The 125,642-nt window shown below is 34.5% G+C and overlaps 1 protein-coding gene across 1 annotated transcript; it reads right to left on the minus strand.

Annotated features, from left to right (window-relative positions):
* Window positions 1-12,803: 12,803 nt before the first annotated feature.
* Window positions 12,804-118,905, minus strand: LOC113082673 (mannosyl-oligosaccharide 1,2-alpha-mannosidase IC-like). The gene is made up of 11 exons (XM_026254213.1): window positions 118,786-118,905; window positions 93,401-93,516; window positions 68,249-68,329; window positions 30,347-30,441; window positions 27,370-27,493; window positions 27,188-27,281; window positions 25,776-25,891; window positions 21,997-22,216; window positions 18,689-18,861; window positions 16,022-16,137; window positions 12,804-14,604 (listed from the first exon to the last, which is right to left on the minus strand). The coding sequence occupies exons 1-11, from the start codon at window positions 118,880-118,882 to the stop codon at window positions 14,454-14,456; spliced, it is 1,383 nt and encodes a 460-aa protein (XP_026109998.1). The 5' UTR covers window positions 118,883-118,905; the 3' UTR covers window positions 12,804-14,453.
* Window positions 118,906-125,642: the final 6,737 nt, after the last annotated feature.

Genomic DNA, 125,642 nt, shown 5'->3' on the forward strand with positions numbered 1-125,642 from the left:
ATCTGGAGAAGACGAAAGCTGCATGTTTTTTAGGAAATAAAATCCATTAAGACATTTCTAACTTCAAAAAATTGCTTCCAGCTAAAATATGAGTCCATAATCCATAATAACACTTCCTCCAGTGAAAAGGTGCATCTGTTGTTGTTTCTCATATCAAAATCCACCCACATATCTGTTTAGAGCTGTTTTGGCTTTTCTGTGCAGATTTCTCTCCTGATTCAGACCAGAACACTTTTTCACCGGAGGAAGCGTTATTATGGATTAAGGACGAAAAGCAACAATTTGAAGTTAAGTGTCTTTTTGTTTCTTGATGTTAACTGATGGACTGGAGTGGTGTGGATTATTGTGATGTTTTTATCAGCTGTTTGGACTCTCTTTCTGACGGCACCCATTCACTGAAGAGCATCTGTTGGTTAGCAAGTGACGCTATGCAACATTTCTCCAAATCTGATGAAGAAACAAACTCATCTATATCCCAGATGTCCTAAAGGTGAGCATATTTTCAGCAAATGTTCATTTTTGGGTGAACTATTCCTTTAAAGCTGCAGTAGGTAACTTTTGTAAAAATATATTTTTTTACATATTTGTTAAACCTGTCATTATGTCCTGACAGTAGAATATGAGACAGATAATCTGTGTAAAAATCAAGCTCCTCTGGCTCCTCCCAGTGTCCTATTGCCATTTGCAGAAACTCCATCGCTCCCGTTAAGAAACAACCAATCAGAGCTGCGGTCCGTAACTTAGTTTGTGTTCAAAATGTAGAAAAATGTATAAAATAAGCGAGTACACCATGAATCCATTTTCCAAACCGTGTTTTTAGCTTGTCCTGAATCACTAGGGTGCACCTATAATAAGTGTTTATATTCGGACTATTTTAGATTGCTTCGGGGGTACCGCGGCGGAGTAACCCAGTACCTTTGTGATTCTTCATAGACATAAACAGAGAGAAGTAGTTCCGGCTACGATGTTCTTCCGCAAGACGCAAGCAGTTCTGTTTATTAACCGCTAGAGCGTCAAAAGTTACCGACTGCAGCTTTAATTCATTTAATTTACATATTGTAAAGCGTGGCATTATGGTGAACTGATTGTCTCCTCGTACCTTTCTAAAGGTGAGATCTCATCATCTGTTTCATTATTACTGACACTCATTAGCGTTGCATTTATGAAAAAAAAAACGTCTCATTATGTCTAATTTGATCGTGCATCACTTATTTCAGTGCGAGTAACGCTCAGCTAAAGATCATTGTTCCTCCACCTTCAGGCGTCCTGTAATTCGGTTTCTGGATTAGAACAGCCGTACTGGAAAACAAAACAAAACAAATATTAAGCAACAAGCAATCAGGCAGATTTAATCATGTTCTGCAGCAGATGTTAGCAATGCATCTGTCGTGACAAGATGAAGCACTAATTAAAGAGCTGTAACAGAGATTTCTGAATACCTGAATAAAGTGTTCAACAGAGACATTTCTCAGAAAGTTCTGGAAAGATTCTCTCAAAGTTGTTAGCGAAACATCTTCCAGTGAAGTTAATATCCGGTCTTAAGTACAAAAACATTATTTATATATCATTGATTGGGATGTTTTTCAAATGTTACTACAGTACTTCTTTCTAAATGTTTGAGAGTAAATGTCATATTATGTTTGCAAAAATAAAAAATGAAATGTTTGCATAACCAATTTTTTTAAATGTACTATTATTTTTTAATATTTAAAAATGTTAAAAGTAAAAAAGCTGGATATTACGAATGTTCAGAGAAGTAACATTTTAACTTAATTGGAACACACACACACACACACACACACACACACAGAAGTTACTCTTTTGCTCCTCAAGGCTGTATTTATTTGATTAAAAATACAAAAAAAAAAATGTAAAATTGTGAAATATTATTACAGTTTTAAATATCTGTTTCTATGTGAATATCTGTTCAAATGTAATTTATTCCTTGATGTAAATCTGTATTTTCAGCATCATTCCTCCTGTCACATGAAATCATGAAAATATACTAATTTGCTGCTCAAGAAACGTTTCTGATTATTATAAATGTTGAAAACAATCGTGCTCCTGAACATATTAGTGACACATTTCATTTTTCGGGATTCTTTGATAATTAGAAAAGTAAAAAAAAAAACAGCATTTATTTGAAATAGAAATCTTTTGTAACATTAAAGATGTCTTTACTGTCACTTCTGATCAATTCAAAGTTTTAAAACGTATTATACTTGTCTTTTTTTGTCTGATAATTTCTCATTTCATGTTATATTTTCAACAGAACAGCAATAAATACTGATTACAGCTGCATAAGAGCAACATCTGTTCGGTCAAAGCTGTAATAGCATTCGAGTAACTAAGTTATATGGATGCTTTTGACTTTAAATTTCTATTTGAATGAGATGCATATTGGGTTGTTGTGAATTGCAGATAAATTGCATTCATTATTAATGTGTCAGGTTGCTACACTGCATATAAATCACCTTTAAAACCGCTTGAAGTTGCATTGTTTCATTCATCTATTAATATCAATATACCGTGCATAATAAAGGATTCAGTAAATGTGCATATTGTAGTAAAATCAGTGCTGAATATAACAACCAAAATAATTATGAAAATAAAGGTAACGGGTTGTACAATGCACAATGTTTCATCTAATAGCATTAGACAAAATGTCACTTACGCTGACTAAAATTATATGCAATTTCAGTGGTATGCAATTAAAGAATATACTATATATAAAAGGCTAAGGGTTTAGATTAAAAAAGAAAAAAAGGAAGATGATATTTTTACTCAAGGTTGCATTCAATTGATCAAAAGTGACGGAAATAGTTTGTAACATTATAAATGCATTTACTACTTAAAATAAACGCAGTTCTTTTAAACTTTCAATTCATAATTAATAATCAGAAATGATTCTTGAGCATCAAATCAGCATATTTTCATGATTTCTGAAGATCATGTGACACTGAAGACTAGAGGAATGATGCTGAAAATACAGCGGAGCATCACAGAAATAAATTACATTTTAACATACATAACAAAAACTGCAGAATAATTGCAGAATAAGAGTCCAAACAGATCAATGATAAAAAAACTTTTTTTTCTTATGAACACGGAGTTTTTTTCTTCTCCAGATGTTCACTGGAGTGCTGTGATGTCTTTATCAGACTCTCATTCTGACGGCACCCATTCACTTCAGAGCAAGCAATGCAATGCTACATTTCTCCAAATCTGACGAAGACACAAACTCATCTTCCTTTATTTAAAGTAAAGCAGCAGCACACACACAAAGTGACTGCAAATCGTAGAAGAAAGCACTGAAATCATCTTATTCCCTGAATTTCACGGGACTGTGAGCGCCGAGTCCCGAGCTGAGCTTAAAATGGTTTAATTGAGTCTTCATAATGCTTCCTAATTGCAGCACATCCAGCAGACAAACGAGCATTGGTCCAGCACAATACACATTATTGCTCGTAGTGTTTCTCTTGTGGCTTGTGTTTTTCTGAGAGGTTAGAGCTGCTGATTATACGGCTCTGTATATCGCTCAAATTAAACTCAACAAAGGCCGGTGTTGTGCACCTGTTGGCTGCGGTTAGTGTGATATCAACACTGAAACACACGCGCATCATTAGTGACAGAATGAATTGTGTTTCATTAGACCATAATCAAAGACAAAGAGCATGTTTGTATAAAAGCTTTCTTCAGGTTCCTGTGTTGTGCTGTTTAATTCACTCTTTGTGTGGATTAAAACAAAAAGCTAATAATGAAGTCAAAGCATTATAAAGTGCAATTAAACAAGCTTTTATGAATGAATAACAATCAGTGGTGGCTGAAAATGACTTTATATTTACTAAATAGTTATGTAGTTGTATGTGCATGTTTTCCAGGCTTTAAAAGGGAGAACATTGCATGGAAAGTTTATAATTAATCATTTTATTTTACTTTTATTCTACCATAAACATTAAAACAATTGGCTAAAAATTGCATGGCGTAGAATAAAATTTGCATGCAAGTTTTTTATTTTTATTTTCTCATTAATACTTTTATTCTGCATTTCATATTTAATTAAAAAAAAATTATTCATATTTTATTCATAAAATATTAAAAATTTAAATATGTATAATGTTAAAAAAAGAGTTCTATTTCAAATAAATGCTGTAAAAGTTACTTTGTTTTGTAAATGCTTTTGAACTTTCATAAAATAATTCTGGAAAAATATTCAAAGCAAACAGTTTCTTTCTTTCTTTTATAAAAGTTTTTTTTTCTGTTTTTATTTCTATTTCTAGACTAAAAGTCATGTTGGAGGATGATTTATTGCTGCATAATTAATCAGCATTTTTTTTTTCAGATGTCATGGGATTTTTATCTAATGGCACTTACTCTTATTAGAAAAGCAGTGAAACTGCACAGTTCCAGCACACACTGGTCGTAATGGGATGTGATGTCAAGTAGGTAGCAGTAGTTTGCATGTAAATAGCAGTCTTTATGATGCAGACTGTAACAATGTGATCACATCTCGCTGCTCTTTCTAATCCAGTCGATAGTATGCTGTGGACGTATGGGGCACGATTACAGGTCTGAACAGACAGAGAAATGAGTGTCTGTGTTGTAGAGCTCTTTATGCCTGGCTGCAGTCTGATCTGGACGACGTCTCTTGTGTAATTTGAGAAAAGATTATTTGAGGTTAGAAAAGTCAGCTCATGAAGCTTCAGTATATTAAACTATGTTATTCTAAAAACCAAGGCCTTTTTTTTTGGTTTCAGGTTTATAATTATTTATTCTGAATCTGATTTAAAACATGCTGATCATCATCGTGTTGCTCAATGACATTAAGTAATTAACTATGAATGATGCATGACATTTCAGAATTTTTATTTCAGAAAACAGGGCAGAAAAAAGGGCAATATTTATCAAATAAAATAAATGTTATACCTTATATGTTACTTCAACTTTAGGCAAGGCAAGTTTATTTAAAATAAAGTGCAATCAGTTTGGACATCGCTTAGTCCTCATTAAATTTTACTTAATGTTATATATATATATATAAATACACACAGTACAGACCAAAAGTTTGGAAACATTACTATTTTTAATGTTTTTGACAGAAGTTTCTTCTGCTCATCAAGCCTGCATTTATTTGATCAAAAATACAGAAAAAACAGTAATATTGTGAAATATTATTACAACTTAAAATAATTGTTTTTAAATGTATTATACTTTAAATGATCATTTATTTCTGTGATGCAAAGCTGAATTTTTAGGATCATTATCACATGATCCTTTAGAAATCATTCTAATATGATGATTCATTATCAAAGTTGGAAACAGTTCTGCTGCTTAATATTTCTTCAGAACATGTGATACTTTTTTAGGATACTTTGATGAATAAAAAGTAAAAAAAAATTTTTATGTTTTTAAAATATAAATATTTTGTAATAACAATATACACTACTGGCCAGTAATTTTTCTTTCTTTTTTTTTTTAAATAAAACCAATACTTTTATTCAGCAAGGATGTGTTAAATTGATAAAAGGTGATAGTAAAGAAAATATATTATTAGATTTTTTTTTGTTGAATAAATGCAGTTCTTTTGAACCTTTTATTCATCAAATATATCAGACAGCAGAACTGTTTCCAACACTCATAATAAATCAGAATATTAGAATGATTTCTAAATGATCATGTGATAGATAAAGTATATTCAAATAGAAAACTATTATTTTTAGTTGTAATAATATATCACAATATTACAGTTTTTTCTGTATTTTTGATCAAATAAATGCAGGCTTGATGAGCAGAAGAAACTTCTTTCAAAAACATTAAAAATAGTAATGTTTCCAAACTTTTGGTCTGTACTGTATAAATATATAGATTTATTTCCCCCTTTATTAAGTAATTGTTTTATAATTGTACATGCTATGCAATATTTATCAACGGTTAGTTTTTACACCTTAAATGTATATGAATAAATGAAATAATTAAAGTGCTCAGCTGTTGGGATGTTGTGTGAATGTGGTGAAGTGACAGGGATTTATGTGTGACCTTTGACCTTATATCAAAGGTCACACACATTGGATTCCGAGGTCAACATTTCATCCGTTCATGCTTTCCCTGGGAATCGAAAACATGATCCTGATGTTGCAAGTGGCATGATACTGTTTTATTACAGATGAAAAAGTACAATCATTTTTTTCTACTTTAGTTTTCCCATTTGATTAATAATTCAGCTACAAATGAAGACTGTGTCAAGATGCAAAATAATCATAATCTGAAACTAAAACGATTTAAATATTTCAGGAAAAATTTTAATTATTAAAAGAACACAAGGAATAATATTTCATCATTTTTATTTATTTGACCGTATGGCTACATAATCATGAGTGTCATACTGCTTTTATATAAAAGCACATTTTCCCTTTTTTTCTTAGAATTATTATATCACAATCAAATTAAAGCAGTTTAAGGACAAAAAACCCCACAATAAAAGCACATAAAAGTAGTTTATGATATAGTTTGACTCACTATATTTCAAATCTTAAATAATTTGATGCTTTGTGAGAAAAACAGACCCAAAGTAAGTTATTCACTGAAAATCCTCCAGTCTAATTAATCAAATTGGTTTCATTTGTATTCATATATATATAATTTAAATTCAAATGTTATTTACATAATTAAAAATAAAATGTTTCATTTTTTATAAAATAAAATATACAAAATATTATATTTAATATTGGATTGGATTAATATTTATAATTTATTTAAAAATAAATTTATTTATTTTAATATAATATAATAATAAAATGTAATATAACACTTTATATAGTTTAAGTTTATTTTATTTAAGCTCAGTCTCAAGGTAACGTTTCTCATTTGTGTTAAAGTATTAGTAGTTTTTGACTTTTTAAATTCATTTTTTTTTATGTGTATAGTTTTATTTTAGTTTTAAATAATTGTTTATTTAGTAAAAAGGTAACATTTCGCATTTTTATTAGTTACATTTTTATTAATTTTGTTTTTGTACTTTTGTGCTTTCTTGTATTTATTTAAGTTGTATTATTTAGTTATTTTGTGTGCATTATGTATGTTTATGTATTTTATTTTACTACTTCAACTAAACCTTTTTTATTATTATTTCAGTAAGGCCCTAATGATTTTTTTTTGTAACCATTCACATTTTTTTCTAAATTGCCTTTTTATGCATGCTCTAGAAACTTCATTGTCATAATTCCATTCAGTGGCACAGCAAGGACACATTTGGGCCTCAGTGAACCACGGCAGAATAAATGCTTTAAATTGCCTGTAAAGCCATTCTTACATGAACGCTTCCCGTCTAACCCTGACATCTGTTTCTGATGCTGTTCTCTTGTCCTGAGCAGACAGAAAGCTCTGGTGACCCTGCAGTCAGACGCAGTGAAACTAAAGAGCATCAGTGCTGTGTTTCTTTATTTGCATCTGAGCTTTCGGTCGATATTCGTGATGCTCGGCGCCGGAGCAGATTCCTCAGTGCTGTGTGACACCGGGACGTCAGCTTGCATCAGTTACAAACAAGTGATGAAATAAAAAGAAATGGTTTGGTATTCAAAGCATCAGCATGCTGTAAGGGTCAATGTTCCTCTTAGCTATTGCAGATAGCCAACAAATCCACACACAACATGAAGTTCAGATACATGTGTGCAAAGTGTGCAATGCTTGCGTCTAACTTCAGCCGATAGTAGTTTTAACATCAAGAAACAATGCAAAACATGCATCTTGATATGAACGATTTATCATATCGCTCCTATAACGCAAAATATTACTAATAATGATTCTTAAGCACTAAAACAAAGCAGTGATATATCCTATAAAAACAAAGAGTTTACCTCTCGCTTCTTCCATTTGTCAAAAGCTAAATCTCATAGGAAATGCATGAAAGCATGTTTCTGCCAAACGGAAATAAAAACATCCAAATAAAAAAACTGATAAAATAAATTCATTAAATTAAAAATAAAAACAAAATAAATAATGTGATGCTGAAGAAACTGTTACTTTAAATTGTAATATTTCACAATATTAATGTTTATTTATTTTTTTTACAGTATTTTTGATCAAATGAATGTAAAAAAAAAAAAAACCTTATTGAACCCTTGCTCAAATTTTGATATTGAAAAATGTGTGCCAGTTTGTATCCGTCTTGATAACTGATGAAAACTCAAACATGATTTTATTTAGAAAAATGCTTGAACAAAGAGAATTTCTAAAATGCTTCATGATAAAAAAATATATCACAGAGAATAATCAAAAAGAGGAAAGATCTCTGGAGCACAAATAAACACAATCATGCTTAAAACATGTTTCCCAACACTACATTTCTTCTTCAAACAGAGTTCATACTAACCATGACGGTCTACCGCCTCCAAATATAAAGAAATCTATATGTTCCTGAACATAAAAGCAACATAACCATATTTCTTATGATTTGTGCGATGCATGAGGTTGAGAACACATTAGCATATTTTTTATTTCAGGTGAATTTATTCCCGTCTAAAAATGAGAAAAACTCTTTTTCGTGACCCATTTTTTTCCGACGAGTTGCCCTGAGAGAAAAATTGAGAGGCGATGCTCAACAATCCGTGAAACCGAACAGACACAATGTGAGAAGAAAGAGTGGAATAAAAAGCCACGGAGCATGACGGCTCGGGGACAAACGCAGGGAGAGACGGGAACGGTCCTGCATTATTCAACCCGTACGACGCCTTTCCTGGTCATTGCCACTGACAACAGGAACTGAAGGAGGTGTGTGTGTGTGTGTGTGTGTGTGTAACCGCACACCAGCTTCACTCCAAGCATTTTATCATGCATTGCATAATGCAATTCAAAATTATATTATATAATGCATTTCAAAGATATTTCTACTCAAATCTGTTGAACATTACACATTGCAATTCTTCCCTAATGATAGGAATAGTTCACCCAAAATGAAAATTAACTGCAGATTTTCTCACTCTCAGGACATCCAAGATTAGGAGGAGTTTGTTTCTTCATCAGATTTGGAGAAATGTAGCATTGCATCACTCTGCGGTGAATGGGTGCCGTCAGAATGAGAGTCTGATAAAAACATCACAATAATCCACAGCACTCCAGTCCATTTGTTTCACATTTGTTTCATCTTTTGTCTTCTCCAGATGTTAACTGATGGACCGTGAATTATTGTGATGTTTTTATCAGACTCTCATTCTGACGGCACCCATTCACCGCAGAGCAAGCGATGCAACGCTACATTTCTCCAAATCTGACGAAGAAACAAACTCCTCCTAATCTCTGAAAACCTGAGGGTGTGTAATACATTTTTGGCTGTACTATTCCTTTAAAAAAACAGGTCCTAAAGAATGAAAACTGTCTAATAATCATCCCAAAAAACAGCAGTTAAACAGTATTTTTGTTTCTAATATTTTCCCTTATGCTTCCCATGTTGTTATCATTACCGCGAGGGATTTTCACAACTTCAAAGTCAGAGAATGTAACATTTGTGTCTCAGACTGATTTGCAGAGAGGAGCCAAAGGAAACACTTTGAACATGCAGCACAACAAATTAAAGGATTTCTCTCTCTTTCTGCAGATAAAAAAACGTGTAAACTTCATGCATCGTGCACCGATTGCTCATGTCTTTGACCCAATGCATTATTCCTAAATGATGAAACTTTATGAATCATGTTCACATAATCTACACTGTCAGTCTCAGGGGCTTCTGGGTAAAAACACAGACGTCTAAGTCTCAAATGTTCAGATTGAGTCCATAAATGGCATTTTTAGAGCAAGGAAGAAATAAATATAATCGATCCAGACTCTTTTCTATAATTGTGATGAACAAACGATGGAAACATTGATCAACCCTGAGTGGAAATCAGAATTAAGTGTCATTAACATAACTAATATCAGCCCAGAGCTGAAGTTAATCACTTACAGAACTTTATGAAAGCTAGCATAACGAAACTAGCCATTCATTTAGCAGGGCTTATTACTGGAAATGTGCTTATCCTGCTGACGGACATCATCAGTTACAGTATAATCATCCTCCTGTGAGCAGATATCAGGGTTTTACACACTCACACACCTCTGATCTCACACAGCGTTCATTAACTAAACCTGTGTGACTCCACGAGCTGATAACACTGACGTTTATTACTGCAGCTTTCTGAAAAACTTCATTTAAAACCGCTTACGTCTTTAAAGTTCAAAATCATCCTTTTTTAAATTCAAGTCTCTCATCTTACTGTGAACGATTCATCAGTGCACACTATTCAGAGCAATAACAGCTCAAAGTGTAATACAAATAATAAGAATTGTATAACGATAATAAATCTGAATAAGATATAATAAAATCTATATGAATCTGACGTGCAGATGTAGATCCAGAGGGTCTCATAAAAACTCATTCTTAGAGCTGAAGTGTGCAACTTTCTGGATGTTAAAATATGCCCAGATTAATATGAAGACACTGTGCAACACCGTGACACTTTCAAAACATTGATCGGTTGGATTGAGAATCAAACGGATTCAACCAATGATGAGAGTTCGGGGGCGGGACTATCTGAATGTCCGACCAATTACAGGATGTTTAGGGAAACCTGTTTGAAAATAGTCAGTGTGCTGCCACAGAAAATAAGGAGCGATTTGTGGAAGCATATTAATTTTCGTTTAGAGCCGTGCAATGAGTCACAGTGACCATTGGTAATGTGATTTGGGCATGTTTAGGATCTAATTAAGCTGAAAAAATAAATAAAAGTGAACCAGTGAACCAGGGTTATTACAGTTAACTAATACTAAAACCATAAAAAAACTATAGTAATCAATTTAGTTTGACATGATGTAATAAACAACTAAAACTTAAATAAAAACTGATCAAACTATAGATATAATAATAATAAAACTAATAAAAATGGTTAAGAATGACAAGCACAGGCCAAAACAACAACAAAAACTATATATATATATATACATTTCTTAATTTAGTTTAATTTAGTTACTAAGATAATAAAACAAAAATAAAAATTTACAAAACTATATATTGATATAATTATCTTTTAAAAGTATAATAAAACTATATAATAAAAAAATATACAAAAATAATAATAATAAAAATAATAATACACATAATAAAATGGCAAATAAATATACATATATATATATATATATATATACATATATACACACACACATATTATATATATATATATATATATATATATATATATATATATATATATAAAATTAAACTTACTTTTTTCCCCCAGCAAGGTTCCAACACAACATTTAATTTAACAAAATTATATACTGAAATATCCATAAAACTTTATAAAACTATTCATATATATATATTCCCCATCTAGTTGCCATGTCAACATTTCTAATTTATTTATTATTATTTAAACTTTATGTACTAAAATAGCTAAAACCTAATTAAAAAATATTTAAAATTATGTATATATAAATAATTTATATAGATATATAAAATAATAAAAATAGCTAATAAAAAATATGGCAAAACCAGGTAAATTACAATTTTTTTTAAATAAAAACAAATTTCAAAATATGAATTAAAATCTATAATAGTATCTCAGTTGTACTAAAATAACTCTGCTAACTAATAGATATGATCGTTTATCTGCTTTATACAATCTTATGGGTCACCAAAGTCTATTCATAGCAAATCCTCTGAATGATGTGCAATATTTGAGGATGTAAGTGGCATTCAATGCAGGTTGAAAATTAATGACATGTTTGACGTGAAGTAATGTTAAGAGCAGAGCACAAAAGAAAGACACAGAGCATTTGTGCACTCATTTTAAATGTATAAATCGCACAGATCTTTTACCAGTATTTGAAAATATTCAACAATGAGAGACAGAAGATGTTCAAATTAACAATGATCAGCACTACCGCAATGAACAGTGCAAATAACTGTAATTAAAACTTGTACAGAAACACCTGAGAAAAACGAAAAGAACAATTCTTTCATGAACGTCCATAAAAATCAGAAAAGAGTTAATTAATGACATGAATCACTCACATTCATCCTGTAGATTCATTTCACCATTACTGTTTGACGGCGTTGCTTCAGGAACAAAAACCAAGGGAAAAAAACATTCACATTCACCATCGATTCTTTGAGACGACTTTGGCCGACAGGGCTGGACGATTTCACTGATTTTGGGTGAGAATATGCACAACTGATTTAATCAATGTGTTATGATTCTTTTGAACTTTTACGCAGCAGTATAACTGTACCGTATTTTCCGGACTATAAGTCGCTCTTTTTTTCATAGTTTGGCTGGTCCTGCGATTTATAGTCAGGTGCGACTTATTTATCAAAATTAATTTGACATGAACCAAGTGAAAACATTACCGTCTCCAGCCGCCAGAGGGCGCTCTATGCTGCTCAGTGCTCCTGTAGTCTACACTGAAGACATAGAGCGCCCTCTCGTGGCTGGAGACGGTAATGTTTTCTCTCTCGGACTTATAGTCCGAAAAATACGGTACATGGTCAAAATATTCACCTACAGATTCTTCTACTAAAACAACATAAAAAAGCACCAAATGGAGACTTTGAGAATTTTTTTTTTTGTTTGAGTTAAGATGCAAATACATCTTTGTTGTGAATTGATTCATTTGAACTGATTCACAAAAATGATTCAAACTTGAATGCTGCTTGTGATACCGAAGAAGAATCATGTAAATAGTCTGATGATGCAATTTCTTTAGGAAACGTAAAGAACAAATTAAAATAGCTGTGTGATTCTCCAGCATTTGTTTTGGCGCTCTGAAGTGAATCTGAACTGATTCACGGAAGCGACTTAAACTTAAATGCTGTAAAAGAAGTCTTTTGGAAGCATAATGCAATGTAATTGTAAAAAAGCGCAATACAATATATATGTGATTCACAATATCCTGCATTTTTTTGAGTGATTATGCAAATCTTTGCTTTAGAGTTTGAAGTGATTCATGGAAAGGAATCAAACTTGCATGTTGTTTTTGATACTGAAGAAGAATCATGATAGAAATCTTAATGGACAAATTAATAGAATTGTGGGGTTCACAATCTCAAGCATTTTTGAGTAATAATGCAAATGCATCTTTGTTTTAGAAATTGATTCATTGATGTGGACAGTCAGAAATGAATCAAACTGAAATGCAAACTTAAATGCTGTTTCATCATGAAACTACTCTGATGATGCAATCATTATGAAACTTAATGAACAAATTACAAAAAGCACTGATTCACAATCACTGGCATTTTCGATTAATAATGCAAATGCATCTTTGTTTTAGGACATTTGAATCTTTTTGAATTGATCCATGGTATTGAATCAGTTTTTGATACTAAAGAAAAATCATGAAACTACTCTGGTGATGCAATCTTTTCTGGTTTGACTTAAATAAAAGTGCATTCAAATAATTACAAGGTTCAGTTTTTAAATGATGAAAAAATGCTTTTTTGTTTCATGGTTTTGAATCGATTCATTAAAGCGCACAGTTTGAAGTGAGTTATGAAAATGAATCAAACTTAAACGCTGTTTTTGATATTGAATAATCATTATCAAAGTATTCTGACAAAAAAAAAATGCATTTATATAATTTTGTGATTCACAATCTCCAACGAAATCAATGCAAAAATCGAACAAATGTTTAATATGTAATCGCCCAGCCCTAGTGGCCATCCAGTGCCAGTGCAAGTGTGTGTTTTTCCACTCTCGTGATACTGGTCTTTATAACATGGCATATCGTGCACAACACAATGCAGTTGAAGCATAAAAAATAATACACGACTTTAAGTTTAAAATCACGTAAAACAATCCTGGCCTGCCGATGACATCATTCCACTTCCTGTTCAAACGAGAGGATTCTGTACAACACATTTCACGACGGATCCTTCGGTCAGGTTTGTAAAAACCTCAGTCCTCGCTCTGCTTTGAAATAATAAAGAAAAAATCATAGCACAAAATTGGACTCGAAAGGAGATGGAACAAAATATCACGGGCGGGGAGAGAAAACGAAATGAAGACCGCAAACGCTTTGGCAGAGGAGAAGGGGAAAGGTATACACACTGAAAGGATGAAAGAAAAGATAAATTACAGGTGAGACGTGAAGAAAAGTGGTTTTCTCTTTCGCTCGGCACGGCCCGCCATCCTACGACACTCCTCCCACAGATTCAGGGCTGCAAGTTATTCGGGTTTTCCTCACAGAGGAAAGAAGCAAAGAAAAAAGGTGCTCTTCTCATGAAAGTCACGTTTCACTGATTGTCCACGGAAAATTGTGCCTGCTTCCACCCGTCGAGGAGAGCGGGAAGTCTCGGCTCAGAGATATACAATCACAGCATATATATATATATATGAAGACATCCTTTACAGGAAAGGAGCTGAGAATCCATGTCAGGACCCGTGAGGTTGAATCCGTGTGTGTGTGTGTGTGTGTGATGGTAAATACTACTCCAGGTTGGTCTGTTCATCATCTTGTGTGTTGCTGTGCTCCTGAAGGCATCTCTTGCGTATGACGGGCAGCGGATGAGCCTCTGTGTTAAACACCCAGTCGTCCAGCGGCAGGAGATCATCGTCCGAGAACAGCAGGTACAGGTATCTGTGATCGCATACAGACGGGGTTAACAAAACTCACGACAGTGGCAAGATATCAGCATTTCAATGCCAGTCTGCTTTGACCATGCATACTGAATTGAATGTGAATGGATGCTGTCAAACTCCAAAATATATGAAAAAGCACCATAAAAGCACCATTTCATCAATAAACTGGACCAAAAAAAAAAAAAAAAAAAAAAAGTATTTGTAAGTGACTTATTTAGTCATTATACTTTGACATGAAATAACAGTAATAGTCAGAAAAACATATATTTGTGTGTTTTATTTAAATATAGATACTATTCATATGTGTGTAAGAGAATATGGAGGATAAAACTTGTATCGTAACTAAAAAAAAAAAAAAAAAAATAATAATAATAATAAAAAAAAAAAAATATATATATATATATATATATATATATATATATATATATATATATATATATATATATATATATATATATATATATATATATATATCTCAGGGCTATTATAAGTAACTAAAACTGGATAAATACAAAATTGTCATTACTTAAAATAAAACATTTACTAAAATAAAATAGAAAAAAAAACAGCTAGTTGCAAAGGCGATATTTGTAATTTTTATTTAAAAACTTGATGTTCTTAAATAACTAAAAATTTAATAAAAATTAATTAAAAAAATATATAGCGAAAAAGAAACCAATCACTACTTAAAATGGGGACCCCCCCCCCCAAATTATATATATATATATATATATATATATATATATATATAAATGAAAACTTTTATTAATATAATATTCAAATACAAATTATATATTATAATATTATAAGTTTAATAAAAATAAAGTTAATAAAAGTAAAAAGAAATTCTGATGCTTGTGGTGTAAATCAATGAGATGTTTATAACAGTACAGCAGATACTTACATAAAATGATATAATTATCAGTCATCTCTCTGTATCTCCAATAATATGATGAGATTTAAATGATCCAATCATATAATGCAATGAAACACAATGATGATTGAGAGATGCATGAATAAACGTTCATCAAAAGCCTGAGACTCACTGATTTTTCTAATAAGTGTTCTTTTTTTTAATATTAATAACAATATCAAAGCTTTTCTTACATTGAATTAATAAAAAAACAGCAGAAAGACACTGATGAAGGTGGACTTGAGTTTAGATAAAGTCTAAACTATCAATCAGACGACACAAGGCATGGAGCTTAATCTGAATTGAAATCTGAGCAAAGGAAGTTAAAGGAAGTCAATGTGCAAAAGTCATATATTGTGAGGTTTTTGTGTCTTTTACAGTAGATCTAGTAAGGAAGAAAGGCCAAAATGATCTTGCTTTGATCATCCTGATTGATGTTCTGCATTAAAACTATTAAACCTACAGATGCCAGATTCAGTTAATTCATTGATAATGAACTTACTTGAGAGTCTCGGACAGGAAGAAGCTCTGCTGCATGTTGTCGTGACTGACTGTGGAGGCGTATACGTCTCTGATTCCTGAGAAACCTGCGTCCACACGACAGTGCTTCTCTAACGCCTGTGAAAACATTTCATCAGAATGTTTATATTTCTAATGTGACAAGAAACAATATAGGTCATGTGACACTTTATACAGCTTCAGTAATCTTACATAAGTAGATATTAACAGCAGATGTTACAAATAAATATAAAGCAACTAAATATAAAACAACATAACAATTTTCTATACTTTTCAAATATTTATTGCATTTTATGCATTTGGCAGATTATCCGAAGTAACATTGCATTCATGCATTTATTCATTGAGGATGCATTAAATTGATCAAAAATTAAAGATATTTCTAATATTACAAATGCTTTTCAATTTCTAATAAATGCTGTTGTTTTGAACTTTCTAATCATCTGTGAATCCTGAAAAAATAAAATGCATCACAGTTTCCATAAACATATTATGCAGCACAACTGTTTTCAACATTGATAATAATCTGAAACGTTTCTTGAGCAGTAAAACATCATATTAGAGTGATTTATTTGACACTGAAGACTGGAGTAATGATGCTTAAAATTCAGCTTTGATCGCAAGAATATATTACATTTAAACAGATATTCACACAGTAAACGGATATTTCTTTTTTCTGTATTTTTAATCAAATAAATGCAGACTTGATAAGCAGAATATACTTTTTTGGTACAGTTTCTTGCAGGTAGAAGATACAAGTGATTTATGAGAGATCTTTTAAAACAGGAAAGCTGCTATTTCCGCCATTTAAACGTTGGCTAGAATATTTCCCGCTAAATTTGAGCGCTGAATAACATAAGAGCTGACACTGCAAATTAATGATGTATTAACCTCAAACAAAGGTAGACACCTAAACTATAATTAGGACTGTCTGGAGAGTTTGGTTTGGAGATGTATTTGACAAATCCATTTGCGTTCTCCTCCACCTCCTGCAGCCAGTAATTAACACGTCAGTCTGCTGGAGGAGCGCAGCACTTTAACATCGGCTGCATTAATGGAAGAGCCACAGCTGAGAATAACACCACACTGCAGACATCCAGATCTATATATCTATCCTTCATCCATTTATCCATCTATCCATCCATCCATTCACAAATCCATGTAATTTTCAGTCCATCCGTGCATCAACCATTCGTCCATCCATCCATCCATGCATCCATCCATTCATCCATTCATCCATCTGTCTATCTGTTTATCCATCCATTTATCCATCCCACCATTCTTCCATCTATGTATTTGTCCATCCGTCCATCTATCCGTGTTTATCCATCCATCCTTCCATCTGTCCATTCATCCATTCATCCATCTATCCAAGTATTTGTCCATCTGTTCATCTACTCGTGTTTATTCATCCATCCTTCCCTCCATCCATTCATCCGTCCATCCATTCGTACATCCATCCGTCTGTTTATGCATGCATCCATCCACCATCCATCTTTGTATTTGTCCATCTGCCTTTCTATCCATGTTTATCCATCCATCCATCTACAGTATGTATTTGTCCGTCTGTCTGTGCATCATCCATCCATCCATCCATCCATCTATGTATCTGTCCATCCATCCATCCATCTATGTATCTGTCTGTCCATCTATCCATGCTTATCCATCCATCCATCCATCCATCCATCCATCCATGTTTTCGTCCATCCATCAATCCGTGTTTATCTGTCCATTTATCCATCCATCCATCTGTTTATTCATCCATCCATAATCCATCTATGTATTTGTCCATCCATCCATCCATGTTTTTGTCCGTCCATCTATCCGTGTTTATCTGTCCATTTATCCATCCATCCATCTGTTTATCCATCCATTTATCCATCCCACCATCCATCCATCTATATATTTGTCCATTCATCCATCTATCCGTGTTTATCCATCCATCCATCTGTCCGTCAGTCAGTCCATCCATCCATCCATCCGTTTATTCGTCTGTTTATTCATCCATGCATAATCCACCTATGTATTTGTCCATCCATCCATCCATCTGAACAATTATAAACCTGTGTTTATGCATCCATCCATCTATGTATTTGTCCATCTGTCTATCTACTCGTGTTTATCCATCCATCCATCCATACATCCATCTGTCCGTTCATCCATCCATCCGTCTGTGTTTATGCATGCATCCACCCATCCATCTATGTATCTGTCTGTCCATCTGTCTATCCATGTTTATCCATCCATCCATGTTTTCGTCCGTCCATCTATCGGTGTTTATCGGTCCATCCATCCATCCATCTATCCATCCATCCATCCATCTATTCGTCTGTTTATTCATCCATGCATAATCCACCTATGTATTTGTCCATCCATCCATCCATCTGAACAATTTTAAACCACCAAGCATGGCCTAAAAATACACATTTATTTGTGTATCTCTATCTATTTCATTTGTGAATAAATGAATCTGACAGAGTAGAAAAAATACAGCGATTACTCATGATTACTAAACTAAAGACACTTTGTATTCACACTTTTAGGATCGTGGGTAACACTTTCAGCCTTCGAAAAACCCACATTTGTTGACCAATCATCTAAATACAGAGCTGCTGAAACATTGAGTACATGTGGAGTAAGTCTGACGCACCTCCACGGCCTCCCAGCCCCACTCTCTGTACTTGGGGTCATGGGTCAAACGCCACATGTACATGTAGCTCTCGATGACCTCTGGCCTGAGGATGTAGTAGCGGTCACTCAGTCGGGTGGCTGTGGCTTCGGCTCCTGCATCAAAGCGGAACGCCTCTGGACCAAGTTTGGTGGCTGTTGACAAAAAAACATCAATGTTTATATAAAAGCTGACTGTTACTGGTCGTATCGTGAAAGATTCATCACTGTACATATGTTACAGTTCATATTTCTATAGATAGGATGATAATTTCTAATCATATCAGCCCGAGTTATCTGAATTAAATTACTTTGCTAGCATACTAATGCAATTCATGTTTGCATCACAGCTTTCTAATTAAGTTGTAGAGCTTCATGATAATTGTTAAATGACTAATAAAGATTATTTCGCTCAAAAAATAGAATCACAATTATTAATTTCTCATTTTTATAATTTTTTTTTTTTACATTTCATCAGAATTATTGCACTTTTGCATAAGCACAAATCAGCAGAACGTAAACTTGCATGGTTTGCTCAAAGATTTAGTTGCGGCAAATAGCAGAAATCTTAATACAGTTTATTACGTTTATTTTTAGCAGAAAATACATTCATGGAAGCTAATTTCCACAAAGTCAGAAAAAAAAATCATGCTTTATTTAGTCATAATGACAAATTAATAATAATAATAATTATGAGATGAAATGTTGAAATTATGAAATACTAAGTTGAAATTATATGATAAAAAGGCAAAAACTACTATTTATATAATATTTGTTAATATTTTTAAATCTCAATTTATTTGTGTATCTTCAGCTTCCAAAAAAAAAAAAAAAAAAATCACAACTTTTTCCATCTCATAATAATGACTTTTATAGTCTTTTTTTATTGATGTTTGTTCTTATATGGTGAAAATCCAATGTTACAGAATCGTCAAATTTTAGATGAATAAATCAAAATTAGGTCAGTACTTTAAACACACACACACACACACACACACACACACACAGAGAGAGAGAGAGAGAGAGAAACGTAAAGGTCCTTGTGGAAACCCGTCAAAATAAAAGTTGGGTTTAACTTGAAGAAACTGTGAAAGAAATACATTACTATTGCTACATTTCTATTTCAAATTTTCATTTAACTTATGTTTTTTCCATTTAGTGTATATATATATATATATATATATATATATATATATATATATATTTATTTATTTATTTATATATTTTACTTTATTGTTAGTATTATAATTGTTTTACTTTATTATTTCACTTTTTTAGTATGTCAAGATAAACTAAATTATATTTAGAATATTTAACTTGAGTCAACAATTATTTTATTTCAAGTATTGATTTTATAAGGGCTCTAATCAATGGACTATCCTTGTATATTTTCAACAATACAGGCCATATTTTTTTTTTTTTTTTTTTTTACCCCTTTCTCGTTCCTCAAGCTCTCAAGTTGATGAAAGATTTTGTAGGCAGTGCATGTACATATCCCCCCCCCCCCACTTTCACACAAGTCCCAATTTAACCTCTGGTTCTATTGAGTGAAAAGGCACTAGTTAGTCTTTACATTTACATTTATCCAAAGCGACTAACAGTGCATTCAGGCTATACATATATTTTCTTTTACCAGTATGTCTCTAATCTCCCTCATGATGATTGCACAGCTGGTGTAAATACTAGCACATAAAACAAATCCGCTGCTGAACAGATGCTTTGAGCTTTGTGTTTTTAAAGCGTGGAGAAACCTGAGGTCGTAAACTCACAGTGTGTGTTTAGTTTGTGCGCACAACGCAAACTTAATGAAAACACAAAGCTTTCAAAACAGAACATAACACAACAAACCCAAATGTATCCCATTATGCCCCTAAAATCTAAAATTACAAGCAGCCCCAGTCCGGAAGAAACACTCATTTGAATTTGCATACTGATTTTGGTTTGTGTGTTCAAGTGTAGTATGGTGGTTTTTTGGTCATTATTGGTCTGTTACAGTGAGAGAAACTCTCCCATGGGGAAGCGTTTATTGTCAACATTAATATGACACTTCTCGATTAATAACATGATGTTTCTCCTAATGCTTCATGACACAGTGGGGCTTATTATAATGAAAAGAATATGCTAATAAAATAAAAACATAAGACAGTTTTGAGATACCGTAGAATTGAAGTGCAACGCCTCATAAACAGATGCATAAAAAGAAAAAAAACAAGATATTTATAAATCTCATGAAATCATGTCCAGATCATATTTCACTACAAAATCAAAAGGAATAAATTAAGAAATTATATTTTGCAAAAGAAAAAAAAAATTATCCTGTTTTTAGGACCATTATAGGACCATTTTTTTCTACTTCAGTAGATAATGTCATCCATACATAATAAAATGAGATTTTTGGAATATCATTATGATTTTTATTTTAGATTTTTGGAAATTTTGTTGAGTTAGCCTAGTTAAAATATTGTGTTATATATATATATATATATAACTGTTTTTTTATTTCTCTTAGCTTCAAAGCAAATGTTTCTAATTTTTATTTAGTTTAAATATTTTAATTATTACAACAGAAATAAAAAGTAAATAGAAATTCAAATTAAATACAAAAATTAGCTTAAATTAAATGAATCAAGAATCTTATTTCAGTTAGCAGCAAATACTTTTTTTTTTCCGTTAAGCTGAAGGACTAAAAAAATGTAAACTAAAACGGAAATACAAACTACATAGAAAAAACAACAACAATAAAAACAGAAGATATAAAAACTAAATTCAAATTATTCCAATTAATTAATTAGAATGTTAATTAATTTAAGAACTAAAATTAGTAAAATTTTGTGGAAAAATTTACAATTTTTTTTAAAATAAAACAAACACAACAAAATTACTAAAACCTAAACTAAAATGAAAATAGAAAATCTAAAAATAAAAAACTAATTCAAAATGATTAATAAATACTGAAATGGTAATAACCCTTTGGAGTCGATTTACACGTATAAGCGTTATGAGTCATTTTCTCCTGATGACCCCACAAATAAATTTAATTACTCTTTCAGTTTTGATAGTACAGAAAAGAGCAATACATCAATCGAATCTACTTTTTTTTGTATACAGACATAATAAAACAAATCTTTGTGCTTTTATAAAATACTGATAAGATGATCTTATTTTAGCATGCAGTTGAATGCATTTTCAGCGTTTTAAAGCGTCGATTCAGATGCGATGGACTGCTGCTGTGTGGTTTCTACTAGTTTAAATGATAACTAATGCTGTGTATCTGTGTGATGTGTTTCTGACCTGAGCGGCTGTAGGACTCGTGACAGGTGTGAGTGATTTCAGCCGCCAGATCCAGGTAGTGTTGCTTCTGTCCCGCCGGACCGTCGTCTGCTCCGATGCCAATCATCCCACCGGAGAAACAGGCCAGATGTCCCATCTTATGATCCAGGATGCCCCCCCGCCACTCGGCTACATACGTCAATCCGGCCGGAGACTTCTGCACCAGGTTCGTCTCAATGGCCTGCGAAAAAAATCCCTCTGATCAATGCAATGTAAGATTTAATTTAAAACAATTCTGACTTTGAAATGGAAACAAAGAAATAATTACTTAGAAACAGCAAGTAACACACTGAATTAAATTTGAATTTGTGAAGGAGAAAGACTGACAGTATTTTCTTGTAAAACATACTTTGTTTTATTTTTAACTTCAAAAATAAATAAATAAATAAAATATTTTTTTCTGGAGTCGACTCACTAACTAAACAGCAACACCCTCAATTTAACATTTATATGCTGTAATATAGTATACTGTGTATTATATAATTATATTATATACTGTAAACATTTATATACTGTAATATTTATTAATATATTAAATTAGATTGTCAGTTTAGTACTTTATCAAAAAAATAAGTTAATAATTTTATTAGTTATTGATATTTCGATACAGCTTTGATTTGTTTTTATTACTAATTTATTTCAAATTTGTATTTGTTTATTTTTGTATCTTAAGTTTTTCCATTAAATATATTCTATTTTATTCTAGCTTGATTTGAATGAATTTTTTAAGTATTAATTAAATTGTATTTTTAGAAAAACAAATTGTATTTTCTTGTAAATCATACTTTTTGATGTGTTTACAACTTTAATAATAATATATATTTTTTCACTTACTAACTAAACTGCAACACCATGCATTTCACATTATTTATATACTGTTATAGTATTATTAATATTTTAAATCAATTTTTATTATTAGATTCAGTTTTAATAAATCTTTCTGTATTTATCATAACTTTTATCTAATATATTTTATTAGCTTCAATTAATTTCGTTTTAAAGATTTCCTAAAATAGAAATTCTCAAGTAGAAACACTGAAAAGTATTTTGTTGTAAAACATACTTCTTGTTTTACTTACAACTTCAAAAAAATAATAATTTAAAATAATAGAAATTATACAAAAATATTTTTTTTAAGTCAAATCATTTTCAAAACTGTAACTCTGTTTAACATTATTTATATACATTTACACTTTTACAGTATTAAATAATATTTTAAATTAGATTTATTATTATATTTTCAATATAGTTTTTTGTTTTTAAGGTTTTGCCATTTTATTATTATTTATTTTCTTCAGATTTCTATAAAGCTCTAGGTTTTTTCATCCAAAACTTTTTTCATTTTATTGCTGATTTACAAAATTATTTTTATAAAATAGTTTTAATGAAATATAAATTTGAAGTAGAAAGAAACAAAAGTTTTTTCTTTTAAATCATATATTTATTTATTTACAACGTCAAAAAAATATTCTTGTAAGAGTCAAATCATTTAAAAACTAAACTGCATCACCCTCCATTTAACATTATTTCTATACTATTATATTATTGATTTTTTTTTAAAAATCTAGTGTAATTTTTTGTAATTTTATTGTGTGCTTTTGCAATTTTTCTAATTAATTATTTTAATTTTTAGTAGTTAAATGTTAGTAATTTTAGCACTTATTATTTTAGGCAACATTTATAATTTTCATTTAATTTTATACATTTTATTTCAGCTTTACTTCAATGAATTAATACTTTCTAATAGGTTTTCTAAAATAGAAAATTTTGCAAAGAATGACAACATTTTTTTTTTTATATACTTTTTGCTGTATTTTTTAAAATCATCCTTTACAGTGAAGTGGTTAATTTCAGCTACAAGCTCTTTCTGAAAAGCATATTTGAGTGATGGAGCATTAAATTTAATGCACGCTGAAGATAATGCAGCTATTAATCGCAGCTGTCTGTAAGAAACAGAAGGACAGATGTGTTTTGTGTAAGAGTAAACCACATATAAAAGCAGGACACTCGGCACATATTGCCATATTAGCTGACGTTTATGCATGAAATGTTTTATGTATAATATAAGACAGTATGCATGCATGGAGAATTGAAGTCAAGCCTCATTGAGATTCTATCAGGACTCAGATACTCAAAGGTGTATAAATCTGCCAAAGACTATACGAGAAAACATCTCAAAATGATCTTCCTCTGGGTTTTTATGGTTTATACCCATCGTTTGAGTCCTACACTAAACTCTTCTTTATTTGCATCACCAGCTTTCTGCATTTTTGCATCATCAAATCAAAACAACCCACTAAAAGTAAACGTGAAATCAAAATCAGAGCAAATGCATGACTATTGTGACAAACATCAACTTTCCCAGCAATAAAACCTCTCAAACTACTCAAAAGTGTTGCACAAAGGACTGGATATTTGATAACATGTTTGATATCTTAACATTAGGCTTATTAAATTGGCCTTTGCTGATTATAAATGTAATTAATATCTTTGCAGACCTCATTCTTCAAGGGAAACATTGTGTAATGAAAAGCTGATATGCTAATTAAGTGAGAATAAGTGAGAAAGTGTTCGCTCTCTCTGTTATATCTCTCCTCTCGGATCATTATGAGCGTGAATCTAATCTTAAACTAATCTAATCAAGCTTAAATTAAAGCGTGTGATCTATTTTACACGCTCACCGCCGGCTCAGACTTCTTTATTTAATACTGAAGACCAGAAATGTGTCCCTGGAGCACAAAAGCAGTCTGAAGTCTCTGGGGTGTATTTGTAGCAATAGCCAAAAATACATTGCATGGGTCAAAATGATCAATTTCTCTTTTATGCCAAAAATCATTAGGTTATTAAGTAAAGATCATGCTCCATGAATATATTTGTAAATTTCCTACCGTAAATATATCAAAACATAATTTTTGAATGGTACAATGCATTGCTTAGGATTCACTTGGACATCTTTAACCCTTGTGCATTGTTCAGATTCACTATCCTTTCGTTATGTTCGGGATGAAAACATCCACTCAATTAAACTGCTGTAAAACTGTATCAGATATATATTATTTTTTCATTTTTTTTGCACAAATCTATTATTTAAACTCAGTCCTGATCAAAACTACCAAATGTTTAAAAAAAATTCCAAGATTTTAACTCTTTAATTGCCAAGTTCATAAATGATGTCACTTATTTGGGGGAAAAACACACAAAATAACTTATTTTCAATTTTAAAGTAATAGTAGCCTGATTTTTTTTTTACTTTTTATCATAGTCTTGGGCATGTCAAAGATTAGTAACAAGATTGGCTTTGATGCATTTGTAGTTTTTGTGCAGCATTAGATTTAATTTTTTCTCCCTCATTTATTGTACGTGGCTGTTTTAGCCCCATTGACTTCCATTATAACAACATTTTTTGATTGCAAAGCCATGACACCATATAATCATGCATTCTTGATTGTTTGTGGTTTTCCCTTTTGTGAAGAGGTAACATTTGTTATTTTTACAGTTGATCACTAGGTGGGAACCATTAACCCTTTAGATAGGCCTGTGCAAAAAAAAAAGCTTAGTTTCTGACCTGTATATACTTATTTATTCAGCTTTCAGATGATGCATGAATCTCGATTTCGAAAAAAACTGACACTTGTGACTGATTTTGTGCTCCAGGGTAACAAACAGCATGTGTAACTAAATTGGAAGAAACCCTAAGAGTCAAGCACACAATAAACAGTGTATGTGTGATGTTCACGAACCTCCATGGCGCTGTAGTACATCTTCTGAGCCTCCTGATCCGTCTTGTCTGACATCAGATAGGATTTGATCAGGTACTCGTAGAAACTGTCCCCAAGACCTCCGATAGACACGTGATCTGGAATCAATAATAACACGTTCAGTATTTATTTACAACACCAGTCCAAAGTATAGACGTCCACCAGTGAATTTATGCTCTGCACGAAAATAATTATATAGAAAGCAGACAACCTGCGAAACACAAGAAAATAATACATCTTAAAATATCTGAAGAAAAAATCTGTTTGTCATTGGCATTTATTTTGTTTTGCAAGCTTTGCGAGAATGGAAAAACATTTTGCATTAAACCAAAAAACATGATTTCAACCTTTCATGATGTTTAAGTATATTGTCCCAGGCGTGCACAGGCCTATATTTTAATATTTGGAAATATTTGTGCTTTCAGAGTCTCAGTGATTAAATGTTTGACTGTTGACTCATGGGAAGGCCCACATAAATGCATTATTATATCAGCCTAAACATGAACATAAAATATTACTATATGAATTATATAGTTAATATATTTTTATCATAATCATACAAATATATACATTTTATTTTATGCTGATACAATAAATGAGATCAAATTTATTATTATTAAAATAAATTAAAATATAAACATTATAATATTTATAGTAAAAAATATATGTATATTGTATATTATTACAATTACAAGAATTATATATTAATAATATTATTATAATATCTATTTTAACATTTATTAACAGTGTTAGAAGGGTTTAGAATCATAATAATGAATAATATATTATTATAAGTATATTGATATTTATGGTATCGTATTATATTTTAGAATTATATAATAATTGTATAATAATAATATAAATATATTTCTAGTAAAAGCATGTTTAATTTTAGAATAATATTGTAATAAATCTAAGCATAAAATATAAATATTATAATATAGTACTTATTATTTATTTATAGTAATATTTATAATAACATATTTAAAGTTTAGTAACTTAAAATATAATTATGTTATAATTATTTTGGCATTTTATTATAGGATTGTATAATATTTTAAAATTATATAATAATTAATAATGATAAATCATATAAGTATATACATTTTATATAATGATGATATAATGAGATAAAATAAATTAAAATATAAACATTAAAATATTTAAAAGTACTTAATATATAAATATATCTAAATATTTATACTTACATAATTACATATTATTTATTTTATAATTACTAATTTGAAATTTCTTAATAGTACTGTATAATACTTTTGAATCATAATATATATATATAGTAGTGTAGTGTATATAAAAATACTGTAGTACAGATCTAATGCTCAAAAGCATCTGCTGAATGTAAATGTATCTGAAAGCACTGAGATGTTACTCACGCTGTACCCAGTTTCCGCTGACGGGACTCAGGAAGTTGGGATACAGACCGTGAGGCTTCTCGATTTTATTCAGTAGCTTTCGGATGTTCATCACCTGAGGAAAAACACAGAATCACACGGTTCATTCTCAGCCCGTGTCCCGTCCTCTCAGAGTAAATCAACATGACGGAAACGACTCTCACCTTCTCAGTGAACAGGGGGTTTCTGGACAGTTGGGACAGGTGGACGAACTCCAGGTGCAGCGTGCCGAACTCGGCCAGGATGCTGCTGCCGGCCGATGCCCAGCCCCAACTCCAGCTGGTGCCACTGCAACAGAGAGCAGATCCGCACCGTGAACACCGTCACCCGCCACAGACACCACCCGAGCAGAGCGGATGCCAGGGTGCTGATTATTCACTGTGCAAACCGTTTAACACCGACGTGCTAAAAGCCTTCGCTTCATCCCACATGAGAGTGTTTCACAATGCCAAATCCATAATGATGCCATTAGTGACTCTACTGAAGAACAACCATAAAAATAGTATTCTTTGCACCTAGGATCATGATTTGCACAAAAAACCTAAAGCAGTTTTCTACATTAAAGGTTACACAGATTTTACCTGCAAACCAGCCACACAGGAAACATCATGCAAACAATAAAAACGAACATGCATGCAATTTAAGGTGTTAAATATGCATTGGTGAGTTTTTTCTTAAGTCATTTTTTATATCCTTCAGAAAAGACAAAGAGCCAAAGCGCACAAGATTTTAGGATTTGTTCATGGAAAATAGCTTTGGAATGGATTATTTTATTTTCCATTTAATTGGATAAGTTTATTTTCCTTTCCTCTTCTGGATTTTTATTTCTTTATTTGTACTGTGAAACAAGACACAAATACTGATTAAAATATTTTTGTAGTGTATTTGTCTGTATGAGGTACTATTATAGTTTTTATTAGTATTTTAATTATTTTTTATTTTAAAATTTTAGTAATTGCATTGTGCATTTTTATAATTTTAACAGTTTAATAGTTATACATAAATACATATATACATATATATATATATATATATATATACACATATATATATATATATATATATATATATATATATATATACACACAGATATATATGGGTAATAAAAACTATTTCTATATCTATAAAGTTTTTTTTTATTCCAGTTTTAGTTTGAGTTATTTTAGTACATTAAGTTAAAATAAAATGAGAAATGTTTAGTTAACTACAATAATTCGGATATAAAAAATACAAAATATACTGAGGTTATGCAACAAATTCTTGCTTCTTGTGCAAACTGATGTTTTGAGGATTTAAAGATATTTTTACTGGAAAACAAATCAAAATTACTTATTAAAAATATATTTTTGTAGTGTATTTCTTGGCATGCATGAAAGTATAAGATTTATGCGAAATGTTTGCTTCACGTGCAAATTGATCTTTTTAGTTATTTTTAATCAAATTAAGACAAAATACTGATTAAAATGATTTTTCTGGTGTTTTTATCTGTATGCAACTATGCAAATATTTTAAGAGCAGTTTGAAAAGTATTCCCAAAGCACTTTATCCTTTGTTTTGATTAAATATCATTTACATTTCATCTGTTGTTCAAAACGGAGACGCTTCTGCTCTCGTTTACGCTGCAGGTCTCACCCGTGCTGAACGAAAACAATCAACTGAAGAGAGAAAGATGGAAAGAGAGAGATGGAGATGCTGAATGAACTCTGAAATAAACCGCTCCAGATTCGGGGCTTCGCTCGTCCCTGCGGGATTGGTTCGGTGAAACTGTGGAACTAATTCACAAGATTATTTGTGTCTGCTTCTTATTGTGAGAGCGAGCCACGCACCGCTTGCCTTCTGAAGGAACGATCAATAGCACCGATGTCTCGGGAGGAAGAGAAAAGTGGGAAAACTTTCATCGGAAAGATGAAGCGGAACCAGCACAAAACAGCTCACTGTTTGTTAAACAAAAAGCAGAAAGAGTTCACTGCTGGAAGAAATGACTTTAAGCCCATTTATTCATTCTTTGCTGGTATTAAAGAATAGAAACTGATGTAAAAAAAAATTAAATGCTTGATTTTAAAGTCTTTTTTAAAGACGGTTATTGCACATTTACTTTAATTTGCATTTTATATAAAATATGCATGTGATGTTGCATTCGAATTTGATCGCTAAAAAGATAAAATATTTCTTCTTACATTTTTTAAGTCTCTTTTGTTCACTAAGGCTGCATTTATTTGATCAAAAATACCGTAAAAATAGTAATATTGTGAAATAATATTGCATTTTTAAATAACAGTTTTCTACGTTAATATGCATTGAAATATCATTTATTTCTGTGATGCACAGCTGTATTTTCAGCATCATTCCTCCAGTCTTCAGAAATCAGTCAAATAAGTTGCTCAAGAAACATTTCTGATTATTATCAATGTTGAAAACAGTCGTGCTGCACAATATTTTGGTGCAAATCATGATGTATTTTATTTTTCAAGATTCGTTGATTAATAAAACTCCTTTTTAACAATATATAAATGTCTTTACTGTTACTTTGGTTTAATTTAATGCATTCTTGCTGAATAAAAGAAAAGCACTGATTTCTTTAAAAAGGTATTTTCGACAAAAATATGAAGCAGCACGACTGTTTTCAATATTGATAATCAGAAATGTTTCTTGAGCAGTAAACCATCATATTTTCATGATTTCTGAAGATCATGTGACACTGAAGACTGGAGGAATGATGCTGAAAATACAGCTGTGCATCACAGAAATAAATTACAGTTTACTATATATTCACATAGAGAATAGCGGTTTTAAATTGTAATAATATTTTACAATTTTTTGACCAAATAAATGCAGCTTTGGTGAGCAGAAGAGACTGTAAACGTCATAATAAGAGCACGTTCTCAGTGACGTGTGTTCGTTCTGTGTCCTCTTTCTCCCAGCCCATCTGTAGGACTGGCTCCTGTTACTCATCTAACTGGAATTAGCGTGCGAGTCAGTTAATTAAATTTGCCTGCAGCTGTCAGAGCGAGCCGGTGGGCTAATGGAAGCCAGGTGGGCGGCAGGAGTGCCAGAAAGCGTCTCTTTCTCTCAGAGAGCGAGAAAGATATTTGAGACATATGGCATTGTGAATGGATGCTAGGAGCTGCGTCAGATGCTCACCTGCCCAGGTTAATGACTCCTCGGGGAATGCCGGTGGGCGTGTTGAAGGCGGGTAACAACTTCTCGCCAAGTTCAACCACTTTCTGCTTAAATATCTGAAAGACAAAACAGAGGAGAACAGTGTTAACTAATCCTGCAGGGTAGCATACACATCTCTAAAGTGCTTCTTCACAATCACACATGCACATGCTTTCTCAATGCTCATGCATTTATGATGTTAGTCAGGTTTCTCCAGGTACATTGGTTCAGTGCATCGACTGATAACTTTTTTCACTGATGCTTTTAAAAAGAAAGGAAATCACTACTTTTATTCATCAAGGATGCATTAAATTAATCAAAAGTGGCAGTAAAGACTCCTTCTATTGAAGGCTGGAGTAGTGATGCTGAATAATCAGCTTTGATCACAGAAATAAATTACATTTTACTATATATTCACATAGAGAATAGCGGTTTAAAATTGTAATAATATTTCACAATTTTACTGTTTTTACTGTATTTTTTATCAAATAAGTGCAGCTTTGCTGAGCATATAACATTGTTCAAAAATGAAACAAAATATCTTACTATCCACAAACTTGTAGTGCAAGAAAAGTATGCAAAACAAATATGCAATGATAAAACAATAAACATCATGCAAACAACAAAAAATAACATGCATGCAATTTATATTCATTGGCGAAAATGCACTGATATTTTTTCTTAACAAGTCATTTTAAAGAAAAGTATGCAAAACAAATATGCAATGATAAACATTTAAAATACATTGTTGTCGTACGTCTTCAACATGTTGTATGTTAGAGAGTACAATTATAAAAATAAGAAAAACTATGTACATTTAACAATTACAAACCAATAATAACCATTAAATAAGAAGGAAGAAAATTATTTTGGCTGTCTGAAGTGCAAAAAATACTTGCACTAGAGCTTATTGTCAGTTTATATTTCATGTCCAACTGCAATACTTCTCAAATAAACCTGAAATGGACTTTCAAAACTTCTTGAAGCCAAAGACAAACTAGTTTAACATCCATTAAGCACCAGCAGCTTCTGTGGCAAGGTCATCTTCAAAAGGGAATGAAACTCGACATTGTGCAGCAGAATGAAACCGAGTACAGAACACTGAAATCTCAAGACAAGTTTTAACACTTATGATGGCAATAACACATAAAGACGGCTTGAAATATGGTTGGTGACAGATATATCCCTCCAAGCTCTTTTTAGTGCTGCTTGCTATGGCAAGCATCACTATTATTGCTATGATTTAGGTTGAGGGATTTGAACAAACCTCTAAATACAAGTATTAAACTTTAGAGTGTAACTCGTCCCATATCAGACTTATGATTTTCACCTGGTGGGCAACAAAACGGTTGTAAAAACTCCCATAGACTTCTACTGAAGAAGGCAACAGACCTGAATACCACAAGACTCTTCTCACTTTATACAGTAAAAGCACATAGAAACCACTTAGAAAACCTTAGCAACGGAACAGGAACGCCCTGGCAACAACGATAACACCTTAACAACATGGTGGCAACACATATAACTGTGTGTGGGACTGTGTATACATGGTGAAATTTGTGAAGAAAAAAACTGTGGGGTGGGGGGGTGGTTTTGCTTTTGAAAACTTTTTATGAATTTTTTTAATATGACGGAAACTGTATTTAACGTGATCACAGTTTAATAAAAGCATTGTACATTAAGCCTATTAATTGTAAAGATTTAATTTCCATGGTTATTCAAACAACTAATTAGCTATAGAGAGAAAGTGAGCAAAGAACACATTGGAGCTTTTTGAAACTCTGAATCAGTTAAACCATTGTTGCGAATCATTTGATTCAGATCGGGACTTCAAAATCATTTGATTCAGATCGGGACTTCAAAGCGTGAATCGCAAATAATTTGATTCAGATCGGGACTTCAAAGCGCGTATCGCAAATCATTTGATTCAGATCGGGACTTCAAAATCATTTGATTCAGATCTGGACTTCAAAGCGCGAATCGCGAATCATTTGTTTCAGATCGGGACTTCAAAGCGCGTGTCGCTAATCATTTGATTCAGATCGGGACTTCAAAATCATTTGATTCAGATCGGGACTTCAAAGCGCGTATCGCGACCATTTGATTCAGATCGGAACTTCAAAGCGCGTGTCGTGAATCATTTGATTCAGATCGGGACTTCAAAGTGCGTGTTGCGAATCATTTGATTCAGATCGGGACTTCAAAATCATTTGTTTCAGATCGGGACTTCAAAGCGCGTGTCGCGAATCATTTGATTCAGATCGGAACTTCAAAGCGTGAATCGCGAATCATTTGATTCAGATCGGGACTTCAAAGTGCATGTTGCGAATCATTTGATTCAGATCGGGACTTCATGGCGCGTGTCGCGAATAATTTGATTCAGATCGGGACTTCAAAGCGCGTATCGCAAATCATTTGATTCAGATCGGGACTTCAAAATCATTTGATTCAGATCTGGACTTCAAAGCGCGAATCGTGAATCATTTGTTTCAGATCGGGACTTCAAAGTGCGTGTCGCGAATAATTTGATTCAGATCGGGACTTCAAAGCGCGTATCGCAAATCATTTGATTCAGATCGGGACTTCAAAATCATTTGATTCAGATCTGGACTTCAAAGCGCGAATCGCGAATCATTTGTTTCAGATCGGGACTTCAAAGCGCGTGTCGCGAATCATTTGATTCAGATCGGGACTTCAAAATCATTTGATTCAGATCGGGACTTCAAAGTGCGTATCGCGACCATTTGATTCAGATCGGAACTTCAAAGCGCGAATCTCGAATCATTTGATTCAGATCGGGACTTCAAAGTGCGTGTCGCGAATCATTTGATTCAGATCGGGACTTCATGGCGCGTGCCGCGAATCATTTGATTCAGATCGGGACTTCAAAGCGCGTGTCGCGAATCATTTGATTCAGATCGGGACTTCATGGCGCGTGTCGCGAATCATTTGATTCAGATCCGGACTTCAAAGTGCGTGTCGCAAATCATTTGATTCAGATCGGGACTTCATGGCGCGTGTCGCAAATCATTTGATTCAGATCGGGACTTCAAAGCGCGAATCGCGAATCATTTGATTCAGATCGGGACTTCAAAGTGCGTGTCGCGAATCATTTGATTCAGATCGGGACTTAAAAGCGCGTATCGCGAATCATTTGATTCAGATCGGGACTTCAAAGCGCGTATCGCGAATCATTTGATTCAGATTGGGACTTCAAAGTGCGTGTCGCGAATCATTTGATTCAGATCGGGACTTCAAAGCGCGAATCGCGAATCATTTGATTCAGATCGGGACTTCAAAGTGCGTGTCGCGAATCATTTGATTCAGATCGGGACTTAAAAGCGCGTATCGCGAATCATTTGATTCAGATTGGGACTTCAAAGCGCGTATCGCGAATCATTTGATTCAGATTGGGACTTCAAAGTGCGTGTCGCGAATCATTTGATTCAGATCGGGACTTCAAAGCGCGTATCGCGAATCATTTGATTCAGATTGGGACTCCAAAGTGCGTGTCGCGAATCATTTGATTCAGATCGGGACTTCAAAATCATATGGAACTTATGGAGTCAAAATAATGCTGAATCTGAACTAATGTAACCAAAGAACGCTTTTGTGCGTTGGCGTCCTGCACAAAGTAAGAGATTTTAAACCAAAACTGTTAAAACACATGCAGTTAACCAAATGAAAAACTACACATTTTAATGCTATAAAAGTGTGCACATTGAGAGAAATAAACAGCAGATGTTCATGGTAACAACTTCTTTAACTTGAGAAAACACTGCTAATACACATATACATTTGTTAATAAAGTAAATAAAACAAAAACATGCATGTTTTAATGCTAGTGAATAAAAGGAAACGATCCACTCGCAAGCCTCTGCTCATCATGACAGAACCTGGATCAGTGAGCTACGTCTCTGGCCGATGATGTCATTTCCAGGGAGGCATGTTGTACACGCCCCCGTCCCACGGCTCCGCCCACAAGTCAAAACAGTGCCACAAAGCGAGAAGCACAGAAAAATGAACAGTAAAGGGAAAACTAAAATAAATTAATAGATATCACCATGGAAAATATGTATTGCAAAATCAGTTTTCGTGCCGTTTCATTTATGTTTTGCAGTTCTTTATTTTTGTTTGCAAAAAGCCAATTTATTTTCCTCCATACTTTAATCTTAGTTTGCAAATCTTTATTTTCTTTTGCAAAACCGAATTTTTTTGCGTATATATGCAGCATTATTTTGACTCCATAGGAACTTCAAAGCATGTACCGCAAATCATTTGATTCAGATCAGGACATCGGAGCGGGTTCGCGGGATGTTTTTATATATAATAATATATAATAATTCAACAGAGGCAGGGATACATAGGGTTGGGTGAAATCACCAGCAGAAGGTCAAGCTTCAGCCTCCTCAGAAGCACTGGGTTTTAGAGAGATATGATGTCCTCTCTGCTATAACGGGGGCAGCACATCCCATGCTTAATGCATTTGTGCAGCGCGAAATGAGGGCTGAGATGAGAAGGACAGGAGAAGAGCAACCTGATTGGCCCCCTGCACTCGTGTCAGAGAGATCACTAATGACCCTTAGCTGGAGACACCGACTCCATCAGAATCCCATCTGTGAGGCTTCACCTGCCAGAGAATGACACACTAACACTGCCTCCAAAAATAAAACTTCTCTCAATATTTACTCGCCCTCATGTCATTCCAGATGCATGCATGCATTTCTTTCATCAATGAAGCACAAAATATAAAGCATCATAAAAGTAATGCATATGACTTATGCAATATGCTAAAAAAAAGGTTAAATACTTATTTTTTTAACTATTGACATGACATTTGAAAATAGTATTTTTGTGATCGTTTCGTGACTAGAAACTTAAACCTCTGTAAATTTTTTAAGCGTTACCTTACCTTTTTTATTTTGGAAAGTAATCTGTCAAGAGTCTTCTTTAAAAAGAGAACAAACCTGTTTTTCAAATGTTGATTTACAACATTAAGTTGGAATTAAACTTGTAATCCAAAGTAAATAATTATTTTTATGGCTTATATTTCAACATGTTCCTCAAACAAACTTGCATATGAGCTCAGAAGACTTGGATTATAAAGCATACATTATATCGACTACAATTGTGGTGCATTAATGGTGCATTCTGGTAGTAAAAAACAGAGTCATGTGAACAAAAAAAATAAATAAAAAATAATGACAGAAATTGCATTCTGGGCAAACTACTGACAGAAGAATCCGGATTGTCATGGGAAATTTGCAGTATTGATCCAGGATGGCGGCAGACAGCGCAAACATTTCACTTTGACTCTGAACATAAAAAGCCCACAATCCTCTGCAGTGAAGAAATCCAACTGCAAAAGAAAAACAGACATGGGCAAAGAAACTCCAGTCTGGAGTTAATATTTAATTTTCATCTGAGGAAACATGCTCAGGAGGACGGACAGCTCTCAGGTCATCTGTATGCACGTGACCTTTGACCTCTCATCATCAGCATCTCCTCAATTCATGTACAGCAGTAGAGACATTTTCAACTTAATTACAGGATGCTTGTGCATAGCTCAACTAGAAATGACTTTTTAAAGGCCATTTATGTCGAATAACATCAGATTGAAGGCTTCTCCTCCAGAAAACAAACAGGTGTGGAGGAAAAAGCCCTAAATGATCAGCTTCAAACGGAAGGGCAGACTTTAGTAATCAAAAACAACGATTGCTCTCTGACTTTATCAAGAGTTCATTTAAAAGCTATTCAGATTGTCTGTCCAGGACGAAGACTTCGGCTTGAGTCATTTCAACAGAAGAAACATTTACATATAAAATAAACATTTCTATGACCTGACAGATTACTACAACTGTTTTTATTTTTTCTAATTATTATAGTTAATATCAGGCATAACATAATAAAAATAAAAACACTATATATATATATACACACACACACGCACATACGCTTTTAATTATGTTAACATTTCTATAGTAATAATAATAAAAAATACTATTTGTAATTATTAAAATAAAAGCTCAGATATAAAATGTAAAAAAATGAAAATATATAATATAATATAATATATATATATATATATATATATATATATATATATATATATATATATATATATATATATATATATATATATACACAGTACAGACCAAAAGTTTGGAAACATTACTATTTTTAATGTTTGTGAAAGAAGTTTCTTCTGCTCATCAAGCCTGCATTTATTTGATCAAAAATACAGAAAAAACTGTAATATTGTGAAATATTATTACAACTTAAAATAATAGTTTTCTATTTGAATATACTTAAAAAAATAATTTATTCCTGTGATGCAGCGCTGAATTTTCAGCATCATTCCTCCAGCCTTCAGTGTCACATGTAACATCAGTCGATCACATGATCATTTAGAAATCATTCTAATATTCTGATTTATTATGAGTGTTGGAAACGGTTCTGCTGTCTAATATATTTGATCAATAAAAGGTTAAAAATAAATGCATTTATTCAAAAAAAAAAATCTAATAATATATATTCTAATAATATATTATCATTTTTTATCAATTTAACACATCCTTGCTGAATAAAAGTATTGATAAAAAAATTTAAAAAAATTACTGACCCCAAATTACTGACCAGTAGTGTATATCGTTATTACAAAATATTTATATATATATAATTAAATGATAATTATGATTATTTATAAGTTTCTTCTATGGCACGACAGTGAGTTTAGTTTAGTTTCAGTCACTGATATTAAGAATACTGATGTTGTGCTGCTATGAAGCACTGTCGTAGAAGGTCTGCTTATAAAACATCACACCTTTCCCATCATCCCCTTCTAGCTGAGATGCATCCGGTGCATTTCTCTTCCACCTTCCCTCACACGTCCATCCGTCAGATGCTTTCACCGCAGCTCTTTTAACAAGGCTGTAAAAAGGCTGGAGTCAGGCAGACTGTCAGCTTCGATTTCTGAGATTCAGCAAACAGCATGAAGCGTCTGCCGTGACTCTCAGACGAGCCTCAGTATGATCACTCAGCTGCATCTTCACCAGCGTTTTACTGTCAACCATCATTACAATGTTATTTATGGAAGCTATTTATCATTAACATATACTGTACATACTGTATATGCAAAATGTGCATAATAATTATTAAAGTGCTATTTTCAAAAATATTACATAGACTATAGCATTTAGTTAATTTCAACTACCCAATCATTATTTAAAAAAAATTAAACAGTGTTTGTGTGCATTTATTTTTCTTGAAAAAATGACTACACACACACACACACACACACTTACAGAAAAAAATATTAATAATAATAATAATAATAATAATAATAATAATAATAATATGGATAAAGGGATTACAGTGGGATATATGTGTATATGTAAATTAATTATATATTATTATATATAATACAATATATTGTATTATATACTGTTTTCACAGTACAGTGTATTTAACATCCTTAAAAACGATATCAATTTACAGAAGAAAAATGCATGTCTTAAAAAATATATACTACTAATACTACTACTAACAAAAACAACAGTTGATATATATATAATATGTATTTTACACACACTATATATAGACTTTTTTATATATAGTAACATCAAAAATTATATAATTTCACATGATCGAAAACTATTAAAAACCATTTTTTCCTCATGTTTTCATAATAATTATGCAGATTATGCAGCATAAACCTCTCAGTGTGGTTATGCTTCAAACTAGAATAAAAACAATTTGCCAAAAACAAACTTAATATCTCATGCAATATTTCTTCTCTTGTAAACTGATCTGGTTTTTAAGGATGTTTAGATATATATTCTGGGAGGAAAAAATGACAAAAAGACTATTTGTTTTGCACTAATAGTGGCCTTTAGCTGTCGTCCGTCTCCTCCGGTGGCTCTAATTGGCGCTCTGCTTCAGTGGAGAAGCTCTCAGACGCGGTTATGGAGAAAAAGGGAACCAAAAATCCACCCAAGCTGGATTCTTGAGGGACGATAGCTTGGGTTTTCCATGGAGAGACGCACTAGACTACAGAGGGAAGGAAATGCCAGCGTTGTCGTGAGCTGCTGAAGTGTAATTATGGCTGCTGTATTACAGGCAAGAAAAAGCCTCGGGAAGCCGTTCTGATGACTACAGCACAAAAGCCTCATACGCACATTACCCACCAGCCTCTTCAGCTCGCCACGGCCAAATGTCTTTGGTTTACTCAACAAAGACACAGGAAAAAAAAGAGAAATGTGACTGGAACAAATAACAAGACAGGAAATAGAAGAGAAGGCATGAAACAGTCCGGAGCAGTCCGATAGGTCTGCGGATGACATCATCATCACATGGCACAGCTGATTGGTTCTCTTCTGTATTGGCAGCCAATGAGCTCGCTGCTCATCTAGTGCAGCTAGCTTCAGAAACCCTCCACCTTCCCCAGCTCCACCTGTATAGATCTGCTACTAAATTCAGACATCTTCAGTCTGGTCCATTGAGGTGACAGACTTCATATTGTACACATCTCTTCTCTATATCACACATTCAGAGTGGATTTGAACAAAGGTCTGACATGCAAAAACATGCAAAAACTCATGCACAACTACAGTGGAAATCAATATGTGAGAGTGAAAAAGTATTAAAAACTAAACACATGAAACTAGAACTACTAATCGGTGGCCAAAGACAACAATCAATTTTACATTTCAGCATCATTACACACCAATATTGACCAATCAAAATCATAATTATAAGAGAGTGCATGTAAAACCCAGTAAAAATAATATTCTTTTAGAGTATTATTTTGTCTTATTTTCCAGAAAAAAATCTAAATGTTCTTAAATTTATTTACAAATATTTGCATCTTATTACAAATAAGATGCTGCTTTAATATATATATATATATATATATATATATATATATATATATGTATATATATATATATATATATGTGTATATATGTATATATATATATATATATACACACATATATATATATATATATACATATATATATATATATATATACATATATATATATATATATATATATATATATATATACATATATACATATATATATATATATATATATATATAATTTTTTAAATGTAAATTATTTACATTAAATTATTATATTATAACTATCATAAATTATTATATTATAATTATAATAAATACATTGTACATATTATAATATAAAATAAATATTTGGTGTATATATGTATACACCTACTATAATAACTATTATACTGTAAAAAGAAATCTATATAAAAATATACATTCAAAAAGAAAATATAGCATGTTGCTCATTAAGAAAAAAACAACTTTTGAAATTATTATTGTAATGCATAAGAACATTCTCACATATTTTTACAATCTGACCAAAGTCTGATCAAATAAAATCTCTTCCCATATGGTTTACACTTCAAACAAGTATATGCCAGTGCGATAAGACAAAACACACTCCAGATGCGTTCTCTGACAACAGCACTGAGGTTTAAGGATATTTGGAGTATTATTTCTGCAGTGCATGAGCTGATAAATCATAATTGCAGCTCTAGATCCAGGTACACATTTATTAAGCTCCACCTGATGTTCTGACCGACTCCTCAGGTTCATTATTACAGATGGTTGTGTTGTAAAGCAGCGGTGGCGCTGTGTGTGTGTGTGTGTGTGTGTGTGTGGTGCATGAAGCAGATATCACACAGGTGACGCATGGCTTTGATGTAGCAGCAGAACAAAGCCACCTCGCCACACGGATCGCTCCGCCGCATGTTTACCAGCTTGTACATCTCGAGTCTTTGTTCTCGGTGACGTTCGGGCTCAACATGCGGTGCATTATTCATGCCGTTACGTGACAGCTCAAACTTTATTTCAGCGCTCAAGAAGAGGATCAGATAAATTAGACCAAAACCCCCACAAAACAACATCCAGAGAGTCAGATATAGACGGGTTCTGCTATTCATGCGTCTTTTGCTGTGATCGTATTACAGAGGATCTCTCGCGCATTACACCGAGATCTACACCAGCGGGACCGTAACCGTTTCTTCCCTGCTAATTAGCTGTGCATCTCGAGGACGCGCCGTGCTACATGATGCTCCCCCAGCGTGTGTTAGATGAGAGATTTTACTGAGTGACACACACAGGAACTATAAATCTGAGCAGACCAAAGGGTGAATCACTCCAAATCAGTTTCTACTTTAAATGAATGCAAAAACACGTCAAAGTCATATTTGACTTGAAAAATCTAAAGAAAAAAAAAAAAAACAAGAACAATTATTATAATTTTTTTTAAATGAATAAAAATAATATTTTCAGGAACATACATTTTATACAAAAATATTTTAAAGAAAATTTAGCCTATTTTAGCCCCTTTCTCATCGTTTTATTGCAGTAAAAGATTCAGATATGTTTTTTAGTATTCATATATCACTAAAGTAATTTTTGTACTGCAAAAATATAAATATATATATATATATATACACACACACGCATATACATACATTATATAAATATACGCGCACACACACACAATTTTCTGACTTATTTTAAAATTTAAGCATTCATAGATTACCTCAGTAATTGCTGTACTGCATTTAATTTACAAATAAATGTACCATATATAATTATAAATATATACTAATTATATTTAAAAAAAATGAAAACATATTTGAATTAACACTTTAAAATAAAAAAGTCACTATTGTAATGAATAAGAAAAATCTAGTTTTTTTAAAGCATTAATTGTTGTACTGCATTAATATGTAATGCAGATATACATATACCATATCTAATATATACAGTAAATATATATATACAAATACACATATATATACATATACACATATATACATATATATACATATACACACACACATATACATATATATATATATTCAGAAGGAAATAGGAAATATACTATAAAAATTGAAGACAATATCCGAGTCTTCTTGTGTAAAACTGTCAAACGAGGTTTTGGAGTGACTCTAATCTACTTTACTACAGGAGCGTCAGTTCTCCTGCGATAAACGAGCGCTTCAGCACCTTCACGTTTCTACCGCTCGACTGAAAAGAAGAAAACCTGACTGTCCAAACTCAATTATATAAAGATTTTCACTATCTTTCAGAAATGAATGGATGACACAGTTTGATGCTATTTCACAAATCCCTTGAGCAGCGTGGGTGAAAGACTGAGAGCTGGATTGAGATACGAACACATGCCCAGAAGCTTTTAAAGACTTTCTGAAGTAAGAGTGGGAGTGATGACCACAATCACAGCGTGAGTAATTCATTCCTCCATCCATGGAACTTGACTGGAATTATTCCATGTGTGGCTCAGTCGTGTAAATAAAGTAAAACTGGTCTACCACTGTTAGCTGTTTACATTGGTTTGACACGGATGGTTTACAGCATTTTACATACAGTAGCAATTCAGGGAGATTTTCATAAAGAAGAAAAATAAAAGAAAACATTGAATTATAATTTTTTTATAGCATTAATAGACAAGAATTAATATGCAGACAGTAAAAAAATTAATTAAAATATTCCTGTGCATTGCAATCATGAAAATGCACCAGCATTCAGTTAGTGAATTGCATTTAGGGATGTGTGAGGCAGTGGAAATACTAGTCATTTACATTATTAGTATTATTAGTACTTTTTGCACATTTATGTTTTCTCTTTCAAGTTTAAATTACAGTCATTGTAAAAAATAAAAAATAAAAATAATAATAATAATTTAATTAATTAAAAATTAATTAAATTAAAATTAATTTATTAGTTTGAAATTATATATAAATGTAAAACATTATATTATATATATATATATATATATATATATATATATATATATATATATATATAATACATTATTATATGTTAACACATAATTATTATTAATACTATTCTGTTTATTTTAGCTTTTTAAATGAATGTACTTTGAAAAAAATATATTACATAAACATATTACATGTTAATATATTATAAAAGTTAATATGTTAATATATTATTTTGTCTAGCTTGTATTTGTGGAATTATATATATAATATACATATTACTACTATTTATATTATTGATGTTATATTTGCCTACTTTTATAAGATGATTGGGTTTTAATAAGCTATCAAGACTTAAAAAAATATATTTAATAAAAAAAAAATATATAAAAAATATATATTTTAAATGATACTAATTTAAAAAAAATTATAGATTAACATATTACTTATCAATATATTATTAATACTTTTTATATTTAATTTGTCTTTTTATTTGTTAAAATATTTATTTGGCTTTTATTTAAGGATTTCTATTTATTATAGGCTATTGAGTGGCGTTTAAAAATACATTTATTAGTTTGAAAATTATATATATATAGGTTAATTCTAGAATTCTATTTATAACAAGCTATTGAGTGGCATATTTTTAAATTAATATATTATTTTATTGGTCCTTTACTGCCTAATGATTCAGCTGATTTTAATAAATATTTCTACACTGGCAATGAATACTCATCTTTAATGCACAATGATCACTTTTAAGCAGCGTTGAGTATAGGATCTGATGGGTTTATTCATGCATTAAGTAGTTTATTTCAAATGGATTGCATTTACAGGTTTATTTCAGTTTAATTCTCTTCCGTCAAGCCGCCCTTTTCTCAACCTCTTCACACTCTGCGGCTCGTGAGGAAGACACAGATGGACACGGGGCGAAAACGTCTGGGGCGACAAATCGCTAACACGTGTCCCCATGTGCCATCGTGAACGTGGGTTAAAATCCGAAGGCGAACAGCTGCTGTCAGCCGCAGAAGTGAGGTCAAAGCCAATCCATCGCCAAAACAGATCCGTGCTCAAAAACATTGCATCTTGCATTGCATCTTCGTGCATTATCAGCCGTCTGTGGCGTTTTCTCTCGCTCGGGTGTTTAAATATGACATTTGCGCTGTGGTTCCTCTCTGTGATAATCTGGGGATGTGATGCTCAGGCAGTCGCTCTGTGGTCCGATGTCTTCCCTGCAAAGCGAAACACGAACGGTTTTCTGTCCAGGCTTATTTGCACCTTCATACTCTCTCACTTTTAGAAAAAACCCCAGGGCTCTTGGCAGTTATATCATCTTTTTAACACAAAACAGTGTCTGCACTAATGATTCATGACTCTAATCCAAAAGACAGAATCTGGACACACACAGACCGATGCACGGAAATCTTTATCTTTAAACTGACCTTCGCTCTTCTTCAGAACACAAAAAAGCCACAACAATAATACTAATAATATTAAATTATGGCATGTCATTAATATTATAAAGCACAATGCAATATTTGTATTGATTCAATATGCATTATTATTAATAATAATAAACAATGCAACATTAATTATATTACCAACTGATTTATAATATATTATTATTAATAATAAAAATGTATTACAATTATTTAAAAGTACAATATTAGTAATATTCTTTATCTAATAATTATTCATATTCATATTCATATTATTGCATGGACCTAAACACATTTCCTGAGGTCAATGCATCAGAGTAATAATAATAATAATTAAAAACTATTTAAAATATATTATCTGAAAACATTTTACAACATTATTACACAATTTAGTTTACATTTATTAATTTAGCAGACACTTTCATCCATTTGTTCCAAAACAAATCAAACACACACACACACACGTTTATATTAAAATGTGTATATATAATAAAAATAAAAAAAATACTACCAATATTACATAATATATTATATATGTATATGATAATAATAATAATATTTAAATATTTTTTATAATAATAATCATCATTTACAGTAGGTGCAATGATTTGTTAATGGGCGCTGATTAGTTAAGTAGGTGTTTGCAGATTGAATTGATCATGTTTCAAGTACATGAAGTTCTTCTTTCTGTACAGCAAGAGAAAACCCCAGAAGCACATGATTTTCTCAGCACTTTTCCCAAACAGAGCGAGAAGCCAGCAGGAGTCGAGGAGAGCGAAGGGTTGCTGACTTATTCATTGTTCTGCTGAATAATGCGTGTGATAGTCTCTCGCCCGGAGAGATGCAGGTCTCCATGCTGCAGTCTGGTGCTGATGCTGAACACACTGTGATTGTTGTGTCAATCACCAGCAGCTCTTTCCCATTTCTTATTGCCTGCATCCTCTACTAGTCAACAACACGCTGACGGACAGATCGATGGCTCAGCCAGCCATCGCTCTGCTTCTTGTGTTGCGTTTACAATTGGGAGGAAATGTGGGCTGAACTGATTGATCCGAGCTGATACACAGCAGGGGTGCATCAACACGGTCGCATCCAATCGCATCGGTGCTGACAGCTCTGGCTCCCGAGGTGCGTTCGCTTCACCGAGGTGTTGACAAACGGAGCCGGAGCGGTGGAAGAACAGGTTTTGCACATCGTTAATTAGCCCGCCGAGAGACGCGGTGCAGATCAGTTCACTTTACTCGACTAAAACAAGAGCAGAATTCGATTGAGTTTGTTAGGAAGGGCGATTAAACAGACAGCAGTCACATCGATCATACTGTACGAGCAGATGTCAGGGTCTCCTGACAGTTGAGGGCATCAGGAACGATTTGGGTCTAAACGCATTACAAGCGTGGGACTGAACTGTACTTTATAACAAGCAATGTCACAGGATTCGACAAGTTTTGGATGAATAAACCAAAAGCAGGTCAGTCACTTCTTTTGAGCACAAAAAACAACAACAACAACAAAAAACACACTTTAAAGAATGTTGGTAATCAAGCAGTTGCTGGTAGCCGTTGACTTTCATAGAAAATACTGAGGAAATCAATGGCAACCAGCAACTTTTTTGTTAACAAAATTCATAAAAAATATCTTCTTTTGTGTTCAACAGAAGAAAGAAACTCCTGCAGGTCTGATACATTTTTGAAACTTTTTTTAGAAACATAAAAAAAAACAAAATTTTTTTAGGTGAACTATCACTTTAAAGGTCTTCATGGAAACCTGTCAAAATAAAAGTCTGGTTTTACTTGAAGAAACTTGACAGAAATGTATTATTGTAGAATGTATGAGAGTAATAATAACTCTAAAATTTATATTAATAACACCAATAATAATAATAATTTTAACACTAAATCTCTGTTGTCGGGACTCTGTATAAAATGGGTCAAATTTTAATTTGATTAAAAGTTGAGTGTTTTGTGCCTGAATTTGTTTTACAGGAAGATTTAAATACATTAACACAGAATATGTTTGTATGTGTGTGTTTTAAATTAAGTTGTTTTATGAATATAATTAATTTGGCTTTTTGATTATTAAAATTGAATGAAATCATTAAAATAGGATGCACAATTTGGTAAAAAAAATTATTATTATTTTTTTTTTTACAAAACGTAGTTTCATAGGGCTCTAAAAAGGTTATTGTTGTTAAACTTTTAATAAATTGTTTTTAAACTGTATCTGTTGCAGGATTTCATTTGAATAGACATGCTTTTGGATTACTAGAACGAACCCTGCTCCGATGCAGATAGAAATTGCACTGAAAAGCAACAACATCGTCTCCTGCATCGTGTGAGTCTTTTGCTCTGAATGAACGTCAGCATGTGTCCCGGACGTGACTCGAGCATCGCGCGCCTCACATTAGCAGCTCAGTGAGGCAGCAACACCACAACACACTGCCAACGCCGTTCCCGGTCGACGTGTTGGGTCTTCACCAATCACATGACCTCTATACAGTGACAGCAGGAGGAAAGCAAGCCCTGTTGACAGGAACCTCAGGGAGTAACACTGAAAGTAGCAACATGTCTAATTTAACTAGAACAAGCTACTGTTACCAACATGTGTACAGTGATAAAACACAGCACTGATCTGAAGTCAGACTACAGCTGAGCGGACCGAGACAAAAATCAACACTCTCTCCTTGACAAACTCATATGAATCAATTCATTCAAACTCTGCAGTCGCCTCTTCTGTGTCATTTAGAAAGAGACATGCTGAGAAGACAGAGCAGGCTTTCTTGCACATCTATTAGATAAGTTCCCCTGATTAACCTGAGCCTATAATGTTTGTTTTCAGAGAGAGGAGGATCAGAGATTAATGAGAGCTTGGTTTTCACAAGAGAACCTAAAGGAGAGCAGTCTGGCTTGAGCTCAGTAGAGTCATTCCATCCAGCACCCTTGAAATCACATTGCTCCTCAAATCAATCTTTTATGACACTAGTCTCCAAGAGATTCAAACAAACACATCCTTGCACATGAAAACCTGAACACTTCCAGACTGACTGACAGACAGAGTGTAGATGGATGGAATGATACAATGATGGATGGATGGATGGAAGGATGGAATGATGGATGGATGGATGGAAGGACGGAATGATGGATGGATGGATGGAATTATACAATGATGGACGGATGGAATGATAAAATGATAGATGGATGGTTGGAATGATACAATGATGGATGGATTGATGGATGGATGGATAGATGGAATGAAAGAATGATGGATAGAAGAATGGAATTATACAATGATGGATGGATGGAATGACAGAATGATGGATGGATGGATGGAATGATACAATGATGGATGGATGGAAGGATGGAATAAAAGAATGATGGATAGATGAATGGAATTATACAATGATGGATGGATGGACTAAACAATAGAATGATAGATGGATGGATGGAATGACAGAATGATGGATGGATGGATGGATGGATGGAAGGATGGAATGAAAATGATGGATAGATGAATGGAATTATACAATGATGGATGGATTGATGGATGGAAAGATGGAATGAAAGAATGATGGATAGAAAAATGAAATTATACAATGATGGATGGATGGAATGATACAATGATGGATGGTATGATACAATTATGGATGGATGGATGGATAGAAGGATGGAATGAAAGAATGATGGATAGATGAATGGAATTATACAATGATGGATGGATGGATGGAACAATAGAATGATAGATGGATGGATGGAATGACAGAATGATGGATGGATAGATGGAATTATACAATGATGGATGGATGGATGGAACAATAGAAGGATGGAATGATGGATGGAAGGACGGAATGATGGATGGAAGGACGGAATGATGGATGGAAGGATGGAAGGACGGAATGATGGATGGAAGGATGGAATGATGGAATGATGGATGGATGGATGGATGGAAGGACGGAATGATGGATGGATGGATGGATGGAATTATACAATGATGGATGGATGGATGGAAGGACGGAATGATGGATGGAAGGATGGAATGATGGATGGATGGATGGATGGATGAAAGGACGGAATGATGGATGGATGGATGGAATGATGGAATGATGGATGGATGGATGGATGGATGGAAGGACGGAATGATGGATGGATGGAATTATACAATGATGGATGGATGGATGGTAGGACGGAATGATGGATGGAAGGATGGAATGATGGATGGATGGATGGATGGAAGGACGGAATGATGGATGGATGGATGGATGGAATTATACAATGATTGATGGATGGATGGATGGATGGATGGATGGAATGATAAAATGATAGATGGATGGTTGGAATGATACAATGATGGATGGATTGATGGATGGATGGAAAGATGGAATGAAAGAATGATGGATAGAAGAATGGAATTATACAATGATGGATGGATGGAATGACAGAATGATGGATGGATGGATGGAATGATACAATGATGGATGGATGGAAGGATGGAATAAAAGAATGATGGATAGATGAATGGAATTATACAATGATGGATGGATGGACGGAACAATAGAATGATAGATGGATGGATGGAATGACAGAATGATGGATGGATGGAAGGATGGAATGAAAATGATGGATAGATGAATGGAATTATACAATGATGGATGGATTGATGGATGGAAAGATGGAATGAAAGAATGATGGATAGAAAAATGAAATTATACAATGATGGATGGATGGAATGAAAGAATGATGGATGGATGGAATGATACAATGATGGATGGATGGATGGATAGAAGGATGGAATGAAAGAATGATGGATAGATGAATGGAATTATACAATGATGGATGGATGGAACAATAGAATGATAGATGGATGGATGGAATGACAGAATGATGGATGGATAGATGGAATTATACAATGATGGATGGATGGAACAATAAAATGATAGATGGATGGATGGAATGATACAGTGATGGATGGATGGATGGATGGATGGAAGGATGGAATGAAAATGATGGATAGATGAATGGATTTATACCATGATGGATGGAACGATAGAATGATAGATGGATGGATGGAATGATACAGTGATGGATGGATGGAACAAAAGAATGATGGTTGGATGGATGGATGAATGGAATAACAGGATTATGGATGAACATAGAATGATACAATGATGATGGATGGATGGAATTTTACAATGATGGATGGATGGAACAATAGAATGATAGATGGATGGATGGAATGACACATTGATACAATGATGGATGGATGGATGGATGCATGGATGGAACAACAGAATGATGGCTGGAAGAATGGAATGACAGAATGATGGATGGATAGATGGAATGATACAATTATGGATGGATGAATGGAATGACAGAATGATGGATGGATAGATGGAATGATACAATGATGGATGGATGAATGGAATGACAGAATGATGGATGGATAGGTGGAATGATACAATGATGGATGGATGAATGGAATGACAGAATGATGGATGGATAGGTGGAATGATACAATGATAGATGGATGGAACGATAGAATGGCGGAAGGAATGAGAGCACTAGGCAAATAGATAGAACATAGATAGATAGATAGATAGATAGATAGATAGATAGGATTATCAGTCCATGCTGCATCTCTCTTTTCTCTCTAGTCATGCAGAACACTGCTCATAATTAACCTCCCTTAAAGGACAGAGGAAGAAGAAAACCCTGGACAAAGTTAAAAGGGTCGCCGTGTGTCTGACTGAGCCACATCTTCCTCCTTCAGGAAGAAAGAGAGATATAAAAAGAGAGAAAGCTGAAAGACACCAAGAGTAAATGAAAGGAAAGCAGTGTGCAGTATTTTAATCAGATGATTTTGTTGGAAGCAGTGCCATTGTCAGGGAAGAAGCGTCCCGACCTCTGACCTTTGAAAGGCTGTCTAGAGCCTTGCTTCCTGGACATTTCTTTTTTACTTCACCAGAATGGTAAAACATCTTGATAAAGGCAGTTGAGGAACTTGAGAACCTCACCAAATGTGCACAGTCTCAAGTACTTCACCAATGACTATTTTTAAAAGTACTGCACGTCAGGCCTTAAAGCAAACCAACCTCTGCTCCACCACACACACACACACACACACACACAGACATCGCCACTGTGTTTCTGCAGCATCTCAGAGCGGATCACGCTTCATCAGGACGCCGCTCCAGATCTCCACGCTCTGATTTGGCCTGATTAATGTCATTAAGATTGCACAGTAAGTACACTCAGAAGCCGCGGTAAACAAATCAATTTCTGAATCTGATGGAAACACACCCTCACTTCAAACTCATCAAAGAGGAGAAATATCAGCGTTCACACCATGGGATGTGTCAGTCTGATGATGGATGGTGCAGAGAGGTAAGATGAGGAAAACATCTAGTGATGGACCACAGTAGAAACTACTCATCATTTAGAAACTTTCTTTTGTGTACCGATGTATTTTTCATGTCGAAGCACAAAGTTTTAAAGGTAACACTTTACAACAAGATTCCATTATTAATTACATTTAATAGCATTTCAACATTTACCAAGTCATTATTAAATCTTGACAGTTGTTTTGTTAATACTATTTAATTGAGCTAATATGAACCATTGCATTTTTATTAACTAAAATTAATGAATGCTGTAACTAATGTAACATTGTAAAGTGCCTTAATTTTAATACATTTGTATAATACATTATAACACACACCCACACCCACACACATACACACACAAACACACCCACACCCACACCCACACACACAAACACACCCACACACACACACACACCCACACAAACACACCCACACCCAAACACACCCACACCCAAACATCACACACACCCACACACACACACCCACACCCACAAACATCACACGCACAAACACACCCACACACACACACACCCATACCCAAACACACCCACACACACACACCCACACACACCCACAATCACACACACACACACACACACACACACACACACACACACACACACACACACACACAAACACACTCACACACACACCCACACACACCCACACACACCCACACACACCCACAAACATCACACACACACACACACACACACACATAACTATTGTTACAATAAATATTTGACACTATATTTGTTATATTTTCTATATTTGACACTACATGTGTTAAAATGTTTTAATTTATACGCTTTTAAAAAAATTATATTAAAATTGATATAATGTAACATTAAAATAAAAGTATAATTTATGAAATATATATATATATATATATATATATATACTGTGTGTGTTAAAATTATTTTAATATAAGTTACATAAGATAATACAAATATTAGAAACAAATATATGTTGTTACATTTTTTATGTTACATTGTAGCATATAATAGAGTACAATATTATAAAATATTGTAACATGTTAAGATATAATATTTATTATTTATACATTAAAACTTCAGCAAAAACATACTAAATAAAAAGTAATGTGGGTTTTAAAATGTCAATGTTAAGTGAATAAATGTGTTTTTACGGTTAATTTAGATTTAGAGTTGCTCAAAGCTAACAGACATGAACTAAACCCCACAAACCCTTCACTTTATTTACTTCATGCTTTGCAGTATTTAACACTTTAAAGTAGACAAACCGCTAAATTAAAGCTGCCATGTTTTTTAGGTGTTAAAGAACCACACTATTTACTTGATTAAATATACTAATAAAACTAAAACACTCACTCATTTGTATAACTGGAGCTAAAACAGCGATACATATCAAGTATTTCATTTAGTTTTCATTCACTTCCATCTTCATCAACAACACAAACAACTAAGATTTAAACAAGGGCCCTCAAATGTAATCTCACACACATATAAATTCATTGCAATAGTTATTTGCGGCAAAAATATTAACCTTAATTTTGTTATGTATACAGTTTTCTTCACAAGTTTGGATTTGTAAATGTTTTAAAAGTCTCTTCTGCTCAACAAGGCTGCATTTACTTGATCAAAAATATAAACACAACAATTGTGAAGTATTATTACAATTTCAAATAATTGTTTTCTTTTTTTTTGATGCGCTTGTATTTTCAGCATCATTACTCCAGTCTCCACTGTCACATGATCTTCAGAAATCATTTTTATATGCTTTTTTGTTGTTCAATTATTGGTGCACGTTCTTATTATGAACATTAAAAACTGTTTTTGCTGGAAACATTTTTAAAGGATTCTTTGACGAATAGAAAGTTCAAAAGAACAGTATTTAATTGAAATAGAAATCTTTATAAACGTCTGTACTGTCACTTTTAATGCATCATTGATGAATAAAAGTATTACTCTCTAAAGGTAGTATCACAGTTTCCAAGAAAATATGAAGGCATATGATTTCTGAAGATCATGTGACACTGAAGACTGGAGTAATGATGCTGAAAATTCAGCAGCGCATCACTAAAATAAATTACAGTTTAACAGAGATTCACACAGAAAACTGTTATTTGGAATGGTAATAATATTCTGCATTTTTACTGTTTTTACTGTATTTTTTATCAAATAAATACAACCTTGGTGAGCAGAAGAAACCTCATTAAAACATTTAAAAATTGCTTTAAAATGCTAGGTATTTTTTCTCATCTTCTCTTATCGTGTGGAATCAGATTTGATGCAGCAAATCTAAATCTAGACCCTGTGGAACTGTGCATTAGAGGTATTGAGTGATTTGGAGCCACGAGGGACATCACAACAAATGTGTCACGGTCCTTTTGTTCGGCTCGTTTCCCATCTCAGCCTCTTATTTCTGGGTTGCCATAGTAACAGAAGAGTCATGCACTGCAGTCAACAGCATTCGCCAAACTAAACAAATCTTCTGACAGCGTTTCAGCCCTTTCTCCTTGACCCAAAACGATGCATGCATTTCAACAATTAACATCCAGTTGGTGATGAAGGCTGTGGAAAGTTGCTATTTGCATGTTGGCAAATGTTTAGCAACGATTACAATCAAATTAAACCAATATGATCTGTTTGGAGGAGCTATAGAAATGTCTTAGCATTTGCATCAATCTTGTTCAGAAAACATGCACTATTATATAAGAAAAATAATAATTATTCACGAACATGCAGCTTTTGTCTTCTCCAGATGTCACTGATGGACTGGAGTGCTGTGGATTATTGTGATGCTTTTATCAGACTCTCATTCTGACGGCACCCATTCACTGCAGTTCAAGTGATGCAATGCTAAATTTCTCAATCTGATTAATAAATAAACTTTTCAGCAAATTATAATTTTAGGGTGAACTATTCCTTTAAAGATGCATTAGAAATCACCAGGGATTTACCAATAACAGGGCTTCGTAAAGACATTTATTCATTCGTTTTCAAGCAAGGTGCATGTGAAGAATCGATGTAAGAATGGTTTTACAAATGCACAAATTTGTTCTGATATTGTTGCACAAATTATGCAAATTTTTGATTAATAATTGAACAATTTACTCTATAAAAAAAAATAAAAAATCATATGAACCAAAAAAAAAAAGAAATAATGTGAATGCATGCATAACCTCCACCTGAAACGTTTCCACAGATCATTATATGATGAGACAGAAGAAATAAAGCATGTGCAAAGTTACGAAACAGACGGCTAAGGCCACAAGCAGCTTAATATTTCTCGGCTGTTGCCCAGGAGGTAGGAAAGAAAGAAAGAAAGTGCAATATTACTTCTGAAAGGAATCACACACAGCTGTTGGAGGCCCATTGATTTATATGATCGAAGACAACACCGGTTTTCCATCCCCTGCGGGACTCGGCACATCAAAGCCAGCTCACTTTAACTACAGGAAAAAATGGTGCTGTAGAAGTTGATCTCATTCAATTACAGTTTCTGTGATCCTTGAGAAATCCTCCAATGATGAAGCTACAGACAAGAGCTTAAAAACAACACGAGATGCAGCGAGGAGGGAGTTTCCTTCTGTGATCAGCCTCAAAAGAGCAAAGCAACTGTCTCATGGGACTGCTGCTAAACCCATAGCTCCCTTCCACATATTTAACCTTTACGAACGTGAAGTCGACTTCCCTCCAGCGACAAAATCCAGCAGTCACCGAGAGAGACTCTGTTCCTAACTCAAAGATCAGATGCCACTTGTTGGTGCAAATTCTGCAAAAGACACCTTTAAGACATGCACAAAGAGTGTGAAATACATGTCTGCATCCTTAAGTGAAAATGCACATCCAGTGCACCATTTGGAATGGATGAATATAGGACTTTATTTTTATTTTTTATTTAACATTAAATGTTAACACAATGTATGGAATCTCAAAACACATATCAGTAATGTTGACTGAAATGTGCACAAACAAAACAAAATATATAGCATTAATGCATCAAAAGTACCACAAATACTACAATGATAAATAAATGCTTACATTTTATATTAATAATATTGCTAGAAATTAGAATTTGGAGGATTAATTTTCTTAATTTTTGTATAAAAGTAAAACAATTTATATTATCACACACAAAGTAAATAAAATCATTTCCATTGACTAAAATAAAGCTAATATAAATAAAGCTAATTATATATATATATATATATATATATATATATATATATATATATATATATATATATATATATATATATATATATATATTAGATAGAAAACTTAAAATAAAAAAAATGACAATTTAATTTAATTACATTTTTTAAAATTAAATTTAAATTTAATTTAAAATATTGCATTAATAAATAAATAAATATATATAAATAAATGCATAAATAAATGCTTAAATACTATATAACAAAAGTTGCTAAAATTAGAATTTGGAGGATAAATATATAAAAAAAGAATTTAATAATATTTTTCACTTAACATCCAGTGTTGTTTTTATTAACTAAAATTAAAACTTGTGAAAAAAAAATCTTTTTCATTAATTGAAATAAAGCTAAAATAAAACTAAATATTAATATTAGATGGAAATTAAAAAATGTAAATAATGTAACGAAAATGTGAAATTATGCTTTGGAAACTGAAATTAACTGAAATAACTGAAGTACTCGAATTATTAACACTGAAATAAAAACTGAAATGAATGCAAATGGAAATATAAAAACCAACATCATAGCACATCATAAAATTGCTATACCTAAATTACAATTCAAATGAAAATTTTAAATATATATAAAAAATAATTCAAACGATCAATAAATTCTAAAACAGCATATAGGTCATACTAAAATTACAGCAACAGCATTGCATAAATCCACTTAAATACCCCATCAGCTGATTAAAGAACCACTATATTTAACCAAACACATACATTTAATTTCACCCTGCCGATCTCACAAGGCATCAACGCATCTAAACAACAGTAGGATGCACAGATCACCAGGCTGGGTTTAATTGTCCCAGCACAGATGCCGTCTATTTATTAAGGCCTGTCGATCTGAGAGCATTAAAGCTCCATGAGGGACGTCCTCACTGCAAACCCCAATACCCAACACAACCATAAAACACATCATAACCATGCATTACACTCAAAGGACAAACCATTAGCTAATGATGCTACACCAACTTGGTTTAATCTTACCGGTTATACAGCTGTTGAATGCACATACCAAAAAAATTATAAATAGAATTAAAAAATGTAATGCTAAAAGTGTAGATAATAATTCACTAATTCATCTGCCAAAAACAGACATGTTTAGAGTGAAAAGGCAAGATGCAAGTAATTAAATGTCATTTCAAGGGATGTGCAATATTATTCATTATTTAGCATTTCATTGATTGCGGCGTCCTGGCATTGTAACCTCTCCCACTATTAATGCAATGCTTTTACATGCTTAATTAATAGTCGTCGCAGATTCATGTACGAAAACACACACACACTAAATTAGATTATTAAAAACGAGAGAGAAATTTCAGCTGTAGTTCATGCAGGATCCTTAAGGGACAACATTAAGACGAAATGGGAGACAAGAAAATATGAATCTGTGATGACCATTAGATGCACGTTTGGGGAACGTTTTAGTTTAATATGCAATACACAATGTTTTTTAAGATTGCTACTGTAAAGACATAGTTGCCTTTTGAAGTTTAATAAAAAACAAAGCTATATCACTATTTCTGTTTTTCCTTTCTTAATGTAAGACCTCTTGAAATGTCTTTTCTCATACCATTTAAGATACAAAATAATTTTATGACTTTCCATTTTTATAAAACTTTTTTTATTTTTTTTAAGGGCTGTTTTTATTTGAAAACGTGCTCTTAAATAAAGGTTACTATATTTGCACAATGTCAAAAAATTGCAAAAAAATTCAATTTATTTTAAACTAATTAATTACAGTACATTATATAAACATCAATTTTAGCTAAAAATTACCCCCCTCCCCAAAAGATAATTTAAAGTTATTATTATCATTTAAATGTACAGAGTAGACATTACATTAAAACATGAAGTAGCTTTAAAATATATTTTTTGATTCAATGTCGCATAAATAAATAAATGGGTATTAATTGTAAAAAAAATATGAAATAGAAATCTTTTTTTTTTTTTATCAAATATTCTAAATATAAAACTAAAACTGTCACTGAATCATTCATTCAACCAATTCATTAAAAAATTTGATTTATTTGGTAAGCAACTGACTCTGAATTAGTCACTGAATCACTGAATCACTGACTCACTCGATTCATTAAAAGACTGCTGATTCATTCAGTAACGAATCACAGCTGTGTGTTGAACATGATCAGAGATGCACTAAAGTTCTGCTGTGGCTATGATTGTCCCTAGTCGGCATGAAGTTTATCTTCTGTGCTTCTAAATAAAGAAAAGCTTGTTTGACGCTGCTCTCTCTGCCTGACGAATTCAGATGAAAACAAGATAGGATCAAAACGAGCAACATTTGAGCATCTGTTGCCTCTGCACCTGCTGTGGGGAGCACAGCTCTTGAACCTCGGTCCCGAGGATGTCGTGAATTTTACGGTCAGTGGTGACCGAGCACCTCGCCTTCGGCCTGGACCCACAAATCAACATCAATCTGGCTTCTGCGGAAGGAAGGCTCAACTTTCTGGGAAAGCATTGATTGCGAGCGCAGGCTTCTGGGATCGATAGCGCTCTCATTGTTTAAAGCAATGGCCTTTATCCCATAAACAGCATTTTCTGCAGAGGCGATCGAATATTATATGACCGTCTTTGTAATAATGAGAGATGGGTAACAGAGCTCCAATCTGGAATGCTTTTGGCTTTTTATATGCCTTTATTTCCCTATCATAGGTCACTTCGATGCTGCGGTGACGTCACCACGTATGGGAACACCTCCGGTGTGACGAATGTCTGAAGCCCTATACCATCCCGCCAATCCTATTGGCCAAATGGCGCATAGCACCACCCTACGCATGCGCACGCATGATATACCTGGGTGCAGCGCGCCATTTCGCTCAGATTTCATTCCTTCAGGAATAGCGAATCATCTGTGCCCTATCATCTCGCGTTCTCCAGCGATTTTCTTCGAGCAGTGTTAACTCCTCTTTCGCGGACGCGATGAGTCAACGAAAGGTAAGAGCCGTATATGGGTTTATCACAGGGAGGCACTCATGAGAGATTCGTTTGCAGCCTCTCTCATGTTCTCTCTGTGATAGCCTACGGCTATGGTAAAATAAGAAAAGTATCCGCGCTCTGGAGTCTATTTCTTCAGTCGCCTCGCGTCTAACCCCCACCGTTCGCTTCTGCGGTCGCCGAGGCCCCGCACGAGGTGTTGGTTAGGGGCGATATGTGCGGCTTGACTATGAGTACAGTGATGCACTGGAGTTTCCACTTGCTCGCTCTCCCCTACTCGAGCGCGTTAATCAGAGCAGTTTTGCTTTTATACTATGTTGTCTAACCGCAGCTTCTACTCAGAGTAGGCTCTGACCGGCATAAGCGGTTCTCTCCCTCCGAGCGGACAGGAGAAACGCGCTTCCCCTTCCTCAGTGTGCTATTATGTGGCTATCCGCGCGGTGGATAAATTACCCTTCTCACGGACCTCCACCAAGAGGTTTCGAGGTCCTGGAAGCAGCCTTATCAGCGCATATCACGAACGGCGCGGGTTTTTGCCACGATTAGTGACATGGCGGACTGCTATTATATAGCGATGCCGTTTGACTACCTCTCTAGCCGAACGGATCGCGCCAAACTCCGCCGCGACCTAGTCTCGTCTAGACGTATCGAGTCGTGTCTTTTTCGGCAAATTTTATTCTCTTATTACGGTTCTTTACGAGAAGCCTCTCGTTCTTTCCCCACACTCTAACATTGACCGTCTCGCAGCACAAGCACTTCGAGCGTCACTGAACTGAGCTGTTATTTGAGCGCCCCTCAGACACTGCACAATTCAGTCTTCAGAGTTTGAGGGACGGCACAAAAGACTGGCGAATTTGGCCAGTTTATGACGGCTCACACAGCTGCCGCGTTCTCGCTAGCGGCGTGGCCCTATGTTTATCTTGTTGGATTAAATCCTGCCGTGGACACGCTTCAGGATTATACACAACGAAACACAGCGAGTTTGACGCATGCATTTCCTTCTATGTTTGCCGGGGTCTGTGCCCTCCACTGAAGAGTGCTGTTGGACTGCTAATGCACATCCAACCCTCTCACTGCAGTCCCCACGCTCTAACATTGACTGTCTCGCAGCACAAGCACTTCGAGCGTCACTGAACTGAGCTGTTATTTGAGCGCCCCCTCAGACACTCTGCACTATTCAGCCTTCAGAGTCTGAGGGACGCCACAAGAGGCTGGCAAATATGGCCAGTTTATGACGGCTCACACAGCTGCCGCGTTCTCGCTAGCGGCGTGGCCTAATGTTTTCTTGTTGGATTAAATCCTGCCGTGAACACGCTTCAGGATTATACACAACGAAACGCAGCGAGTTTGACGCATGCGCTTTACTTCATGTTTGCCAGGGTCTGTGCCCTCCACTAGAGAGTGCTGTTGGACTGCTATTGCACATCCAACCCTTTCACTGCAGTCCCCACGCTCTAACATTGACTGTCTCGCAGCAAAGGCACCTCGAGCATCATTGGATTGAGCTATCATTTGAGCGCCCCCTCAGACACTCTGCACAATCCAGCCTTCAGAGTCTGAGGGACGCCACGAGAGACTGGCGAATATGGCCAGTTATGACGGCTCACACAGCTGCCGCGTTCTCGCTAGCGGCGTGGCCTAATGTTATCTTGTTGGATTAAATCCTGCCGTGAACACGCTTCAGGATTATACACAACGAAACGCGGCGAGTTTGACGCTTGCGCTTTCCTTCTATGTTTGCCAGGGTCTGTGCCCTCCACTAGAGAGTGCTGTTGGACTGCTAATGCACATCCAACCCTCTCACTGCAGTCCCCACGCTCTAACATTGACTGTCTCGCAGCAAAGCCACCTCGAGCATCATTGGATTGAGCTATCATTTGAGCGCCCCCTCAGACACTCTGCACAATCCAGCCTTCAGAGTTTGAGGGACGGCACAAAAGGCTGGCAGAGATGGCCAGTTTATGACTGCTCATACAGCCGCCACGTTCTCGCATGGCGACGTGGCCCGATTTTTATCTTGGTGAATTAAATCCTGCCGTGGATATGCTTCAGGATTATACACAACGAAACGCAGCAAGTTTACGCATGCGCTTTACTTCATGTTCGCCAGGGACTGTGCCCTCCACTATAGAGTGCTGTTGGACCGCTAATGCGCATCCAACACTCTCACTGCAGTCCCTACGCTCTAACATTGACTGTGCAGCAAACAGCGCTTCGAGCAGCATTGGATCGGGCTGTGACGCCAGGCGTAAATAATAAATAATAATCCCTCAGACACTGCGCAATCCAGCTTTCAGATCTTGAGGGGCGATTCAAGGGTCTTACACAGACGACCCGTTTATGACGGCTCGCACAGCCGCCGTTTTAGTTAGCGGCAGAGCCTGATGTTCAATTCGTTGGTCTAATTCCTGCCGTGGACACGTTCAGGATTATACACAACGGGACGCAATAGCTCTTATGCATACACTTCCCCTGTGCACGAATGCCACAGGCTTTTCCATGCACGGACATTATGTGTATGACAGCGTTGCAGAAAGCGGAAATTTGAGACTGCTAGTATCGTTTTGGGTCGCGTGGAACGCTTGCCCGGCATTTCTCAATGGGTGTTACGCACAATTGTCACGGATACACCAATTCGTTTTTTAGAGGCCCGCCTCTTTCCGCTGAATTCTTTCCACGGTGGTAGACTGATGGTAATAGCAGTGTTGTGACAGGAGATGTCAACTCTGCTGAGCAAAGGGGCTATAGAAGTCGTAGACCCCGTACTTCTCAATGCATGGATGTAGCTCTGGCCCCGTTGCGGCTCCAGGGCGTCCGTCTGTTAACCACTTGGACGATTGGCAGCGGCATTCCCCGTAATTTGTCTGGGGTTACTTCACATGCGCCCTTTTCAGTGGAAAAGTGGGCGGAAGACGAAATATTTCACCCCGTTGTCTTCCGCATCCGACGATTTCGGTGACACGGAGTTGTGTGATGTCATTAAAGCTATGGATGCCAACCGAGTTTCTCCTACCGGAGTTCGGCTGGGGATTTGAGCTTTCCCAGAGACCGTCACGACGGATGCGTCTTTGACCGGTTGGGGAGCTGTTTGTCAAGGGCTACCAGCCCATGGAGTGTGGACAGCTGCACAACGCAGTTGGTATATAAACCGGTTGGACTTACTGGCAGTTTTCTGGCTCTCCAGTAATTCGCGAATCTGCTGATCGGCCGTCTTGTGCTGCTCAGATCAGACAACACAGCGTTTGTCTCATACCTGAATCATTAGGAAGGATTACGCTCTCGCCCCCTGTGCAGGCTGGCGAGACATGTTCTTCTCTGGTCTCAGAGAAAATTTCTGTCGATCCGAGTTGTTCATGTCCCCGGACGTTTGAACTTCGGAGCAGATATGCTATCCAGACAGGCTCTGGAACAGGGAGAATGGAGATTACACCTCCAGACGGTGAATCTTTTATGGCGGATATTCGGCAAGCGAAAGTGGATTTATTCGCGTCAAACATGACTACGCATTGCCCGCTATGGTTCTCCCTATGCCCCTCATCGCCCCTGGGCGTGGATGCATTAGCTCACAGCTGGCCCAGGACCAGTCTGTATGCTTTTCCTCCGATTCGTTTGATCCCAGCGGTATTATGCAGAATACGGCGGGACAGAGTGGAACAGCTGCTGCTGGTGGCTCCGCGATGGCACACGCAGCCGTGGTTTGCGGATCTGATCAGTCTGCTAGCGGGCTCTCCTTGGAGATTCCCCTCAGACAGGATTTATTATCACAAGCACAGGGGCTGATTTGGCACCCGAGGCCGGATCTGTGGAAACTGTGGGCGTGGCCACTGAGCGGAGTGCATTAGTATGTCCCGGTCTTTCTGTTGAAACCACTGAGACTATATTGAATTCTAGAGCAGCTTCTACGAGACGCTTATATGCTTTCAAGTGGAGACTGATTACAGCCTGGTGTGGCAATCGTAATGTGGATCCAGTTTACTGCCCAGTGGCTTCAGTGCTGGAGTTCCTCCAGGATTGTTTTTCGGATGGCGTAACACCAGCCACTTTTAAGGTTTACGTGGCAGCCATTTCGGCTTACCACGAATACATAGGCGGTGCCTCTATGAGGCGTCATCCACTAGTTTCTCGTTTCGTACAGCGTGCGCGACGGCTGAGGCCTTTCCGCCCTGTGCGAGTTCCTTCATGGGGTTTATCCATTGTGTTGCTAGGTTTATCAGGGTATCCGTTTGAGCCCTTGGAGACCGTATCGGATAAATTCTTGACTCTGAAGACACTTCTTCTCATGGCTTTATCCTCCCTCAAGAGAGTTGGGGATTTACAGGCTCTTTCTGTTTCACCCTCATGCATGGAATTTGCACCGGGCTCTGTGAAGGTGCTGCTGCGGCCCAGGCCTAACTATGTTCCTAAGGTCGCATCTAACCTCTTCGCTTTCAGCAAGTGTTCCTGGAAGCTTTTTCACCTGCTGAGGCTGGATCAGAAGATCTAAGTCTTTGCCCTGTGAGAGCTTTAAAGACTTATGTGGATCGTACAGCCCCTTGGCGTGAATCTGACCAGCTGTTTGTCTGTCTTGGACATAAAAGTAAGGGCCATGCGGTTACAAAGCAGCGCATGTCCCATTGGCTGGTGGAGGCAATTTCTTTGGCCTATGAGGCGCGCGAACTCGCTTCGCCCTTAGGAATTAAGGCTCATTCCACTTGAGCTGTGGCTTCTTCTCAAGCTTTTCTCAGTGGATCTTCTATGGATGATATCTGTGCTGCGGCAGGATGGTCCTCACCGAGCACTTTTATCAAGTCCTACAGTCTGGATGTGAGGATGGCTCCTGGCTCCCGGGTTCTCTCCGCTTGAGCAGATGCTTCCTCGGATCTCAGTTATCAGGTACGTCAGGCGTTTTGGTATATCGTTCCCATACGTGGTGACGTCACCGCAGCATCGAAGTGACCTATGATAGGGAACATCTCGGTTACGTATGTAACCTTGGTTCCCTGAATAGGGAACGAGATGCTGCGGTTCTGGCCGTTCCGTACCTTGATAACTTCTTCATCTTCAGTCATGAAATCTGAGCGAAATGGCGCGCTGCACCCAGGTATATCATGCGTGCGCATGCGTAGGGTGGTGCTATGCGCCATTTGGCCAATAGGATTGGCGGGATGGTATAGGGCTTCAGACATTCGTCACACCGGAGGTGTTCCCATACGTGGTGACGTCACCGCAGCATCTCGTTCCCTATTCAGGGAACCAAGGTTACATACGTAACCGAGATGATTTGCATCCTTCCAGTGTAATCACCCATTAGCTGTGATTACAACACAACACAATATAACATCTCATAACTTAAGAAACAGTTCACCCAAAAGTGCTAATTTCATTATGGCTCCTGTAGTAAATTTAATTGTACACATTTATTAGTGTTCAAAAACCAAACGTGGGTCACTTTGCATAAATATAATACTTTTTTTTTTTAAAGAGGAACGTCTGAGGAACAAATTATGTTGAAACCAGAGATGCAGATGTGAAGATTACGTTATAAACTAATAAATATAAAACTAAAATCTCCGGTAAGTGGTGACAATTTACTGTTTTAATGAGTCATTGATTCATTCATTCAGTTGATTCATTCAAACAGCTGATTCATTTAGAAAGGAAACAATTGACTCTGAATGAGTCACTGAATCATTGACTCTTTGAAATGTTGTGTAAATTAACTAACTACAATAACAGCCTCTCAGAGAGCAATGAGTTAATTTTCTGTCAATTTTTAACAGCTAGGAAAAACTCAGGAGTCAGGGATCTTGTTAGCAGCCATTTTTCCTCAGAACAGTCTGAATATGACAGCGCATCACACATGCATCAACACATTAAATTGAGCTCAGTCTGAACACATAACCGTTTCTTTGGGTCGATCTCCTTCCTTCCTTCCTTTTTTTTTTTGCAAAAAAGTGATTTTGCAAAATATAATAAAAAAAACTAAGGTGAAATAGAAAATATACTGCACAAAAGTGCATGCATGAAAAATTCAGTTTTTTTTTTTTAATAAAAATGCATTCTTGCAGGATTTCTAGATTACAGTGGTAGGAGGTTGAAAACAAATACAGGTTGTCATGTGTTTCTAACAGCTGGGAAATGTAAATAAAGCAGCGGGAAAGAAAGACAACGCTAAATTGAACAAGTCTTGTGAATTTAATGACTGTATCAATAATGCAGCACCGAGAAGAACGGTGCATGATGTTTATTCAGGTCATCCTTGTGTCCTGAAAGGTTTGATTTGATCTCTGTAGCTCGACTGATAAAACATTTATGTAAAGACGGATCCCGCAGGCTGACAGAGGTGAAGGAATGACAAAGAGTCGATTGCTAATACCCTTCCGTCTGCAGTGATTTGATCTTCCGGCAATTCAAAGACAGGCAATTCCTCAGAGAAATAGGCTGTGGGCTTTTGACGTAACTGCCTTAATGGTTATATGCAGAATATTTCAAGATACTGCAGGTGCAGATTGGACAGGCTTTAATAATCCAGTCGCTCAAATAAATTGCATAGACAAGGATTGGACAAACTTCCGAGCTTTTGAGCTAAAGTCAGAGAGCTAGATCAGGAAAAGATGTAGCTGGTGCCACATTACGGTGCATTATAGTATTTATATTTGTACCTTTTGTAAGATTCAACAACAGTTTTTGTTGATAAAATGATGAATAAAGAAACTGCATTAGAGGTGTTTTCGATTTAGTTTTTATTCAATTTATGAAGCTGCTTTAAATTAAATCGCTATATATTTTACGTATCATAGTTGTAAAACATTACAGTGTTAAGTACATGCAACTTCCTAATTTAAGAATTTCATAAATAGTTACACAAATAGCAAGCAATATTAAGTTTGCGATTTTAAAGTAGAAAGACTGAAATTGTATTTTCTTCAAATGTTTTTTCTAAATTATTTTCTACTATGTAGATAGTTTAAGTGAAAAAATATGTAACAGTTTTACCATTTATACAGACTTACCATTAATAGTTGTAACATTAAATTAAACATGAACTTTAAATAGAAAGACAAACTGTATTTTCTTGTGAAATATACTCAAAATTTTCTATTTACTTTTAAACTTTGAAATAACTTTTTTTCTCAATGTAGATAGTTTTACTGTAGGTGTAATACTTTTTTCATTTAGTTATATTTATTTATTTATTTTTAAATACATTATTTTTTTTATTTATTTGAACTGATTTACCATTAATAAAAACACAGCATCCATTGTGTCCAACATATTTTCACTTGGAAACTCTTAAAGAAAATACTAAGTTTCCCAAAGGTGATTACAACCTCACATGCATTTACAGTAACCCATAAATACAATCTTTTTGATGCGACATGAATGCACCATTAGTTTTGTTTAGCCAGTCTTTGGAGTATCGGCACAAATTGTGTCCACGACAACTAATATTAACGATTTGCCTAAATATAAACAAATCTTATGCAACATTAATTTTGTTTTCCGGGAACGTTTATCTTGTTTTAAGGATGTTAAGTTGTTTTCAGACAAAGATACTGATTAAGAAAATATCATTTTGTACCGGCCACTGACATTAGCATGCAAGCACATGTACTGTAAATCATCAGCTCTGTGCACTTGCTAATTATAACAATACAATCTGCTCTACACTTCTGGGTCAGTTATGCATAGATGTGCATAAAGCCAAGGCAACTTATGAACAATGATGGCAGTTTTACTTCATTCGGGTCACATGGCATATCAGCAGGATCTTACAGTATATTAGCACAATTGCTTTCACGTACAGAGGTAATGTAATATCCTTCGGTCTCATAATTAACTAAAGAGGGCAATGCAGCTGACTGATGTTCTGTTGATAATTGGAAAAAGAGATTTATCTGTAGCCATGACATGTTGGAACAGTTTACAGAGCGGAAAATTACAGACCAGTCTGTCGATTTTGAGTACTTTGCATAAATTCACTGTTTTTTACTGTCATATATATGCATGATATATATGATGTGAGCCCTCAAATGAGTCTCGCTTGATGTTGAGTACATGCATATGAAGAAAACATGATTTAGGTCACCTTTACTGAGCAGCCGAGTGTGTAATGAACAATAATGTAGAGACCTTTATATGAAGACTGAATCTTTGGATGAGCATTACACTGATATTTCATTCACACAACTTACATTGCATTTAGAAATTAAGACAAATTATAAAATGCATGTTTTTATTATTAATAATGACAATGTCTGCCAGTAGGGCATTTGGAAAAAATGACCTTTAAAAATTAAATTAAATGAAAAATTTATTTTTCACTTGAGTCAGATGGATGTCAATAGCTTCTGCACCCATTTTTTTTTTTTTTACTGCAGCAATTATTTTAAAATTGTGGTTAATACCGATAAGCCGATTTTTATGTTCATGTTATGGTCAAGAACCGATAAATGGATTATAAAATTCTAATACATCTAGCCCCAAAATCAAAATGAATTTTATTTACAAATAATTCAAATTCAAACATAATTATTTTTTATATTAATATTTTTACCTACAAATTTCTACTCTATAAAATTTTTTTGAGCTTGACAAAATATATAAATGACATTAAGATTTTAATTTCCATGACTTTTCAAAGTCTAGACATCATACTTTAAAATAAATAAATAAATAAAAAACAATAAAAAAGTTTGTCCAAGATCATGTGAACAAATGTTCTTAAATAAAAAATTGTCATTGTAATGGGGTAATAATTGAATTAAGGAATTAAACTCAATACCAATGTATTTTAAACCTTGTTTTGTCATATTTTGAATAATAAGATGATAATAACATAATTAGAAATTTATGCAACCTTGCAGTCTTTGCTGGAGAACCAAGTTTTAAGTGTGGGTGAGATGTCAGCAATGGAAATCTAAATGTAAACACAGGCTTAAATGAGCTTGAACAATTAAACTTTAGCTCACAACAAATCAATAACGGCTACTGATCTATTAAAAATCATGCAACCTTAAGAAAATAGTCAAGCTTTGGACACGCATCAGTGAATAATAATAATAAAACATTATTTTTTGAGTGTGTATTTTATTACAGGAGTCCCAGGCTGACTGAATTGAGAGTTTTAGACTAATGTCCATGACCGATACGATAGTGACTGTTATTTCCCCTCCTGAGAGAATCTCAACAAGAGCAACTCCTTCCTTTGAACAAATCGAGCTCTGCAGCTGTAAATCCTGCTGTTAGCTGCAGCCAGAGCCCTGTGATGTTTTCCTGAAAGCTCCTACCTCATGCTGTCGGCGATATTTACACACGCCTCCCTACCATAGCCATTTCACAAAAGTGGGTTTTCCAATCACCTACCCTTAACTGCGGGGGGCGTAACCCCCGGAAACTCAGGGAAGGACACGGATGAGATAAATCTACATCCAGAACACACATGCATGATGGATTCCCAGCGTAGATGAATGCAGGGATACATCACTGCAAACTGCTGAGCACTACTGAGAGATTTATCAGAGACGTGGACAACAAACTCCATCTACAGTAAGAGCCGGAAGCAGATATCTGCTCAGATATGCTAAAGATATGTCAAGTTACCACAAAATTTGAAAAAGCGTAAATGTAAGCCATGAAAAAGAAATAAAATAGATCCCTTCTCAATTAAATTAATCTGAAGAAAACTCAAAGCTACTTGAGTTAAACCGATAATCGGTTTAAACTATACTTTTACAGATATTTTCAACTTTTGATTAGATTTATGCAAAGGTGACAATTTTACATGTATGCATTTAGCAAACACTTTTATCCAAAGCAGAGTTTTTAATTTTTAATGAATTTTAATTTCACTTTATATTACTCTATTTTAAAACATTAGACTTTGTCAATTTATTTTGCCTATTGTTAATATTATTGTTGCTGCTGTAGTTGTTATAAAAATGCTGTGTTTTTATTGTGATATTAATATTAAATAAAAACAAAAATTACATACACCCTGTCTGGTCATACTATATGAAATAATCTTCTCTGATGTGCTGAAGTAACAATCAATTATATCAATTTACCAAAAGAATAGTGCAAAATCATAAAAAAAAACAACTGAAAATCATCTTTAGTCAATTTAATTCAGCCTTTGTTTTTACTACAAGTGACAGGAAGAAAATTTTTGTGGGAATATGTAAATTCTAGATAACAGCCTTTTTAGTACCATTTATATGCATTGTATATGTGGATAATTTTTTTTTTATTATTATTGAGGTCTCAGTTACTGTATATAATGTTTGAATAAATCTTCAAATTCTGTCAAATTGGTTCAATTATGACAGCAAACATTTCAGTTATATATTCATAATAACTATATGATTAGAAAGCTGAAGGAGGCTCAAACCAATAATTGGTTTTACCGATATTTTACCGATATTTTAATATCTCCCTTGACGTTATGCATATACAGTAGCAGATGCTTTTATCCAAAGTGAAATAGCAACAACAAAAACATTTTTATTTTTAAATTTCACATTTATTCATGTTCTTAACATTAGACTCTTTTCTAGTAGTTTTGCTGCTGCTTCAGTTGTTTTTAATTTAAGAATTATGTTTTTATTGTTGTGATATAAGGATGAAATGAAATGAAATTAATTAAATATACAAATAAATAAATTGGTTATTGAACATACAAATAATCAGAATCGGTATCTGTTCTCAAAATAAATATCGGTCAGTCTAAAATTGATGGCGAATGTCATATTTTACAAATGTATTCTTCTTATACAGTATTCTCCCATCTATCAAACAATTATATCCATATTGAGCATCTCAATGCTCAATGAAACATCAAGTCGACTCATCTGATGTGTATACTTTATGTAGCATGTGTGTCTACATCTGACATGGATCTATAAACACAGACGGATGGGCTCTGAAAACACTGAGCATCTGTCATCCTCTTTGACTAATTCTGACTGAAAATCAATATCCATTAGGCTGACTCACGACTCTGAGTGTCGCCTTTATTTTCAACTCTAATATGATGCCCTCGGCTTTCATGTGATCTCACTGTAACTCTTATGATTAAACATGAACTCCTGTTCCAACTAATTACATTAAACAAGTCAAAGTTAAGCGAGAAGAACAGATGAGATTGAATCTTACCTCAGCTCCCGTCAAGTAGTACGCAGAGAGAAGACCGCCAACGTAACGGATGTTCACCTCAAACAGCGACGCCTCTCCATTCTGCAGAAAACAAACAACATTAAGAAACTCCTCTTTGTGCCTTAGCAATGTTACAAATGACATTCATTAATGTAGATAACATGCTGTATGGTAATATAGCCGGGTCATGGCTGTTTTTACCTTGTATTAGAGGAGAAAAAACAAACAAACATAAATACATGAAATCTAACATCTTAACTTAAAGGTACCACATTATGAGTAATTAAATTCCCCTTATTTATATATTTATTTATTTTGAGAGAAGGCAGTTCATTCCACTAGATTTAGGACCTTAATGAAATATTTATGTATTTGAATTGCATTTAAAGTGTCCATCCATTGGGATTACACAGTTTTAACATAATAAACGTAGTGTGATGCATATTTGTCAGTCATGCATAACAAAAAAATGTAAGATTTCTGTAATAAACTGAAAGTATACACAATAACTAAGTTTGTATATGTATTAGTGGTTGACCGATATAGTTTTTTGACAGCTGATGCCGATATCTTGGAAAGCAGGGATGGCCGTTAGCCAATATAAAGCCGATATTTTATTTTAATTAATATTTAAATTTTATGTAAACACTGTAACCAACAGAGCACTCAGTATTTTGAGAAGTATTTTGGGAGTCATATTTTTTTAAAATAAAGCCAGCGTAACACTCATTTTACATACAGCACATAGAGAAAATGAAATGAATATGACAGTCAGGGCCGGCGCTCCGCACACGCACATCACACACTGCGCGTAGGGCACCTAGTGCTTGGGGGGGGGGCACCAAAAAATCTGGGTCGTGAAGAGATCATCACAATAGGCTACTAGTATAAATAACAAATAAAATATTTCTAAAAGCATGTTAATATACAAAAGCAATACAAAAGTAATATAGGCCTAGACCAAATTAGTCGAGAAAAAGGTGAATCTCTGTGCCAGTCTCCCTCTGGTGCCCCCCCTTCCCCACCTCCCAGTGGTCTGTTCGATTATGCCTCAATCAATGTCAAATTTGGCAGACATCGACCTCAGACATGGCCTCGAAAAGGCACCAAGAGTCGGGGGCGGAAAAAAGAAAAAAGAAGAGACAGCGGGATGATGCTTGCGCGTCGCTTGCAGGTAAGACAATGTTTTAAATAAAAATGTTAGTTTTAAAAGAACAGCGTTATTTTTTCAGTAACGCGGTAATCTAACTAATTACTTTTCCCGTCGTTACAACGCCGTTAACGTTAATGAACGTTAAATGCGGTGCGTTACTATGCATTGATTTAATAAACTATGTAATCCGAACGCACCACTGGCTCACACAGCGAGTGAACAGGTGGGTTAATGACGAGATAAGGGGTTGTGATTGGCTAAGGCAGAGTCATGTGTTTCATGGTAGCCAATCAGAGCCAGCGTTTTTACACACATGCCGGCAAACGCGGCTGTGCCAGCGGTGCCAAACACACACACACGCACACACGCACACACGCAACAGCTACACAGAGATTCGCAGCAGAGATGGCGAGTCAGGAGCAATCCTATGAAAAGTTGGCATTTTCAAGGTGAAGATATAAGCACTACTTCAAATTCATTGTGGTCAAATGCAAGAACGTGCATGTAATGTGTACATGCAATGTGTGACACGCATCTACAAAGCTAGTGGCCAAAAACTACCTTTCTTACAAAGATAATACTTGAAGTGCAGGATAAAACTCTTGCTGTCTGTTGACGTGCAATAAATATTGAAAGTTATGTACCTGTCTGTTCTACTCATTTCAACTGACTTGTGAAAACTGCAAAAAAAAAAAAAAAGAATTCTCCGACATAGCAACTTTTTTTTTCTTTTTTTTTTCTTTTTTTTTTTACAGTAACGCAAATAGTTACTTTCCCTGGTAACTAGTTACTTTTATTATAGAGTAATTCAGTTACTAACTCAGTTACTTTTTGGAACAAGTAGTGAGTAACTATAACTAATTACTTTTTTAAAGTAACTTTCCCAACACTGCTGATAGCTGATCACCGGCAAGTCACCGACAAGTATTTGTGCTTAGGGCACCCAAATGGCTAGCGCCGGCCCTGATGACAGTGGACAAATGCATAAAGCGGAGAGAACAGAGATCATGCTGGATAAAAATGCTAATTTAAGACCTCACAGCTGGATTCAACTAAGTTTGCAAGGTTTGTAAAAATTTAATGTTCATTAATCATTCAAAGAGTTGTTTAAATGATATAAATGCTTATTTGCTTAACGCTAACGGCAAACCAGATAGTTTTATAATGTTTAACTTTCTATTACTAATAATATAAAAGCAACCATTATAATACTTTCTGTATACATTAATTCCTTTGTTTAACCATTCTATCGGATTTTTAGACAGACTTCTCTCCGTATTAGACAGAACTGTAAACGACGACAGAAAACAAGAGGGAGAATGCTGTTCTCAGCGCCTTCAAAATAAAAGTCCCGCCTCGAACACATCAGCAAAGCAGAAAAACCTGATGCCGATATTTGAAAAATGCCAAATATCGGCCGATATATCGGTCTTGGCAATATATCAGTCGACCACTAATATGTATCATCTCAAACATTTTAACTAATTGAACAATGCTCGTTCCTCAGCTAGACATATTTTAACCATGTTCATACTTTTCAGCTGAATACTTGTTTTCACAATGAACTGATTCTAAGCAATTTCAATAAATGCATTTTGAATACATGATTATTTACACAAAATCCAATAAATTCAAATAGTTCATAATGAACTATTGCATTCTTACCTTACTGACAAATATGCATCACAAATAGATGGAACATTTATATGCAATTTAAACAAAAATCCTAAATATGTGGCAACATTTTTGTTAAACTTTCACAAAATATTAAGAGTCAGAAAGAGTGTAGAAATATAGTCAAGCACAACTAAACTATTACTGTTTTGGAAAAAAAAACAATAATAAAAATGCACAACCGCTTTAAAGTACACGGACATCTCAAAGAGTGATTTCCTGGATCCATGCAGCCGGACTGAGAGGGCAGACCGTTATTAAGCACTTTTAGACAATGTTTCCTGCTGCTGTGAGTCAAAGGAGGCTATTGATTTATGAAGAGCATGTGAATAATAGCAATTGAGCAAGACCACTATGAATTGTTTTTCCTATTGCAAATCAAATCTCAAAATGATTAGATTTAAAGTCACTCATATCAAAGTGATTTAAGGTACTAGCCTATAAGCTGATAGGCTGACATTTTTTAAAGGAACAGTTCAACCCATAAATAGGAAACAATATTATTTTATAGACACAAAAGAAAAACGATTACATTTTTTTTTGTCTAATGAAAGTTCGTAAACTTGAGATAAGGGATCAAGTGTTGCGTTTAACACGCTTATGGGGAAACTCCTCTTTACTCTGAAGCCTGATTTGTTTACGATCGTGTACATGAAAAAAATGAACAAATAGTGCTTCAACTCGCCAAAAGGGGAGGAGCCAACTACTACATAAGTCTGCTTACAGCTCTATTCGTCAAAATCTTTCGACAGTCAGCAACAATGATATACATTTTAGCTTCATGCTATCACCCTCATACATGTTTACATAGACTCAAACTTTTAAAAACAGCTTTTTTTTTAATGCAGTGGCCTACAATAGAGACCATTAAGATAAGAGGAGTTAAAGGACGAGGATAAAATATGTCAGCATAATTACGATCACTTGAGTTTGCAAGGAGTTGAGGTGACGAGAGTCCTTATTGACTTGCAGCCACTTACAGGCAGGAAGAAGAAACCTCTGGAGTAGATAAGAGAATTATAGCAGAGAACCATAGAGGCTAATCACCTCTTCAATCAATTCAGTGATGCTCTGATCAACAGCACACTTAAATCACACTCACATCTGATATCTAAAGAGGCTTCCAGCTCCATTTGTGTCACTGCAGAATGACAGCAGACATCTATCACAGCCAGCTTCAGAGCGACAAAAGAGGGAGGACTATCCAGAAAACACAAGACTGTGAGCCAAATGAAAGTAATCCCAACTCACACAGAGAGTATTTCAGCTGCTGAACAATTCACACCGGCAAAAATAAAAAGAGCATGCTTGAGGAAAGCACGTTAAACTCAATGAATTAAGAGAGGCTTTAAAAGGATTATCCTGTAAGATATCAGACAAATCCCAAGCTACAACACTTAAGCAGGTATTTGTGGGCAAATATGTTTGTGTATGCAAGTGTATTTCCACAAATACGGAATGGTTCTCACTCTAAATTCTGTAATGTAGCAGTGTTTATAAAATAAAAGAGTAATTAAATAATTAAGAAAGAGTTCACCAAAAAATACAAATTTGCTTAAGTTGTACTCAAGCCATTCAAGATGCAGGTGAGTTCGTTTCTTCATCAGATTTGGAGAAATGTAGCATTGCATTACTTTCTCACAAATGGATGCTCTGCAGTGAATGGGTGCCGTCAGAATGAGAGTCTGATAAAAACATCACAATAATCCACAGCACTCCAGTCCATCAGTTAACATTATGGACATTAATGATTCAGTGGATTATGGTCTCACATTTTAGCTGAAAGCAAAAGTAAGAATTGAAAAACATCTGGATTTGTTTCTTACAAACATACAGCTTTTAGCTTCTCCAGATGTTAACTGATGGACTGGAGTGCTGTGGATTATTGTGATGTTTTTATCAGACTCTCATTCTGACGGCACCCATTCACTGCAGAGCATCCATTTGTGAACAAGTCATGAAAAGCTACATTTCTCCAAATCTGATCCAAATCTATCCAATCTTGGATGGCCTGAAAGTGAGCACAGTCAGCAGATGTTCTTTCTTTCTGTCCTTTTTCTCCACAGCTATAGGCTTTTGTTGGAAAATCTGAGGGAACATAATCCACCAGACTTTTCTTTAACCTGCCCATTGCCATTCGCTTCTGTGCTCCATAATAGCAGGGTGGTTTCAATCAGGTGCGTTGCGTTATTGTAACCGCCGGACCTCTGAGCTGCGGTGTGGTCATGGGTAATGGCTGCACTGTCAAACTAATGGCTCCAAATTAGCATATTAATTCCTGCACTTTTGGCAGCGGTGCACAAGGAAGACTCCTGTAGAGATGCTATTGTTAGTAGCACAAAAATGGAGTTCACTCAGATAACGAATAAAATTACTGTGGCTAAAAATACAACACGCTGAAAGCTCCTACAACGGTTCAGGTGGTTGAGAGACGCAGTGCTGTTGTGCACACATTTACACAATGTGCTTCCTGGTTTGGATTGGAAGAGAGATAATGTGCTAAAATGATTAGCCACGAGAGGATCTGTTGTGTATAAGAGAAAGTCTGTTCGCAGGAAACTCGCAGTTGGTACTATTTCTTCGGCACATAACTCATTATTTGATCAAACTGACAAATAATACAAAATATAATTTCTTATTTCCAAGACTGTTTCAATGCATGACTTTGAGGTAGAAATAAATATACATAGGTAATATTGACTAATTATGAAAGTTTATTTTGATGTCCGGAATATAATAAATACAAAATACAAAAAGTACTATTAAAATAAAGTATAGGATTTATTGTTTAATAATATGCATGTAAATAAATAAACATTTAATTATGCAAATGTATTCTGATATTTAAAATACATCTTTTTACTCTAATTGCACATAGTACTCAAAATGTGGAGGCGGGGCCTCATTTGCATATTCATATCAGTATATATTAAACGAGGAGAGGGTGTAGAGTTACATTCAATCCATTTTAAAGAATGAGGAAACTATTTTCATGGGAAAAATGTTTAAATTTGTCACTTTGAGTATCAAAGATTAATTTTAAGGGCTAAAAAAAAAAAAAAAAGTTCCAAAAGGGTTCATCTGAAACGATAGCGATGTAGAAGATAATGCATTTTTGGTTCCCCGAAGAACCATTTTATTTTCTTAGTTTGAAGATCATTTTGAATATTTTAAAGAACCATTTTCCCAAAAAAAAAAAAAAAAAACCTTGACTTTACCTTAAAAACCATGTTTGTCCATGCAATCAATTTACAGTAAGTGTAGCAGGAACAGCATGAGTGAACATCAATGCATATATCAAACTTTTTTATAATATCCCTGTACTGTAGCACTGGGAACATCATGCACACTCTTTCATGTCACTGGAAATACCAGTTCACTTTAAATGAATGAGCGTCTTCATTCATGTGGGTTCAACCTCTTCAGTGGCTCCAGCATTAGAAGATCTGGCCACAGACAGCATGAGTGATGCTCTCATTTGGTCGTTCTTTGGAGGCTGATTCCCATCACTTTCAGGTCACCTTCACTTTAAGGAGCTCATTCCTCACCGACAGCCTGGAGATCTTCAGAGACTCTCATTTATTTAGATAGAGTTGGAACACAGATGGATCCATTATGTTGAGGGTATCAAGAGGCTACTTTGAGAAGAACAATTCAACTTGTTGAGTGTGTAGTGCTCTTAAAGTGAAACCGTGCAAACTAAATCAAACAGTGAAGAGGTGTGAAGTAGAATAATGCACTTAATTATTACACTTAAAATAAAGCTTACAACACACACACAAGCACTTATAAATAATAATAATAAACTTTATTTTCTATAGCGCCTTTAAATGTACTGTAGATCTCAAAGCGATGAACAAAAACAAATAATACACTATATAAAATAATACAATAAGCAAAAAAAAAAAAAAAAAAATGTTTAATTAAAAGCTACCCTAAAAAATGAGTTTTAAGGCAAGATTTAAAAATGCTAAGAGTTTTAGCTTGCCTTATCTCAATAGGTAAAGATATATATATATATATATATATATATATATATATATATATTTGTTTAATTCTTTTATTTTTCTATATAAATAAACATTTCCAAAACAATGGTCGCTCTGGTTCCTGGACAAAACAATGTGAGGAACAATAAATCTCGTCTGGACAGTCTTCTGGATAGGTTTCAAGCCCATACACTTAATGCTTCCTGGCAAATTAAAAGACAAGGTTGATAATTAAGACAGACCCACCAGAGTAATTAGAGCCAATTACAGCCGATCATCCTCCTCGCCAATCTCTCTCTCTCTCTCTCTACATTACATTCACCCATCAATACAACAGCGAGTGCAAGAGAAAATCATTACTAGCAGTGACTCTATGCTTCCCGCTGCAGTCGTTCAGCCCTTAGAGTCTGATATTTCTGAGTGTGCCCTACTTCCACATTCAATAGAAAACATGTCAACAGGAGAAATGGTGCAGGACTTGGTTTTTATTTTAACAGAGCACAGCAGAGACCGAGCGCTTGTTCAGCGGCATCACTTTCATTCCTTTCCTTCACAGAAACTCTAATCCTGAAACAAAGCAACCTGCTCTGAATCCAATCACATTACAAATGACCAGAAACAAACATACATCTGAAAATGAGGAAATAAGAGCAACATACAAGATTTTTTTTTTTAAGGGAATGAATTACAATACAATTAAGGACTGAGAATGAAAAAAATCAATGGAAAAAAAAACTATTTTTAAAGTAATATTGATGGATGGATGGATGGAATGAAAGAATGATGGATGGATGGATGGATGGATGAATGGAATGATACAATGATGGATGGATGGATGGAACGAAAGAATGATGGATGGATGAATGGAATGATATAATGATGGATGGATGGATGGAATGAAAGAATGATGGATGGATGAATGGAATGATACAATGATGGATGGATGGATGGATGGATGGATGGAACGAAAGAAAGATGGCTGGATGAATGGAATTATATAATGATGGATGGATGAATGGAATGATACAATGATGGATGGATGGATGGATGGATGGATGGAACGAAAGAAAGATGGCTGGATGAATGGAATGATATAATGATGGATGGATGGAACGAAAGAATGATGGATGGATGAATGGAATGATATAATGATGGATGGATGGATGGAACGAAAGAATGATGGATGGATGAATGAATGGAATGATACAATGATGGATGGATGGATGGATGGATGGATGGATGGAACGAAAGAAAGATGGATGGATGAATGGAATGATACAATGATGGATGGATGGAACGAAAGAATGATGGATGGATGAATGGAATGATACAATGATGGATGGATGGATGGATGGATGGAACGAAAGAAAGATGGATGGATGAATGGAATTATATAATGATGGATGGATGGAACGAAAGAATGATGGATGGATGAATGGAATGATACGATGGATGGATGGATGGATGGAACGAAAGAAAGATGGATGGATGAATGGAATTATATAATGATGGATGGATGGAACGAAAGAATGATGGATGGATGAATGGAATGATACAATGATGGATGGATGGATGGATGGATGGAACGAAAGAAAGATGGATGGATGAATGGAATGATACAATGATGGATGGATGGATGGATGGATGGAACGAAAGAAAGATGGATGGATGAATGGAATGATACAATGATGGATGGATGGAACGGATGAATGGAATGATACAATGATGGATGGATGGATGGATAAATAGAAAATGTATTAATTAATTTTGTGTAAATAATATGCAACATGATCTCATGATTAGTATTTTTACCACATTGAAACATACAATATTTATGTATTGACAGCATCTAATATTTAAATTATTTATGTTTGAGCCTAAAAGACAATGTACAAATGTACAAATCCTTATATGAATATGAAAATCGTGGCATTAATATTTATATTTTAATGTATTCAGTTGCCATATTGTTTTTTTTGTTGTTGTTGTTGTTGTAATACATTTTTGCAATAAATTATTGTGATTGCATAAATATGAAACATATTTTTAAGAAATGATCAGACAGAACACTGGTTTAAAAGGTATAATTTGTTTTGGTCTATATTGTTATTAAAATTGTCCAACATATTTCTGTCTGTTACTATGAAATTGTTATGTTCATGTATCTAAAAAATGGTCAAAGTGCACATAATAATATTTACAGTTTAGATTTTGTCAGTACATCCGTATTGTCCATTTCAGCATCTTTCCAAATGTTGTACCTGGTAAACGTTAGATACTAACATATATCCTATATATTTGACGGGACTAAACTCTGAATATACATCTGCTAGTTGAGTCATCAATAGTTCTGGTGTGTTTTCCTCAGAGAGATGCTCAAATGTGTCGTTCAGATCCACACAAGCACAAACTCTCTCAACTTTTATGATTTACACTTTTCTCTAATATCGATTTTTCCCTCACCTTGCAGTCGAGCTTCGAGGAGGACACAGGCGTGGGCCAGATGATTTTGTATATTTATATCTTTTAGTTTCAGGTCACCTTCATCAATCATGTATTGCCTTTATTAAAAGAAATTATTCCCAGCCAGCAGAACCACCTTTTTGACTATGGCATGAATTATTAATACATTGATACCGGAAAGGCTCAAGTCTGGTGAGAAATGTGCATTAAAACCATAAAAACACAGAATATCTGAACTGAGAATGAAGAGACACATCTGACCTTGAGAAATGCTCATGTCTGATATTTAATCTGAATGTTACTGACTTCATGAACATTTTTTGCTTATTATCAGGGACCTTAAAAAATATTTTTTAAATGTAAATATATATAAACAAGTATTCATATGTATTTAAATGTGTTGTCCTGCCATACATACATGTATTGATGTTTGCATAGACACTGAAACATAACAAATGTATGTATTCAAAAGCATTGAACACTTAAATTATTTAAATATGAGCAACTTTAAAGACATACAAGTGAACAAATCCTTATTTACAAATATTATATTTAGATTTTAGTGTACTCAGTTGTCAGTTACACCGTTTTTTTATTTTATTTTTATGTTTTTGCAATCAGTTTTTCTAAGTGCACTTGTCTGTCTGTCTGTCTGTCATGTTTTATTATCCTGTTATTTTTTTTTTATGATTATGGTTAGATTTAAAGCTAAGAGTTTGTATGTATTAGTGACTCAAAATATATTTGTATTGCAATTATGTTCTTAAAATTGTCATTGAAGGCCTACATATCTTTGTTCATTAGTTTTTATAAATTATTTCTACATATTCTTTATTATTCTTGATTTTACATCAAGCTTTTTTTTTTAAGTTGCCCTTTTAGCTTTTTGTGATAAATTCATAATTTATTTAACTATTCTTTGACTGTAGATTCATAATCTTGTTTTAGATGTTGTCAGTACATCTACAGTATATTGCACATCAAAATCCAGCCAGATATATTTTTTTGGTTTTGATCTGTGCAGATTTCTCTCCAGATTCAGACCAATCAGACACTTTTTCACTGGTTAAAGCGTCATTATGGATTATTAACTCTTATTTTAGCTGGATTTAACAGTGTCTGAATGATGTGGATTGTTTTTATCAGCTGTTTGGACTCTCATTCTGACGGCACCCATTCACTGCAGCGCATCCATTGATGCTTCATCCAAATCTGATGAAGAAACAAACTAATCTACATCTTGGATGGTCTGAGGCTGAGTATATTGTTGTCTGAACTATTCCTTTCAGTGTAAATGGAGCCTATGATGCATCTGATGACATCTGCTACAAAATATCCAGCGCGTCGACGTGTAATGACGAATTAATTAAATTCACGAGCAAACAAACCAGCGATAGCCACATTCCATAGTCTGTTCACACTTCAGCCGTCGAGAGGATTCTGCTGTGCGACAGACAACCGAGGATCAGATTCAACTTCATCAAGATCAAATTGAAATTCATTAAACTGCAATCTGGAAGACTAATTGTACTATAAAGAAATAAACTGAAGTCTGAAAGGTGAGGAGAGATTTTGAACACACATTTATTTGTCACAGGGGCCTGAAGCCTGCGGTGTGATTTACTCATGGCTCTGTCATCAGAGTATTGTTTGGTTGTTAAACTTTAGTGTTGTAAAACTGATACAAGCTGCAAAGGTTTGCTGGAAGCTGCTTTAGGGCTTCACTTCAGAACTGCCTTTAAACTCTGAGTTAATAAACACTTATTCAAATCTGACTTGGTGGAGAACCTACCGATTCACTGCTCAATATCAACCCTTAGTTGAAGTCAATGACTGATTTTTTGGGGGATTAATCTCATTTATTCTGTCAATACCTACTAATTTCAAACATAATACTGTACAGTCGTTGTAAAAAAAAAACTCCCTTAGATCAGCATGACTTTAACAACTATAGACCCATCTCTAAACTGTCTTTCATCTCAAAAGTTCTGGAAAAAGTTGTTTACCATCAGATATCTTCATACCTGAGTGCTTTTAGTATTTTTGACAAATTTCAGACTGGTTTCAGGGAGCTACATAGTACTGAATCAGCTTTGTTGAAGGTTTTAAATGGCATCTTACTCACTCTGGATGCAGGTTGTGGCTGTATATTCGTTTTGCTTGATTTGAGTGCAGCATTTGACGCTGTAGATCATAATATTCTTTTACACAGACTAGAAAATGTAGCTGGGCTTCGAGGCTCTGTGCTGGAGTGGTTTGCCTCTTATCTCAAAGGTAGAAAGTTTTCTGTCAAAGTAGGGAATTGTTTTCCTTCCCATGTCCAAATACATCACGGTGTACCCCAGGGCTCTATCCTGGGTCCTCTTTTGTTTGCCTTATGTATGCTTCCACTTGGTCATATTATACAGAAACACAACTTATCTTACCACTTTTATGCTGATGACACACAGCTCTAATTTCCTATTAAAATTAATAATGGTTTTTTGTCTGGCCTATTTGACTGCCTGTGTGATTAAAAATGTTATATGGACACAAATTTCCTACAGTTAAACAATGACAAACTGAAATTGTTATCTTCGCCTCACCAGATAGGACCTGTGGCATAGTTAATCATTTTGGTTCTTTATCCTCAAATGTTCATGACTGTGTCAAAAATCTTGGTGTCATTTTTTATTCTAATTTGAGTTTCGATAAGCAGATTAGTTCTATTGTTAATAGTAATTTCTTTCAGCTAAGATCTATTGCCAAAATCAAGATGATCTTCGCTAAGAAAGATCTTGAAACTGTTATTCATGCTTTTATTTCCTCAATGTTGGCTTATTGCAACTCTTTATATACTTCTGTTTCTACTTTTTAATCTTCATTAAAAATTGATTCTGTATCTGTATTCTTTGTTTTGAATGGAGTTTATATATTTTTTACATGTTTTCAAGGTTTTGATCAACTGTGTTAATTCTGTTTTAGTTTTGATTTAATTTTTGTTTTAATACCACTGTACAGCACTTTGGTTGCAACTTCTGTTGTTTTTAAATGTGCTCTATAAATTAATAAACTTAACTAAACTAAACAACATATTGTGTCAAAAATCATGTCTAGGCCACATTACACCTGGAATTATTTACAAATTATATTTTTTGAACAAAAATGAAACCTACTTGTGATAATCTTTTTAATTACAGTAATTTCATTATTATCGTTAAAATTAGGAGGTAAAATATGAATTAAAGATCATGTCACAGTCAGTGGCATTTTAGCATCATTGCGATGCTATTATAGTTTGGATTTTGATTTATTTATTTTTATATTTACTGTTTTCATTAATATTCATTATTTAGTTTTTAATGTCTATGTAGTTTTTAATAAATGTATTATATAATTTTTAACAATTTATTAATGAGATTTTCTTTGCATTATGATAATGATAATGGGGGGGGGGGGGGCGTTAAATTGCATCAGTCATGTGTCATTGCAATTGTAATTTTTATTAATATTTGTGTTTTCATTTTAATTGAGTAATTTTCATTTGTTGTGCTTTTGTCATTTATATAGTAAGTTAATTACACACATATCGTTTTTAATCATTATTTCAGTTTTAGATTTTTTTGGGGACATAGTTAAGTACTTTGTTAAACTAAATTAAATTGAGAAATAAAATATGTTTTTTATATATATATTTAAAATAATTATTTTTGTTTCAGTTTCAGGAGTTTCAGTATTATTTTTAGTTTTTTTTAAGGTGCAGTTCACTAAAATAACATTAAATAAAATAATAATAATAAAAAGCTATTATTGTTATTTTTCATTCTGTTGCAAATGGATGTAATGAATGAATTAAAAAAGGAAGGCAGTGGCATTTAGACTGAGGGAACGTGTTAAGAAATCAATATCAGTCTACGATTTCCCAATTGGTGCACGTTTATTATCACCAACTATTTACTCTACCGAACCAAAACTGTGACCACAGATTCATGAGAAATCAGAACACACACTCTCTCTCAGTTATCTTTGTAAACTGCATGGAGATCTGCACTGGCAAACCCCATCAGTTTCTCTCTCTCTCTCTCTCTCCCTCAGATGACGCCCAGGAGAGACTCTCAGCGAGGAAGTCTCTATTCAAGAGCTCAAAGAGCATGCTAATTATCTGCCCTCTTATTTTGACTCTTGAAAGTATGCGTATCTTCCCGTGAAATATCATTTGCGCTCTATGGTTTGATAAGCAATAATGTCAAATGCTCATTCAGAATCAAATCTCTGAAAATGTCAACCGTGTCCATCCAGAAACGCACTTGACGCCTGTCATCTGCTCCTGGAGTGAATGAACTCCAGGTCTCAGAAGCGTGGCGTATTCAAGACTAATTGGCCCTTCACTAAGCTCCGCCCACTCAGTTACTGTCAATCATTCAGATAAGCTGTACAGGACATCTCATAGGAGCCAGCTGGAGATTTTTAGTGGCTTTCACTACAAAAAACAGTGAATTTAGAGAGTTACATGATTAAGAAACCGTGAGGATGTGAATTAGAATCAAAATGAACATTTGAAAGTTATCGTAGATGACAGTGTTGATATTTTTGACTAATACCAAAACAATTAAAAAATTATTTTGCGTAACTGAAATGACGCTGAAATAAAATGTAAATATTAGATGAAAAAACATGAAATGATATTAGAAATGTGACAACTGAAATATTGTAAGTCTAATAAGTTGAAGTAAAAATAATGTTTGTTTACTGTATTAAATAAAGATTATTATTATTTATAATATAATATAGTTTGCATTTTGGCGGGGTATAGAGGAGCAACAATAATATACATTATGTGGAAAATAATTAAAACCTTAAAACCTCAAACCGCATAAACACATTACATTACACCAAATACACAACATAATGTTATTTCTGGAGCATATGACTCTTTTAAACTTTGTATAACCAAGAAAAAAAAGGTTTTAATCCATAAAAAAAGACACTGTACATTTGTAATGTTTCAAGGGCATCAGAAAAACGTGTTCCTAACTTAACAGGAGCATTAGAAAAACACCAGAACAGATTTTTTGAGTCTGTTAGGTGTTAAGCGAAGTGTTGAGTCACCTTGAAAAAAAGTGCCAGTCATGTTAACGAGCTGAAGATGCAGAGCCAAACGCTCCAAACTTTAATCAACTCTGTCATCGGCCGCCATCAGAGTCGCCAACAAGCCAGCGCGCTTCTGAAAGACTGAATAGGGCAATCAAATCAGAGACGGTAATAAGAAAATGCTTCTTGGAGAGCAGAAATTCCCTCCAATTACCCTTTGTGTTGAGATTGTGATTGGCTGATTTGAAGCGAGCGGCGGTGAATCACATCAGCAGCGAAGAATGGAACTAATCAGATTAGCATCCCGCGGTATCAACACTGACATTATGATTCTGCTCTGTTTGTGTTCGGCTCGAAACCCTAAAAAGTCATTCCTCTGAATACATTTCTACTCCAACCTCAAGATAAACGCTCTCGACAGCATCCTGCCCGCTCGGCCTCACGCTAACGCTAGGATTAACCTGCAATTGCTCATTCCAGCCCACGCCGGTGTGAAATACACGGAGTCATTCTGCTCACGGATGCCAGCTATTCAGAAGACAAATCTCACTGTCGTTCTACAAGATCCGGGCTGCATCGCATTTGACTGGCTGGATCTGGAAAGTAATTCGTTCTTCCTCTCGTCTGACCCGATCGCAACCCTCAATCTTGCTATTCCCGTCACACAGATCCATCAGGCATGTGACTACACGCTAAGACTGCAGACTGAGTTCCACACACACATACATATTTATGTATTTATGTGTCTGATTGGTATCGAAGGAGTGAGTGAAGAAACAGATGAAGTGCTGAGGTGTGGATTTCTGCTCTCTCGTGATTCTGGGAGTGAAAGGTGGAGTACCAGAATAAATTTAAGTTTTTAGTATTTTTCTACATTATTAACATCATATAACACCAGTTCAACAAATAAGAAATTTGTAAATTGCGTTTGAGACAAAGTTTGGAAAGGTTGAAAAGTTTCTGCACTATGATGAACGAACAAACAAATGAATGAACAATTAATTTAAACAATATTATGTCTAAATTTACTCAAAATATTTGCATAAAATTTTAAGCATTTCAAATATTCTCTGCTCAGAAATATGAATAAATAAAATAATTATAAAATAAACAATATTTAGAATATATTAGTGTATATTGATATTTGAATTACTTACATTTTTCTATTTAAAATACTAAACATACTAAACACTAAACATATGTACTAAATATTATGAAATAATATTTGAACAACATCTTAAGTAATTAGTTAAAATATTTTCCTCTGTAATTAATAAATTAATCATCAAAATTAACAATATTCTGTCAAAATTCACTCAACATACTAAATAAATAATATCTGAACCATATTTGAAGTAATTAGTTGAATCTTTTTCAGATAGACAAAAAATAAATAAATTCAGACAATAATTGTCAAAATTTACTAAACACAATAAATAATATTTGAATAAAATCGTAAGCAATTAATTCAAATATTTTCCTCTGTAATAAATAAATGAGCAAATAGACAAACAAATAAATTCACACAATATTCTTTCTAAATTCACTAAACAGACTAAATAATATGTGAATCATATTTAGATTTGTTAAATTTTTTCGCCATAGACAAATAAATACGAACAATATTGTCAACATTTATCAAACATTTAATAATATTTGAATAAAATCGTAACTAAAATTAAAATGTTTTCCTTTGTAAAAATAAATAAAATCGAATAATAAATGTGCACAATATTCAGCCAGAATTCACTAAAAAAACTTCTACATCTACTGGCGTGTTTCATTAAACTGTGAGCTGACACTAGGAGGCGCTAGCACTTGTTCAGTTGGTCAGATGGTAATGGTTTCGGCCCAGTGCTCATCGAGTGATTGGCCCCGGCTGATATATCGTTCAGCTTTTGATTTTTTGACTAGAAGTCTCTAACTCTGATGCAGACGCATCGGCTGCCATCTTCTGCTGCGATTAGAGACTCTCTGGCGTGGTTTCCCAGTCGTAGAGCATGACTGTCGCGCACTGAAGTGCTCTGCTCTCCATCAGTGAGCAAACTGTTAGCTAAAGAGCAAAGACTGCGGCAGGAGATTGACTGAAAGCTACGGAAGTGACAGATGAGACTCGCTTTCTCCATGACCAATTGTGCAGAGTAAATCTACACTTTGTCTTCATGACAAACTCACAATTGAACACCTCAGACGCTTCACCGCTACGCCACGTGACTCTGAGCTCATTATATGATGGACAGAACGAGAGAGAGAGAGAGAAAGAGAGAGACATTGTTGCTGATCCTGCAGGACATTCATCACAGTCCTGCCATTCAGATTTAATTACTGCACAACTCTCTGTCTCTCTCTCTGTCTCCCTGTCCCTCTCTCTCCCTGAACCCTCTCTGCCTGTCCCTCTCCTCTCCCTGTCCCCCTCTCTCCCTGTCCCTCTCTCTCTCTCCCTGTCCCTCTCTCTCTCTGTCCCTCTCTCTCTCTCAAATTCAAATTCAAATTCAAATGAGCTTTATTGGCATGACTTGCACAGTATTGCCAAAGCATTGTACATTACATGAATAAGGAATAAACAATTATATAATACATAAAACAAAAACAGATTCGTAAAATAATTAAGTATATGTATACTTTCTCCTTTTTTTTTCTTCAAACAAGAAACAAGTAAAAGACAACAACAAATAAAAAAAAAAATAAAAAAAAATAAAATAAAATAAATACAGTACATGTAAGAAATGCTCTTGCTTCAGTTTTGTCCACTGGCTGACAGTCTTAGTTTGTGACAGGCTGATACATATCTTGCTGCTGTTGTGATCATTTTGGAATTTTCTCCTAAAATGTGATTTAATTTTTCTGTATTTGGTAATGCCATAAAATTTGGTTTAATTTGTTGGAATGTGTGGAAATATGCAGCTCTTATGTTCTGATAGTAATCACAGTGTAGTAAGAAGTGTTCCTCTGTCTCCAGCTCTCTCTGAGAGCACAGGGAACACACTCTCTGCTCTCTCGGCTGCCATCTCTGTCTGTGTCGTCCTCTCTCTACAGCCAGACAGTGGTCGCTCAGTCTGTATTTTGTAAGTGTTTTTTCTTAATTTGGGATCTTTTACACAGCTCAGGTATTCTGCTGGTTTATAATCTTTCTTTAGGTCTAAGTACAGCTCCAACTTCTTCTGTGATTTAGTAGTATGTTTCCAGTAGGTGATGTAATTCTGTTTTTGTAACTGGATAATTTGGTTTGGTCGGATGGTGCTGTGCTGGTCTGGCTGTAGTTTGAGCATCAGCTGTGAGAGAGCGCTCCTCTGCAGGTTCTGCTCCTGACACCGCAGGGCTTCAGCCTGGTATGAGCTCGGCTCGCTGCGCTTCAGGTGCTGGTAGAACTTCACCGCTCTTTTTTGGATACTGATCAATAAGGGGTATTGTCCTAATTCAGCTCTGCACGAGTTGTTTGGCGTTGATCTGTTTACTTTTAGAATATTTTTACAAATTACTCTCTCTCTCTATGTCCCTCTCTTTCTCTCTATGTCCCTCTCTCTCGGTCCTCTCTCTCTCTCTGTCCCTCTCCCTCTCTCCCTGTCCCTCTCTCTCTCTCTGTCCCTCTCTTTCTCTCTATGTCCCTCTCTCTCGGTCCTCTCTCTCTCTCTGTCCCTCTCTCTCTCTCTCTCCCTGTCCCTCTCTCTCTGTCTCTCTCTGTCCTTCTCTCTCTCTGTCCCTCTCTCTCTGTCTCTCTCTCTCTCGCTGTCCCTCTCTCCCCGTGTCCCTCTCTTTCTCTATGTCCCTCTCTCTCGGTCCTCTCTCTCTCGGTCCCTCTCTCGCTCTGTCTCTCTCTGTCCTCTCTCTCTCTGTCCTTCTCTCTCTCTGTCCTTCTCTCTCGGTCCCTCTCTCTCTGTCTCTCTCTGTCTCTCTCTGTCCTTCTCTCTCTCTGTCCTTCTCTCTCGGTCCCTCTCTCTCTGTCCCTCTCTCTCCCTGTCCCTCTCTGTCCTTCTCTCTCTCTGTCCTTCTCTCTCTCTGTCCCTCTCTCTCTGTCCTTCTCTCTCTCTGTCCCTCTCTCTCTGTCCTTCTCTCTCTCTGTCCCTCTCTCTCCCTGTCCCTCTCTCTCTCTGTCCCTCTCTCTCTGTCCTTCTCTCCCTCTGTCCCTCTCTCTCTCTCTCTCTCTCTCTCTCTCTTGCGCATGCGTGGGCGTTTGCTGAGCGAGCGAGCGAGCGAGCGGAGGAGCGTGTGGGTGAGAATTCTTTGCGAATGCTAAGAGTGAATGGACAGCTGAGCGCGTGGTGAGTGCGAGGTGTTTGTGCCCGCTGTGGCTTCTCTTTTCAAACTTTCTTTTTTTTGTTGTATGTTGTTTTTCGGTATTTTTGTTCAAACTGTTTGTGTTGTGACTGGGTTATAAAAGGATCGTTAAAGTTTGAGGGCGTTTTACGCCGGTGTGTTTGTACACTATGGCGGCCAATACAGGTGGTGTTTTAGATTCCCTCACGCGTCGGCATGGAGTTAAAATCGTGGCGGCGGGCAGTGCAGAGGAATGCAGTTTAGCTGTTGGAAATGTGATTGGGCATGCGTGCGTTTTGGCTGCTTCAAAGATGAATAATGCAATTGTACTTTTTTTGAGCACAGTAGAAAAGGCAAATGAGGTGGTAGAAAAAGGCATTGAATTGAGAGGTTCATTTGTATCTGTACTTCCACTCTCTACACCAGCGAAAAAGGTGACTTTGTCAAATGTTCCACCTTTTATCAAGGATGACGTGTTAGCAAGAGAGCTTTCACGCTTTGGTAAACTTGTTTCACCTGTTAAGAAGATCGCAATCGGTAGTAAATCTGAACTGTTGAAACATGTTGTTTCATTTAGAAGGTTTACATACATGGTTTTAAACAATGGGAACGAACTTGATCTGAATTTAAAATTCAGAATAGATGAATTTGATTATACAGTGTTTGTATCGACTGACTCTATGAGATGTTTTGGCTGTGGAAGGACGGGTCATCAGATTCGCGCTTGTCCGACCAGCAACGCCAATGCCAATAAAACCGGGCCTTCTGGTGTACAGCGTGAAGTGGTTCTTTCTAATGCTGCGGATGAATTAGTTTCAACTGATGCTGGTGTAAATCAAGAGTCTGCGGTTGAAACAAGAAATGAAAAAATTGTCGTTGAAGAACATGGTATTGAACAGTTAGAATCGGCGAAAAATGAGTCTGTGAATAGTAGAAAATTGGAGTTGGTCCCAGTGAGTCAGATGATTGATGAAGATTCTGCCACTGAAAATCCAAACAATGAGGGTAATCTCTTATTGATGGAAGTAGATCAAGTAGACCTGTTTAAAACACCCCTGAAAAGGAAGAAGAGAAATGAATGCATTGTAAATAAACAAGCAAGAAAAACTAAAGCACAGGCCAATGAAATTGACCAAGGTGCAGGAAGTGAGAGCGATTCTTCTGATTCCACTGCTTCAACCTGTTCTCAGAGTGATTGGCCATGTCATGACTGCAGCACTGAAAAAATCAAGATATTTCTAAGAGTGACAAAAAATCTAAGAGGTGTACAAGTCGTTGATTATTTTCCAAATCTAAAAAGATTTGTTGAAGTAACTAAGAGTTCAATGAGTGAAGGATGCTTCTCAGATAAAGAAGTGTATCGTCTTAAGAAAATTGTCACTAAGGTTCAAAATCAACTGAGTAATAGCGACAACGAAGCTTGATTTAATGATGTATGGGGCCTGTCTCTTACTCAGTTTTCTATGGCTAATCTTATCCTGTACTATGGGTGAATTTCGCATTGCTTCTTTAAATGTGAATGGAGCCAGAGATGTGAGGAAAAGACTGGAAATATATGAGATAGTGAGACAGAAACAAATTGATGTTTTATTTATGCAAGAGACCCATAGTGATGATAAAAATGCTGTTGAATGGTTGAAAGAATGGAAAGGTTCATCTTTTTTAAGCCATAATACTTCCCTTAGTGGTGGAGTTGGTATTTTATTTGATAAAAGATTTGTTCCCAGTTCAGTTAAAATGGAAGAAATTATAAAAGGAAGAATTTTAAAAGTGATTGCGAATTTTGAAAAATATGTATTCATTTTTTTATGTATTTATGCCCCAAGTCAACCAATACAAAGAATGTGTTTTTTAGATACTCTTTGTAAAACTTTAGAAGAGTGTAAAGGGGAAGAATACTTGTTTTTGGGAGGTGATTTCAATTGTGCAGTAAGCAGTCTAGACAGAAATCATATTGAGCCACATATGCCATCACGCAGAAGGCTCATTCAAATGATTGAAACGCATGATTTAAGTGATGTATGGAGAAATTTTAACAAAGATGTTAGACAATATACTTGGGTTCATGCTCGAGATAACTTGTTATCATTAGCAAGGTTAGACAAGTTATTTGTCTTTAAACACCACCTTAATATCTTTAAAAGATGTTTTATTTCTCCGGTTGGTATTTCAGATCATAGTCTAATAGGATATGTAATCTCTATGAATTCTGTTAAGCCAAATAGTGCCTATTGGCATCTTAACACAACACTTTTAGACGATAGTAAGTTTAAAGAAATTTTAGAATGTTTCTGGATTAATTTTAAAGAGGAAAAAAATAATTTTCAATCTTTAAAGAACTGGTGGGATTTTGGAAAAATTCGAATAAAACAATTATGTCAACAATACACCCTGAATGTCACCAAAGAATTGACTAGATCTGTTCAGATTTTAGAAGCTGAAGTTTTGAGAATTCAAAATTCAACACAAACTGGAAATCAAGACCTTATTGATGATTTTAAACTAAAAAAATCTGCTTTATCTGATCTGTTGGGGTTAAAAGCACAAGGAGCATTAATAAGATCACGTTTTCAAAACTCTAATGAGATGGATGCTCCATCCAAATTTTTTTTTGGGTTAGAAAAGAAAAATGGTCAACGAAGATTTATTAACGTTTTACAATCTGAAAGTGGGGTTTTACTTTCAGATCCAATTGAAATGCGTAAGAGAGCAGTCAGTTTTTATGAAAAGTTGTATAAAAATGAGTCTAAAGAAGATCAGTGTATAGAACAATGTTTCTTTAGAGATTTACCCCAGATTTCTGAAGAATCTAATGAAGATCTTAATAGACCCATAACATTGGAAGAGTTGTACAAGAATCTTCAAAGCATGGAATGTGGTCGAGTTCCTGGAATGGACGGACTTCCAATTGAGTTTTATAAGTCTTATTGGAATATAATAGGTGAGGATTTATTGGAAGTTCTAAATAACAGTTTAACTGAAGGATGTCTTCCTTTAAGCTGTCGAAGAGCAGTTCTCACTCTTTTACCAAAAAAAGGTGATTTAACTCATATAACAAGTTGGCGACCTGTTTCTTTGTTATGCTGTGATTATAAAATACTTTCGAAAGTGTTAGCAACAAGACTTGGTAAGGTTTTAGAAGAGGTCATACATCCAGATCAGTCTTATTGCATCCCTGGCAGATCAATAATTGATAATATTTCATTAATTAGAGATATTTTTGAAGTAGTTAAAATATTTGGTTTAAATGCAGGCTTGATTTCCATCGATCAAGAGAAAGCTTTTGATCGTGTTGAACATGATTATTTATGGAAAGTTATGAAAGCTTTCGGTTTTAATTCAGCGTTTAGTGATAAAATCAAAACTTTGTATAATGACATTGAGGGTGTGTTGAAGTTTAATGGTGGCTTATGTGCTCCGTTTAAGGTTCATCGTGGGATCAGACAAGGTTGTTCTTTGTCCGGAATGCTCTATGCACTGGCAATTGAACCTTTTTTACATAAACTGAGAAAAGAGTTGACTGGTTTAAAAATTCCAAAATGTGATAATGCAATCAAGTTATCAGCATATGCTGATGACGTTGTTGTAATGACCGAGGGACAAAAAGATATACAAAGTTTAATAAGAGTAGCCAATGATTTTGAATCTATTTCTTCTGCAAAAATTAATTGGAAAAAGAGTGTTGCAGTGTTACTGGGAAAATGGAAGGAAAAACCGCCAGATCTACCAGGTGGTTTAATATGGAAAAAGAATGGTTTTAAATATCTGGGGGTATACCTGGGTGATGAAGATACTGTGCAGAAGAATTGGGAAGGAGTAATTGAGAAGATAAAAGGTCGATTGGACAGGTGGAAGTGGCTTAAGTCAGCAATGTCTTATAGAGGAAGGACGATTATAATAAATAACTTGGTTGCATCCTTTTTGTGGCATCGGTTGTCTTGTGTTGATCCACCAACATATTTGTTGGCAAAGATACAATCAATTTTGATCGAATTTTTTTGGGACAAGTTACATTGGGTAATACAAAATATTTTGTATTTACCAAAAGAGGAAGGTGGACAAGGATTGGTCCATCTGCAAAGCAGAACTGCTACATTTCGACTGCAGTTTTTGCAGAGATTTCTAAAAAATTCTGAAAATGTAAGTTGGAGAACAGTAACCAGTAGTATTTTAAAATCTGTTCAAGAGATGAACCTCGATAAATCCCTATTTTTAATGGATCCTAAAAAGATAGAAATTTCATGTTTACCTGTTTTTTATCAAAATCTTTTTAAGGTTTGGAGTTGTTTTAATGTGAAGTTTGAAAATATAAACTCCTTATTTTGGTTGTTGGAAGAACCCCTGATAAATGGTGCGAGACTGGATGTAATGAGCACAAGCAGCACATTTACTGGACTTTTTATTCAAGCTGAAATCACAACTTTAAAAAAACTTGTAACTTTGGTGGGGGCTGAACTTGCTAATGCTGAAGAAGTGACTGCTTGTCTGAAGATGAAATCTGTTCGAACAATGGCTCAAATATTACAGAGGATGCGATCTGCTCTTACATCAGAGGAATCTAATATGCTCAACGACTACTGTGAAGGACTTATTTTTCCTAATGATTTGGATCCCTTTCCTAAAATGGTTTTATCTCCTAATTTAAATGATCATTCTGGAATTTTCCTACAACTAAAGAGTTTGTGTTTAGATTTTAATGATGTTAATGGAAAACAGTTGTATAAGGTATGTGTAAAGTTTTTTAACAAAAAAGGTTTACATAAAAAAGTTGATACACCGTGGCGTGATGTTTTGAGATTGAATGAAAATGTAAGACCAGAGTGGAGAGCGTTATATAAGCCACCATTAACTAAAAAAACAGCTGACATTCATTGGAGGGTTTTACATGGAATAATTGCAGTCAATGCTTTCGTTTCTATTTTAAATTCTGAATCAAGTCAAGATTGCCCTTTTTGTTCTGAAAGAGAAACTGTTTTCCATTGTTTTACTTATTGTTTCAGACTAAAGCCTTTGTTTGAAATGTTGAAAGCAATTTTCAATTGTTTTAATGAAGTATTTTCTGTACAGACTTTAATTTGTGGCTTCAAATATACGAGAAGTAGAAGTGGGGAATGTCAGCTGTTGAATTTTGTACTTGGAAAAGCGAAAATGGCTATATACATTAGTAGGAGAAATCATGTAGAACAAAGGAATGATAGTGATGTGGTACAGGTGTTTAAAGTAATGGTGAAATCCAGAATTATTGTTGACTTTCGATTTTATAAAGTAATGAATAACTTAATGAAGTTTGAATCTATATGGTGTTACAGAGAAGCCTTATGTTCAGTTGTGAACGGAGAGTTGTGTTTTGCTTTAAATTTGTAAAGAATTAAATGTGAAAAACTGTTTTTTATGGTTGTTAATTTTTTATTGTAATAAAAGTAATTTTGAAAAATCAAAAAAATCTCTGTCCCTCTCTCTCTCTGTCCCTCTCTCTCTGTCTCTCTCTGTCTCTCTTTGTCTGTCCTTCTCTCTCTCTGTCCTTCTCTCTCGGTCCCTCTCTCTCTGTCCTTCTCTCTCTGTCCTTCTCTCTCGGTCCCTCTCTCTCTCTGTCCCTCTCTCTCCCTGTCCCTCTCTCTCTCTGTCCCTCTCTCTCTGTCTCTCTCTGTCTCTCTTTGTCTGTCCTTCTCTCTCTCTGTCCTTCTCTTTCGGTCCCTCTCTCTCGGTCCCTCTCTCTCTGTCCTTCTCTCTCGGTCCCTCTCTCTCTCTGTCCCTCTCTCTCTCTGTCCCTCTCTCTCTCTGTCCCTCTCTCTCTCTGTCCCTCTCTCTCTCTCTGTCCCTCTCTCTCCCTGTCCCTCTCTCTCTCTCCCTCTCTCGTTCAACAGAACTAAAACTAAACTGACATTGGGGTCAATTATAGAATGGACATGAAATTAAATTAATGCAATATCTATATTGTATTTGTTTGATGTCTTTCTTTAGGGGCTGTGGTAGAAGAACTTACATTCATAGAGACTCAGAAAGACCAATCAGAAGGCATCGTTCACATGCATCACTGACACAGCTTTCAAAACACCACTGGGGCCTTAAATGAACTGCCAAAAAAGCTTCAGGAAAGATCTGAGCAGTTTGCTGACTTGCATCAGAATGCAATAAGAGCGTTCTGCTTGTGCAATGACAGCAGCTCAAACACGCCAATGAAGGATTCAACAAGCCATTTCACACTGTCAAAAATCTCAATATCCTATTCAGAACACCCAAGCTTTTTAACTTTACATTGCAATTCTTAGTTAGCTCTCAGAACTGCCCATTAGTGAGTTAACGCTCTCTTCACATTCCTCAACTCACATCACAGTCAACACAAAGCCACAACGGAGGCCTTTCATCCACTCACGAATGTTTAATCTGGACCAAAACGGTCTCAATTCCCAGGACTGGATGTTGGTTAAGAGAAACAACTGATTCCAGCGCAGTTCTGGATCAATAGAAGGCTTTTCCACAAGGGCTTCAGACAGCATTACATTCAGAGCTGCTAATCCACGGAGAAACAAGCCAGCCATGTTTGCTCACCGAGTTCAGGTCCAGGTCGTTTTGGATCCATTCCTTCGCTTCTTCATACTCCTCCATCAGCCCCATGATGTACAGCGTGTCCAGAGAATCCACGATTGAAGCGCCTCTGAGACCGCCTGCAAACACAATACATCAACTCACTGAGACGACACACTTGAAGAAATACACTAGTTTCACATGGCAGATTTTACCCAACAAAATACTAAAAACTAAATTAAAGCAAATGGTGGGTATTACAATATAAAGCAGAGATTCCAAAACATTTTCTCAGCCAAAAACATTCAACCTAAAATATTTACTTAGATAATAGGTCAACATTTCAACAATTTAACAACACATTCACATGTTCACGGTTCTGTCATTTGGGGTAATGGTCTGTAAAATGGTCAATATATTCTGCATTTACATTCATGCATCTGACAGACACTTTTATCCGAAGCAACTTTGCATTTAAGTTACACACATTGTTTCAGTTCATGCAATCCTGAGTATCGAAATCCATGACCTTAATGTTGCTTGAGACATTCTTTACTGTTTGAGCTACACGAACACTGAACCAATTCAATCTCAATTCATTCAGGTTCAGACGATGCCACACAGAACTTAACTGATGCTTTCTTTATTTTATCATAAACTAAACAAAAGTGAGTGTGCATGAGTCTCAAACTGCAAAAGTTCTCATCCGTTATTCCTACGTCTCACACGAAAAGCCCCACGACTCCAGAGCTTTAGTTGCATTTCATTTGAAGTTATTAAATTCACTTCACATCCCTAATGAAAAACATTCAGAGGCTTTCATTTAATTCACTCGACCTTAAATGAGATTGCTCAGGCTTCACCCCTTTTAATGTTGAAAATGCACAGAAAACAAGCTCTTTATTGCTTTAGGAATGAACAGGGAGGCAATCGGCCCCTTGGAGCACACAGAAAGCATATTATATGTAGATGCACGACGCTGACAAACAATGAAGTATTTTACCCGTCCAATGGAAAGGAATGAGGCAATAAAAACGTAAGCAGTGCGTCGACTCCCAAAACTCTGATGCAAAATCCCCGCCACTGCACATTTCATGAGCATTTCAATTAGGAGCTTAAGAACTGTGAAAAAAGAAATGAGAAACCAACAGCCACAGGCCACAGCCTTTCCCATGACCTCCCTAGAAATACTGCGAGAGGATTTGAAGAAACTGGGGTGTGAATGAGATGTAGAGTAAAGCGAGCCCCGGGCATCGTGTGCCAGTGTGATAATGTGATGCAACTATGAGCAATGCTGCACGTTACAAGCTGCTATCAAGCAATGCTGCACCAAAACACCAGCACAAACCAGCGTGTGCACAACAACAGGTCTAATAGTGTGGGAATAACTGTAATTGCATTGAGAAAACTAACATTTAAATACAAAAATATGATAACAATAAGACTTCGGTCTTGTTTGGGTTTGGATGCACTTGAAAAGCATCTCTTCCTGCACAAATAATGGAGAAAAAAACGTGCTGAGGTAAGCACATAGACCTCACATCTTCTACTGCACAGACCATCAGTAAGAGCTGGACGGCCATTACATTCACAGAAACACTTGCATTATTTATAATAACCAATGCATTTGAGGTCCTGAGGTTGACATGTGATGTCAGAGGTTTTCTTGAACATCTCTGAGGCTTTGACATCAGCAGGTGTCATTGCATTCAAACCCTGTGCTGCGTTTTACTTCTTTATAATGTCACACGCCAACTGAGGACTCAATCCAAAGCCAATTTTACTTGCAGATGGAAGTCAGTCAGAAGTGTTAATTCTGGACCTTGTACATAACTGTGTGTGTAAATGTTTATATAGTGCAAAATATTCAATGTAAATAAACAGAATTATGTGCAAAATCTTTCATAAATTAACAGATTCAGTTAAACAAAGTTTAAGTGAAAAGGCATTGAAAAAACTAAACAAAAGTTTTTTATAAATTAACAGACTAATTAAAAAAAAATACAAATATTATTGCAAATAATGCAAAACCAAAGGCTGCATTTATTTGATCAAAAATACAATTAAAAAAAAAATATTGTGAAATAATTAGAATTTAAGAAGTGTTTTTATGTGAATATATGTTAAGTAATTTTTTTACTGTATTTTGTAACTTACTGACCACAGAATTTCTTATATATATCTAAAATAAGTTTTTTCTTATATTTATATTCTTATATATTTATGATAAAATTAGTAACAATTTCTGTTGTTAAATGACGATTTCTATGAGCTTTGAAGTTTTATCTGTTGAGTAATATGGGACTGTCACAATGACGTCCCATTGGCTTTATTAGATTAGATCAGTTAGAAGTTGTGAAGATGTTTTACGAGCGTCTGAGCGTCTGGATCTTCTTCAGGACCCCGAGCACATGATCCACTCTCGATTCTCTCTACAGTACATCAATCTTCTTTATCAGTTCCAATCACGTCAGACGTCCGGGGAGCTGTTCGTCTTTCCTCATTTCCCTCTGCTCATCTTTCTAATCATGCTTCACGCCCCTCTGAGAGCGCGGTCCAGCTTAACCTTTGACCCCAGTTTAATCCCGATATGGGCCGGCTAATGAGGTCAATGGCAGAGGACGTCAAAAGAGACGCAGCGCTGTGATTACGGATCCGAGGTGTGCCCCATTTCCTGCTCCTCTTATTAGTAACAGTGTGGCTTTCTGCCTCCTCTGGAGATTCTGCCACGGCCAGAGACGCTCGCTCGTATTAGTCACCTTCAGAGCCGGTCGGGGTTTAATCTCAGCAAGTGATGGAGCCAGAACGATAGCAGGAGCGCTGAGTGTCACAAGCTATCAGTTCTTCTATCTCAACTCCATCTCCACATCTCTGTCTCAACGTGTGACTCCAGCCAGGTCTGTTCCCACATAAAGTCAGTCCTCACTCCTCCACCGGAGCACAGTGAGCTCTGTGTCTTTGTGATTAATCATGTATGGCTTAAATTTGTGCTTTCTGTTTGTGTATCTCATCTAATCTGTGCTGTTACTATTAATATGAACTAAAACAAACAGTTCCTTGTTCATTGAAATACACACACACACGCACACACACACACACACACACACACACACACACACACACACACACATATATATATATATATATCTAAAAAAAATTTTTCAATTTGGCAAAACAAATTTGACATTTGAAACACTAAGATGAAATGCAAAAAAAGTAGAAACAGTAAAAAATAATTTTATTTTGTAAAAGCAAAATAATACAATTATAAAACAATAACATATATTTAATATTAATATATTTAAAATGAAAAAAAAAATATTTTATTAATGAAATGGAAATAAAAGCTAATATTAACAAATATTAAATGAAATAAAAATATGTTACTGTAATATATTACTAACAATATTTGTAAGCAAGTTAAATAACAATCATATTAATAATTATAATGTATAATAATTTATTTTAAATGAATGAATTTAATTTTTAAATGATTATTATAATATTCTTTTATAAATGCATACATAGGAATATATATATATATATATATATATATATATATATAAGGGATGTAGCAATGTATTTTTCATTTTATTTTAACTGTAAAAAAAAACAAAAATAAAACAAAGAACAAAAAGAATAGGCAACATTATGCCAGGAGGACAAGTGAGAAAAACGTTTTTGACAATTACCAAGCTTATGCTTACCCAAGTAAACAACCAAAACCTTTCAGTAAAAGAGAGAGTTATAAAGTTATAAAAGAGAGAATAAAAGAGAATAAAAAAAAGACGCTCTGCATTAACAGGTGCGAGTGTGGGAACCAATGTCCCCAGCAGTGCTGAAAAGTCTTCGACAGCACAGCATATATATATATATATATATATTTTTTTTATTCTCAGAGAAGTGGAATCAAACAACGACAAAAAAACCTTTATCCTTTAAATTTGTAAAGCATATTTATAATACTGTATATAATTCCTTATTTTTGTTTTTTTCCTTAAAGATGGATAATAATTTAACTTAATAATAATAATTAAAAAAAAATTAACTAAACCTTAAAGATTAAATTGTACAGAAAAATCACTTGTTGATCCTTGTAAAACTGCTGGTTATTAAGAAACCGTGTTATGCAGCTGGCCACTGGACAGTTTTCATGACATTCATTTAACTCGACCACTTTTCTGGCCTGACTGCTCAACTCATCCATTTTTATAACAACTGAGCCTAAATAAAAGCCATTCTTTATCAAAGGCACATCAAATACACCAAAGATCTCCTCAACCATTCCATACATCTACTAAACGGATTACACTCACTCATACTGTGTGTGCCGTCAGCACAGAGATGAAGAACCCGTAACACTCAAGGAACGCTCTTGATTTAGCCTTGTGCTCTGCTCCGTGAGCAATATTTGTGATTTGATGACAAATTACGTTAGAGGGAGGAGGAGAAAGAAAGTGATCTTTAATGCGGCGAGCTGCAGGTCCCGGGGGCTGCTGGCGGCGCTCCGCACTCAAGCGTGGCAAATTCATATTGAAAACACAGGCAAAGCACCACTGATGGATAGACTCGGATGAGATGAGCAGCAGATCAATCCATCACAGCTTTCCAGAGAGACGCCGCGCCGCAATCCTATTCATTATCGCAGCTCCACACCGAGAGACGCCGCACACGAGCCCCGACACGATGAGACCCCAAACCCACAGTGATACTCATTTACTGTTGAGCATCACCATATACTCCCTGAACACTGCGCAGTGAACATCACGTGAAACTGTATGCATTATTCAACCATAGATTCTGAGCTCAAAACCGCATTTGAGTAGTGTGTAGTTAAAATAGAGTTATGTATGTTGCATGTTTAATTCAGTTTTGTGCGAAAATGTCTCACTTTTTAGATAAATAAATTAGAGACATAAACACCAGGGCTGTTATTTTGAATCATTAAAACAGACAAGTTCAACACAGTGTTATTTTTAGACCTAGACCGATATGTTATTTTTTTATGCGATACCGATACCGATACTAATATTAGTGAGTAAAAAAGGCCGATATTGATACTCCCTGAACATGGAACACAGCTTCACTCCATACGTTGAATATGCCTTTTTTTACACCATAAATACTAAGCTCAAAGCAACATTTAAGTAGTATGCAGTTAAAATAAAGAGTTATGTTGAATGTTTAATTCAGTTTTGTGCGAAAATGTCTCACTTTTTAGATAAATAAAATTAGAGACATAAAGACCAGGGCTGTTATTCTGAATCATTAAACAAATCGGAAGTCAAGTTAAACGCAGTGTTATTTTACGAGCCAGACCAATATGTTTTTTTTTTGGCGAGGGGAGGGGGGCGATACCAATACCGATATTAGGGAGTAAAAAAGGCCGATATTGATACTCACTGAACACGGTAAACAGAAAACAGCTTCGCTCCATACTTTGAGTATGTATTATGTAACCATAAATACTAAGCTCGAAAACGCATTTGAGTAGTGTGTAGTTAAAATAGAGTTATGTATGTTGCATGTTTAATTCAGTTTTGTGCGAAAATGTCTCACTTTTTAGATAAATAAATTAGAGGCATAAACACCAGGTCTGTTATTCTGAATCATTAAAACAGACAAGTTCAACACAGGGTTATTTTTAGACCTAGACCGATATGTTTTATTTTTCATGCGATACCGATACGATACTGATGTTAGGGAGTAAAAAAGGCCGATATTGATACTCACTGAACACGGTATACAGAAAACAGCTTCGCTCCATACTTTGAGTATGTATTATGTAACCATAAATACTAAGCTCGAAACCGCATTTGAGTAGTGTGTAGTTAAAATAGAGTTATGTATGTTGCATGTTTAATTCAGTTTTGTGCGAAAATGTCTCACTTTTTAGATAAATAAATTAGAGGCATAAACACCAGGTCTGTTATTCTGAATCATTAAAACAGACAAGTTCAACACAGTGTTATTTTAAGACCTAGACCGATATGTTTTTTTTTATGTGATACCGATACCGATACTGATGTTAGGGAGTAAAAAAGGCCGATATTGATACTCCCTTAACATGGTACACAGCTTCACTCCATACGTTGAATATGCCTTTTTTTTACACCATAAATACTAAGCTCAAAGCAACATTTAAGTAGTATGCAGTTAAAATAAAGAGTTATGTTGATACCAATACCGATATTAGGGATTAAAAAAGGCCGACATTGATACTCCCTGAACAAGGTGCAGAACACAGCTTCGCTCAATAAGCTGAATATGCATTTTTTTTTCTAAATAGGCTTATTTATTTATTTTTTATGATTATTTAAGTTTACATTTTTTGTTTTATTTTATTTAGTATTAGTTATTTTAATACTTCCACTCAAACTAAACAATTGTTTATATTTTATTTCAGTTAAAAACTTTTTTTTATGGTTTTACTTTATGACAATTACCGGGGGATGGGGGGTTGGGGGGGGGGTCCAGATTTTATATAATTTAATATAATTAATACATTTATTATTCATTTAGTTAATAACCTTTTTACAAAATTAAATTTATCATATATATTCAAATGTATATATTTTTTACTATTTTTATTTCTGTTTCGGTTTGAGTAATTTTAGCACTTCATGTTTCAATTTTTTCCATTGGAGCTTCAATTGTTTATTATTCTTAATACTGTAAGTATTTTCTATTTCTCTACAATCTACAATGTTTTTTTCTATAATATTTCCCTTCAAATATTTTTTACTATCAAACACACTGAATGCTAAAAAATATTGAATGCAAAGTATTTAAAGAGTGGATATATGGCCTTTTTTATACTGAATAAATGTACAAATAGTTGCTACTTTAAATATAATCAGGTTAATCAGCATCAAGAGTGCATTTATTCACACCACGTTCTTCCATACAAAGAACATTTTGGGCTAAAATCCTCTTGTGTGCATTATTTCAATACAAAAATGCATGCAATTTTCCACTCATTTACTTTATATGTAAATTCAGCTTTATACAGATAAGCAGGACGTCTGTTGAGTCTCCAGCTGTGACAAACACCAGGCCGAATTCACACGAGACTCGCCTGACCTTTCACTCCAGAATGACGAGACTCATCACAAACACATTCCTTCTCACACAAACGGGCTGTGATTCTGTGCTCTTATGATAATCAAACTAATGATGTCTGCACCCACCGGCCTGTGCTACAGGAAAACAACTGAGAGATCAAGACTTTAGAGCTGTAGTCCAAATAAATGCAGTTCACTGCTTAGCAATGCCACTGAGAAATCCTGTCTGAGGCCTTGACAATGACACACACACACACACACACACACACACACACACACACACGTTTACTTAGCTATATAAATGGGGACATGCCATAGGCGTAATGGTTTTTAGACAGTAGAGACCATATTTTCTATCGCAATACACCAACCCTTCACCTAAACCTAAGCTTTGTTTACTTTATTTTTATACCTCACACACACACAACCACAGACTGACTCACACACAAACAAAAACACACACATACACAAAGAAACACACACACATGTATAGACACGCACACGTACAGAAACACACACACAAACAAAAATTTATATAAACTAATAATAATAATATTGAAAAAATCACAACAAAATCAACAAACTAATACATTAATAAAACTGGAATTAACATACATAAAAATTAATTAAATGCAATAATATTTTTATCGCTCAAAATATTATAAATGTTAAATTAAATAAAATATAAAAACTTTTTTCTCATCTAAATGTACTCTATTTTAACTGAATGTGATAAAACTGCTAAAAATAAAACTGAAATTAACATTTATAAAAGAAACTATATAGACACAAAACCTAGAACATTTTCAAAACATCAATAAAAAACTATATAAGTCTTTCAGTGATACTAAAACAACACTGAAAACAGTTAATAATAAATTATACCATTAATTTATTTATGTGAACTCTGACCTGTTTCATGCATGTATGACTGAGAAATATGCATCACATGATTTTAATTAGTTTATGTTGAAACTGTGGACTGGAATGGATTTAAACTTGTATATGCCATTCAGTTTTGACCAATACAGAAGCGTTATCATTAGTTGTCTCAGAATGACTGATGACTAATAAACAGTCTGTGTATTATTGGTTTTAAACACAGATTTGACCTCTGAGGCTTTAGGCTTGATGTTCTGTCACATGATCTCATCATTGATCTCCAATCTGCTGTTTACAGATGATAGACGGCTCATAATATGATCATCTGAAGGAATCTGCAGACGCAGCAGATACTGTGGGAGAAATGAAGAGCGATGAAGAAGTGATAGTCTCCTTTCATCACACATCACGTCCAATTTACTCCAAAAATCAAGACAAAAGTCTACTGTTAGACTTCTTAATTGACCTGATTTCAAGTAAAATTTAAGTAATAAATAAAGTAAAAATTATATCAACATTTACAGTATGTATACATAATGATAGCAATTTGTTGTACTGCATTTAATGCAATATAATTAACAAAAATGGCATAATATTTTATATAAAAATTATAATGAAAAATTTATTTTTTATATAATTAATTTATTTTTTGTTTGTTCTGATTCATGCTGACATATCATTCTATGTTTTTATGGCTTTTTTAACTTCCGGCTAAAGGACTAAGCCAGTTGGCTGATAGTGGCACATTTATATAAATGTTTTCAATATGTACTGTCTTTCTAAATAAATGAATTAAAAAAAATATATATAAAAAGAATAAAAAAAGAAATAATATGGGAAGCATGATAAAAAAAAAAAAGATATTTCATATGCATTGTCCTTATGAATAAAATAAAATAAATGTTATGAGAATCGGGATAAACAAACAAACAAACAAACATTTTTTATTTAATATGTATTGTCCTTATAAATACAATTTAAAAATAATAATAAAAAATACATTGAGAATAATAATAAAATAAATTAAATGTTATTTAATATGTATTGTCCTTATAAATAAATGCAATTTTTTAAATAATAAAATACATGTTATGGAATCATAAAAAATATATATATATATATATATAAGATGCATTGCAATTGGGGTAAATGTGTTTGATTCTCCAAAAATATATATATATTAGTTTGATTTTGGGATTAATTGACACCTGGGCATGTTTTTGTGAGATTATCTCTATTGTATATATTGCTGTATGTATGCGGATAAAGTTGGACGTTCTTATACATGCAACTTTACATAAAAAGCTGGGCGATAATATCGTAACATTTTGCAATGGATAACACAATGGATCTGATGGAGCTGCAGTTTTCCCATCATTACTCACACAGGGTTCAATCATTCGCTGGTTAAAGGTCCTCTTTTTCCCTTTTAAGTTAGCATTGCCAGGTAATAGAAATGAGTCAAATAAATGCATTAAGCACAGAAAGATTGAAACCCGCTAATCTGCCGAATATGAAATGCAGACGCGTATTAAAATGGAAATGTGCACAATAGACCTCTTGATTGGTGGACGCTCCAGTTAATTAGCGCTTGATGTAAAACCACCTTGAAGATTCACCTTTAATTTCACACCATGAGAGATCAGTGAAACTGTGAAAACGACCGCAGGGACATATTTACAGCCTGAAACATGATTACATCCATAATCTCAAGCCGTCTGGATAAAACCCTTATTTTCCATTCACCATTCAATTAGAAGTCCACCTTTTCTTCACTTTCCTTCTGTTTTTCTCGTTTCAAACATGCGGTTATTATTACTAGCTCTGTTCTGTCTTCAACTGCAAATGTAAAACTACACAAACCCTGCAGGCAAGAAAACAAGCTCATTTCATGCCTCTTATTTACCTTTTCTCGCACTGAGGGACGGATCACATTCGCTAAAACTTGAGCGGCCAAATCCAATCAGCAGCCTCATCTGTCAGCCAATCAGATACAGTTACAGACTCACTTTCAGAGTTGAGCAAAGCTGATTGGCTGAGAGCAAAACAACATTATACTGGAAATCCAGACGACATCATGATAAACGACTGAGCGTGGAAACTTTTACGGGAAATTGCAAACGTTGTTCACCTTGGTGAGTGGATTGTGTAGTCGTGTTGGGATGAATTCAACACAACACCCAATTATAAGAAGAGGCTGATTTGTAAAAAACGTTCATGTACGCATGTGTCTAAAAGGGACCGTTCATCCAAAAAACAAAAAATGATTTGCTCATTTAATATAATATAATGTCGTTTCAAAAATATGTGACTTATTTCTTCTGTGGAAGACAAAAGATATTTTGAAGAATGTCCAAACAACATTGGAGCCCATTTATTTTCACTGAAAAGCTACCTAATAACTAACAAGCAAACTGATTAAATAAGCAAATTAATAAATAAAATAAATATATAATTACGGAATAAGTGTCCGCAATTTTTGGAGAGAAAATAATGACAGAAATGTCACTTTTGGGTGAACTATCCTTTTATTGTATTGGGTAATATACTGACTTTATATAGTAAACTCATTTTTAAACTCAAAATATTATTAGCTTGATTTCTTGCATCATTTTATGACATCAATATCAACTTTAAATAATTTATTGTTTTCTAGTTTTGGTTCGAACAGATGTTGAATATTATTTTTCTTAATTTGTCCCTTTCTTTAAATTAAATATTTAATTTCCAAATCACTGTCTAACCTGTTTGTCATTTGTAAGATCCCTATAAAATTACACAAATCAATTTAATATCAATGATATTTCAAGTTAACATCCTTATGCAAAAAAGAAAAAAAAAAGAAAAAAAAAGATATTTCATATGTATTGTCCTTATAAATAAAATAAAATAAATGTTATGAGCATCAGGATAAACAAACTATTTTATTTATTTATTTAATATGTATTGTCCTTATAAATCCAATTTAAAAATAATAATAAAAATATATTGAGAATAATAATAAAAGAAATTACATTTTATTTAATATGTATTGTCCTTATAAATACATGCACATTTTTTTTATAATAAAATACATGTTATGGAATCATAAAAATATTGGGGTAAATGTGTTTGATTCTACAAAAATATATATATATTAGTTTGATTTTGGGATTAATTGACACCTGGACATGTTTTTGTGAGATTTTCTCATATTTCTGTATATATTGCTGTATGTATGCGGATAAAGTTGGACATTCTTATACATGCAACTTTACATAAAAAGTTAACATCCTTATGTAAGCAAAAATAAGCTTTAAAAAAAAAAACTCTTGTTAATTTTTCTGTAAATTCAAACCATAGTAAAAAAAATTATATATAAATATATATATATATATATAATACATGTAATTGAATAGATTGTTTATATAAATGTCTAGTTATATAAATACACAATACAAAAATGTTATATATGCTCCTTCAGAAACACTTTCTTAAATCAGACACGAGCAAATTAATTAGTTTATGTTACTCCTGCGTAACCGGAAGCACATAAATATAAACAGAGTAAAAGTGATTGAACTGAAATCAGCTCTCATGGTCATGAAGGGGCTTAAGAGCTTCTGGGTAAAACTGGTCAACAGAGATTAGTGAACGCTGAAGATAAGGCGGCCATGACTACTGGACGTCAGCGGACTGAAATATCCCACAGACCCTCATTTTCCTGTTGACTTCTGACTTGTTTCCATCAAAGTCGTCACTGTAACAAAAATCTCCTTTAATCCTGGTGCTCCGTCATACATTCGTGGCCAGGTTTTCATTATCTTGCTTGTAATTCCCGAGGGATTCCCTGACGATTTGCTTGGTTATTTAATCCTGCTGTTTTTATCCACATACTAAGAGTAAATACAGCTTTTTCTTTGAGTCAATGCAAATAGACAGATACAAGTAACTGTAAAGCTTATAAAAAAAAAAAAAAAATTGATGGATCTCATGGCTGAAACCAAAGTACCAAGATACCAAAGTATGCCATAAAATAAATACAAAATAGCATTTGGTTTTCAACCATTAGAAATGGATATAATTCAACAATTTAGATATGGAGCCCTTTTGAGGTCCCCATATCTCTAGGAAAGAACCACATTTGGCCTTATAAAAGTAAAGTTTGTTAAGAACCAGAATATCAAAATATGAATGAATGAAAACTTGGCAGTGGCGGGTTGGGGGTTGAATCAAAAGTTTTGTTTTTTTTTCATTTTTGAATGGTCAAAATTGGTATAAAACTCTAAATTCTAACTCTTAAAAAGTCTAAAGTAAACATATCTGTGTAAAAACCGCAAAATTATGATGCCATTTTTCTAAACCCCACTGTATTTAAGACCTCAATAATGTGATTTTGGATCAAATCAACAAAATTGGTAGAATACAACAATTTCGACAGAGCCGCATTGAGACTCCCATATCTCTGGGATTAAACCACACTGAGCCTTAAATATGAAGATTACAAAAGAAAAGTTTGTTATGAACCAGAATCTAAAAGGACATTGAAATATCTTTAATACTTTTTGAGTTAAATGCATGCAAACTTTGGTAAAAAACCTTTAAAAGTGCCTTTTCCCTATTTCTGAATGGTCACCAGACTACTAAAGTCAACTGATTTTACTAATTGACCTACCAATCTCTGAGTAAAATTAACATCATGATGCTGTCATCTTTCAAGTTATTTCCCCACCTGTAATTCGGCTCCAAATCTAGGGCAAATGTTTGTCTTTCCTCAGAAAAAGATAAACAAAATATAACATTTTAACGGAAGAAGTTTCTAAAAATTTGGTTAACTTGACCTGAAATGGGCCTATAGGTAGTCCATTGGGGTGAAAATGTAAACAAGTGTCAACACACTCATGCTCTCGATCATATATATATATATATATATAAATAAATATTTATTCATACTGTTTGGACCTCGGTTGTTTGTGGCTCCAGAGCTGACGTAACACCCGGAAAACCAGTACAGTCACCTATTCTCAGATACACATTTTACATGCAGTCAGGGGCCGGCACCATAGGGCCCCGCTCAGGGCACACTATCACAGCTGTTGCTGGGATCCACCTGTCTACTCTGATATAGATCATGAGCTTCTCGACTACCTGCTAACAGATGTCAGTCAACTAGAGGGAAGATACGGTCAAACTCAACTGCATTTTATCAAGTACTTTGGCAAAACTACAGCATGTGTGGGTTGCTTGCTAAAACACATACCTTTGTCGTAAGTGACTTTGGATAAAAAAAGTAAAGGTGAGTGTACTTTAAGTGTAAAGTGTGTGAGATGCAAATGCAACCAGAGCTGCTAAATAAGTATGCCTACTGGACGTATGGCTGACAGCCAAACCATATAGACTGAACAGATGGTGAACATGCACGAAAAACAGCCAGTGCCTAGAATAAAGCTCATGCTATCTGTATATCTTTGTTCTTTTTTAAAATCATTATCTATCTATCTATCAAACACCAACCCATTCATCCATCTATCCATCTACCCATCCATTTATTCATCCATCTACCCATCCACCCATTCATCCATCCATCCATCCACATATCATCCAGCCACACATTCATCCATCTATTTATCCATTCTTTCATCCACCACCTTTTTATATATCCATCCATCTATCATCTGTCCATCCACCCAACATCCATCCATCCATCTATATCACCCACACATCTATTTATCCATCCATGAACATCCTTCCATCCAACACCTATTCACACATCTTCCATTCATCCTCTATCCATCCACCCACCCATTCATCTATTCATCCATCCATCTATCCATCCACCCATCTACATATCATCCAGCCACACATTCATCCATCTATTTATCCATTCTTTCATCCATCATCTATCTATATATCCATCCATCCAACATCTGTCCATCCATATATCCACCCATCAATATCTCATTCACCACCTAACCACCCATTTATTCATCCATCCACCCACCCATCCATCTATTCATCCATCCATCCATCCACCCACCAATCTATAGATCATCCACCCACCCATTCATCCATCTATGCTTTTTAAACCAAAATTCAAAAGTTGTCTTTTATAATTAAAAATGACAGTCATTTTCTTTGAAATTAATTTTAATGTAACTTCTTCCAGAACTGCAATTCTGTCTCGTCTTTGCTTCCTCGATTCAAATTCAGTAAAGGAAACGATTCTGAGTCCATGGTGACCTGCAGAGATCAGTCCTCCCACAGTTTTCAGGCCTTTTCCGGCTCTTTCCGCCACGCTCAGCAGAACACAAGGTATCGTGGGACATGAAGGGGGAGTCTACACAAAGCTTGATATAAAATGCTGTTAATAAAGCACAGTTCTTTGCTGATAAAGAGTTGGAGTGAAGGACTGAAGGAGTCTGAGATACGTGCTCAAGCAATGATGTGATCATGTATAAATACTTCCAAATCAGTCAGATGATCCGCTTTTCATCTCGGCTAGGCTAACATTCTTTAATCATTTTTATAGATCTATTGACCCCACATTTCTGTAAAGTCCAATATCTATTGTCAATAATGCATCAAGTCAAAACACAGGTAAAGTGGATCAATAACTTAAATTACACCCAATGCACTTTGTCCTATTGATGCTGGTCTTGCAAAAAAAAAAAAAAAAAAAAAAAAAAAAAACTATGCTGCCCTGGCTGTTGTGTAATAGTCTGCTGTGAAGGGCTTAGATTAAGGGTGCAAAACCCTTTTAAATTATAAAACACAACAAAATTCATTGCAAAGTCTTCATAGAAACACAAGAGTGAAGGTCACTAGACCACATTTTATTCTGAGTAACTAGAAAAAAAAATGCAATTAACATCGATGTAAGGAAGATTCTAGCTCTTAAAAGAATAGTTAACCCAAAAGAAAACTAAAATAACTGCTATATTCCACAATTCTTCTCTTTCATGTCAGCAATTGTGAAGTTAGTAAAAATTACAATTACTAAAACTAAAGCAAAATAAAAATATAAAAAAAATGAAAAAAAAAAAAATGAAAAAAATACTTAGTAAAACAAAATATTACATATTTACTAAAACAAACTGAAATGAAAAAATATGAATTGATAAAAATAAAAGCCAATTCAAAATATTAATAAATTATGGAAGCTTGTTTCCCTTGTTTCATGGGATAAAAACTAAATAATAAAGATAAAATACCCAATTGTGAGGTCTCGCAATACAATTCCCTTGTAATAATAATAATAAAAAAAAAAAGAATGGCAAGGTATATACTCAGAATTGCGAGATATAAATTCAGAAGTCCAAGATATAAACTTTCAATGGTGAGAAGAAAAAGAAGTCTGAATTGTGAGATAAAACGTTGCAATTCGTTTTTTTTTTTTTCTTCATGGCAGAAACCACACACACACACAAATAATTGCAAGGTCTAATCAAATTACATAAACTTTTGCATTGACCTTTTTTTAATAAAAAAATTTCTTGGCATAAACGGGCTTCCACAATAAATATCATAATAGTATATAACTAATACTAGTTCAGCAAGACTGTGTCAAAAGCAGTGACCTGTTACTCTGAGTCTCCAGGGAGAAGAGGAGACGAGACGAGAGGTTCAGGAAATGAGATGTGATTAAAGGACACAAGTGTGATAAGAATGGAGAGCACATGCTGCTGGGAGCCGCTGGTGGCTGAACCACAGTCAATCCCATTAAAGCCTACAGAACATCTACAGTTACAGGAAACAGGCATGAGATTGGAGCGGCTCGACATCACGGGTTGTTCCTGTGACCGGTAAAGTGGTGTTCCTGTCAAACCAGCACGTTTCACGACAGGCTGGAAGCAGTTGATGTCTGCTGTGTGTTTTAATGAACAGCTTACGTTACTGACCTACATGTTATAGCGGTGAACGTATTAAGGAGCTGCATCCAGCTTTAATCTGTTATCTGTGACAGGATGTGACTAGTAAACAATGCATTAAGACGGCTAAACTCATGCACTCGTGTTTTTCTACATGCAGCAGGTTGGGAAAACTAGAGCAATTTTTTTTTTTTAAAGCATAAAATTTGCAACCCATTTCACGTCATTATCAGACTAGGAACATGCATTTAAAAAGTAAACAGTGTTATTTTGAAGTTATGTCTGACTAACTCCAAACACTTGAATAACACTGACAAAATAAGTATGGCATAAACATCATCTTCTTTAGATGAAATCAACCTAAAAATAACTTGAGCTTTGCGATGCAATACAACAAACTGGTTGTGTGAGTCATCCAGCAAAGTTAAGCCCACGTTATATTCTAGTCAAGAACCACAAACTTGCATAGAGAAAGTCATGTAAAACAATCAGTTTTGTGTGCATGTATGTGTGTGTGTATGTGTTTTAATGTGACATATAGAAATCTTGAAATCAATATCAAAGCAACAGATAATCTTCCCCTTTGCCACAGCTCTCAAAATCTCATTTCATGTCACATATGCATGAACTCATTTTATTTTGTAAATAAATGCACACACATTTAAGAGCTCCAGCAGATGGGAAGATTATTAGTGAATAACAACTTAAAATTGCAGGCCATATGCATGACTGTTATTATAATTTTATGATTTGTTTTGGCCATTTTGGAGCTTGACTGCATAAACCATCATCATCTTTCCTTGGTAAACAGAAGCTGACTAAAACAACCTCCAAACACTCTTTGTGTTTCATGGAAGAAAATAATATAGCTTCAGAATGACAATGAGGGGAGTAAATTAAAACTGTTCATATGCGCACTAAAAAATCATAAAGCCTAAATGTAAGATTTATGTGTTTGAATTGCATATAAAAACCATTTCCAACCCATTTTAATTACACAGTTTTACCAAACTAATGAGCTTAGGTAAGATTTCTGCACGCAAAATCCAAAAATCCAATCCAAAATCTCAAAATCCATTCCTTCAAATTACTTACAATCATCATAGTCTGTTCATTGTTTATTATTTTTTTAAATGGATGAACATGGTTAAATTATGGATTGCATGCAATATTCAGTTAGTAAAAATGTATGAGACTCAAACAAATGCATTGATTATAACATGATTACGGTGTATTTAAAATGCATTCAATTTATTACCGAACTTTGACCCATTTCATTAATGCATAACTGTATGATCCAAATGCAATTCAAATACATACATTTTACATTTACACCAAAATATTTTTGGAGGTAGTATTGCTTTTGCATGAATTGAGGTAGTTGTTTCTCAAGCAGATTACACTGAGATTGAGCTGAAATGTTTCCTCTGGCTCTGTGTTTAACTGCGAGTTTCTGGAGTTCATTCAATCGCTCTTCTCATCCAGTTGCCAAAAGAGGCCGAGGTGTTGGAGGTTATTTCAAGGTCAGCTTTGATTGTTAGTTTGTCTCAGTTTTGGTGAAAAGCAAGCGAAGGAAAGCGAAGTTTCCATGGACACACGGTAGATCGAGTTGGGCTTCATTAAAAATCCCACAATGCTCCTCTGCGTTGGCGCCTCCAGACCAGACACAGGGGGTTTAGGGGTGGATTTGGAGACGGTCCAGGGTCAGTCTTGTACATTCCAACTGGCATGTAACACATTTGTTCTCTCCGTCTGGAAGTGGTGGGCTGCACAATGATTTGCACCATTTATAAGCCTCAACAGATGCAAGATTCCCATTCCAAACTACTGTTTCTAACTGGGCTGGACCTGGAGAAACAGGGACTGACTCACAATAACAAAGTCATTTAGTAACACTTTTGTTATACTCACTATTAACTAGCTGCTTATTAGCATGCATGTTCCTAGCATATTTAATACTTATAAAGTACATGTTTATGCCTTATCTTGCATGACTATATTTGTGACCCTGGACCACAAAACCAGTCTTAAGTGTCAATTTTCCGAAATTGAGATTCATGCATCATCTGAAAGCTGAATAAATTGGCTTTCCATTGACGTATGGTTGATTAGCATCAGACAATATTTGAAAAAAATCTGGAATAAATGGAAATCTGAGGGAGTAGAAAAATCAAAATACTGAGAAAATCACCTTTGAAGTTGTCCAAATAAAGTTTTTAGGAATGCATATTACTAATCAAAAATAACGTTTGATATATTCATGGTAGGACATTTACTAAATATCTTCATGGAACATGATCCTAATGATTTTTGGCATCTATCTTTAATCTATCATTTTGACCCATACAGTGTTTTTTTTTGTTTGTTTTTTTCGCCTATTGCTACAAATACACCCCAGAGACTTAAGTTTTCGTGGTCCAGGGTCACATTTTCGATTTCTTACAGCATCAGTACTTTATCTGAGTATTTTTATTTATTTAGAGAAACTTTTATTTTATAACATTCCAACTGGTTCATATTTTGAACTGGAGAAATCACCACATGCTATGTCGTGAATAAGCTGATTGTTTTCAATAAACCTGTTAAATCGGTTCGTGAACTGCACTAAATGATTCACTCACAAATTTACAATTCAGGTCAGAGTGAGTCTTTAGTCAATGACTCAATGATTCAAATGATTCAGTCAGAGTTATATTTGAAATATTTAAATCTTTTGTATGACAAGCTCCCCTCCCCCAGGTATTTTAAGCAGTAGATAATAGTAATAAATAAATGACACTTTTGATAACACAGAAATTTGTCCCCCACACTTTTTCGGTCAAGTGTGTTCATATAGAGGTTTTCAAGAGCTGGTGTGAATAAATGAAAATTTTAACTCAAAGAGACAGGATAGTTTGCGCATGACCTGATGTTTTATTTGTACCTAGAAGGCGAGACGAACATCACGGAGCGCTAAACTCTCTTGCAGTGTGTGTTTCATTCATACTCGAAGCCGGAGGGCGCTCTCGAGCAGAAAATCATACCAGGAAACTCCTAATATGGGCAACAGCGTCCAAGGTTTTATTATTATAAAACCTTTTATACAGTCTATGAGAAAAACAGACACGATTGCGACAATGTGTTTTTTTCAAGTCATCTCCAGCAGGTGATAAATAAAGTATATGAAAAATGCTATTATTACAGTATAAAAACTATTCTGCCTTATTGGGATTAAAAAAAGTGTTTGTAGTACATAAACAGATCATTATTATTTGTTACTGTCCAGCAGTTATAGATTTATAAGCCAATTAAAAGCTAGAAATTTTAAGTTGCCTATAGTATCCTACCAGTCAGAAGTTTTTGAACAGTAAGCCTGTTAATGGAAATATTTTTACTAGCCTATTTAAAATAATTTTTCTATTTTAATATATTTCAAAATGTAATTTAATGAGATTTCAAAGCTGATTTCAAATAAATGCAGGCTTGGTGAGCAGAAGAGACTTCTTTAAAAACAAAAAAATCTAACTGTTCACAAACTGTTGACTGGTAGGCTATATAGATAGAAACGTTATATTGTAATGTTTTATATATATATGTATGTATGTATGTGTGTATGCATGTATGTGTGTGTAATTTCTGTCCCCCTCACTTCTGAAAAGATGGCTATGCCCCTGTTGTAAACAACCGTAGCTGTTTTAAAGAAGAGCACTTTAAATGCATCTGAATCAGCAGAATGCAAATGCAAACTCACAGCCAGAGACACGTCTGAAAAAACTGAATTACATTAGCACATTCAGTGTGCCTTCACAGTGTCTGGGGCACAGCGCTGTCATTGATTAGGTGTTACAAACAAGTTTGTCAGAAATGCATGGATTTAAGTGAGAGCGCATCTGCAGTTTTATCCCGTGACTTCTCACCGATTGATTACAGGTCCAATGCAATCGATGCACTTGATCACAGAAGTGGAGAGAAACATTAAGCTGTTACTCTGACATTGATTTGTCAGTGCCGTTTATTAAGGTGGCATCAATATTACTATTGCTCATATTTGGGGTCAGTGATGTGATCAAAGCTCAACATTCGGTGCTAAAAGAGTATCACAGAGAATTGAACGCAAAACAGTAAGCAACCAACAAGCAACATTCAGAACATATCAATTATCTAGCAAACCACCCACGACACCCTTATAACTATATAGTAACGTTCTGGCAACGTCCCACAACACTCTATCAACCACATAGTAGCAACAACCTAGCAACTTACCCAAAACACCCTACTGTAGCGACGACACACTGTAGCAACATGCTAAGAACCGATTAGCAACCTCCAAGGTTACAACTGTGTTACAAATGTTTCTTTGATGGCAGAGTTAAAGGTTGCAACAAAAACTAGATATTATTTATGTTAAATACCGTTTTAGTTTCAAAGTCATAAAACGTACTTTTATTTTTCCAATAATGTATTTATTTATTTATTTATTTATTTATATTTATTTATTATTATGTTTCTGTAAAAATAGAGTTAATTCATCTTTTAAATCTGTTTTATAGAAATCAACAGTTTGCAAATTTACATTTGTTCTGTTTTTGTGTATTTTGTTGCAAAGGCTCCATTTAAACTTTGAATTCTGGACGTTTAGGTCTATTTGCATACCCAACAGTGATTGGTTTATCTTTCTTGCATCCTATAAGCTCCCAGCAGTAAAGCAACAGCACCGAAGCCCAAGACATGATTCTTCTCCTCCAAGCACTGCGCTCTCCTTCAGCAATCGCAGATCGAGTTTAATGATGTAAAGCTTGTGCTGAAACCCTTTGATGAAAACGGAGACCTGAGTGCTTTATCTTCAACTGTCTGTCTACGAGTCCTGCTCTCTGGTTCCTGGTCTCTCTATTACAGCAGTGTTAGTGTATCCTGTGACCCCGCTGACCTCTGGCTCTGCCTGTAATGAACAGTAATGGCCTGCAGCCTCGAACAGCAGGAGACTCTCACCACGAGAGCCGCTAAATGAGAGCGAGAGAGAAGGTAATGCGTAATAGATGGAAACCGGCCGATAGTGCAAATAAAGGAGAAGCAGGAGGCATAAGTGCTCTAACGGAAATGAAAAAGCCAACAATATACAGGAAGTGAGGAAGAAAAACAACGGGATGGAAAAAAGGAGCTGAATTAATGCAGACCGGGAAAATAAAGGACATGCATGTCATCATAACCTTTGTAGTCACCTGATGGAGGAGTAGTGGTTCACTAATTCACGTTCTTTTAAGGTTGATGATACATAAAAATCTAGTTAATTCATCTTACAAACCTGTTTTATAGAAATCAACAGTTTGCATTCATTCATGGGTTTAAATTTACATTTCTTTCTGTTTTATGTATTTCGTTGCAAAGGGTCCATTTGACCACTTTATAAAATATATCTTGTATGACAGCAAAATAGGTTGCAATCGTCATTTTTGGGGCAAGAATAAGCAGCAAATGTAACCAAAGTGAAACTTCTTGTACTACATCTAACTCTTCGCATCATTGAGGAACCAAAAATGGTTTTTCAATAGCATTTCAGTGAAAAAAAATGGTATTTGAACTACTTTAAATTATAAGTTAAGCTAGAGTTGAAAAGAGCGTTCCCAACTAATGGCTTCACACACTCAATCAAAGAGTGCAATCAAATCAATGCAAACCCATACACATGTAATGTATAGTTCAGCTCCAACTCTATCCTAAATTACAGATGTATTCAGTTTGGAAAGAATTAAAATCACAAAGTACGCCTGTGAAATAAAACGCAAACTCCCCTCAGGGAAAACTAGTCCTGTCTGAACAGAGCCTGAAGCGAAACTACAACACAAGTGAAACATTCATTAAACAGTTTGATCTTTCAATCAAACGATCTACAACTCGCACGGGATGGACGCGTTCTAATCGTTAATAAAGTCATCGAAATAGCTTTCATCACATCATGCCAGATCTTTTCATGGCCGTTGTTGCTCTGTCATTGAGTGTAATTTCGCTTTTAATGACTAATTTCCACCATCTGTCCAACCCTTACATTTACATGGTCCAATTTTACAATTGTGGCCCAATGGTTAGAGAGTCAGACGCAAATATCACAGGTTCGAGTCTCGGTGCTGGCAGGGATTTTTTTATGCAATTGTGTTGGAAGAAAATCACAAGATGCATTTCTAGTCTCAACATGATTTGTTCTTCAGATATTACTCTTTAAAAGAAAGAAGTATCAGCTTTATGCAAAATGACATACATATGGTTCTTGACCATTGAAAATGTGTACAATATTTGTGCAGTTTGCTCATGGAGCCACATTGAGATCTCCAAATACTCTGTTTTTGAAACTTCGAGGGCCTTTAAAATGAAGATACCAAAAGAAAAGTTTATTAAGAACCAGAATCTAAAAGGATGTTAAGATATCTTTAATACCTCTTGAGTTACAGGCAGGTAAACTTGAGGCAAAAAGTGCTTTCTTTGCCATTTCTGAATGCCCCCATTGGCATACAATGAAACAAATATGGCTAAAATCAACAGATTTCACTAGTAGACCTAACAATCTCCATCTACAAATAAAATAATGATGCTGCCAGCTTTCTAAAGTCATTTTTACACCCCTCTAATTTGGCTCCAAATCTCAGGTGAAACTTTCCATTCTGACCCCCTTCAACAAAATAGTGGATTACTCCGTGAATAAACATCTGTGCCATTTAATATATTGGCTTTCATCACTATACATGTCTGTCTTTCTATGGAAAAAACTTCAGCTGGGGACAGTATATTACAGTATATTGTTTTTATCATCAGCCACTGTAATAAGTTTTAATAATGCCACTGTTTGTATAACCAGCACCAATAATAATATGTTTTTGCTTTTTGCTCCCATGTTAATAACACCTGTGAAAACTAGCAAGCAAAAACAATAATTCTCTATTTTAGTGTGTGGATCCTTTCTGAATTATTCATTTCCTGTTTTCGACTCTGTTTTCTAGTTTGCTTCACAATAATGAAAAGGAAAAATCCCTAACGTACAGAACAGGTACTGAATATGAAGGGAGACAGAGAAAAAGACATGCATTAAAAACAATATTAGATATGAGCATTAGAAACACGCAGGTACAGGGACATCCCAGTGACTTTCAGTCCATCAGCATGTTTTTGACAAGTCGGCTAAATTCAGATGCAATCTTCCTGCGTGTCTATTTACTCATGGGATTGAACTAAAGGACACGCCATTCAATTTCATACTCGGCTTCACAGGGACACGTAAAGATCAAGGAACTTGTAAGAGGCGGGAAACCTGTGCGCGGTAAGAAACGCACAACCCTGTTGGATTATCGGATTAGTCGTTTCACAAAGTAGGACGTCTTTTTTCCCAAGCTTGAAAGAATTTGTCACAAAATGACTAATTCACATCCTGCATCGATCATCCGATTGGCAAGGCAGATAGTTTCCCGAGGCTAATTGGGTTGCTCTGACAGAAAACAGCAATTAAGTGATAAAGGACTGGAGTTTGACCCTGGGGTCTGTGGGACGTCGCTATTCTGTTAGAAAACACTTAAACTATTCATAACTATTCAGTAAGGTGTCAGAAAAAAGATTCAATCTCTATGTTTTTGCCACCACAGGAACTACACCAGATAGCCCCGCCCCTAAACCAACGACAAACCATCTGTGATTGGTCAATTTAAATGTCAGCCAGACAGACGTTGCAGTTCTATCTAAGCTCGGCTCTTGGTCAAAATACTGTCCTACAGAGCACATGAGAAAACAATTCGCTCAGTTTGATGTCAGATGAGAGGACGGTGCTGATCTCATTCCCACACTGACCTTTCATATTGTCTACAACCGGCTAAAATCCATGTTCCTCACTTCTGATTGTAAAGCAGTATTCCAAATGTCAAGTTTGTTGATATTTCTACAATACAGTATTACAGTACTGGAGCAGGTCTAAAGCTGCAGGTCTCTGAATGCATTGAAAGCAGACTGATGCTTATGAAGAGAGTCATAAAGTGATTTCAAGAGAACACAATTAATATATTTTAAATGATAACTGAGGTTGCAACAGGAGGCAGAATTATATTATATAATTTTAGAATAAAAAAATAATTGTGAAATACATTTTTCCAGAAATACAAAATGGTATTAATAATAAATGCTTGATATGAGATGCATAGAAAGTGTACATATTTCATTATATTGTTTAACTATATCTATAGATGTTAACTATAACTATAAACAAATGACATTAAATAGAACCAAACTAGAGTCACTAAATGATTTATAAATGATAAATAATTTCTTAAAACCTATTTATTGTTCTGAACATATATATATCATGCTAGTAACATGCTAATAATGGTAGAAACATGTTAGCGACATGCTAGCGACATGCTAGTCACCTGCCAATCATGCTACAAAATAATAGCAACATGCCAGTAACCTGCTAATCATGCTAGAAACATGCTAGCTACATGCTAGTAACTTTGTAATCATGTTAACGACATGCTATCCACTTGCTAATCATGCTAAGAACATGCTAGTCACTTGCTAAATATACTAATGACATGCTAGTATCATGCTAGCAGCATGCTAGTCACTTGCTAATCATGCTAAGAACATGCTAGTCACTTGCTAATCATGCTAGGAAAATGCTAGTACCACACTAATCATGCTAGAAACATGCTAGTGACATGCTTGTAACTTGCCATTGAACTTAAAACGGTTTTAACTTTTCAAACTTTTCCAACTCTCTAGTCAGGCAACAACTGCTTAAAACTTTCACGCTAGGCTCTCAAGCCAATTTAAAGTTTGTCTTGACAAACTTTTTTATCTAGTTCATTATATTGTTTAACTATATCTATACATTTTAACTATAACTATAAACAAATGACATCAAATAGAACCAAACTATAGAGTCACTAAATGATTTATAAATGATAACTAATTTCTTAAAACCTATTTATTGTTCTGAATATACACACATATACATATATATATATATATATATATATATATATATATATATATATATATATACATACATACATACACACTGTATGTATATAAAATGGCATACAATAACAAAAAAAAGGCATAGTTGTATTGTCACAAAAATCTAAATGAAATAAAAATATAATAAAATATAGAAATTAATTATACATTTTCTATTTTATTATATTTTATAAATTTCATTTTAAGATGTTTAAAGACATATTTAATCAAAACAAAACAAATAATAAAAATTTTAACCACATTATAAATATTATCTGATTTATTAAATTTCAACTAAATTTATTAAAGTCAATTTATGATGCATAGACCTCATAAACAAAAAATCTAAATACATATCATTACATACGCATAAAAATGTGCATACAATTTGCATCGCCACAAAAACGTGTGTTGGTCTAATTAGACTATAATGAATTGTCGTAGATAAATTCCTCTTCCTGTCATTCCAGTTCCAATTTTAATTCAACTTCCTGTGCAATTCTCTAAGACAACATTCTAACAGAAATGCAACCTTTGAAAATTCTACATAGTCAGCAACTCATTCACAAATATAGTCTACACTAGGCTTTTCCATGAAAGATGAAGACAACCATAAATCTTGACGTGAAATAATAACTTCACTCACCAAACATATTCCCAATGTGTCCATTCCTGGTCAGAGGTCGTAGTTCATTCTTTCCCCAAGCGTAAAGTTTATAGCTGTCCCAGGCAAACTTCATCATCTGCAAACAAACACAAAACAAACAGGTTAAGATTAAATCTGCTTCTAACAATACGTTTAGTGTGCAGATATTAATGTGCTTCAAACTAAAACAAGATAGCAGGATGCTAAAATGTCCAAAGCCATCAAGAACAGATGTTCACAGATCAACAACAAGCAGAAATGAAGATGAATCAGAAGAATACGGGCTTTAGCTCATTAGACGATGATATCTCTGGTGCTTTGAAGCATGGATAAATGCATTTGAGGACTGGAAGAATTACAGGAAGAAATATGAGCATGTTATAAATGACGAGGAAAAACAACAAAGAGTTTAATCATGTTCCACAAGCTCGGTTTATTTCTGCTGGAAGCGACACACTGTCATAATTAGATGTGCTTCATCAACATACAGACGACATCCAAGAAACGGACTGTTACCTGCATGCATTAATCAAGTAAAATAATTAATAGATGCATAATCATTGATTTCTCATCGCCATTAACTATTGCACATTCAAATGAGTTGTTTTGTTCTGTAAGTGTGTTGAACAGGATTCTTCTAAAAAATTGACTTTTTAAAGATAAATAAATAAATGCAGCTTAATATTTTTAAGCAATGAAAACCAAATAAGAATAAATAAAACTAATGTATAAAAAAACTTGTATTGTTATGCATATACATTATAAATAAAGTAAATATTTTAAAACAATAATAATAATAATAAAAATAATACTTATTTAGCAATGATGCATTAAATTGATCAAAATATGACATTTATATTAAAATATTTACATTTCAAACAAATGCTGTGCTTTTGAACTTTATATTCATTCAAAGACTCCTGGAAAAAAAGAAGAAAAAAAAACTTTCTACAAAAATATGGAGTTGCACAAGCTGCTTTCTTATGTTGACTTCTATAGAATGAAAATAAATACTATGCAAGTCAATGGGAACCATCAACATCAGAAAGTTCTCAAACTCATACAGGTTTGGAACGACACGAGGGTGATTAAATGATGACAACATTTTAATTTTTGGGCAAACTATACTTTTAAATGTTCATAACAACACCATTTTGGCTCCTAATATCTAAACTTAAAATAAGATTGTGGTTCTTGAATGGATTCGGAGCTGATTAAGGAACATTACAAAGAAGCCGTGCTCTACTGCTGCGGTGCACAGAGCTCTGAGCTGGTGGCGGTGCATTTGCAAATCTCCCGGGTTTGAGCTCTGAACGAGTTTCCGAGCACAGCCAGGACGAGAGAAGCTCCAGATGACGCCTGGCACCAACAACCTCCAGAATGCAGGCTCTGAAAAAGACTCTCTTCCCTTGAGGAGGAAGCCAGTAATTGATGTGGGATCGCCTCCAGCGATGCAATAAAAGGTTTTTCGACATAATAGGGAATTAGCAGGAAGAAATCCCAACCGCGATGCTTATTTGAGCTGGAGATGAAGGAGCAGCTGGGCCGGGATGTGGACGATTCTTGTGTTGCATCAAGCGTTCGTGATCGTCTGTTACTGATGAGCGATGCTGGGCTTTTTGCTCAGAGCGACTGCAACGCTTCGGTTTTGAGACGTGCTTGTTTTGTCTCTCCTGAGGCAGTTCGGGGTAAAAGAAAAGGAGAACACATAGCAGTTCTTCTACCTGTTTGCTCTTCATGTCCACTTTATCTACCGGCAGAGTTACATGAACACATCTAACAGTGTAAACACGTTCTGTGCTGCTGTCCGAGCAGAAATCAAACATACGTGTCTTTCCTTTTCTGTTTCCAGAATGAATGAACACCCATATAACCCTCACACTACTGTCTCTGACGGCAGACAACAGTCATACGAGCAGCTAAATATGACTAAAGCACCAGCAGAGGCTTTACACACACACACACACACACACACACAGATCTGTCATAAGACAAATACTATTTGAACACTAGTCTGTATAGTGACATACAGTGACAGTATGCAGTATATTATATATGAATCAGAGTAGCTAACACTGCCAATAATGATGCTTATGCTCAAAAATATGGCTATAAAACAATATAATGACCTCTAAATCCACTTTATTAAAACAAAATGAACTGCCTTTAAATTTAAAGCAATTGTTGATTGCAATTAGTTATTGAGTGCAAAGCATGCTTTATGAGCTTTATTCCAAACATAATTTGTGTATATAATTATTTTATATATATTGTGTGTTATTGCATACGCATTACTATTTAGCACAATTTTTATTATTTTTTGGGCTAATATTTAAAGGCATTTCATTAAGCATATAACACATTATGTGTGATGAAATGTTTTAAAATATGAATCAATATGCAAATAAATATATATATATATATATATATATGTGTGTGTGTGTGTGTGTGTGCGTGTGTGTGTATATATATATATATATAATAAAAAACTCTCACCATTAGATAACTGAATTAACTCTATAACCAGCTCTATTCTGTTCACCAAAGCTGCATTTATCTGATCAAGAATACAGTAAAAATTAAGAAATATTATTACAACTTAATACAGCTGTTTTCTATGTGAATTTATTGTAAAGTGTAATTGATTTCTGTGATCAAAGCTGAATTTTCAACAATCTTCAGTGAAAAAAAAAATTAAAAAAAAAAAAATTATATATATATATATATATATATATATATATATATATATATATATATATATATATATATAAACTTTATCTTTCAGGATTCTTTGATGAATAGAAAGTTCAAAGAACAGCATTTATTTGCAACATTGTAACATTCCAAATGTCTTTACTGATACTTTTGACCAATTTAATGCATCCTGGCTGGATAAAAGTATTAATAATAAAAAAAAAAAGATTATATATATTATATTTTGAACACTATACACACACACACACACACACACTCGTATTAGCATATAAAGTGCAGACATGAAATCCAGATGGCACTAATAAAAGGATTCATAAACATTTGGAGAGCGTGTAAATCTACAGAATTATGATTTGCAATCTGTCTGTATGTGATCTGTGTGCAACAATCACAATTTAGATGCAGAAAACGAAGATAATGTCTCACACACAGAGACGGCAGACGGCCTTTATTAAGATCTCAGTAAACAGGTGATGTAGATGTCTCAGACGGCTCACATGAGGAGCAAATAAAGCCATTACACAAACATTGGGAGTGTTTCCAGCAAACCAGAACACATTCCCATGCCTGACACTGATGAATTGCTCCTCACTGTGATACAGCTATCTTAAAATTGCATAAGCCTCTCGCAAAGTCCCTGGCACATCAAAACCATCCGCACGCCGGCCACAGAAAGAGAGAAATATATATCTATATTGACCAAATGGAAGCATAATGAGTCCCCGGTGAACTGCATGTGATCCCCAGAGGAGATGAAAGCGAGATGCGATCATTAATGGGCTTTTATTCCAGACATCGAACAAACTTCATGAAGAACAAACATGGTGAATCTCATGTAACCTGTCAAGAACACATCTGGCTCGTTTCACCCCGTAATCAAACGGAAAAATATCTTTTTATTGTGCTTTCGGTAGATGAAGCATCATTAAAGACTTTCTTTTTGTGACATTATTTTCATGACAATTACCGGTAAGCTCTATTTCTATCCAATACTCATTACTGTAATAAATATTTAATTCAGTAATGAGAATTTATTTAATGCAAAGGTCCTGCTTCATGTCCTACAAAACATGTCCAGGTCATATCTCACCACAGAATAATCTGAAATTAAATTTTGCATAAAGAAAAGGATGCTTGGTTTTAAGGCCATTAAGATTTTTATTTTTTATTTTTTTTGCATCGTCTAATTTTTAACGAGAGCAAATCAGCCTTGGCTTCCTGAGAGATGTTTCACATTCATTTTCCTCACATGCATATTTAAAATATTCTTTAATAAAAACCTTTGAGCCTTGAACCAAAATGTCATCTTTTTCTCAATTGTTTTGATATTACTGCAATAAAACTAAATTTTAAGGAAACTTTTTTGGAAACAATATTTTGTGCACATTTCTTACAGTTTTTCCGGTTTTATCAATGCATGCATTTTCCATTTTCAACTGAAATAAAAGACAGAAAAACTTTAATTCAGCTAAATGCAAAGACACCGTTAAAAAACTAAAATCAATAAAATTTAATAAAATCTCTCCCACTCTCTCTCTCTATATATAGTCAACTTACCCTAAAGGAAAATAAAAACTAATAAAAATGACAAAAACACACAAATAAAGTTACTACAACTTAAGTTTAAAATTTACAAAACTTAAATAATTACTTTATTTCAGCTAGTTGCCAAGGCAAAAAAATAATACATTATTTTAACTGTACATATAAACTGATATAAAAATAAATAAAAATAGTGACAATTAAAATGGCAAAAAAAAAAAAATACTATAACTAAAATATAAAATATATATATTTGACTCTAATTTAATTTAAGCTTAACTTGATGTACTAACTAAAGATATTATGTTTTATTTTTTATTTTATTTTTATAGTAGCCTACAACACAATTAATAATACTAAAATTAAATGGAAAACAATAAATAAAAAATAAAATCTGTTGTGGTTAACAGTAAGTTCCCTTACTCTATACAGTGGAAATCAATAATAGATCTAATAGTACATTTTGCATAATTTTACAGTTAAATACTGTTAAATGCACCATTTTTGTCAAGCAGATAAGTTCCGTTGTTTTAACATGAAAACTACGCTCATCTAAACGTTTCTTGGGGCATGTAATCTCTCTGAACCACCTGAACGATTCTGTTCCCTTAATGACTAATGCCTAATGAGTGCTGTATAAAGTATAGTGAAACTTTGGAAGGTGTTAGCCCTCAGATTTGCTTTATAGTTCATTAGCCATCATCAGGTTAGAGACATTCACGAGAGATATATTCAAACACACCAGCACACAGAAAGGTTTCCTGAAGCCCATTCGGACGGATAACAGCAGTGAATCTGCATCGAGAGGGTGTGTGAAATCCACTCTTAAAGTGATGAGGAGGAAGTCAACTGATGGAGGGTCTCAGTCGCTCGTGATTGCGAGCAGCTGCGCTGGAAAAAGCCAGAGACGCAGATTAAGGAGCACAAGAGGACAGGAAGAGTAGACAGAAATACAGTGCTTAGAGGCTAAATGAGCAGAAGAATCCGGTTCAGTTCAATCACACAGGGTTTTGGGCACTCGACTTGTTTTCTGAATAGACAATAAGGATTTTTTTTTTTTTTTAAATGCATCATTTTTGACATCTTCATTTCAAATAAAGTCAGTTCACTCAGCGAGCATATTCACAAGACTAACCTATAGCCCTCTGAATGGGGAAATACTGAAGAAATGCATGAACTGGAAGTTGTTTCTTATTCTCAGACTGCATTAAAATAGTATTTACTTCAGGCTGGTGTCAAGCGAGCATCTCAGGATGCTGACTGTTTCTATGGCAACCAGAGCTTCTAGCGGCAACTGCAGTGATGCACTGACTCTAGCAATTGGTTATTGGCCCTTGTAATTATTTTATTTAATTTAATTAAAATAAATACATTTTAACTGAAATTAAATATTTAAAAATTAACTAAAAACAAAAAAAAATTAAATAAATAAAATTAAATAATAAAATAATAAATAAAATAAATAATAAAATAATAAATAAAATAAATAAAATTATATATATATATATATATATATATATAAAATAAAATAATAATCATAAAATAAATATATTAAACTAAAAAACTTTTAAATGATAAATATTATTTTCAGCTAGTTGCCAAGGCAGTTTCTAGTTTACATTTAGTTTACTTGATGTACTAAAAAAACTTAAACTTTAAAACGAAAAAAAAAAAATTGAATAAATGAAAATTAAGATAAATACAACATTTCAATTAAAACTATAAAATTAAATTAAATAAAAATATAAAATTTTAAACTATACACTGCAAAACTCTTCTGTCTTGTTTGCCTGTACAAATATCTGTACATTCTTAAATCAAGATGCATTTACTGCAGGAAAAAAAAATCTATTTTTAAATGAACTTATGCTTAAAACAAGAACTTTTTTTAGTTTAATCAAATGTATTTTTCTACTTCATGGGCAGATTTTGTTTCTTGTTTTAAGCATTGCTTGCTTAATCTTACTACATTTCTCTGAAAACAAGACTTTAAGACTAAACATCTCAGGTCATTTTCCTTTCCAAGACTTTATTTAAGAATGTTTAGATATTTGTGCAGGAAAACAAGACTATGATCAATGGCTGCACTGGAGGAAAAATGACAAATATTCTGCCGCTCAGTAGAAATTAATTTGCTATAAAGCTGCTTTCTCTCACTGTTCTGCTGTTTGCCTTCAACAAACTCTCAGTATGAAATCAAACGCTTCTGGAGAAGTTCAGTAAATAACCGTTGGGAGTGTACATACGTACATATGTTGAATAGTCTCTACTGGAAATTGCAAAACCACCGATTTTCTGCATTCGAGGACACAAAACAATGAAGCATCCTTTAAACAATGGCAAAGAAACACAACGGGCTATAAGCGTATTTATGAAACATATCCTAAGCCAGAAAAACGGCATTGTGAGGCGAACGGTGCCATCCACACAAAACACACTGATGGATTCTGGAGAGAAACAAGGTCAGGCATTGATATCCCATGATGCATCAGGCCCCATGTGCCCGTGATTGGAGGAAGTGGCCCGGGACGAATTACTGCCACCTAAAGACCTCAGAGCCATGACTAACTAAACGATGGGGAGAAAGTGTTGAACACAAA

This window comes from Carassius auratus, unplaced genomic scaffold (assembly GCF_003368295.1).
Source record: "Carassius auratus strain Wakin unplaced genomic scaffold, ASM336829v1 scaf_tig00036649, whole genome shotgun sequence".
NCBI lineage: Eukaryota > Metazoa > Chordata > Actinopteri > Cypriniformes > Cyprinidae > Carassius > Carassius auratus.

What these genes read in the sequence shown, in the direction of transcription:
- LOC113082673 (XM_026254213.1), bottom strand. Translation starts at nt 118,882, where the DNA reads ATGATGAAGTTTGCCTGGGACAGCTATAAACTTTACGCTTGGGGAAAG. An exon ending in ACACATTGGGAATATGTTTG is followed by an intron (nt 93,517 to 118,785) that starts GTGAGTGAAGTT and finishes TTGTGTTTGCAG; the next exon opens with GCGGTCTCAGAGGCGCTTCA. An exon ending in CAGCGGAAACTGGGTACAGC is followed by an intron (nt 25,892 to 27,187) that starts GTGAGTAACATC and finishes TATTGATTCCAG; the next exon opens with ATCACGTGTCTATCGGAGGT.